We start from the raw sequence: 144,179 nt of genomic DNA on the forward strand, positions 1-144,179 counted from the left end.
GTGACTAGTCCAATATTTATAAAACGAATTGAATTTCATCTATCAATTGTAATTAATGACATTAATAGTATAAAGAGAAAAAATTATGTAATTTTCACAATCAAGGCTAGAACAGACATTTGATAAAAGGCAAGCTCTATATTTCACAAAAGGCATTAGCAAATTAGGAATAGAACTATCTTTAACTTGGTAAAAAAAATATATACCAAAACCTACAGCAAGCCTTGCACATAACTGAAAAACTTTTAATGCATTCCCTATAAGATCAGGACAAGACAAAAGGTCTCCTAACACTGGTGTTGTTTAACATACTACTGAAAGTTCTGGCAACAGCTATAAAGAAAGAAAAAGAAATAAACAATATAAACATTAGAAAGTAAGACATACAACTGCCACGATTTGCAGATAATGTGAATATCTACTTATGAAATTCAGCTCTCTATACAAATAATAATAGAAATTATTTTTAAGAGAATAATATTTATGATAGCAACAAGAACAACAAATTGCCTAGAAATAACTTTAAAAGAATACAGAAGACCTCTAAAGACAAAACTCCAAAGCTCTAAGTAACATGGAAGATAATCTGAACAGTCATTTTATGCTTTTGGATGATATGTTTTAATATTATAGAAAGTCACTACTCTCTAAACTAACATAAATATTCAAGGAAATGACAAACAAACTTCGTTGTACATTTTGGAGGAATGATTAATTTACTCTAAAATTTATTTTGAAAAAAGGATTGGTCCACGAATAGTTAAGTCAACTTTTAAAAGCAAAAGAGGAAAAATTTGTTCTACCAGATACATTAAGATATTCTACAAAACATAGTAATAAATAAAATATGATATTGATGCAAGAACAGGTAGATGAGTCTGGACAGATCCATATATGTATGAGAACTTAATATATAATAAAAGCAGCACTATAAATCAGTGAAGAAATCTGTCAAGACCAAATTGGCAGAGTATTTGGTTCAAATAGAATTTTTATACAGGGAGATTTTAATTGCTACAATCACTTTGGAGTACACTTTGGAGAGAATATTCTCATGCATTATGATATAATTTTTGCACAAGTTCCACGAGAGTCTTGCATAACTATGTTCATAGCAGCACTATTCACAATAGAATATGGAAGCAATCCAAATGTCCATCAATGGGAGAATAAATTTTTGAAAAATTGTGTTGATTCAAGTTATATTCGCAAGATAGTAGTCATAAAAATAAGTAACAGTAGTAAAATAGCATACATAATAGTAAAATAAATAACCTATAGGTATACACAAAAATAGGTATACACAGATGAATTTTGGAAACATGATGTTGCATGAAAAAAGCAAACAAGTCCTAGGAAACTACGTAATATATGATATCACATTAATGATACCACAAAACTAAACAATATATGGCTTACAAGTGTGTGTGTGTATTAAACTATATTTAAAAAGAACAGAAAGCATGTTCTCTGGGACTTCTGGCCTGCCTAGTCCACAGAGAAATCCCTTAGGCAGAAAGTTGAAGATTCTTGCAGTTAGACTCTGCCTTCATTTACAGGAATGGTGGGAGCCAAGAGGATGGATCACTGATAATGTCTGCTACTCAAAGACATAAAAACATGAGTTAGGGATAGGAAACAGGTGCATGCAATAGGGGAGAGCACTCTCTATATAATATATGTGGCCTTCTAGTTCTTAAATTTTAGCTGGCTTGCTAGTTTTATTATTATTTATTTTATTATTATGCCTCATCTCCTACACATAGTCTTTCAACACTTCATTAAAATGATAAAAGGAAAAATAAAATATTTTTCTCGACATAAAAAGTTAAAAAAAAAATAAGAGTTCCCAATTAGGAAAAAAATTGCTCCCAGTTACAAAAAGCTGTTAATTGTACAGTCTGTTTTCTGCACAGTACAAATATGAAAATGTTTAATTTTTTTCTTCAATAATTGCTCTGTTTACTTTCCCTTTTTGTTCTCTTAAGACATCTTGGGCAGAATACATAGCCACGCATTCATTTTCAAATGTTAAAAACCCAGTTGGTTCTATCTCATAGATAACTCAGTGCTCATGTCTTCACTGCCAGAGCCTGCGAGAGATCAAGAGGAAAGCAGGTGCCACGAGGTGGACAATTTCATTCCTCCTGCTCTACATACCTCTTCCTTTCCCTCCAGCTTCTCCAGGGCTGGGAAAAGAGAAGGGACATTAGAAAGAAGGGTAAAAGTCTGACTACAAAAGTCTTACTATTAAAGCTGCATAGAATAAAAAAGAGTAAAAGTCTTACAATTTTAGTAATATATTATTATTATTATTATTATTATTATTATTACTCTAGGCTAATAATGTTCTTGGCACAAGTGGGTGCCTGTATGCTTCTCTCTGAGTCCTTCAGGAAGCCCCTGAGAGGAGTCTAATTGCTCAATTCCCTCACGTGGAAGATGCGTTCTTATCTTTAGTCTTTCTGTGTTCCCACATGTTTCTTTTGGTGCACTCCATAGGCTCTGGTTTCTGATGTCCTGAAATTGCCATATTCTTGAAAGGGGTGCTGGTTTGGGGTGCCAGTAAGAACAGTGGGAACATAGATTTCTGCCATGTCTATTTATTTAACTTTTGTGATGCCCACTTTAGCATATTGGCCTGTACTGTCTTATTTAATTCTCACAACAATCCTATGAGGTAAGCGCTATTCTTAACTTCATTTTACAAATGAGGAAAGTGGACTCAAAGCAATTGAAAAGTCTGCACCTAACCACTGAATTCTGGGGCTGGACAGAACTGAAGCATTCTTACTTCAGAACCTGAAGCTAAATGACAATCAATAGGCTGCTTGGAGGAAATGAAATCAAACCAATGGAAGTAATTGCATCCAGGCCATGTTCAGATATGATGAATCATTCTTGCCTACGACAGAAACCTTACTCATTTTCCTTAAGGTTCGGTGTCCATCTTCCCTGAAATGTGACAGTTGTTTAATTACTAATCTGTAAATGTCAACACTTTGCCCTTTTGGCTTATCTTTTCTAGATTCCATTTCTATTAATATTTTCTTTAAATAGGTTTAAAAACATCAATTAGGGTACAGTTTTATCATAATTAGAATTTTGAGAACCTGTTCTCTCTATTTCCTTCAGCATGGATACATTTTAAGGTTATTTTTGTAACTTAGTTTAATAAATAATCTTATGCATTTTACTTGTTTTTTTTTAAAGACAATAATATTCTCTTTCCAAAATCTAAATTACTTGGAAGACATCATACTATATTTTACCTTTTTAACTAAACAAATAACTCTAATATCCAAATATATGATTACATATGTAGGAAAACCAAAAAAATCTACATAACAGCTTCCAGAAATAATTAGCATTTTTAGGGTGGTCTCAGCATACAAGATCAATATACAAAAGTCAATCTTATTCTTAATTACCAGTGATGAGCAAGTGAAATTTGTAATTTTAAAAATAACATTTACACCGAAATATACAAAGAACTCATACAACTCAATAACAACAAAATAAAACAAACAATCCAATCAAAAACTGGGCAAAGGACTTGAACAGACAGTTCTCCCTAGAGGACATACAAATGGCCAACAAATATATGAAAAGATGCTCAACATCGCTAGCTATTAGGGAAATGCAAATCAAAACCACGAGATACCATCTCACACCTGTTAGAATAGCTGTCATCAACAGGACAAGTAATAACAAATGTTGGAGAGGTTGACGAGAAAAAGGAACCCTCATACACTGTTGGTGGGACTGCAGATTGGTACAACCGCTATGGAAAACAGCATGGAGGTGCCTCAAAAAACTAAGAATTGATATACCATATGATCCAGCAATCCCTTTACTAGGTATTTACCTCAAAGACTTGAAAACCCATATCCGCAGATATTTGCACACCGATGTTCATAGCAGCATTATTTACAGTGGCCAGGACATGGAAGAAACTGAAGTGTCCTACGATAGATGGTTGGCTAAAGAAGCTGTGGTACTATATACAATGGAATATTACTCAGCCATGAGAAGAGATGAAATACTGCCATTTGCGACAACATGGATGGGTCTCGAGATAATCATGCTAAGCAAAATAAGCCAGATTGAAAAAGTTGAAAATCACATGATATCACTTATATGTGGGATATAAACCTAAAAGCAACAAATGAACAGGACAAATAGAGACTCAGGGACAATGGACTAGTGGTTACCAGAGGGTAGCGGGTAGGGGAGGAGGGGAGAGGTAGACAGGGTAAAGAGGGTCAAATATAGGGGGATTGGGGGAGGACGAAGTGGGTAAAGGGGATCAAATATATGGTAGCTGAAGGAAACTGGACTTTGGGTGGTAAACACACAATAGAATATATAAATGTCAAATTATAATGTACATCTGAAAATTATATAATTGTATTAACCAATGTTACCCCAATAAACTTAATAAAAAAAAGATCGTATACCAATTATACTTATACAGTTAAAAAATTTTAAATGTGTATTTAAAAAATTCTATCTTTAAAAAAAAATAAAATAAAATTATGGTAAATGACATACATTTGTTAAAACAATAAAAAGCCATATTATATACTTTAAAAAATACCATTTACAATAGACTTTAAATATGAAATCAATTTGAATAAAGTTAACAAAATTCGTATAGAATCTATTTGCTTAAAACTAAAAGATTACTGATAAAAAAATTAAGATCTAAATAGAGATATACTGTGTTTATAGATTTAAGACATAATATTTCTAAGATGTAAATTCTCCTCAATTTAATCTATAGATGCAATGCAATTCTAATCAATATTCCAAGATTTTTTAAAAATATATTTATAAGTTGCTTCTGAAATATAAATAGAAAGACAAATAGAATAGTCTAAACAATTCTGAAAAGATTAGTATAGAAGATTCACACTGCCTGATTTCAAGACTACCTAAAGGAACAGTAATGAAGAAAGAATACGTGGTATTTGTGAGAAAATAGACACATAGATCAATGAAACAGAATGGAGAGCCTAGAAATAAATCTATGCAATATATTCAACTGAGTTTCGAAATAGGTGCAAAGGCATAGTCTTTTCAATAAAAGATGCTAGAATAATGGGATGATCATATGCAAAAAATTGAGCCTGGGCTAAATGTCACACCTAACATAAATTAAAAGGTAAAATGTAAAACTATAAAATTTCTAGAAAATCTCTATGATCTTGGTCTTTGAAGTTTTTAGATATGCCATTAAGAACACAATCCATAAAAAATAAAATATTGGGCTTAACCAAAATTAAAAATAATTTGGCAGTTTCTTATAAAGTTAAATATACACTTACTACACAAACCTAGCAATCCTGCTGCTATTTACGCAATGAGCTGAAATCTTTTGTTCACACCAAAATGTGTTCGAGAATGTTTATAGCTTTATTCATAATCACCAAAAATGGAAACAAACCAAATGTCCTTTAATGAGTGAGTGGTTAAACAAATGAGTTATATCCATCTGATGGAATATAACTCAGCAATCAGAATTAATGAGGTACGCTGATTAATGTAACAACAGAGATAAATCTTAAATGCTCTTTGCTAAGTGAAAGAAGCCAGATAAATTGTCTATATGCTGTATGATTTTGTTTATATGACAGTCTGTGAAAAGCAAAGCTATAAACACAGGAGGCAGATCAGTGATTGCCAGGGATTGGATATGGGAGGAAGAGTTGATTACAAAAGAGCACACTAGAGAAGGGCACATTATCTTTGTGGTATTCTTTGCAAAACTTCAGTCTAATCATGAGAATATACTAAATAAATCTAAACTGCTGAACATTCTATTAAAATACCTGGAGAGTACCATTTCTTTTTTATTTCTTTAGAGCTTCATCTCTTTTCCTCTTCTTATATAAGGCTACCAATCAGATCTTATCTAAGTTATTGATTTGATTAACATAAAGGATTTCATAAAGTTGCCTTATCTTTTTAATATCTAGAGGAACTGTAGTTATGTCATCTCTCTCTTATTCCTAATAGTGATAATTTGTGTCTTCTCTAATTTTTACTTGATTGGTCTGAATAGAAGTTTATCAGTCTTATTGATCTCAAATAACAAGCATCTGGGTCTGATTTATATTTCACTGATTTTCACTGACCTTTATTATTTCTTCTGCTTAATTTGGGTTTAATTTGCTTCTCTCTTTCTAGTTTGTTAAGATGGACACTGTAGTTATTGATTAAGATCTTCAACCATTTCCAATATTAATGTTTAGTGGCATAAATTTTCCCCTAGCACTGATTTTGTTTCATCTCACCAATTTTAGCATACTGTGTTTTAATTTTCATTCACCTAAAAATATTTTTCTTTTTCAATTTCTTCTTTGATCAATGGGTTATTAAAAGGTATGTTATTTACTTTCTGTGATGGTTAATTTTATATGTCAGCTTGGCATGACCAGTTGGTTAAGCAAACACAAGTCTAGATATTACTGTAAAGGTATTTTTTAGATGTAATTAACATTTCAGTCGGTCGACTTGAACTAAAGCAGATTATCCTCCATAATGTGATGGACCTTATGCAGTTAGTTGAAGGTCTTAAGAGCAAAAACTAAGGTACCCCAAAAAAGGAATTTTGCCTCCAGATTGCAATATAGAAATTCTGCCAGAGTTTTCAGCCTTCAGATCTGCTGCCTTGACCTACAGATTTCAGATTTGCAAGCTCCCACAATCATGAGCCAGAGCCAAATCCTTAAAACTCAATCTCTATAAATCTCTCTCTCTCTCTCATATATTTATATACATATATAAATAATTGTTTCAATGCCCAGAATACAGCAATCTTGGTAAATATTATGTGTGCATTTAAAAATAATGTGTACTCTGCTGTTGTCGGGTACAATGTTCCAGAAATGTCCATTAGGTCAAGTTAGTTGATAGTGTTATTTGAGTTTCTATAGCTTTGCCAACTTAGTGTTCTGTTATACGGAATACTTGTTTCATCCATTTTGCAAGAAGACAACTAAAATATCCCCCTGTAATTGTGGATTTGTCTAGTTCTCCTTACAATTTTGTCAAGTTTTGCTTCATTATTTTCAATTTCTGTTAACATGTTCATAAATGTTTAGGAATGTTATGTCTTACATTTGAATTGACATCTTTATCATTATGAAATGACTTTTTATGCAAAATATTTTCATTGACCTGAAATTTGCCTTTTCCAATATTAATATAGCCACTCCAGCTTACTTTTTATTAGTAGAAGCATTTGTTTCTATATATTCTGTTCTGTTTTTCTTTTTACTGTTTGTTTTCTCTTTGTCTCGTCTGCTTTTTCTCTGTTTCCTCTCTTTTTGCTTTCTTTTGGATTCAGTATTCTTATTATTTCATTCTATCTTCTTTGTTGACTGATTAGTTATAACATCATGTTTTGTCATTTTAGTGGTTGATTCAGCATTTATAGAGTACATCTTTAAATTATCACAGCCTTTAAATAATGTTATTCCACTTTACCTTGAGCATAAGTTCATTTACACACTATACTTTTATTTCTCCTTTGTGGACTTTGTGGTGTTGCCCGACATTTACTTATATACATGATATAAACCCCAACTCACAAACAAAAAACTTGTTGCCCTCATCTTGTTGGGTAAAAAAACAATCACATGTAAATTATTGCTAGCATATAAATCACTTTATATGCTAACATTGATAATTAATAGGTGATCATTTTATGAGCATATACAAATATGATTTATTAATTTAATATTCAAATTTACACACTATATCATATTTAACATATCAACTGTTTTGCATCTTAATACAATACATAAAATGTTTATGAAAATTGCAGGTACACCAGAATCTTTTGGTTCGGACTCTTGAAAAATTGGCTTATGACTTCTGAAAACATGGATATAGTTACAAACAAGTACATGGCAACTTCTCAAGCAATAGATCACTGCCATTAATTATATGCGAACACTCTGAAATATATGAACAACTTAATAAATCATTTCAATGTTTTAGTAGCTAGGAAGATCTAATGTGAAAATAAAGTTATTGAAGAAAACTAAAATTTTATTGAAATATGTACGATATAATCTGAATAAATGCAGAAACAGTCTATTTTCCAGTATTTGATCTAGTAGCCTTAAAATATCAATCTTTTCCAAATTCATGTATATTTGTTAATATACGTATATTTAATGCAATTAAATTACATTGGATGTGATCCCTAACAAAATTTTTAAACTGGACAAAATTATTCTAACACTCATAGATGAAAAACTAGATGTGTGAACAGTTTTAAGAAAATTGCCTTGTTAGAGACTAATCTTATTAAAAAGCATTGGTAACTAAAATATATAGTAGTAAACAAAAAATACACAAAAATATCAGTGAAAAAGAATAGAAGTCTTGATAATGGATTCAAGCATATGTAAAAATAAAATTCATATAGGAAAAGAGGAAACTCATTGATTTCAAACTATATTACAAAGCTATAGTAATCAAAACTGACATAAAAACAGATATATAGATCAATGGAACCAAATAGAGAGCCCAGAAACAATCCCACACGTATATGGTCAATTAATTTACAACAAAGGAGTTAAGAACACATGATAGGGAAATGACAGTCTCTTGAACCAATGGTGTTGGGAAAACTGGACAGATACATGCAAACAAATGAAATTTGACCACTATTTTACAACATACACAAACATTAACTCAAAATATATTAAAGACTTGAATGTAAGACCTTAAACCATAAAGCCCTCAGAAGTAAACATAGGCAAGAAGCTCGTGACATGGGTCTTGGCTATGATTTTGTGGATCTGATACCAAAAGCAAAGGCAACAAAAGTAAAAACAAACAAATGAGACTACAGTAAACTAAAAAGCTTCTGCACAGCAAAGGAAACCATCAAAAAAATGAAAATGCAACCTATTAAATAGGGAAAAAATTTGTCAAACATATATCTGATAAACAGTCAATATCTAAAATATATAAAGAATTAAAACAACTCAGTAGCAAAAACAAAACAAAACAATACAAAACAATTCAACTAAAAATGGGCAGAAGATCTGCTGAATAGACATCTTTCCAGAGAAGACATACAGATGGCCAATATCACTAATCATCAGGGAAATGCAAATCAAAACCACACTGAGCTATCATTTTATGCCCGTTAGAATGGCTATTATTAAAAAGACAAGATGAGCTGCTCTAAGAAGGGAGCCCCAAATTTAACTAAAGCCTTAAGCACAATTAATTAAAAGTGAAATGTAACTGTACACGCAGTTAGTCATCCACCATAGGGCGTGGTTAATAAAAGCAACCTTTCTTTCCCCTCAGTGATTTTGCAAAGACCCCTTTTCTCTTGCAGCTTGCTTAAATATTCCAAATTTAAAAAACTTAAGGCGGCCTACAGAAAGAGAAAAAAAGGCCACAAAAGTTCTCTCTCTCTCTCTTTAAGTAAATGAAATAACAGCAGCCAACAGAAATAAATGAAATAAATATTGTCTTGTGCAGCATTAAAAAAATCAAAATCGAAATTAAATGTGAGCAATAAATCTATAAATAAATTAATTAATTTTAAAAAATTAAAAGATAAGAAATAACAAGTGTTGGTGAGGACGTGGAGAAGTGGGAAACCTTGCACACTGTTGGTGAGAATGTAAATTGGTGCAGCCACTATGGAAAACATTATGGAGTTTCCTTAAAAAATTAAAAATAGAACTACCATACAATCCAGCAATTTCACTTCTGGGTATATATCTAAAGAAAACAAAAATACTAACTTGAAAATATAATGCACTCCCATGCTTGTCGCAGCATTATTTACAATAGTCAAGATACAGAAACAATTTAAATGTCTATCAATGGATGAATGTGATACACACACACACACATACACACACACACAAAATGGAATATTATTGTTTAAAAATAAAGAATGAAATCCTGCCATTTGTGACATCATGGGTGGATTTAGAGAGTACTATGCTAAGTGAAATAAGTCAGAGAAAGACAAATACCATATGATTTCACTTTATGTGGAATCTAAAAAACAAAACAAATGAACAAATAAATACAAAACAGAAACTGTCTCATAGACACAGAGAACAAACTGATGGTTGCCAGAGGAGAAGGGGTTGGGGGGAAGGGCAAAAAAGGTGAAGGAGTATAAGAAGTACAGATTTCCAGTTATAAAAATAAGTCATGAGGATGTGATGTACAGCATAGGAAATACAGTCAATAATACCGTGATACTACTGTAAGATGACAGATGGTTACTAGACATAGCATGGTGATCACGCCATTAGGTATATCAATATTGAGTAACTATGTTGTGCACCTGAAACTAATATAATATTGTATATTGACCATATTTTAATACTCTGTGCATCAGCTCAACAAAATGGATTTCTCTCTCACTGAAGGAGAACTGGCTACTTCCATGGCTAAATGCTCACTTCACCACAGCAGTAGCTAATCCTGGTCCTCGCCCTGCCATATAATCTGGAGCAGGTCACAATTTGTTCTTAGTGGAAAGATACATTGGGTTTGCTTTCCCTATTCAGGAAATGTCTCTCAACATGACCATCCATGAACTTACTGACTGGTTTATTTCTAATCAGATTTTGCACATATTTTCTAAACAATTAAATTATCTTTCAGCAAAAGAAATAAAGCCATCAGACAATGCTCGTGGGTAACTCGTCTTATTGTGAATCCCATTACCAGAAACAGCTGACTTTATGGATAGGAGAATGGCACATTAAACACTGCTATGGTCTCAGATCATACCTGGCAAGTGTGTGTGTATAAGAGAGAGAGGGAACAAGATGTATATTCTCAGAAGAAAACACTAATATATGATATTATTTCTCCTATATTCAGAATAAGGGTTCAGGAACCAAGGGACAGGACTGGATAGGCTTCCTGTTAATATTATGCCTAAAGTTTTGGACTATGCTGGTTTAGAGTTTTCAATACCCAACTAAGAACTCTTCCATTAAAGAACCCAGTGATTATTACATTTAATGGGAAGCTGATGTTATGAGGCAGTTTAGAATTTTTCATGCCACTGAATAAGCAGGCATCGCACTTTGGTAATTATATTAAAAAATTTAGTTCATAGTTACAAAATATCAACAAAATTGCAGCACAGCTTCAGGAGGAATAGCCATATTAGACTTGGAGCTGCCCCAGTGAGTAGGTTTGGGTTTTCTTCCTTTGGGGAGCTGAGAACTATATTCCCGGGTGCTTGAGGCATAACTGAACTATATTCCGCAAGGAATGGGGAGAAAAGAAAGTATGTGAAAAAATGCGTTATTAATGTTGGGCATCCAAAGGAGCAAATTATAGCAGGGATTTTTTAAATTTTTAAATTTTTTTATTTTTGGCTGAGCAGCATAATTATGGTCTCTGTTTAGAAAATTCTTTGCCTTAGAAAGCTCTGTGATACTTGGCTACGTGGGCCAAGGAGACCTACCCTCCTGGATTTTGCAACTAGAAGTATTAACGCAGAGAAACAGGACTGTGGGGCATTTTTGTGGCAGTAATAGCACACACAGTTCTCAGAGGCAGCTGTGGTACTTATGCTGGTGACAGCACCTGGAGTCCAGTGACATCAGTGTCAAAGATAGTGTGTGAAAGTGATGTGGCATTCAGTGTCTAGCAGTGGTGGCAGCAGTATCTGCACAGTTAGTTCTGTGGCATGACTTAGGCTGTGTAGTCTTGGTTTGTTCTGCCCATTTTCTGAGTCTGTCTCTATGCTTTCTGGCCATTAAGTGGGTCACAGAATCCTTAAGAATTTCCTGGTTCAGGAAACTTTGAATCTTCCTTAGGAGCCAGAATGAGCTTAGAGAGGAAAAATAGTCTTTTAATGACTTGTATTCTTTATAGACTTTTACTAATAAGTAATGTGATTCCTAACCTCAAAATGTTATAGTTTAATAAGGAATATAAGATATTTAGATGAAATAAATATCTATAAGATGGAATAAAATCAAATGCTAACTTGGGAACAGACTGTGTCTTTTGTAAAGTCTTCCTAAAAGATATGAGACTATAGTTAATTCCTGAAGGATGGGCAGATGGTATTTTGGAAATGGGGACCATATAGCATAGGAAGGAGACCCAATATTCCCTGGGCAGGGAGACCAGGCTGACTGAAGAAGTACGGATATGAACTGAAACCAATAAGCAGTACATTTGAATGGTTAAGAAGGAATCTTGTCTTCTAATCAGAAATAGAGAAATTCTCTATTTCTACAAATGTCTTAAATATATCTTTGATTTTTTTTGAAGTTAAAAAATTAAAACATTGGCCAAAAATTTTTGCCAGGAAAAGTTTTAGAAATCAAGTCTGAATTAGCCTCCCCATTGGCTACGTATAAACTTCTTAGACGTACTTTCCAGGGCCTATGAGATGAAAGAGCTAGGCCTAGGGGCGTAAAACCTGAAGATAGTTACAAAATATATCAATTTGCATTCAATATTTCCATTTTTTGTGGATTTTTTAAAAAGTAATAAGCCGTGAACAACTAAAGAATTACAGCACTGCAATGGCAGCGCACAGAATGAAGTTTAGCTCTTGGTGGCAATGTCCACTCCTGCTGATTGCCCGCAGCTCCTTGTAACCGTTTTGCTGGTTAACTTCAGGAAGACTTCCTGGAGTAAAATTACATTTGAAAGTGGCCGAAAATAGTTTTTAAATCCAACCTCTCTGGCTTGACAACGAAATGACCACACAGTCGTCACTAGGTCAAAAAATCAATTACAAAACAAGATATTTTCATGTCTCTTATTTTTATTTATTTTTGCATTAGCCTCAGTAAAAGACAGGCTCAGAAACCACAACCAAGAAGAAAGGCAACCATTAAAATACAGGAAATACAGTATTGACTTTCTCTTGGCAGGATGGGTCGGCTGCCTTCCAGCCCCACCGTGGATCCGCTGAAGTTGCTGGTTCGCTCTGACGCTAGTGGCCAGACCCCCACCGCTACGGAAACCCTCGCTCGGCAGCGCCGAGCTAGATCGGTGCCAGGACGCCCTCCTCCTACCTTTGAGGGGACAGCGTCCCTCTCCTGCCCCGAGCCGGAGTCCGTCTCATTCCTGCGTCTCCCGCAGGCCCGGGGCCAGGTGGGGATGAGCCGCGGCCCCGCGTTCGGCCCAGCAGTTCCGCGTCTGCGCAGCGGGCGAGGGGCTGGAGCGGGGCCGGCCGGGGAGGTGCAGGAGGCGCGGGAGCCAATGGGCACGCTCCGGGGAGCCGGGCTGGCGGCTGCGGCCCGCGGGCGCGCACTCTCGGGATGGAGGGCGAGCGCCGGGCATCTCCCGAGCGCTCCTCTGGCCTCCCGGCCCGGGGCGCCGACGGCGAGAGCCCGGGGGGCGGCGGCCCCCTCCTGCGCAGCCGCGGCTCCTCCGCCCTGCTGCAGGTCGACGTGCTGGACCTGGACGAGGACGAGGACGACCTGGAGGTGTTCAGTAAGGTGAGGGCAGTGGAGACGCGTCCCGGGAAAGTTCCCCGTCAACTCCGGGAGTTGGCAGCGCCGTGGGCTGCCGGCCCAGCGCGCTCGCCCTGCCCCAGCGGAGGCTCGGAGCTGGAGGTGGGTGGGGTCCCCTGGCTGCGGGACTCGGCCGGGCCCCGATCCGCAGCCTCCCTTTCCTCTGCACTATGACCTTCCATGGGGCAGGGCTTCTTGCAGTCTGCAAAGTTGTGATTTTTTCCCCCGTTTTCGCCTTCTCTTTTCTCCTCTGACACAGACTTTTGGGGACAGTGCCCAAACCCGGGAGGCGGTGGCCCGAAAGTGCCCCAGCCTCTGGCAGCTTTTTTTCGGGCGCAGCCAGCCCCAATCTCTGGGAGAATCACCCAAATCTAGGGAAATGATTGTTGATTTAGGGTTGCCGGTTGGGGATTTGAGACTGGGTGACACCCGAGGTGAGTCTCAAGTTCAGTGGGGATGGGTGCGAGGGAATCCTCTCTTCGGGAGAAAAGGGTTCGGGTGGCCAACAGGAAGCTTCTCCGCCATGGAGCTCGGGATCTCCCAAACTGTAAGTTACCGCCACCCAAACCACAGCCACCGCTTTCTCCCCCGCCCCGCCTCCCAGGGAAATCTAGGACCCAACAGTCCTCTTAACTTGTAGTTTAGTTGGAGAGAAATTGACGTAGATCAGTTGGTAGACTTGTGCGAGCAGACTAGTGGTTGCTATTTCTTTTTGGAAAAGAAAAAATACCATTCTCGCAGGGCCGTTGAATGACACTCCAGTTTCTCACGTTGCTGCTGGTAGAGAACTTGATTTGAAATGAGAACATTGTATTACTAAGAAGCCCAGGCTTCTTAGTAATGTTACCTTCGGGTGTTAGGTAAAGCAACATATCTAAGCACTGCTTTATTTACGGAGGGCGAACTGAAATTAGAAAGTGAACAGTTATACTCTGACCCTAAGGGAAATATGTAAAATTCTTTTTGTTTTGTTTTTTTTTTAATCCTTAGGATTAAATGAAATGGTAGGCACTAGTCTAGATGTTCAGCCAGAGTGTCAGTTTTGTGCTCTTGGTAAAGTTATGTGACATTTCAATGTGTTTAAATGGTAGAACAATGGATTTATGGAGGTTTGCTTGCAAAAAGTTAACACTGTCTTTTTATATTCCACACATATTTTATTTTCAGATGAAAGACAATTGGCCTCTTTACTTGCCTGCTTAGATACTGCTAGTTGGGGAATTTTTGGATATGGCTCTGCACTGTGAAACTGCCAGAATGGGAGGAGGCAGTGTTAGAAGTGGTAACTGTGATCAGAATCATCTGGGATTGTTTTAAACTTGTCATATGGTTTCTTTCCCCAATTCTAAGTGTCCCAGCCCTCTCTTAATCACTGTTTTAATTGAACCCCAGTTGTCAGGGGGTGGATCTAAGGTGAAGCTAATGATAAAATTTAAGCTTTAGGTGTAGCTTTCGGTGTTCATTTGCTTAGGCCTCTGGAAATGTTGGGAGTTACTGGGAGTCATAGACCTTCTAGGTGGGAAGGGAATGACAGGTTGCAGCAGACCCATTTCTAAGTTAGCCCTTCTGCAAAATTGCCTAAAGCTATCTCAGAAGAAAGGATTCTAGGTCTGTATGGTTCCAATCAGTTGTTGAGATTTCTTTTCTCATTCTAAATATAAATTTGTTTTTCCACCTGATTTTGTATTCTTTTTAAAAGGCTGTAAGCTTCAGACCAGTACACCTAGATCCACCCTGCTTGTTAGTGTTGTATAACTACGTGTATTGGCCACTTAGGAAAAGTTAAGAACCATTTCTATAGAACCACATAGATTAAGGTAAGGATATTATGTTGGTTAAAGCCCAAAAAGAATACTTGGAAAATTTTAAATTAGCTGCCTGCTTATATATCAATAAGTTGAATTTTTTTCAACCATTAACCATAGCCAGTGAGACAAGCATATTTAAGAAAGTCCTCTGCATTTGGCCTCTCTTTCTAATACTTCATTTCTAGCTGGCTCCTCTATACAACCTACCACTGGCCAGCCTGCCCTAGAATGGTATTGAGAATTACTTCTGAAGTATATAACGTTATCCTTTAGTACCTGGGGATCGACCACTTTCATATTCAGTATACATTCACAATTTTAGTCCCTTATTCCCGTAGACAATTTGCGAATATATACCATGACACTGTCCAGGAGCTTTTTAAAAAGTAGGATTTTGACTTACATTTCCTTTTCCCCCTACAGTATATTGCCCATATGTGGCAAATACTTGTTAAGTATTTTTGCATAAGACTTTGTGCTAAGGATTCTTTGGATAGAAAGAAATGCATGATTCAGTTTTTGCTATCACAGTCTTGGAGTCCAGGTGGAAGATGTGACAGAAACTGTAAATGGCAATATAAATAAAGATGGAAAGTAAAACGAAGCATTGTTCTAAATTTTTACATAGTCCAGTGAGAAAATGATACCAAATCTTAAGAGAGCACAGGGAAGGCAGAGGATATTGACTTAAAAGAACAAGTATAGATGTTGGAAGGTCAGAAAATGTAACCTATGATTCAAAAAAAGGAAAAGAAAAAGGATAGAAATTATAACACTGTGTAAGAATAGTGTTAGAACTGGGGCGAACTGAGATGTGGCTTGCAAAAAATTTAAGTAGAGAAAAGGCAAATTTCTCTACATTGAAAGGAAAAAATTCTTTTGGGAGAAAATTAATATAGTAAAACAAAATAAATTGGCTTTATTATTAAATAGTATAATATGTAGATGAAACAGCAGTTGAAATAGAGCATTGGTAAATAGGTCACACTGAAACACTGAGATGCTTCTCTGGCACTCAGTAAATGACAGTTCTTAATATTGGCCTTTTTAAAGATATTTAGTACCAAAAAATAAGATCTATATCATCCAGGATAATCAAAGAATTTACAAATGTAATTATCTTCTTCACCACTAGTCATCTTTGAGAATTCATGGAATTCAGGCATGGTGCCCAAAAGTTAGAGATAGGTAAATATTAAAAAAAGAAAAAGAAAAAGAAAGAAAGAAAGAAAAAAGAATAGGCAAAAAGGAAGTTCTGGAAAGCATAAAGCAGTAGACTTGCTTTTAATCTCCACAAAGCTATCAAAACTACAGAACTCTTTTGTTAATAAAAACTGTTAAAAGAAAGAGGTGATTGTGTTTTATGAGAATGATGGAAAACTATATATGTTGGATATTCAGAAATTCAGTGTAATGATGGAGGGACATAATTGTACTATTCAACAGTTCTATCAAATATTAGAAGATATTGGAAGTTTGGTTATCGATTTTTCACAGTTGTTCTCTGAACCATGTCTATGTAGTTCCTTTTGTGTGCTTGTATGGCCCTGATGAAAATCAGAACTCTCTCCAATAATTTAAGTGAAAGGAGTTTAATGCAGGAACTATTTATAGAATTTGGTGCAGGATTCAGGAACAAACAAGGGATACTGAGGCACTTAGAAATGTGCAGTATTAAAAAATCATTAGCACCTAAAGGAAAGAGAGATGGAAATGGTGTTGCCGGACATGGTGACAGCCAGAGCTCTGAAGGGAGCTGTATTTACAAAGAAATGTAGCTAGAAATGTGCAATGGCCAGAAATGTGGCACCAAAGCAAGGGGGACGTAGGGAGTACTTCCCCGAGCTCCTCTCCTCCCTCTTGGCTCTCCTGCTTGTGGCCCCCACTGGACGAGCTGCTCAGGTGATGTCATCCATAGGGATCAGCCTCCTTCCAGGACATAGAGAATAGGTGGGTGGGAGCTGGCCGTTGTGGGAGAAAAATGAAGAATAACCATCATAATACATAGTACAAAAGTGCGGAGAGTAGCTTTGGGTACCGATAGCCATATTTTACCTCCCATCCCATATGCTCCTCTATAGTGTGACCTGCCATCTTCCTATCAAGTGGTGGGATCTCTGCTCTTCTTCCTCAATATAGGTGGGTTTGTAACTGCTTTGATCAATACAATATGGTGGAAGTGCTAACATGCAACTTCCAGGGCTAAATCATAAAAGGAAATGCAGGTGTACTTTGTCCAGTAGGACACTGCTTTTTGAAGCTTTATGTAAGAGATGCATTTTAAGGCCTCTATGTTGTGAGGAAGCCCAGGTTCCCTTGAGAAACCACCTGTAAATGCTCTGGTCAGTTGCCCCAGCCAAAGTCCCAGGCACCATCCAGCATCAACTGGTTGGCTTGTGAATGAAGATGTCTGAATGTTTTCAGTCCCCAGCATTGAGACACCCCAGCCATCAAGTCCTCTAGCTGAGGCCCCACATACAATGGAAAAGAGACAAGCCACTAATGCTGTGTCCTGTCTGAATTCCTGACCCAATAAACGAGTGAGCATAAAAAATTATAAAGACAGTAAAATTATTTTATGCCACTAAGTTTTATGATGGTTTGTTACACAGCAGTAGAAACTATAGCAATAGGCAGTAGTCCGTAACATAATCAGTCTTCCAAATCTTTTGATAGAGTACTGGGATCAAGAACAGACTATGAAATTTAATTGGCATGAATGGGAAGTCCTGAAGAAAGCTCTGGTACTCATTGTAGATAAAAATATAGCCATGACATAAGCTTAGTGGTTAGGAGTACAGACTCTATAGCTATACTGCCTATATTTGAAATTCCGGTCCATAGCTTACTAGCTTTGTTTCCTTGGGCAAGTCACTTAAACTCCCAATGCCTCAGATTTTTCATCTGTATAATGAGGGAAAATAAGAAATATGAGGATTAGATGATTTACGATATGTAAAGAGCTTATAAGTAGTGCCTGGCTCTTAGTAAACACTGCTGAGTGTGGATCAGGACCATAGGGCCCCGCTGTCTAAGACTACCTGCAGTGACGGGTACATTCTAAATCTTCCTGTCTAATGTGGCAGCCACTGGCCACACGTGACTTTTGAACACTTGAAATGTGTTAGTGCATCTGAGGAACTGACCTTTTAATTCTCTTTAATTAATCTGCACTTTAATCTAAGTAGCCACCTATAGCAGGGGCTGCCACTTTGAACACTGGAGGCCTAAACAAATCATTATTTTATTACTAGTGTGAATTATGGTTACTTGAGAAATATCCTTGAAAGAATGAGTGATTTCCTCCCTTGATGATCTGCTGAAATATATAAAACACACATATACACACATGCATGCACATGCATGCACACATGTACACATATCTGTACAGGTGTGTATAGCATATGCATGTGTGTATATACATATATATTAATGTGTGTATAGTATGTAAGCATGTTTAACTGTGTGTGTGTGCATGTGTGTGTGTGTGTGTGTGTATACATTCTCAATTGCCCAACTCACTTAAAATCTGGAATACAGGATTACAGCAGGCAGATTGTATGTTCTCCTTTCCCTGGCTTATGTCCTGACCCTGTCTCAGAGGGTCTTAATATTTTGATGGTTAAAACAAGAGGAATCAATAAAGCAAAGCGCTCATCTAGGATTGTTTATATTCCTACTACTAGAAGCTCCACTATCTACCATCACAGGCTTCTTATGTGTTCACTGTCTTTTGTATTCCTCCCAGAAGAGGAAGTGTGGGTGAGCAAAGTAGAAAGAAGAATCCTCAAATTCTCCTTATGGTCAGCATATGTGATCAGCAATAGAATTAAAACAAATAAGGAAATTTTAAATAAGTTTGGGGAGACCTTGCATAGGACCATTTATGTGCAAACATTCCTAGTGATTTTCCATGACTGAAAGATCAATTTACATAAATGACATGATATTGAATCTAAACAAACCACATTTTCAAGGTCATGCAGAGTATTAATTGTACTGTAATCTGAACTGTCCATTGCTACCTCTGAAGCTCTCTTCCATTCCCTGTATTTGAAAGGGAAATCGATGGTCTGTGACAGAAAGTGGCCAAGGGATAGTATCTCATCTGAGGATGCCAGTGCCCTGTTATTGATTCTTTCGAATGCTATGTTGAGATGGAGCCGGGGATCTTGTCTGGGCTTGGCAGAGAGGGGCTATGGATCCATCAGCACTGTCTTCCCTTGGCACAAGAGGTGGGGAGGGCTGCAGTGGCAACAGTCTGGCCATGCATTTGCCGTCTCGAAGGAGAAGAAACAAAGGGGTTTAACCGCTGTGTTCTGGCAACTGTGGCCCATGAAGAGAGGCTAGAAAAGAACAAAATGTAATTTATCTTGGAAAAGACTTGGGTCTTTTATGAAGACTATTATGATCTAGATGGGTTAAATGTCCTTTTGAAGGCAAATACTAGTCAAACAATACTAGTCAAAAATATGTGAAGACACGTTTTAGGTTCATTTAAGTTCATTTAAGGAAGTTTTCTAATTGAAGGTTCCAAAATGAAAGGGGTTACTCAGCATGGTCATGAATTCTGTCACTAAAAATGTTCTAGCACAAGCTGGATGACTAACTGTCCCAGAGGAGGGATGGGTGTGACAGTTGGACTGTCGCTTTCCACTATTAACAGGCTATTGCAAATGGAATTTTAACTTACTAAATTTAAACTGCGAGAGCAGTGGGAAGTCTTAATTATATGGTCCTACTCACCCGTCAACATAATCCCCAAACTGAGATATTTGCCATTTCCTAATCCCTATATGTTTAGTCTCATACCTGTTATCTTTTCCATTTAATTCTGTGCTAATGATGTGACAGTTTCTTAGATCTCTAGGATGAAATACTGTTGCCTTCTATTTATACCTTTCACTCACTCTCCATGTCCCCTACATATCGAAAAAGTCCCCATCGGTTTTATCTTCCTGCTGTCTTTGGAATTAGTGCCTTCTTCCTGTTCCCACTGCTATAGACAGAGTAGTTCCATGGTTACCTCTTAGAGCCATTAAAATTGTCTCATCAAGTCTCAGTCTCAAATCTTCTGCCTCTAGTCTATCTTGAGTGGCCACAGCAAACATGTTTCTAGAGCACACAGCTCCGACCGTATTTTCACATTTTGCCATTCAAGGCTCTTGGTGATCAGGCTGCACCTGGCTGTCCTGACGCCTGTATCACCACTCTGTCCTCCACAGCCTTACTACTCCAGGCATGTCCCATGCACCCACTGCCTCGCTTTGGAGCTTATTAGAAATGTGATCTCAGAACCCACTCCATAGCCAGTGGATCAGGGTCTGTACTTTAGTAGGATTCCTCGTGGCTTGTTTGCACCTTACAATTTGAAAAGCACTGATCTAGGAGCACTGATCTAGGATGGTCCGCTTGCCACGAGGTGAACTTACTCCATGTTTTTCTACCTCTTAGTAATTATTGTTGGGTCAAAACGAATCCTTTCTGTTCATTATGGCCCAATGTAACACTGCCTCTTCCCTAGGGGCTTCTTCATCTCCAAGTAGAATTAATTTCTCCACTTTGCACTTTTTAAATAGTATTTTGAATCTTGTAATACTTAATACATTTTGCCTTACAAACAGGTTTTTATTTCTCTTCTGTAAAACCTTGTTTGCTTCTCTAGCTTCAGTAAATTAAAGTCTTTAAAGGTAGGGGAATAAGAAATCTAAATAGTTATGAAATAAGTATGTTAGTGGATGACATAGCCTGTGACTTTTTTCCTGTGAAAGACCTAATTATTACTATAATTTGTCAATGATCTGTTTTCAGTAAATTCAGTCTGTATTGTGTTGGTCTTGTATTGTGATGGAACCCCACTCCAGTAGGAAAGAAATGATGATGAATTTTAAGTAGCTCCCCGAGTATATCTGAAGTCTGGAAATGCAGATGCAGAAAGAGAAAGGCACCAGCAGAAACCATCCTCAATGTTATATTTGCAAAGGGGAATGGCTGTTGTTTAGCCCAAAAGGGGGGGGGGCGGGGAAAACCCATGGGAACCTGTAGGAAAGGGAACTACAGTTCTTTAATGCAGACAACAGTATTTCATTTGTTTATTGGTCAGTGCCAGTGAGAAAACTATTACAGATATTATGGGAAAATGATGTCAAAAGACTCCAGATTTGAACTAATATACTCTAAAGAATGTACTTTATCGAGTTTTAAAGGGGCAGTTATATTTCTGCATCCCTGTGGTTCTGATAAGGTACTCTAGTATAACTAACTGATAGCCTGCTACAGTTTTACAAGTGGCCAGTGTGGTCTACAGCCATGCTACCCTGAACAAGCCCGATCCCATCTGATCTCAGAAGCTAAGCAGGGTTGGGCCTGGTTAGTACTTGGATGGGAGACCACCTAGGAAAACCCAGTGCTGTAGGCATAAAAAATAAAATAAGAAATCAATCAATCAATCAATAATAGATTGTAAGCTGACAAGGTCCTTGCAATCTGTGAGGTCAACCAAGCCTTGTCTAGATAGATAGATAGATAGATAGATAGATAGATAGATAGATAGATAGATAGATAGATAAAAAAAAAAAACAAGTGGCCAGTGTGATCAAAAGGGAACGGATTCAATAGCTATGTGGTTGTAGTATTCAACATTAATTTTATTCATGTATTTATTTATTTGCATCCCACATTTTCCAAAGAGCATATAAGACTAAAAGTTAAACATTCACCGTTACTCACTGTAAGAAGATATTTTAAAGTTTTCTCAATAAACAGGTGAAAAGTTGTATGCTTGAAAGATTTTGTCTGTTTTAAACAGAATATTTGATCAGCTCTGACACTGCATATGTTAGTCATGCTGGATAACACAGTGTTATCTATAGAATTAATAAAAAAAATAGACTAGGCAATCAAAATTATTAGCAAATACTGACATAAAAATCAGTAAAACACTCAAAATAAAACAGGTTAAACCAGTAGTTTTTAAAAATTGAAATTGAAATAATTCTTTTTACTTTGAGAAATGCTTTGATATGACATATTATTTTAATTGTTTTATTAACCAACTAATGTTATTGAGATAGAATTTATATACCATAAAATTTATCCATTTTGAGTGAATGATTTTTTTAGTAAATTTACTGAATTGTACAATCACTGTAATATTGATTTAGAATATTTTTCTCCCCCCAAAATCCATTATGCCATTTTGCTCCCAGCCATACAAACTATTAATCTACTATTTCCTGTCTCTATATATTTGCTTTTCAGGAAACTTCATATAAGTGGAATCATACCACATGTGACCTTTTGCCTCTGGTTTCTGTCATTTAGCATAGTATTTCTCAGGTTCATTTTTGTTCTAATTTCATTTTTATTAGTCATGGCTTTAATTTTTTAATATAAGAAATAATTTTTATTTAAAAATGAAAAACAGAGCATAATCTCTTTAAATTAAACATTAAGAATAGAAATTCTACCTAAAGTGACAATAAAAGCCTTTTCATGTGTGACCAAAAACAGATGGCAAACTCTTGGTATGTGAATCTTTAAAACTGGGGTGAAAATCCCTAATTTGTTCTTTTGTACTGACTCTGAGGAAGTTAAGCGTGTGTATGTGTGTGTATACATACATCTGTACCTATATGTATTTAATCTAATAGAACATTGAAGAGTATTTCCTTCTCTTGCACCTTTCAGTTGTGACTGGGCTGTGAGTCTGTTGTAGGCTTTGAGTCTGCCTCATGTGTCTTCTTCATTTGGGGATCAAGACCGAAGGAGTGGCCCCTGACAGGGACATGTCATTCCTGGAAGAGGAAAAGCAATACAAGCACCAGTGGAGGCAGGCAGTGGCTCCCAAATCTCCGCCCAGATACACACCGTCATCCAAAGCAAGTCACTGGTCAAATCCATTGGGGTGGGGAACGGTTTTCCTTTTATAAAGAGGCTCTGAAAGTTACCTGGCAATTGACCAGAGGGTGTAAGCCTCCCATTGGAAGACAGAGGGTCGTAGGGGACGATTATACCATCTCCCACAATGGTTTTGAGGCAAACTTATAGGCAGATGGTGTATTCGACCTTTGCAAATAAGGAAAACCAAGTTTTTTTCTATGGAATGTTAAATACAAAGAGGAAAATTCTCCACTAGGTAAGAAGTTAGCCAAGCATAATTGAGATAAATGAGAGGGCATTTGTCATAATTAATAATACAATAATAAATCACATAATAATTAACTAATTAATGCAATTGGCTAATGTTCACAAATAGTCTGAGTAATATCTTACAGATCCTTAAAAACCTCTAGCTATATATAAAATGCAGACAGTGAGTTTCTCTATTTAAGGAGCTTATACTTATTTAAGGGAGGTTATCGTAGTAATATATTGATAGCCTGGGTGAGGCTATGTGTATAACTGCCAAGGTTAAAAGTATGTAAAGTAGGGAAACAATCCATGGAGTCAAAGGCGGCACTGTGGAGAGAAAGTTAACAAGGTAGGATACTTTTCATTTAAAATAACTGAGACGTATGCTTTCAATTACAGTTGAGAGTGTTACCAAAATTCCTGTACTGTCTCTTAAATTCTATATATGTGTTCAGCTCCCCTTTGAGTGAGTCATTACATGTAGTATCTGCCAGGCTATTTAGAAGTACTAGGGGATAAGAATATTCTTGGTACAGCAGTTTTAACTGTCAACTAGCTCTCCTGATATAAGCATATATTAAGTCCTTTCAGAAATGCTCCTATTTGTTGGTTGGTTAGATTTCAAGGCAACTCAGCCCTTTCCTGGAGAATATCTATGAAGACAGCACTTTGGTTTAGAGAAGTTTTCATTTACTGTACCAGGATCCATTTTAGCCATGCCTATTAAGTGTGCAGTCAGCTGGCTGTGCTCCTTAGGAAGCATTTTTATTACATTCCTGAGTTGGGTCTGCAGTGTTATCTGCCCATAAGACATATTTTAACCTCTTCAGGAGTTCTGCTTAGAGTAATTATTTTTCTTGGCTTGCTGTGCTTCCAATTAGTCATCACTGAATCTACAACAGGTAGTTGGCTGATACGGTGTTTCATATATGTATCCAGTACCCCAAACTTATTTTAAGGTAGGTTTACTAGACCCTTATCATTTGTGGATATTAGGATTCATGGCTTCCAGTGTGGTAATATGACATATCACTGAGGCACACAGGTAAGAGTGGTTTGGAGGACATACTTAGTGAGAGAGCTTTGCCTGTCTTTCAGCCTGAACATCTTCCTTGTTCTTTATTCGTTCTTCCTGACATATGCAGAAATCTTTCCTGAGGTGATTAAAAACACTAATTTTTTAGTGTATGTGTGTGCGAGTGTAAAAACAAAGCATCTGAAAAGAATGTAAATGCTAAAAATCTGGAACAACTTTTTTTACCTGCTCAGCAATGGTCAAGAAGAATTTATTTTTATTTCAATGGTTCATGAAAAAAAAACTGAAAAGAAAATAGATAATTTTCAGTAATCAAGAATATATCTTTATCCTATTCGAACATACCTTTTTAAAGCTTTTCAAAACTTTTAATATGATTTTTTATTATAGAATATTTTCATGCATACAAAAGAATAATATAATGTATATATCTATATTATATCTGCCTCTATATATTGTATAACTATGTAACATCTATAGTGTAAAGCAAGGGAAAAAACAACCTCTGGGCAAAATCTGATCCACTTCATCTTTGTAAATAAAGTTTTATTGGCATGCAGCTACACCTATTCATTGAGGGATTGCCTATAACTGCCTTCACACTACAATGGCCAGGGTAATTTTGGCAGAGACAAGATGGCTCAAAAGGCCTAAATTTACTCTCTGGCCCTTTATGGAAAATGTTTGTCGACCTCTAGAAATAGAATAATAAAATTTGCATCCATGTTCCCACCATTCAGCTTACAAAATAAAACATAACCCAAAATTTTGACATTTTCTGTGAGGCTCTCCCCAACATTATTTCTCATTCTGTTCAAAGAAAATAGTAATCTGAATTTTGTGTTTATCATTTGTTTGGTTTGCATAAAAGTTTATATATGTATCTTGAAGTAATATATATTAAGGATTTATGTGCATTTGTATCTTGTTAGGACTTTTAAAAATGATACTGTTTTATGTGAAGTCTCTGATTTTTTTTCACCTAACATCTACTTTATGAGGTCTCTCTATGTTCTGACATGAAGTCGTAGTCAGTTTTCATTGCTGTGTAGTATTTATAACCTCGTATGTATATACCACAACTTATATATCCATTCTTCTGTCTCTAGTCTTTCCTGATTTCCAAGCATACTTGAGTATACTCGTACTTCCTCGCATTTGTGCGCTATATAACTAGATGTAAACCATAGAACTTGATTTATTCTTGCTTTAGATTTGTATTTAATTTCAAAGGAAACTGAATAAGTGAATTCAATGATAACTCCCAGAGATCATATCTTGATGTACAGTTGACTGATTGGCAGTTAGGAAGTCAAATGCTGGTTCCTTCACTTAACAGCAGTTAGAGTTTGAATAAGTAATTTAACCTGTTCATTTCACTCATCTGAAAACTGTGGTAAAAGAGGATCTACTCAATAGCATTGCTCTCTGGCGACAAAAAAAAAAAAAAAAAAAAAGGCGGGTAAGAAATAGAACATACTCTACAGGGTCATGATAAGGTTTATATAAGATAATTCACATAAAGCCTTCAAGCAGGCAATGCATACATCACACTTATTCATCTCTTTTTATCTTCTCCTTGATCTTCTGTGATCCAAGGTTAGGTATGACTTCTCTAAGAGGTTACAAGTGAGAAAACAACCTCAGAAAGGTAAAGTGACTTGACCAGGTTCACATAGCTGGTAGCAGTCCAAACTTGAATTAAGTTTAGCTTTGCTTGTGTACAGAGACTTCTTCTTTCAATATGCCACATTCTTTCTTTATTTATTTTTTTTGGCCACAGGGAAAAATAAAATTATGTGAAAATTTTCTGTGGTCAGTATATAGCTTTATAGTGTACAAAAGCCAAGGAAGTCCAACTGCATTCAAGGCAACACTGTTAAAAAATAAAAATCTCTAGAAACATAAAAGTGGATAAATAAATTACTGTCTATGCCTAGAAGGGTATAGATACTATATACCACTGGGAATTGTGTCAAACAAGATTAGAGTGTTGTGTACCCCTTTATAGAACGCGACATAGGCTGGCTTTTCCCCCAATCACATTTTCAACAGTGTTCTACAGAAGGCCTTTCTAATTTTTTATTATTATTATAAGCAGGCAGATTGGAAGGAGTTGTAAACCAAAACACAGCTGGTGAGTCTAAATTTAGGCCCCTCGAGATGAGTGTCCCTCAGAACAACATGGCTTCCCCAACTCCTTCCGCTTTAAGCTGCTTTTTTACCAGATGTCTCTTGGTGTGCATGTTTTATGGGCATCAGCAGTTTTATTTGCATGGCCTTTTCATGCCAGTATTCTGATTTATCACACTTCTCACATAGAGTTTTTTCTCCTTACTTGTAAAGAGAAAATAGCTGTTTGTGCACAGATGGTAGATGCGATTTAATATTATCAGAGCAATTCATGTTATATTTATGAGTTGCTCCTGAGTGGCGTTTTAGTGAGGAATATTAAGGAAGGACACCTCTTAGAGAGGTCACATCTCATCCTTTAACCTGTTTCTTCAGGTGTTTAGCTCCTGGGCACTCAAATATTAGCAAGCCATTGTTTGTTTGAAATTTCAGCTATGTATTTCATTTCAGTGGTAGAATTTTGGCAATATCTACTAGCATTACAGGAGGGAGGCAAAAACACTTCTCAGAAATTACTGAAGTTGATTGTTAATCCATAAAAAATGAGCGAATAGAGCAAGGATGAGCTATCTTAATCATAATTCCTTCCTTCCTTTCTACTCTTGCTTCTTTCCTTAAATTTTTATTGTGTACAACTTTATGTACAGAGATGCCGTTAGTTTGCTAAGGCTGCTATATAGCAAAGTACTGCAGATTAAGTGTCTCAAATGACAGAAGTTTATTTCCTCACAGTTCTGGAAGCTCGAAGTCTGAAACTAAGATGTCAGCAGTGTTGGTTCCTCTTGAGGCAGTGAGGGAAAGATCTCTTACAGACCTCTTATCCTGGCTTAAAGACGGTCGTCATCTCTCTATGTCTCTTAACATCATCTTCCTTCTACAGAAGTCTCTGTGTCCCAGTTTCCTTTTTTATTGTGACACCAGTCGTGTTGCATCGAGACCCACCCCAACGGCCACATTTTAACTTGATTTCCTTTGTAAGGACCCTATCCGAATAAGTCCGCATTCTGAAGTACTAGGGGTTAGGACTTCAACATGTGAATTTTGGAAGGACATAATTCAACTCATAACAAATGCTCATAATAAACCAAAAGTAACAACAAGGGAAACTTATGCGTAATTCGTAAGTGACTTTGTCAATAAATTCCAGTATCATGCTAACACAATTCTAATGTCCGTTTATTTTAGTAAAGTCACTTTAATAGTTTCTCTTACAGTAAATGTTACATCGGAGTAAAGATAACAGACAACGGCTTCCTGCAATAATTTGGCTTACTTCTCTATTACATGTATTCAGATCTCAGCCTGAAAACACCGTAAGATTTTTTTGTCGTGTGTTTACCTTATGCTAGTTATAGGAAAGATATTTAGTGTTATTTAACTTAGTAGAGATTCATCACACAGATAATGACTATTCTGCTTTAATCTCTTGAAGACAAAAAAAATGAAAAGATGTATTTTCATTGTTTAAAAGGTCATAAGATAATGGACATACATCCAATTGCTAAGAATGAATGAATGTGTAAATGGAGTTGAGGTGTGGGAGAGAGAAAGAGAGAGAACTGGCAGGAGAGGGAGGCGGGCAGTGCTGCGGGCTGAGCCCTTTGTTTGGAAAGAACAGATTTCAGTGATCCATTTGTCATGAAAAGCATTAACCACAAAAGGTTAAATGGAGTTCTTTTTGGTTAATTGCTTCTTTGGATCTTCTCAAACACTTATTTTCTTCACTTATTCATGTCCAAATGTAAATCTGTTAAGTATTGTCAGTGTATTTTCTTACCCCCCCCTTTTTTTTTTGAAGTGAATATAAAACACTTTGGATAGTCAGTTTTATTGAGGTTTTAAGAATGTTTTTGAGTGATTCACAGTAATTTAAATTCTTCTACTGAAATCTTGGATGTTGCTAAATTTCAGCCTGTAATTTTCTTCCTTTGCTAGATATTGAAGCATATTTTTATGACACCACACTACACTCATTGGAATTGTGAGCCTTTGTAAATTCATGCAGATCTTTCCCACTCTACAAAAGGATACATTTTAAGCAGAGGAAATAGAATGCTAATTATGTAGTAGGTACAAGAAGTGGGTTGTGGTGAGTTAAGAGGGTGACTTCACACAGTGCCAAAGCACATGGTTGTATGCAATGTTGGTGAAATTTAAAGTACATTTGCCCATCGAATTAAAATTTGTCAGCTTACAAAACTATTTATACGAAATGGTTATTGAGAGGGATTTTTGTACATGCTGATTGCACATTTATTTGGAACTTCTAAAACTCTGTGTTTTAATGGCTGTTTAGTATTCCATTGTGTTAGCATCCTATAATTTATTTTGACAATCCCATTTTCATGTGATTCCAGGCATATTTTAAAATTTCCCATATAACTATGAAACTCTGATGAGTTAAAAAAATCAAATGTAATCTAAAGTCTTCTGCCAAAATGGCCCTAGAAAACTCTTTCAGTTTATTACAATAGTTCTTACTGTCTCTGAACACGTTACATACAGTGTTGACTCTAACAATTTTAATTTTTTTCAGAATAATATGTTTATTTTAGAATACTTGGAAAAACAGAAACTCACATAGGAAAGTATTAAATTCAACAGTAATCTCAATACCTGGAATAACATGTTAACTTTTTTTGTAAAGCTTCTAAGTTTGGCCACGCATGTACATTGCAAGTGTATTTGTGTTTTCTCTCTCTCTGTCTGTCTCTCTCTCACACACACATACACACACACATGCGCACACACACACTTTTTCTCTCCTACCTGGCCTCTCTCTGTCGTACATACACATATACATTAGAATCTACTTGTGCACAAATTTTTATAACCATTTTCTCTTAATAACATACATTTTCCAAGTTGCTATACAGTCTTTGAAAACATTACTTATAATTACTTTATTCTATCATATGGATAGACTTTATTGTATTCTATCATAGGAATATACATACCATAATTTATTTTGCTAAACTGTTGTTGCAAGATATTTATTTTCTCTGTATTTTTGTGTGTCTGATTAACCCATCTGTAACTTGTCATGAATTTTTTAGTTTAAACCATGCCTAAATGTTTTTTTCTTTCAGAGTCATTTTGCAATCACAATAACCAAACTCTTCTTACTCAAAAAACCATTGTTCTTGTTTGTCTCTTCAATTAGCGTGTCCTACTACATTATCTCTTATATTATTGCATCAAAGGGTTACCCAAATGCTGAATTATACTTCACGTAACTAATTTTTGGTGTGGGAAGAACCTTGAGAATAGTGCTCTAGCTATTACTGATACTTCAAAAACATTTAAGTTGATGTGTTTTGAGGAGAAAGCGAGCCCATATCATGATTTCAAACTTTTTTCATTCATGGTACTATGAAAAAAGTACCTTTCCTTAAATATCAGAATTTTGCTACATTTTACTGTATTAATGCATTTGAAAGTTGTGTTAATTTAGCCTTGTGAGAGAGATTTTGGAGATTTTCAAGTCCAGCTCTTCAATATGACCTAGAAAGGCCGAATTAGTTGTTCAAGTTCACCTGCATAGTCAGTGGCAGAAACAGGACTACAACCCTGTTTTTGGCCTCCTTTTAATTATTTTTTCGTTCAGGATGGGCCAACTCTGTTGCTAAGCTAAGATGGGTCTTGTTTGCAGAATTAATCTCTAAGTGTGTCAATTATCTTTGGTCTTTGCACAACAACAGACAAATATTTGATTCTAATATCCGCATTCTTACTTTTGGAGAAAATAAAACTAAAAGAGAAAGTACAAAGCTGGAGAAGTCATTACTACTACTGAGGAAATAACTCACGTGTTACATCGATAGTAACATTTGAACAAAGTATTACTTATATTTAAAATTTACTGTATGTCATCTTTTGCTTTATTTTGGCAATTTTATTTAAAAAATAACACATAGCCCTTCTCTTTCACTTATTTAAAAGCAAACAAACTGTTGAAGCTGCCTGAGGAGATGACTGGCATGTCCAAGGAAGTGGCCAGTGCGCCTGGGGCTGAGGAGGGTGCAGGGTGGTTGGGGATGAGAATAAGGCTGCCTTGGCCGACGTGGTCAGGGCTGAGGAGGCAACTGGCAGGGTTGGGAGGCTGGTTACATACAGGGGTTTGAGCAAAGAAGTAAATATATTCAGGTCAACGGGGGCCAGGCTTTTCTCTGCTTGAGAGAAGAATTACAAATATGGAAAGGAAGAAGACTGAAATAAGCCTTATCAGTGTGAACTTGTGGTATTTAATATCTGTTTATATTTCTATCTGTGTATATCTAGGTCCAGATTTGTGTATGTATATATATATGTGTGTGTGTACATGTATGTGTATATATGTATTTCATACTTATATTTCCTAGCATTTATATTTTGGTTTCTAAATACCAGTCTCCTCTAAAAGGAAGAACTCCTTGGAGAAATGTCTGATTCATGACTGGGGCAGGGAAAATACAAGATAAACCTGAAACATCTTTTATGCCAGAAAGTAAAGTGCTCAAGAAATAATGAAGATATAACAAAAACACACAGATGCCAGCTTTCAGGGGCTCCCACTAGGCAGGTTTTGGATATTTATAAGATCAAAATAAAGTGTGCTATTAATGGATTATAACCCATTGAGTAAAATAGAACATGTGTCTATACCTACATACTTAGTTGACTAAATAAATAAATATTCTTCATCCTCTTTTGTAGGAAACCTACTGATAATATCAAAATTGAAAAGTTAAGAAAAGCAATCTACATGTTATTTTGAAAGAAAGGCTGCGACGAAGTCAAAAATAGCTAATAGAGTTCTGAATTTGTATCTGAGGAGCATGAAGTAGTAATAGCAACTGAAGCACACTGTGCTGCTTTTTTATGTTTTAATTTGTTTTTATTGTAAGCCTTGTGGAATGCATTGACTTTTGAAAACTATAGACATACTTTTCATTTTGAAATAATTTCCAAAGTTGGAGAAATGTTGCAAGAAAATCACAAAGAACCTAGATTTCCCAATTATTACCATTTCACGACTTCCATTGTCTCTCTCTCTGTGTAAACTAAATAAATTGGAGACATGACGTTTTGTTACTCCTAAATAGGTCTATGTAGTTTTTGAAAACGAGGGTACTCTCCTACACGATCATCACAGTAGAAATAACAAAATCGGGGCAGTAACATTGACACAACACTACATTCTGATCCTCAGACCCTTGCACATTTCTCCAGTCGTCCCAATAGCATCCTTCAGAGAGAAGAAAACAGAGGTTGTCCCCCTTTGGTACGGAGTCCGATCCAAGAACATGTGCTGCACTTGGCTGTTGTGTGCCTTTGGTGTTCTCCAGACTGAGCGGTTCCTCACCGTCCTTTTCCATAATGGTATTAGCGTTTTTGAAGCTATTTGATAGGTAGTGTCTTCTCCCCTCATACATTTATTTTCCCTCCTACCATGTTAATATAATTATATCACCATTTTTGGTTCAATTCAGGATTCAGAACAACTTTTATTCACAATCAAGCCATATGGTGAACTATTACATTTTCATTCTTATACACCTTTTGTTTTCTTGAGAGTTCATCATTCATTTATTCATTCATTCTCTTTTTTTATCCCTCCCTTTCTCTCTCTCACTTTCTCCCCCTGTCGGCTTTCTTTGCACCCATTGTAATTCATCTACAAACTCTAACACAGCATTTTTCCTTTATTATGTTTAAACATATCAGGTTTTCTGCCGGCCTCCCTCCCTCTCTCCCTCCCCGCTTCCTTTGCTCACTCCCCTTTCTTTTTCTCTTCCCCTCTATCCCTTCTTCCTTTCCCTCTCTTATTCTTTTTCCTTGTTCCTCTCCCTGGAGACTCTGTCTTCCTGGTTCAGACTGTGCGGGTTGTTCTCTAGGTCGGCTGCAAAGTGGTCAATCTGGAATGTTCTCTCACTACCATCCAAGGAATTTCCTTTAGTTCTTTTTTCTGTTGAATCTCCTGTTTTCAGATCCTGTTTCTTCTTTCTTGGTATATGCCCTTGCTTTGGAAAAGTACAGAAGCTTCTAAAAAATGGGTACATGGGAAGTCAGTTTTTGAAAACTTTCATATCTGAAATGGCTTTATTCTGTTTGTAAACTTGAATGACAATTTGCCTGGCTAAAGAGAATTCTAGGTAGAGATATTTTCCTCTCAAAAATTTGAAAGTAGTATTTTATTGTTATTTAGTTTGCAGTGTTCCCATCGAGAAATCTGAAGCTATTCTTATTCCTGAGATTTCTATTGTATTTTACCTGTCTGTATTCTCTCTGGAAGCTTTTAGGAATTTTAAAATCTCTACTATTATGAAATGTCAGAGTGATTGTTGCTTGTAGGAGTACCACCCATCCACCACTGACCCATTCATTTTGAGGAGGCCTGATAAGCCCTAACAACCTAGACACACTTCAGTTCAAAGGACATTTTCCTTCTTCGTTTTCTGGAATTCTTTTTATTCAGGTACTGTCTGCCTGGATCCTTTAATTTTAAAAAATACTTTATTCTTTTCCAACTATTATTATTTTGGTTTAACTTAGTTCTTGAATTCTATCTTTTAAACTTTCTGTTGAGTTTTTACTCTACTATCATATTTAAATTTTCATAAGCCTCCTTTTTTACTGGTTTTGCTGCTGTTCTTAACCTTTTAACTATATGTAACACCTGTTTTCATTCATAAATTTGATGTCATTCTTATCTCTGACAATGTCACCTATTTTTTAAGCATCCTGTCTCTATTCTGTCTGATTTCTGTATTTTATTTGCCTATGAATCCTTTTTTCACATCAGAGGCTTTTCATATAGTCAGATGTTCTGTAGTTCCTACCCCAGGTAATGAGAAGCTGAGCAGATATGCAGCGGGCATTGTGGGGGCTTCCCTGTAGCATGATTATGCAGAGACCTGGCTAATCATTAAGGACAAACTACAACTGTCAGTTTTTTTCCGGGACCAGTCAACTGAGAGAGGAAAACTCCTACTCCCACTTCCCCGTCCCCGCTCCCCAAACTAGAGAAGAGGGCCGTAATCTTTCATTTGGATGTAGGTCTGTCCCTTGAGATGTGTGTTTTCCTAGGGCCTCCCTCTCTCCCTCTATCTTGCCTGGTGCCCTTGAGTTCAGAGACACTCCAGAAAGTAAACTTACAGTTCTTTGCAAAATTGAGGAGGAAAAGTCACCTGATAGCATAAGAGAGTTGAGGGAATCTGAGGTACTAACGTTTTTTGCTATATTAGCTTTTTGACCAATCCTCCGGTTTGGGCTCCACCGGCACTCTGTGTCCACGGTCTTGGGGATCGTCTGGCATAAATGTGCCTTCTTCTTCCTAATTTACCATTCTTTCCTAGGTTTACTTTTCAGCTTTCTCTGCACTGTTATTTCAGTTACCACTTGACAATTAGAGTTCCAGTTTCCAAAAACTAAATTCTGCTTAGTCTCTTCTTTTTACCTTGAGCGTTTGTTCTTTTTCCTGCCTTTTTGTCATTTTGTTTTTATTTGTTTGATTCTTTGTCATTTTAAAAGTAGGACTTTAAGAGGAAGCAGAGATAAAAATACATCTTTGACATACCGTACTTAACCAAGAGTCCAGTTATCTTTTTTGTTCTTGAGATATTTCATTAATATTTGTGGTGTCTATGAAAAAGGATTTTAACAGTTTTTTTTCCATAAGTGTTAATTTTTGAATTTTATTCCTTAGGATGCCTCTCTGATGGACATGAATTCCTTCAGCCCTATGATGCCAACATCCCCTTTATCAATGATAAACCAAGTCAAGTTTGAAGATGAGCCAGATTTGAAAGATCTTTTTATTACAGTTGATGAACCTGAAAGCCATGTTACTACAATTGAAACTTTCATTACTTATAGGATTATTACTAAGGTAAACACTTAATGAACATTTTCTTGGATATTGTTGCCATCTTTGAACTTTTGGGAATGCTTCTTGTTCTCTGTAACTCTCCACATTAGAGAGTCTTGACTGAATTGACTTATTTTTCAACCATTTTGGGTAAGACATTGCATCTTATATTCTCTTCACTTGTTCTATATCAAATCAGTGGAATTCCAGTTAACTTGAGTAACAGTCAGCCATTTTTTTGGCAGTTGTGCTTCTTAAAATAGGTACATTTTAAGTTTTTAGGTCAAAAAAAATAAAGAAATAATTTGGAAAATAAGAGCCTCGATTTGCTAATAAAACAACTAGTTAAAAACATGATGTAATATTTGTATTCATATTTCTTCTGAAGATTACAAAAAATAATTTTATTTATTTTCCAAAGAAGAACAAGTAGCCTGTTTATTTTATATAAAAGATACTGTTGGTTACTTAGTAATTCTGGGGCAGAGTAGATCTAGAATCTGAGCCTCCTTAATCCAAGGACAGAGCTCTGCAAAAAGACTTTACCTCTGACAAAATAAAACAACCAAATAGTACATCCATTTAAAAAAAAATGCTTTACTAACAGCCTTTAGGAATTCTATTTATAAATTATAATATTTTATTTATGAAGCCTCACCCTATGGCTCTTTTGTAGTTGACAAGGTTTTGGATCATCTTCCTGTAGTCATTTCTTCCAATGAAGCTTCGTTACATTTCACAACAATGTATATATCTGATCTCTCCACTCAGATTCTTAAAATCCTTCATCAGCAACCCCTTTCCGACAGAACAAGTGCAAACTTTTTGGTATGACACGTAAAGAAGTTCTCAATCTGGTGCCAACCTGCCATGTAAGACTCACTGTCCACTTTTAATACCCCTGCTCTCCACTCATATAGAACTACTTCTATTGTCTGAATGTTCTAGGGTATTACTTGTTCTCCTGACTTTGCATATACTTTTCCTTCTGTCTGGTATGTCCTTCCCCCTCTCAAACAGAAGAACTACTGTTTATCTTTCAAGACATAAGTCAAAATGATGCCTGCCCTTCCATTTTTGCAGGCTGAAAATTCTCTTTCTTCTGTTTCCTCTTACTGTTCTAACTGAACTCGTAAAGAATGTAAAATATTAGAGTCCGTGTAGCAAGGCAATTAAAAGCCTATATTTAATCCTTCTAAGCCTCAGGTTTTTTAAATCTATAAAACTGAAATGGTAATACAGCCTGGTTCTGTAGAGTTGCTGTGAGAATTGACTTAGGACAGGTAATCAATGCAAAACACTTAGCAAAGTATCTGACACAGTGATCAGTAATTGCCACCCATCCACATGTGAGCAGATAACTATGTGTTTATTTGTGTATAATCCCAATGAATATATGAGTTTCTCAAGGAAGGTAATTATATATTAAGTTTTCTATAATTCCAAACACAGTCCTTAGGATAAAGTAAGTAAGCAATTTAACTTTTTGGTGAATGAGTGAAGAAATTTATAGTACATAGCCATATCAAGAGGCTATAGAGCAAGACAGCATGGATTTAAATTGTTATTCCTCCTCTTCGTTGCTGTGTCTTAGACAATTTAATTAAAAGAGTAAAGTAGGTCTAGTAATTCACAGTGAAGTGTAGAGGGAATGGTTAAAGTACATTCTTGATTCTAAGATTAATTTTCCCTCAGAAACAGTCTTCTAAATCCTCGGAGCTAAGTGAACTGTTTGCCCTTGATCAAAGGTCAGTGTTTGTTGAACGAATGCATTTTGGGGTGTAGATCACATGGGTCCATTAGTCTTAAACTTCAAGTGCCCAAGCTTTCACGGTCAGAGATGAAAAATTAAACACCATGTACAATATAGCTTCCAAGGAAAAGTTTATTCTAGATTAGAAGCATTATTTATGCTCTGAATCAACGTTTTAGAACACACGTTCTTTTGGGATAGAGATCTGTCATCAAATCTCGTTATTCCTACAGTTTGGAAGCTTTTATCTGTCTTCTAATGACCAAAATTGGCCACTTTAGATGGCACATCCCTGCTGTAGAGAAATTAGTTATGATCCGAACCCAGCTGATAATACTTGTTTTCCTTGTCATATTCATATATATATTCATTTATACATATATGGCTCATAACCCTTTTGGAGTAGAATAAAGTCTTACAGTAGAAAGAAAGAAAACACTGTCCGTGAGACTTGCACTTATCCTCTGTTATTGCAGTATCTTAGAGAACTCTTTTGGGTCAATGACAGACTGATAAGGACAGAATCAACCGTTATTTGACTTGATTTAATATCTTCCTCTTGCTAGAATTTAAATCAAATTGTTTTATATTTACTTAAAGTGTTGGAACTCTTGAGGAAATCTGAAGCTCAGTCTTATTTTAACTGCCCAGTTTTGAGTGTTTTTATTGTTAGTTTTGCCAATTTTTGCCCCTGGAAATTGGTAGTGAACCTGTACATATGTGCCTGGTACAAGGAGGTGTTCAATAAATATTTTTTAATGTGTGACTCTAAACCATGTCTTGTGTGCATATGTATGTATGTGAGTGTATATTTGCACATATATGTACACATATCAACCATATATAAATTCTTATACTATTTCTACTAGATTTAGTTTTTCTATTTTTACCATTTCTATAACATGTACCATTTTGCATAATATTTAAGATTTTGTAGTGTTTTGTGAACATTTAATTCTTTAGATATATGCATCTCACTTACCTCTGCTTTTTCTCACTGAAAAGGGAATGGTTTACGAAGGTACATTGTATGATGCTCTAAACATTCACTTCAAAAGAATAAACCTTGGAAAGTACAGCTAATGTCAGCCTTATTTCATGACAATTAAGATTGCATCTTATGACTCGAACTGCTTAATTTTACAATTGTGTTTGTGTGGGTGATTGATATTTCTGGCGAGTGTGAAATATGTATGCAATGTGTTATTCCATCTATACTCTTCCAGGAAAACCTCAACCTTAATATCACTGTGTATAATTTTTAAATGCAAAAATTCAGTTAAATAAGATATTGGTGGAAGTGACTGTTTTCTTATGAGAGGTGCTTATGCATTAGTCTATTTTTGTATTTGGCTTAGGATTCAGGCAATAGAAGTAAGGTTGGTATTGTACCCACGTTCTTGTCATATGTGTTGGCATAGATTTTTTGGATTGTTAAGAATAGATATTTCATATATTCGCTTAACTTTTAGGAGTTAAGGTATATAATTCAAAATAAAATTCCTTGAGGCTGACATAAAGATTTTCTTTTCACATTAAATCTCCATTAATAACATTTTTAAAATAGCAGTAAAATCATTTTGTAAAATGTTATAATTTTCATATACTAAAAGCAAATTTTAGCAAAGCAATTCATTTGAGTACATTTCAGGAAAACATTTTTCTCAGATATGTTCAGGTTATTTTCCAAATTGCAATAATAGGACTTTCCTTAAATTCTGAATTCTGATCATCTTGAGAAAAGAAATATATTTGAAACCTAAATTCAGAACACACTTTCTCATTAGCAGGAAAGTGATGCCAAAGATAATAGTAGTTAAAATCTTGTGGAAGGCAGATGGTTGCTCTAAGACAGATTTTTCAGTTAGGGTTTTAAATTTGAGCATGATGTTTGCTTTCTTTCTGGAAATACTGGAAAGTTTGCTTTGTTTCATCTGCTACATGAATTGATGACTGCAAAAAAAAAGTACAGGCTGACAAACACTGAATAATTAGAATTTGTTAATGTTTCTTAGAGACCATTTAATTTAGAATGTCGAAAATAACATTAAGCAAATGTCTTCTGTCTTCTACTGCACGTGCTGTTATTTTTTCCTACTTTCTTTAGACATCTCGTGGGGAATTTGACTCCAGTGACTTTGAAGTTAGGAGACGTTATCAAGATTTCCTTTGGTTAAAAGGAAAACTTGAAGAAGCACACCCCACTCTCATTATTCCAGTAAGTTTACATTTTTTTTTCATAGACTAGCTGCCATTTTATATTGTGAATCGTTAGAATGCCTAAAACCAAATTTCAGACCTTTATATTCAGTGTAATTCATTTATCCTAGAAACATTTGTTTTTAAACTTTTTAATGTATGTACAGACTTGTTTTTTTTCAACTGCTGTAATATGTTGAAATTTTGCCATTTTTGGTTTTAGCATTGTGAATTTTAAAAAATTATTTCGATAAGAAATAATTACATGTTCAGATAGTCTTCCAAAAAAGAAAAGTGTAGCATTTCTTATAATCCTGTGCCACGTAATTCTGATACTGTTGTAATTTTTTTTTGCCTCAGCCATTGCCAGAAAAGTTTATAGTGAGAGGAATGGTGGAACGCTTTAACGATGACTTCATTGAGACACGAAGGAAGGCATTGCAGAAGTTTTTGAACCGAATTGCTGATCATCCAACTTTAACATTTAATGAAGACTTCAAAATTTTTCTTACTGTACAAGCTTGGGTAAAGAATTTTTATTTTTACTCATATAATCCTTTAGTATCTATATGTATAGTAGGTCGTACACTTCCTCTTCTTTACCTTTATAAATCAGGCAGCAGTGTCCTTGTATCAAGATGGATATTTATACATTGGAGAGAGAGATATCCTTAAGATTTATATCTACATATAAATATTACAGGAATCTTGTATCTTGTATCAAATCTACATATAAATATTATAGGAATCTTGTATCTTTCTCATGATTACATACTCATTTCTCTTAATAGCTGATTTTTTTTTAAATGTCAGAATACTCCTTGAATACACAGCCCATAGTGAACATATACAAATATAGTTCTTTTATTGACACTATTTTGAGTAGTAATGGATTTTTAAGTTAGGGCTTTTCAAGTTAGGATAAAAGTCTTTATTAAGTGGATAGGTAGATGGGTGGTTGAATTGTTGATGGATAGCTGGATAGACAATACAATTTCCTTACTTTTCCTTTAATTACCTACTCGGGGGAGCTCTAATTTTTAATTCAGAAACCTTATATGTTCTTCTTTTTTCTTTTGTCCTGTGAAGATGTAGCTCATCAAGAAAGATAATGGATAGAACAGTCTTTATGAAACAATTACTGACTAATGTTAAATTTTATCTCTCTCAGTTTCTGCCAAAATGATAGAAGCTAAAAAATGGATCATCTTAATCTTGACAGATAGACCTACTATCTGGAAGCCCATTGTGACTTATGTGAAATGAATTTGTGGCCTGACTCCAGAACCTTAGAAACTGTTAGAAAGAATCTCTGTAGTCAACAGTTGCAGGAACAGCTTGGCAGTTGTGGCTTGTTCTGTTTCTGATAATGTTTACTCTATCAAATGATGCTGTAGCACTCCTGGATAGATGTGTTGCCTGGTCGAGCAGGGCATATGTTATTATTTCCATATTGATACTGATTTGGAAATAAACATATTATATGTGTGTGTGTGTGTGTATACATACATATATATGTAATTTTGTATAAGATATTCAGAAAAAAACTGGAGAAAGATGATATGTTATTTAATATTTGAGTAGATAATATGCAATAATATTTTTATCTGCGATTTAATAGTCAACCTTGTTTTATATAGAGATTTTGTTTTCTTGTTTATTACTCTTCAACTTTTATTTGATCCCACACCTATGCTCCCACAAATGCTACAGCCATCATCAGAATCCCTTGTCCTCCTTCTTGGTGTTCTTTTTTAATATGCCATACTTCTGAAAGGATATTTCTGTGGTAGTGTATCTTTTAAAAGCATTTTTTTTTCTATTTTTCAACTCTGTAGCTATCCCTCCTAGGTTGACTATGAAAAAGCTAGTTACATATCTTATTAAAAATCTTTCTCTACAGCCACCCAGCCAGTGGAGGGGTGTCACAGTTTACCCACTTCAGTTGGTTAAGGAGCTGTGGTCAGGGGGTATCTATTTACACACTATCCTCGTGGCCTTAAGAAGACAGAGCCAGCTAGTGCTTAGCTGTGCATCTTCTGGAGTCAGACTGCCACGGCTCAGGTCCTGGTACACCACTTAATTGCTCTCGGACCTTGAGAAGCTCCTTAGCCTTCCTGTGCCTCTATTTTCTTCCATAACATGAGGTTAATAACAGAACCTACCTCATACTGTTATTGTGATTATGTATATAAAAATGAGAGGATGGTACCTGGAACATATTAAGCTCTCAATACATGTTCGCTCTCATTAAAACTAAAGAATTTCCCTTTTTTTCCCCAAGGAGTAGTTTATACCCTGAGAAATCTTCTCTCAGTCATTTTTTTTCCATTAAGTTCCTAACATAAAATGTAGATGGCACCTCCTGTTGTCCTATGTTCTTCAGTATCTTCCTAAGCATGTTTATGTCTATAAACCTTATTCTTTTAAAGATCCATGCTCTGAGGAAACATGGATACATGTTATACATGAGTACTTTGAAAAGGAATATTATCGGGGAGACTGAGACTGAGAAGGACTATACCCTAATAAAACTCATCTGCTTTAAGTTAACATGAAAAAAAAAATGCATGAAACATTTTTATCTTCATTTTATCCTTCTAATTAGGTTTCTTTTTTTGTTGGGCTTTACAATGTTGTTTGCTCGACCACAAATATTTCTTTTTTTTGTTGTTCGTTTCTAGGAACTCTCGTCTCACAAGAAACAAGGGCCCGGATTACTCAGCAAGATGGGGCAGACAGTCAGAGCTGTTGCACTGTCAATGAGAGGAATTAAAAGCCGCCCCCAGCAGTTTATGGAAATGAATGACTTTATTGAAATATTTAGCCAGAAAATAAATTTGATAGATAAAATATCTCAGAGGATTTACAAGGAAGAAAGGGGTATGTAGACTAGTTGAAATGTGATTTTAAAGTTGTTTTATTTCTGATGGATCTTCACATTTGCTAGTGTAGTAAGACCTTAAGTTAACATTTTTTTTGGTGGCGGCGGGGTGCGGGGGGGAGGTGGCTATTCTTTCTTAGGATTTCTATCTCTCCACTTACGCTGCCCATCTGTTCTTGCATGTGGTTTACTTTATCTATTAGTGCGCTTAGCATGTTAGTCACAGTTACTTTAAATTCCTGGTCTGACAATTCCAGCATTCCTGCCATGTCTGGTTTTGAGACTTGCCCTGTCCCTTTAGATTGTGCTTTTTTGCCTGTTAGTAAGCCTTACAATTTTTTCTTGATAGCCAGACACATGTACTGGGTAAAAGGAATCGTGTAAATAGGCCTTTAGTAATGTGGTGATAAGATGTGTGGAGAGGGGAAATATTCTATACTCCTATAATTAGGTTTCAATCTTTTAGTGAGTCTGTGCCTCTGGACTGTGAACTTCACAAAAGGTTCTCGGCAACTCACCCTATCCCCTGCCCCTCTGTTGGGACGGGATGGCCAGAGTGGGCTGGATTTGGATATTTCCTTCCTCCGGGTCAGTTAGGCTCTGATAATACCCCAACAGATTAGGCTCTGGTTGACTGGTTTCCCCCTGTTAAGAAGAATGGAGTGCTCTGGTTATTTCAAAATGGTTCATTTTCCCTTTCCCTGCTGTGGGAACCTAGTCAAGCCCTTGCGGGTAAATCTCACAATCTTGCGGGAGTTCCCATGACTAGGTCCCCCTGGAGTTGTTACCTTATAGACGTGTCTACCCTGACCTGAGCCTTCAGCAGGTTATCAATTACAACTTCAGTCTCCCTACCCCAGCACTGGTCCCGGACGCGGCTTCTGCTCTTGAGTCTGTGCTCCAGTAAAGGCACAGTTCCTTGTATTTGCCTGTCTGTCTTTCCAGTCTTGGGGGCATTCATTTGTCCTGTGTCCTCCTCTCTCTTACAGTTCCAAGAAAAGCCGTTGATTTTTCAGTTCGTTCAGCATTTTCTTTGCTGTTGGGACCGAATGGTGACTTCCAAACTCATGTTCCAAACTCATGTGAAAGATTACTTAACATTAAGTTAGAATTTTAGCTTTAAAATATGGTTTATGCCCAGATGTATTGTGAAAATTTCTGATTCTTAATGATTCTGAAGGTAGCCATGTCCCGTCCCCATTTGTTCTAATCAATCACTACCCATTCTTTTTCCCATTTATAAATAATAGTGGTAAAGTAAGCTCTGAGCTGAAGATGTTGGATGTAGTTGCACGAAGTTGGTCTCAAATGTTCAACACGGACCATAGCTTAAAAATTAAAGAAGTGACGTTTCAGGAAATAGGGTTTCCACATTTTCTAGTGACTTTGGGGGAAACAAGTATTCGATATTAGGCCTGTTCAAGCATGACCGAGAGATTTATATATTAGAAAATAGGTCTCTTTCTTTATTTTTTCTAGCACTGTTTTCTTTTCTTTCTTTAATTTCTTTACCTTTTTTTTTTTTCTTTTTAGTTTACAAGTTCAACTTTGTTCCATGGTAGCTTTTTTCAAATTCCATGATGACTTTTTGCTAATTTTCTAATTACATTTACTTATATTAAACAGAGATGGCTAAGTCAGAAAATGTACTTCCTGATATAAATTGGTTTTAGAAATGAACTCCTTACAGTCTGTATATTTATGGTTTGTTTTTTTCGTCAGTGTTCCCCATTAAACTATAAGTTCAATCAGGACAAAAACGGAAAAGTTTTGCTATATTTCTAGTATCTAGATAGCACCTAAGACATAGCAGGTGCTCAATTAAAATCTTTTCAGTGTCTTAAAAATAAATTAATATAAATTTTGTTATAGCCAAATATGCATTGCTCTTTATTTTCTAATAATTGGCACTTAGAGGTCATTGTTGTGACTGAACATAGTTTAATAGTTTCTTTCAAGCCTTCTTGGTCTGATCTTGCACTTACTATTTGTCTTTTTTTTTTTTTTAATCTCAAGAAGCTAATTGTTTTAACTAGGTTCTGTGATTCCAATTCTGTTAAGTAGATTTTTGATGCATAGTTAAGTGGGATAGCAATTCAGAGAGGCTCCTGGAAACTCTTGATACTTAAGAGTTTTTAAAAATATTCACGTATTTTATATTTGCTTGTGCAAAAGAACAGTTTAAGCCTTTGATATACTCTCATGTTTGTGAAATCCTCAGAAAGAAAACTTGATTTTGTGATAGACTTTGTAAATAAATTTGAGCTCTCATTTCCATTCAGTGAATGCCATTGACCTAAATCAGGGATTTTTTTTTTTTTTTTTGGTTTTTAGAATGTAAAGCCCACTATCTAAGCTGTATAGATATTTTATTCATATTCAAATCAAAGAATTTGATTACCATAACTAGTGAGTTCTCTTTTATATTTTTATTCATTTTCTTCTTTGATTTTGTCTTTGGGGGGCGGCGGAAGTGGTTCCTGGTTTATTCGGTAAGTTTATATTGAGCACATGTGCTGCTTTTCTGTGCTCGAGATTAGAGAGGGAATAAGATGGTGCCTGTCCTCGAGCTCTTAGCCTGGTGGGGGGAACATATTAACAGACAAACTACAGTGCACTTCATTAAGTGTTTGCATACAAATGTGATTTGAGTGCTGCGTAAGCACAGTTTAGAATATTAGGGAAGCCCTATGTTTTATTATTGATAAAAATAAATATTGCGCAGGTTAAATGGCACACATCAATGTATACAAAAATTGAGAAAAGAAATAAAGGAGAACATTTTCTTTTCTAGAAATAATAGTTTAGTATGGCCATTTATTTAAAATACAAGATTAGGAGGGTATAATTTAGAAGGGCTGTAATGGTTATTAAACCTATTACCTTCATTAGGTGACAACTAATAGTTCCATAGTTTTTATTTTTTTAATATTTTTTCAATTTACTTAGTCATACAAACTTTTGAAATTTTAATAGTTTAATTTAGAGCAATATGACATTACAACTTACCTGCTGAGTAGTAAGATGATTAAATATAGAGAATTTAGTTTTATTCATGTAAAAATTAGACAGAAAATTCTCACTGCTTATACATTCTCTACCATAAAAAAAAAAAACAAGTATCTATTTTTGAAAGTTGATAATATGAATGTAAAAATGTTCAGATTTTAAAATGAAATCCAATTTTTGGGTAAATGGCCTACGTTGACTAGTCTTTTGTTATTCATTTATTCTTTCACTGATGTGAAAATATTTATTGAACACATCGTGATTCAGACTTTGAGATTAAAAAAAATAAGACTCAGCTCCTGTTTTAAGGAGCATATGGCCTAGGAGTATGTCAGTTATCCTAGCAATCATAATAGGGTGAGATAATAGAAGTATAAATTTATAATAGGCTTTAACAGAAGTATAAAATTCTGATAGGCTCATTGAGGACAAAGCATCAAAAAATCCTTTGGAACAGAATCAGAAGAGATTTATTTACACTACTATTTAAAGGATTAGAAATTTGGCCGATGTTAGAAATGATAGAGGATAAGACAGAGGGATATGTACAGTGTTTGAGTTAGATATTAATGAAAGAACAATTATTTTGGCTTAAATTAAAATATCTTTGGAAGAGACTCTCAAGAGGTAGATCTGGAGAGGCAAGGTAGGGACTGATCATAAAGGACTTTCTAACATAGTTACAAAGCATCAATGTTTATGTATTGTGACAAAAAGGGAAAGAGGGAGAATAGTTAAAAGTCCTTTGCAGTAGTGCATATTAGAGATGCTGATGACAGTGGAGGTGAGAGTATATAGACAGGTAGGTAGTTAGGTAGATAGGTAGGTAGATAAATGTATGGATGAGTGAGGGGAGAGAGGGAAGGAGAGAAAGGATAGTAAAGATTAAGAAATATTGGAATTGGCGATTGACTGGCTCTGTGCAGGTATGAGTCTAGGATATACCCCAGACTTTTTGCTTAGATTATGGGAAGCAATTACCATTACCTAGGATAAGTCATCAGGAGAAGGGGAGAGAGAAGACAAGTTTTGTTTGCATATGTTACCTGTGAGACACTCAGATGTAGTGTGTTTGGTAGGTAGAAGTCCATGATAGACATGGTGATTATAATAATTTATTTTCCAAGCCAGAACACTTTTGAGAATGAAAGAATTTGCTATTATTGATTACACCTGGACAGTAGTCATTCAAGGAGTAACCTGAGCAGACTGGGATGACTGGTTAATTTAATGAGAGGGGATATCTGATTTCTTATGGTCGTGTATAAGAACATACGCAGAACAATTAGAAATATGTTTCATTCTGTCTATAAACAGGGATTTTAAAAACATCTATAAATTACTTATTTTTTTTAGACTATTTTGATGAAATGAGGGAATATGGCCCGATTCATATTCTGTGGTCAGCGTCAGAAGACGATCTGGCTGATACTCTGAGTGGTGTTGCCAGCTGCATAGACACCTGCTGTAAGGCCACTGAAAAACGGATGTCTGGACTCTCAGAGGCCCTGCTTCCTGTCGTACATGAGTATGTGCTGTATAGTGAAATACTGATGGTAAGAACACCTAATTGCACTTTTAACTTAGTCCCTAACCTGATTAATAAGCTTTATAAATTCAGTTTTCTATTTGTTTTTCACCACTCTCCTCCTATCTTAGCAGGATGCTTTGCACGTAGATGCTCAATGAATGTTTGTTCACTGCACCAATGAATCGATGAGCGGAAGAATGCATTAATAAAAGACAGAAATATTCAACATTAACAACAGCAATTTATAAGATTATACATAGTTCCGAAACATCCTCCGCCAAGATTTACATAGGAAATATGATTAGTTTTTCAGCCTTTTAAAATTTTGCTTTAAAATTTTTAGTGCTTTAGAAATTTCATGGAAGAGTTGCTTTCCGCTTCCAGGTAGTACATTTGATCCACCAATATATTTAGTATCATTGTGTAGAAATCCTTGAGTAGGACCTTGCTGTTTGTTCTGCCTCTGGATGCTTCTAAAAAGAAATCCTTTGAATTAAAAAGGTTTTCTTTCCCTAGTTGAAAAGGCTTTTATTCTTCTTATATCATAGTTTTGCTTTTAAACTCCCCAGTTCAAGTTAATGTTTCCAGATATTTGGGGTTTAGCAATGCTATCTGCAAAGCTAATGTTCTTCATCCGGTGTTATCCTCTGCTCACAGGACCTTGCACAGTCAATCTGGTACCCTCAGGTTTCAGTGTTTCAGGGTGGCAGTTGGGAAGGACTCAGCTTACATTCAGATATACCCCATTTCATCTGCCATTTATAATTGGAGCCATGTCTGGTTTCAGTTTTCATGTACTCTTGATTTGGGAGGATTGTTTTTTTTAATTTTGTTTCTGTCTTGGTAAGAAAAGCTCTCTTAGCCTTTCAGCATAAGATCTGCTTCTTTTATGTTTATCGTATTTAGGTTTTCTTTTCACAGCCATTACATACTCTGTGGATATTTCAGGTTTCTGCCGCTACTTGACTTTTTTGGGGTCCTCTACAAACACACCTTTCTCTCTTCCCAAAGGTCTCTAACGCTTCACTGTTGAGAAGTCTCCTCCTTATCTTCATCAGTTTCTTTGGCTGTATTCCATCGTTTTACTTCATTATTGATTTCCTCTCTGTGTTGCTATTCAAAAAGATCTGATTTGTATCATTAAAAAAAGTATATTTTTTCCTTTATTAGATGTATTTTCCTCTATATTATGTCAAGATGGAAGTTATGCAATTTAAATCATGTATCATTAAGGTGTGAAAAAATTATAATAGCAGCTAGAAAGAATTATTTTTTAGGTTCTTATTTTATTGTATCATTTTGTAGACTCCTAGGGTATAATCAGTAGCATTTATGTTACAGTTCTGGTTCTGTTTTATATTGGAATGTTTCCTTTAATGTGAGCTAAAATAATAAAAAGAATATGCCTCGACAAAATTATTACATTTCTGTAATTTTTACTAGTTGTCTTCTGAAGCAATCTCTTATCTAAAATATTTCTACCTGTATGAAGCACGGTAGTTCATATTTATGGAAACAGACCCTAAAAAAATGGGATAAAATTGTAGTGTTTGTCATTTGGGCTGGAGAAAGGAAGGGGTTCCTGACATCAGTGGTAATTAAACATTGAAGTAAATATAAATGAATTTGTGATAATTAGTTGAATTTTCTATTTATTTCTTAGAAAATGAGAGAAATGTTAATCTCTTTTGAATGTTTCGAGAGTGGTTCCACCGGCACAAAACTAGACTGGGTAGTTTTCGGGATGCCTTTTATCCTTAAGGCTTCTCAGTTCTCACTCAGATACTATAGAGCCATCTTATATGGCCTCCATGTAACTAATTTGTGTCTAGGTTCTTCCCTTCCTCTGAAGACATCCCAAAGACTTGTATCTCATTAAGGCCCTTCTCTTGTATCTGTACTTCCACTCTCCCTGCTTGAATTGTGTGTCTACTCAGAGTCAGTTTTATTTTTTCCTTAGCCTGTTTAGGCCACTTGTGTTCATTATTACAATTTCATCATTCAGTTAATACTGTGAAAACCAGTGAAAGATGAATACAGATAAAAAGAGTCTTTGTCCACAAAGCCTAAGTAGAATATCTCAGAGGAAAAGTGAGTCACCAAGGGAAAGACGTTGTAAAAGAGTAGCATACATTATAAAAGATATAGATGAACTCTGCACTCAGGTTTCTTCACAGGGGTACGTTAAGTTTAATGACATTGAAACTTAAAATCATGATTATTCAAGAAAATGAGATGGAACTCCCGTCAGTCAGAGAAGAGACCATGATTTCTCATCAAAAGCTTGGCTAATTGATTAATATTTGTATATTTTAAGCTAAAATAAAATCTTAAGATGTGAATGCACACTTAAATATTGATTCTCCACTGTACTTGACTGATTAACTATACCTTTGGAGTCAGATATTGATTATATTTTCAGGTATGTGGTCCATGTGACCTCTTAACTGCAATCGGATTATGCCTTAGCATATATTTTCAGTGCTCCCACTGATTTTTTACTTGTTTTGTTCTTTTCTCTTTTTAAAATACTGTATTTGCTTAGAGTGCTTCATCAAAAGTTGTGCATAAAATACTTAAACCAGTAAGATGTGCATTGGGAAAACTAATACTAAAGGATTTATGAAAAAATAAATAAATACTTGCTTTCAGTGTAGCTTTTAGAGATTAAAAAAAAAAAATTTAAGTCATTATATCCCCAAATGAATGACAGCTTGGGTAAGAGATGCTATTTATATTTTGAAAAGTATATTTTTGTTATTCAAAGATTATTAAATCCTCGTGTCTTAATACAAAGGGTGTTATGAAAAGAAGAGACCAAATACAAGCAGAACTGGATTCCAAAGTCGAAGCTTTGACCTATAAAAAGGCAGATGCTGATCTGGTAAGTTTTTAAGTTTCTCTATATAATCATATAGAATTTTTAATATAAAAATTTTATTAGCAATATAGAGCTCCTTACATGCTTGTTTTTAAACATTCAACAAAGGATACTATAATTTCTCCCTCAATATCTATTATACATTGGGTACAAAGTGAGTGTGCAAGCTTAACAATGATGCTTTTCTTCCTTTCTGTCTGTTACAATGAACGAAATAAGAGGTTAGTTTTTTGTTTTTTGTTTTTTTTAATTAGAGTGTTCGAAGAAAGTATGAAAACTGGCACTGTTCTAGAAGGTTAGTAAGTACTCAGTATATAAATCCAGTTTTTATCTAGTTTTATAAGATACTTATACAAAATAAGTTGATGTTCCTATACGCTTTTTTTCTAGTTATTGTAAAAACTTTTACAAGAAGAGATATCTTTGTTTTCAAGTTTAATCATTTTCTGAAAATACTTTTTTTTAATGGGAATTTTCAAACATAAAAATAGGTTCACTTATATAATGAACTCGTATACCCATCACTGGGCTTCATCAATTCCCAACATTCTGCCCAACTTTTTCATCTTTTTTCTCACTTTTTTGTCTGAAGTGTTCTAAAGGGACACTCTTTTGTTCCAGACATTATATTATAATTCCAGACATGATATTATCACACACAATATTTTAGTATTTATATTTTATTACCTTTGCATATTTTCAGAGTAATACTATCAGATTAGAATTAATATTCTCACTTTAAAATCAAGGCAAAGGTTTGGAAGGTGGAGCATAAGTTGGCCAAGTTTATATAGTTCGTGAAACAGAAGTAGGATTGGGGGGAAGGCATCACTGGCCCCCTTCAGACCATGTTGTCTCTCAGAGAGCAAGTATAAAATGGGAAAATTGCTTATTACTTTGGTTAATTTCCGTTGAGTCTCTATGAAAGAGACTTTCTTAATCCTTTTTATTTTAATTTAAGGATTTAGATTAGTATTGAGTATAGTCATGACAGGTGAGGAGGGGAGTCACTGAAACCACCCCCTGTTAATTTGTAGAACTGTAGCCCCATCTGAACCTCACTTGGGACTCGGCCTGCCTCCTCCCTGCTTTATTTTCTCCCTCGCTTTCATTGTTTTCTAACATAAGATATGATTTCCTTACTGGCTTTCTTTATATCATCCTTCTTCCTCTCCTTGTCTATAGTCAAAGGACCTTAAGGGAAGGAAACTTTTGTTTCCTGAAGTATCTCAGCCCCTAGAACAGTACCTGGTACATGGCAGCCTCTCAGTAAATATTTCGTGAATGAATGAATGAATGAAAACTGCAGTGACTGCTGTGATTCATAAAAATATATTGAAGGCTTGAAGCAAGAAGTCTACAAAATCAGACTTTGTGCAGAACATTGAGACTTCACTAAAAAGTGACTATGAATTATCCTCATCTTTCTTGACAGTATTTGTCTAACTCAAGTTCATTCTCCTGAATGGACTGTGGGTGGGGAGTGAGCTGCTGTAGACAGAGTAGAAGACTGGAATCTGTGAGAGAGAATAACAGAAAATGCAGCAGTGTAACTAATGCTTGAGGAGAAAATCATCTTTGCTTTTACCGCAAGATGAGAATAGAGGAAACCCGAGATTAACCTTTTGCATTCAGTAAGGTGTCTGTGTGTGTGTGTATTTTTAATTTAAAGAGTCAACTGGAAAGAACAAAAAGGATGGGCATATACACAGAAGTTGTATCTTTTGAACTGTAGAATTTTTTTATTTGTTAAATAATTTTAAAGGTATTGAAATCAGAGATTAGAGGAAATTTTGCCCTTGACTAAATGCTAGAAAAAGTAAATTATTTTAAAGTTTCAGGAGAATAATAAAATGGCTTAAAAACCAAGCATCTGTTCAGAATGGCTTATATTCATATTTTAAATGGAAAGGAAGAGTAGTTGGGATTATTCCAACCACAAAAACACAGGAAAAAATAGCTGGGGCCCAAATATGGCTAGGCTTTCCCAACTCAACTTAAAAAACCACATTTTCTTTCATTTGACTTGCAAATATTTTGTCTTTTGCTCTGTAAAAATTTCCTTGATACCTCGCTATAACCTAATGATCCATCTGTATTCATGATTCTGTTTTATCTGTGTCAAGTCCACTATAAAGTATTTTTTACCTAGTTAGTGGCTATGTTGTGATATTGGAGAAATTTAAAACTTCAATGATCTGCATTATATTCTGTAAGAAACTTTTAATTCATTAAGATTTGAAACAGACATTTTGTTAACAGAGACATTACAAGTATTTTTTTGTTTCCCATCCAAACAGCTCTTCCCTAAAATGTATAGGGACTAATTTAATGATTTGTGAGTGGCACCATTTACATTTTCAAGTGATTTATTTGTTTACAGACCTCACTTTAAAATCCTTTTGTCTTATGATGGTATCTTTGGGAGAAACCTCCTACGGTTACTCTCAAAGTGAACCTGCCATGACCGGTCACAAAACAACCGAAGGGAAGTTGCTTAGAAGTATTCAGGATAGGGTCACCATAGAAACGTGCCCTTGTGAGGTCCTTCTAAGAAGCCATCCTTTGCAGTCACCATGGAGACTCTGGCAGAGAACTGAATATAGCAATCTAGCCTGGTTGTTTACCATGGCAACTCAAGCAGGGCCACTCTGGAGACAACCCTGGGGCCATTTCTATGGAGACCCACTGGGGCTGCCGCCAGAGGCTCCATCAAAGTCACTTTTGGGTGGGATGCTATATGCAAACCCAGCAAAGCAACTCCTAATGAACAGGTCGTTGAAATGAAGCTCTCTCAAGAAGGACGAAAACTTGGATAGTTATAATTATTGGGTAGAAATACAACAGTGATGTAACATTCCAGAGGTTGTGTTGACACATCAGTTGACCTTTATGTGGACTTCGCGGCATGCATACAAGGCTCTGGTCTTTACCTTGCCTGTAGCTTCGTATGTGCTCTAAATTAGCAATAATGGCATTATCATTACTTTTTCTCATCACACAAATGTTCCCACAAAAATTGTGTGTTTTACTGCATATTAAAATAATGTTTTAGAGTGAATTCCTTGATTTATTACCTGGATAGTTATAAAGTAGCTGGTTCTTAGAGTTTGTAGTCTGTAGTTTTATCTCAAAATAATAAATTAATTGTTTCAAAATGACCTAAACTCAGTAAAGTCTTACAGAATACTCATTGGAAGGTTGGTTTAACTGTTCATTTGAAGTTTTGTCATTTAGGCTTTGGAATTAGATGAACCTAGGAGCAAATCCTAGCTCATTTGCTCAAATCCTAGGATGCATTTCTTAGCTTCCTTTGGCCTCATTTTATCATGTGTAGTTTGGAGAAATTATTAGTACCTTTCTAATAGGCTTTTTTAAGGATTAAATGATACAATACAAGAAAATTATTTAGATCATTGGAAGCACTCAGTAGTTGTTAGCTGCTATTATTTTGATGACTTTCTAGAAGTAGTATTTGAGATGGGCCCTGTAAAATGACCAAGGAATTGTTCCTTGAGGAACAAGGAGGATATTTCATGTAGAGTAGATGTGAAGAAAAGTACGGGAGAGGCGAGGGATGTGGCTGTAAAGTGTGCTGCAGTCACATGGGAAGGGACCCTTGTTACTGGTCAGGATGAGGAATATGCACTTTATTCTTTGGACAGACTGGCTCCAGTGAGAGCCTGGACTGTGAAGAGGTGGTACTAGAGGAGAGCAGATTTGAGATATATGTAGGTGGAAGATGACTCCCTAGCGCTTGAAGAATGAGGGGCAGCCAATGTTTCAAGCTGTTAGTGATTCTTAACATTTCTAGCTTGTAAGGAGAGCAGATAGTGGCTTTATAAACTGAACTGTACTATATAAAAGGGGGAAGAAGAAAAATTGGTTATGTGCGAATCTGTGTCATGATAAGATGACTTTTAATGTAGAAGTATTCAACAAAACCTTTCAACAATGTTGAATACCTCCCATGTGAAAGACACTATTCCAAGTGCCAGAGAGACAGCGGTCAGGAAGACAGGCCTACATTCCAGTGGACAGAGACAATAAGAAATAAAGAACTACTTAAAATTTATAGACTATTGTCATATATGGTAAGTGTGGAAAAGAGAGAGTGTTGGGGAGCAATGCAATTTAAAATATAGGGGTCAGGGAAGGTCTTACCAAGAAGATGATTAGGTAAAACCTGACAGAGGTGAGGTCTTGAACCACAAGAACACCTGGGAGAAGAGCATTTCAGGCAGAGGGAACAGTAAGTGCAAAGTGCAAGTATGCCCGCACCTTCAGGACAAGCAACACCAGTGTTGCTAGAATGGAATGAGCAAGCCGAGGAGTTGTGAGAAACGAGGTCAGATCGCATAGGGCCTGATAAGGTTTGGTGTCAGTGAGACAGGAGGAGAATAGTTGACAGAGGACTAACACAGTCAGACTTAAGTTATGAAACAATTACTGTGCTTGGAAAAGACAAAGATGATGTATATGTGACATGTGCATGGGGCGGGAGAACACGGGAGGTGGAGACTAGCTCTTACTGTCCCAGTGAGACATAATAGGTTGAACCAGGGTGGAAGGGGTGTGAAGTGGTCAGATTCTGAGTATATATTGAAGGTAGAGTGGTTCACTATTTGGTGGATTATAGATTGTGAGAGGACAAGGAGGAGAGGCAAGGGCGATGCTGAGGTTTTTGGACTGAGCAACTGGAAGGTAGGAGTTTGCATTAACTGAGATGGAGAAGACTGGAAAGAACAGGTTCAATGGGCAAGATGAAGAAATCAGATTTGGACGTAGAGAGCTGATGTGCCTATCAGATACCCAAGTGGAGATGCTGAGTAGGGAGTTAAGTATAAAAATCCATATAAAAAATCCAGAGATTGGGGAGAGTTCCATCTGGAAATATATATTTGGGAGTTTCTAGAAGATAGACAGTATTTAAAGAGATGAGATTTTGTTGAGGTCACTAAAGGAAGAGGAAAAAAAGAGGTCCCATGACTGATTCTTGTCATATTCCAACATTAAGAAGCAGAGAAGTAATGGCCGATGAGGAGAAGGAAAGGGACTTTAGCTGTTGGTAGATAACTGGACCAGTAAGATGAACTAAAAGATTTATTTATTAATTCATTCAACTTTTTCAAAGCACTTCTTCATTTATGAGGCATTTATAAAAACAGCTTGATACAGAATGATTAAGATAAGTGTAGATAATAAAATATTTCAAGAGAAATTGAGAGTTGTATTATGTGCTCCAATAAAGAAGGTATTCAATGAAATAGATACTCTTCAGTCAAAGTAAGGGAATTTCTTACTGTGGAGATAAAGGTGTAACAATAAGTAGATTATGAGGAAAACTCAGATATTTGGAGAAACTTGTGGTTTCTGCAGTTATAAGTTTTCAGAGTCAGAGCTTCTGTTTGAAAATGCTTATTCACTTCACTGCTGAACTGTAAGATAAATAAGGTTCATCTGTGGTGCTAAATAATGCTGCATATCAATTTTATTTTTATTTTTATTTTTGAATGGATGATTTATAGTTTTCCACTCAAAGCAGCATTCGAATATAAATGAATATGAATACATCTGACATTTAGCAATATGTGCACAGAATCTGAGAGTTGGATCTAGATATAATGCCATAGCTGTTTAGCAGTGTATTTATGTGAGCAAAAAAAAAAAAAAAAAATGCATTTTCCTAAGATCATTATAGTCTGGATTTGCATGTAGCCACATTCAGTAGATACAAACAGATACCAAATTTATTCAAGCTGGTCCTTGCTCTGTGCGACTTGCTATTTTTGAACCAATATTTTACTCTTATCCTCAAATAGTGGTTATTAATCTTCGAGTGTTCTTGGTAGTGGACTATCTGGAGCAGAGAGCAGCATCACCTTCTCTCTAAGCTTTAAAGAAATAACATTGGCACAGCTCATTTTTGTGGTAGAAGGCAGAGGATGCCTCTACGTTTTCTCAGATATTTGTTGTCCTCTCTCTCTCCCCTGACCTTTTTACAAATTTATTTATTCCTTTCTATATATACCTCATTCCCTAATATCTGTTTTGCTCTCGTCTTCTTTACTGTCTATTCGGGTGGGTGAATGAGTGATGCTGTAACCAAGAAGGCCCTCGGCAGCCTCTCTTTCCAGAACAAAGCACCAGGTAGTACCTAGGATTCCTCTCCCTCTAGACCTTCACTGGCAGGCCTCTTCCTCAGGGCATCATTGGTTTGTGCAGTAGGAAAAAATATTCACATGCTCCTATTTATATAGGCTCATAAAGGATAATAATAAATATTTGATTAACTAGCAAAAAAATCGTATCTACCCTATGAATAAGAGTCTGTTGAGCCTGGGATCTCTATTTGGAACTTACCGTATTACTTTTTCCCTCTGTCATTTATGTTTATGCCCCTGGCACTTCCTAGCAGAGCAGTCTCTTGAAAAGTGTTTGGTATAAGGTCCTAAACCCAATTACAGAGTTGCATGTGATTTCAACCACAGCACTGTGCGCCTTTGTGATTTTGGTCTAGTTACTTACATTCTCCTTGCTTTAGTTTCCTTAACTGTAAAAGTCGTGGGTAATATCTTCCCTACCACGTTGTTAAATCAGCACAGAAAAACTCAGCCCAGTGCCTTACCAGGGTTGCATTGTAAATATTTTTATCAACAATATTAGAGGAACTTTCTTTGAATTATATATTGTGCATATAATTTGAAGGTTACACCTTCAAATTGTTTTTTTAAAAAAATGAGGCAGCAATTAGCCTAACCTGAATAGTGAGCCCTTCTAGGCAATTGAAAGGGTACTTTAAAATGTATCTGAACTTATACATACTATCACAAAGTTGTGTTTGGACACCATAGAATTATTTTAACCAAACTACAGTTAGTATTATACTACTGATCTATAATGAGAGACATTTTAAGAAGGAAAACCATAAATCCCTTTATGATAAGCATCAGCAGCACTGACTATGTTATATTTTTTTATGAGGACTCTGGAGAAATTTCTTAATGGGTACGCACCAGCAATAGGAATTAACTTCTTCTGAGCCATTAGCTTGTTTTCAGTGTGTAACACACCTTGAGTTTTATACCTGATGCTGTCCTACACTTTATCTCACACTTCGTTAGTTACTGGACCGTTAAGAGCCACCATTCTCAGCTAAGTATACCTAACCCCTGACTTTGCCTTGTTTTTTCCCTACTTTTATTTTCCCTTTGCACTAATGTCTTTATCTACTTAATGTCTTTGAACTAGTTGTACAGTATAATTTTGAAAGCCATCTTAAATCCAATAGGGAATAAAAAGCAAGAACTAGAGGTAAAATATCCCAAATCATCTCAAAGATCAATACATTTTTAAACAACATATTTGACAAAAAAAAAAAAACACAACAACCATGTTTTCGGTTATGTCTTTTGGGATTCACAAACACCAGCATGTCTGTTGTGCACACAGACTTGAACTGATTCGTGTTAACTTACCCAGAAAATTAGTCAGGAGATATTTGAAAAAGGTGGAAAAATTGTACCACTTCCAAAATTTTTACCCATGAAATTTGCTTAGGGGAGTTCTTGCATATTAAGGTTTATTGATTTGCAAAAGAACACATAACCTTACAGTCTTAATGAACAGGGCCTGTGTCTGCTGGCGGTGGGCGAGGGCGGAAGGAGGGCAAAGACAGAGAAAGGCTGCAGAAACAGAGAGGCAGTGGAATGTCGTCATGGATGATTTTCTAGAGAAAGGTTGCAAGCTCTGTGTCTTTTTCTAGGAACATTTTTCTCCACTGTCTTAACTGCAACAGAAAAAGTAACAGATGGATGAGTAAAAGGGGTAGTTTAAAATTCCAGTCATTTCTTCTCAGAATTTAAGAAATTCTACATACGGTGTCCTTGTAGATTTGTGGTTTGGTTTGTGGAATTTTGCCTACCATACATATAATAGTTTAAACATCTGTCCTACATAGGAACTCAAAATAAATTCAATTTCCTATTAATTTAAACTTTTTGTTAATAAGAAATATGTCCTGAGGGTCTGTCTTACACATCTCTTTCACTCCTGGCCCTGCCCGGGCACTCAATAAATATTCGATTGTGCTTAGCACAGTAGCACACTGGGAGTCTGAAGCCTGGTAATGGCTTTGATTCACTGTTACTTAACCTGCAACCTTAATCAGACATTAATTATTCTTTATCCACAAACATGCAGAAATAATGCTTACTTGGAAGAAAAACTTTTTGAAGATGAATTAATGTTTATAAATCTAGAGCTTGTGTCAGTAAAAATTTTGATAAGCTAGAGAAAGAAAGTATAAAAGAATAATATATTAGAGAATATATAATGGTATCATAAAACATATTATTTAAAGTATGAATCTTCCAAACAGTACTTCTAAAAAAAAAAAAAATCATATTTCCACAAGGAATAGAACCAGTAGTTTTTCTTCTAGCATAATGCCATATCTCTAAATTAGATACATTTTGATTTATTATATTCCTAGGCTTTGGAAAGCAAGCTTTTTCCTGGGAGTTGGCTCACAAGGTAGAGAACCTGGGTTTGGTTACTTTTTCTTGTTGGTAAAGTGGGAAAAATAATATTTACCTTATAGGTGTATTGTGAGAATTAAATGAGATAATGTGTGAGATGTTGTTCAGTTAAGCACTGAATACAATAAAAATATTTCATGACAGAAAATTGTATAGCATGTGAAGGCCAGTAAAATAAATAAGTTTAGGTTTTGGCTTCAAAACACTTTCTAACCTCAGTACAACGTAATGATAATGTAGCATATTGCTTTTCTAAGCTTAGATTATGTTCTTCAGAATCAAATACAAGAAATTATCGTATGTAGAGGGTTAAGAGACTTTGATTTTTTAAAGGTGGTACATCATTCTTTTTGAAAGGTATGTATTAATAGACTCACTGAAGCACCTAGAAAGAAATGAATTCTCTTTAGTTGAATGTATGTTTTTTGTGCTGCTGTTGTGCAGAGGACTCAAAGGAGAAGGCTGTATTTCCTAAAATGGGACCATTTAAATACCTGGCTTTCTGTTGCTTCCGATGTAATAGGAAATCGTGGTTATTCTTTTTTTAAGAGATGTTAATGGTGTTGGAGATGCTGATTTGAAAGGGGATGTGTCAACAACATTTGTGGCATTTTATGACTCAGTTTGTCATTTTTAGAAAAAGCATTGTGTTTTACTGAACAAGTTACATTTGGATAACAAAATAGGCAATGGGTTTCAGAGAGAGAGGTTTCTACTTTTTAAGAAAAGTATGCATTGTGAAGTATATAAAAAAAAGTACTACTTAGTAATCACATGTATGCCTGAGCAGCTTTGTATAATCAAGCATCTAATTTCTTAAGACACATCTTACCTCTCTCACAGATCAGAAAATAATATAATTTTATTGTTAAGAGCCCTCTTATTTCTCCCCTGCAATTTAATTAATACTTGTTAAGAAGAGGTAGCTGTCAGATTAAAACTGAATTTTGGAATTTTCTTTTGTCTTCTGATGGAGTGACAATCTAAATCTTTTTATTTAGGTATATTATTTTCAAGAACTTTTCGAAATGATAATTTCTCAGCTTTTCTGATTATGGAGAGAAATTTTTAGCATTTGAATAAATAGATTGAATGGTTGATTTTATTCCATAAAAGGAAATAATAGAGAAGCCATTTTAAAAAGAAAACAATGAAGATTATTTTTAAGTAAGAATAGCTATTATCCTCAAATTGTTTTGTTTTGCTCAAAAATTTTGATGATTTATGCCTTTAGGGTTAGGTATAGGCATATTTTAAGTTTCTGTGGTATTTAAAATGCAAAGAAATAAACCTTAGAAAGCCAGTAGGGAAACAAACCTAGATTCATTAGTAATATTTTACTTTTCTAAAATTATTCATTTATTCTACAAATATTTATCAAATTCCCACTTAGTAAAAGCACTGGGAATATATGGTCAAAAGATAGATATGCGGCCCCACGTAGTGCAGCTTGCATTTCAACGAGAAAGTACATAGACAAATAATTCTAATTAATGTTAAGGAAATGAACGGTGGGCTGAGATAGCTAAAAAGAATCTACTTTGTACAAAAATGGTATCTTGAGAAGGCTTATCTGAGGAACTGGTAGTTAAGCTGAAATTAAAAGAAAACTAGCTAGAAGATTTAAAATAGAATAATTTTTCAGATACCTCACTATTTATTCAAGTCTTCTTTGATATCTCGTAATAAGCTTAAAAAATGCTTTTTCCAAAAGGTCTTCTACATTTTTTGATAAGTTTATTCCTAACTACTTCACTTTTTGTTTGTATTTATCATAAATTATAAATTAAAAAAGTTTTATTTTCTAACTTTATGGCTAGAGCCTAGAAATAAATATATTTTACTTTAGCATATTTATCTTATATCTGGCAATCTTCTAAATTATTTTGAATAATTTATAGACCCTTTGGGATTTACTATTGTAGAAAATCTTATCATGGGTGCATATTGATAGTTTTGTCTCATTTGTTCAATTGCTATGCTTTATTACCTTATTTTACTTCTTATTGAACTGGCTGAAAATACATTATAATTTTACTTGTATTATTTCTGATTCTAAAGTAAATGCCTTCAAGATTTTTTCCATTAGTAATGATGTTTGCTATAGTTATATATGTGTGTATATAAATGTGTGTGTGTGTGTGTGTATTTAAATCACGTTGAGGCAGTTCTTATCTACTATGTGATAAGAGGTTGATTCATAAGTGGGTGTCAAATTTTATTGCATGGTTTTCCATATCTACTAATAAAATTGTATGATTTTTCTGCATTATGCACTTAATGTGGTGATTTACACTGATATTTCTTCATTTTAACCATCCTTGGATTCCCTAGAGTAAAATCAGCATAGTCCTTGCTGAATTTGGCTTGCCCAATTTTTTAGGACCTTTGTATCTATATTTCTGAATAAGAATGATTTGTAATCATGTCGTACACTCTAAACATACACAGTAAAGCTGGGAGAAAAAAGAATGATTTGTCATTACCATTGCTTGTACCCAAAATGTCAGTTTTTGGATCAAGGTCATGCTAGCATCATAAATTTCTACACACTAGAATAATTTGTGTGCGGTTACCATTATTTGTTAATGTAGAAAAATACTCTTCCTATAATACATTAGGATCAGACCCTCATAAGCTGCTTAGACGTCATAGGCTCAGTCATGATATTGGAGAGACTCTTATTGTTAATTGTGCTGCCCACATGGCCTTACTGCTGTGCTTGTAAATAGAGGCGGCCATAGAGTGAGGAGAAGGGGTGCTTACTTGTCATCAGTTCTAGATTATAATATCAGGGATAAGTGATGAAGGATGCTTGATTAAATAGTCAGCAAAGGTGGTTCTTTCTCAGAGAGGCAAACGAAATTCCTCCTAGATTGCTCTTTAGCAGCACTATATTGGAAAAAGTTTGACTGATACTTTCTTCCATCATCCTGGCAGCTATTCCCGCAGAAATAGACTGTGAGGAAGCTGCTTTCTCAATCTGTAATTTTTTATAAATTATACTTTGACAAAACTGTTGATAATCATAACTCCCCTAGAATTATCATGCCAAGTGTATTAATTATTTATTAAATATATAGTTCAGCAGTCGAGCAGATTTGTTTCTAACACATATTTTTATGTTGTGTGTAGTTCAAACATTTTTACCAAAAGCAGTTACTTTCTTTGGTATAGGAGAGTTGGAACATGTACCCCAGTAGTCTGAGGGAGACCCGTCAGTGGCCAGTGTAAGCCTGAAAGTTCTTAAGTTTCATGTGAATATCACTACTCTGTAATAAATTTGTGTTTATGTTAATTTAAAAATATTTTTATTTGGCTTCTGCGAAGCATCTATAACAAGGTTGTGGCATATTTATTCATGACTTTGGTAACCCTCTGGAACATCCCTGAGTGTTCATGTAGTATGAGAAACACACTAGTTAAGGTGTTCCATTTTGGTCTCATCATGAAATTATATCAGAATTGAGAGAACTTCCAGATGTTAAAAGATTTGCCTCTATAAAATCAGTATGCAAAAAATTGAATGAGAAAAGAAAGGAAATATTTCACATGGGGCACCATGCCCGGCATGGTGCTTGGCACATAGTGAGTGCTCAACAAATAGTTGTTGAATGAACTAATATAGTTTTTAAAAAGTAATCACTAATCTCTGATAAATAAGAAAGACTAAAGGCCTAAGAGAATATTTGAAAGTATAGTGTGTCTTCTTAAGATGCTGGACAGGAGTTTTAGCTACTAGGAAGTATGCTCTAACGTTCCCTCCGAATCAGGGGGAAAATGTCCGTTTGCATTTTTTATTTTAGGATTTTACCATTCCATAATTGGCAAGATACTGATATTCTTTGGATTAGTGTGGAATAATTTATTGATGTGACAAGGTAACCCAGGTCCCTAAAATGGAGGTAATTTCTGGACTTTTTGGCTCTGCCCATCTAATTCGGAGAAGGGCCTGATGGAATGTCCTTGCATAGGCTTTTTGGTCTGGACATTGTCCAGTCCAGCCACCAACACCGTTGGGAGTTTGGAGGAGCTTTCGAGTTATTAATAAAGTATCTCTTTGTTTCTCCTGTGACTGTTGTTCCTTTTTTACACAGGTCCTCAGTAAGGATTCCCTAAGATACAAGTGAGTGATTGGGAAGATAAAGTCAGGACAGTTCTGAGACCCTAACAATTATTCTTTCATAATTATTTTTGAGTACCACTCTAACCCTAAATGTGCTAAATGCTTACGTCCCAGGCATTTTGCTAACACATTATTCAAAACAATTCTATGAAGTAGATTTTTTCCCTCATTTTATGGATGAGGAAACAGCAGCCCATCAAGCAACTGAACTCATCTAAGATCACATAGTCAGTCTGGGACCTCAGAGCCCAGGTTCTCTCAGTGATAATGAATGTCAACTCTAATGGGGTGCGGGGGGTTGGGGGCAGGAACAGATAATTAAGAGTGGTCTTACCCAAAAGATTAGAACTGCAGAACAACTGCTCTGAGATACAAAACACTGCTCTGGGTAGTTTGCCTATAGTTTTACCTCTCTTCCTCAGACAAAAAAAAACTCTATAATTTTTCATTATTTAAAATGCTCAGCTGTGCTTATATGTAATTGGTATGGCCATCTCACTTCCAAACCTGCCCAAACCACCCAAATTACTATGGCAAAGTCACTTTGGAAGTTTCGGAACTTAAAGGTAATCGGAACTGTTGACCTCCAAAACGTGTTGGATGTCCTGTGTGCAGCCGAGTGGTTTTGAATGTTTATGAAGAAGTGTACGTCACCCTGCAGGACTGCTGCTGTTGCCTCCGGGCCGTCCTTCCCCGTCTCACTCCACCCCACCTGTTGTTCCAGTTAACCTGATCAGCAGTACTTACTTTTCTGCCAAAGCTCACATATAGACAATGACCAAATCTATTGATTCTGCCTCCTAGCATTTTGATCTCCCTCCTCTCTCAGTATCTGGCATCAGGAATCTGATTGCTACTACTGCACCCTCCCCTTACGCTCCTTCAGTGATTCCATTCATCTTCTATTAAAACCCAAACGCCCTCATGGAATCCTCTTTAGGACCTTGCAGCCACCTGGCTCTCTTTCCTCGCCTTTTGCTGTTCCCCTCCTCACACTCTAAATGCCAACCTTAATGAACCACCTGTAGTTTTTCAGAAACTTCAAAGTAAGCATGCTTCTAGGACTGCACGCCTGCTGTTCGCTTTACGGGAAGTGCCCTTCACATTTTCTTTATCGAGTTGCTTTTTTATTTCTCCCCTTAAGCATGAGTCCTTGAGGGCAAGGTCATTTCTTTACTCTCCATCTTAATTGCTAGCACAGACTAGACGGCTGCCGAGTGAACGCTGCGAGATGAGTAGTGAGTGGGAATGAACCAAATCTTCTTCATCAGCTTCCGTTGTTGTCTCCATAGTTCCAACGCAGGTTAACTGGTTTCCTTCCTTCTCCTCCTCCTCCTCCCTTTCTCTTTTATCCGTTCCTACATATCTCTGACTCAGGAATCTGTCTGAAGTACAGGTCTGCCCTGGTCAAAACTTTTCAAGGCTCACTAAGTCCTGCAGAATGCGTTTCCTGCTCATGTCATTTACACCCTCTAGTGGACAGTCTGCACTCAGCCTGTCCAGCTGCATTGCCCCTGTCTCTCCTCGCCCACCTCCGGACTCTAAACCTACCTCTTCTCCATTCTTCTGTCACACTCCATAGCATACCATCTCCGTGGTCTTGCTTACGCCGTATCCTCGTCCAGATGTTTCCTTGTTCTGGTCCCTGTCTTCTGAATTAACAATCAAAATGTCCCCTTCCTCAGTCAGAATGAATACTTCATTCTTTAGCTTTCTATACCACTTTAATTTTTTTCCCCATTATCATATAGATCACATTCTGCTTTTATTATAGCCTTTGGCTTTTGTTTTATTTTTTGCATATCTGTATTCTAACAGATTACAAACTCCTCGAGGTAAGAGCTGAATCAGTTCAACCTTGGGAGCCACGGGCAAGCATGTGCTTCGACTCAGGCAGCCCTTGGTTTGAATCTCTATTATGCCACAAAAAGCTATGGGACTTCTTTCATTTCTTTCTCCTGGTTTCCCGGCTTGTAAAAGGAAGATAATAATACCAAAATTGCAACATTATTATGCAGATTAAATGAAATAATGTATGTAAAGTATATAGCTTAATGCAGTGGCCCCTGGCAGAAAGGCGACAAATGGTCATTATTATAGCTGCTGTTACTGGTCTGTAGTAGGGACTCACTATTGGAGAAGGACACTGTTTTGTTTGCCTGAACCCTTGATATTAATAGTTTTCATTTAACTTTGTGGCTAATTTCTAGCTATATATAACTGAAACTAGAAATTACCCATTAGTCTTGCCTTTAAGTATCAATCTTTTTTTAATAGCTTACAATCTTTTATTATTTATTCTGGTATTACAACATTTTACTGGGGGCGAGGGGCGGGGGAGGGGAGAGCCTGCTTGCTTCTTCAGTTTTCCCGCCATCAGAGGGCCAGATCACTTCCAGTATTTGCGAAAGGAATTATTCAAGCTTTAATCCTTTTTAACTGGGCCTTCTCCATGCTGTTTTGTAATAGTGAACCTGAGTTGAATTTCTGAGCTTGAGAGTGACTGGCACCCACTGTGTGGCTCGAGGGGCACCGAAGCACCAGAGGGCCTTCTTTGGCCTGCCGGGGTTCGAACTCATCCTACTCTCCCAGCTCAGTTAACTTTTACTGAGTGTGTATGGACGCCACCATCTGAAGTCATAGTTCCTTGTATCAAAGAACTTGCTAAAACTGAAGCAGCTAAAGGAAAGGACATCTAATAATATTATGCTTTTGTAAATTGTTAGTTTGAATTAGGTGTTTTGTGCTTATTATCAATTAGAGTTTTCTAGAATTAAATTATAGGAAGATGATTCAGGGTGAGGAAATACCTCACGTCTATTTTCTCATATTCTAACCAAGATAATGATGAAATGATCAAAGGAAAAAACCTCAGATATAAGTGTAAAAAATGTCAAGAAGTGATCATATATACTTAAAGCATATGCATCATCTTTCACAATGGTGAGACTAGGTTAAGAAATAGCACTAGAAATTGACTTAAGACCTAGACTTTGGCAGAGAAATGGCATATTTCCAGAGACTAAAATACTGGAAGAGAATAGGGAATCAGCTTCAGTTTCATCAACTATGTATGATGATTACTTGATGGTAGTGATGGTAATGGTGGTGGTGGTGGTGGTGATAATAATAGGTAACAGTAAGCAAATTGGCAGGCACTGTACAAATTAATTAATGTTCAGTATCTAGTGTAATTTTTATAAAAATTCCTATGTGATAAATATTGTTATTTTTAGATTCATTTCATAGGTGAAGAAACTAGGCCTTCAACAGGTAGACTTACCAAATGTCACATAGCTTGTAAAAGACAGAAGTGGGAGTTAAATTGGGGTTACTCTAATTTATCAGTCTTCCTAATCCCGGCGCTGTGCCGATATGGCTTACAAATCTTCTTTCTCTCCTAGAAAAACACTTAATAAATATATGTTGAATATATGAATAAATCTTAGTATATATAAAATATGTATAAGTATATAAATATTTATGTAAATATAAAAATGCCAAATATAAAACAATAGATTGATGGATTACATGCTCAAAGGCTGGTGGGTGAGGTGGGGAGGAGGTATCAATGTCACACTAAGGCTGTCGTTTGGCACATGGAATAGGTGGCAGGCACCTATTCCACCAGCTATGTGAGCGAAATTTGACAAACTGATCCCTTTGGCCTTCATTTTGGACTACCTAATCTATACAGAAGTCATAATATGCTAATTAATTGAGCAATCTGCTAAAAACAATTGAAAAATGAGCTTGAGGAATGTGAGTGTTAGTGCAAAAGAATCTTGAGATAACTTGTAGTTCAATTTCCTTTGTTTTATAAATAGTGAAATGACACCTGAAGTTTGAGAGAGCTGCCAGGGCCAGCAGACCTTAGAACTCTGCTCGACACTGCTGACCGAATCAGGGTTCTTACTTTACCAAGTTCGTACACACAGTAAATGCTGGTGACTTTTCAAAAAAGTTATTCTTAAACTGTTTTGATATAATGTTCAGCTTAGATTCAATGATTTCACTTAATGAAAAGAATACATAGATCAATTTCTCTTTTTTTGTGATCCAATTTAGCTTACAGAAGAGATAGGAAAACTTGAAGACAAAGTGGAATGCGCTAATAACGCCCTGAAAGCAGATTGGGAAAGATGGAAACAAAATATGCAAAACGATATCAAGTCAGCGTTTGCAGACATGGCGGAGGAGAATATCCACTATTATGAGCAGGTAATTAGGGATATTTGATATTGTTTCACTTTTTAAAAAGTTATCTTCTCTTTTACTTTCTATCTGTCCTTTGTTGAAAGAATCTAATAAGGAACCAAGTGTCACATTCAAAAGCCTCTCGGTGGCTCGGTGCTAGTGGAGTCGCCAGTTAATAGAGTAATGCTGAGCCCGCCCCCTGAAACAAACGTGTTCGTGTGGAGGAGGAACAGTGAGTTTTCTCCGTGCGCGGCTCGCCTCCAGCGCCTAATCGGAGCTGCGTTTGACGTGACAATTATGCTACCATTTTGTTTTGTTTATTTTCCCCTCACTTTCTAGTTTTGGAAGGATTCGAATTCTTCAGAAGCATTTGATAACGCTTCCTTACGATTCTCCTATCTCATTTCCTTTTCCTCTCCCTTTTCTATATAATAAAAGGTTTGCAAAGTGAGGAAGAAACAATGATTCGAATGGACAGGAAATCAGTTCGTGTCCTATCCCTTATGTCCCTGCCATCCTCATCTTGCTTTCCGTTGCTATTCAGAAAATCAAAGATACATGCTGGGTTTTCTTTTCTTTTTTCTTTTTTTTTTTTTTTTTTTTTTTTTTTTTTTTGCTATTCAAATGATTATTGTATTTTTACAACTAACAGTTCCCTAAGGTAGTTATTATTTTAAATGAAGTCGATACTGTCACTTTCTTCATTCAGAATGTTCTAAACATTTCCTAGAAGATATATGTTAAACATACATCTTTAACATTTTCTCTAGTTGAATTAATGAACATGTGATGTTGATACATTAGGAAAATTATTTTAAGCTTTACAGTCTATAATATCTATAAGTTTAAAGATACTTTAAAACATTGTATATTTTGAAAGATTAGCTAACTGATATTGATATTTTCATTCAACAAGAGCTACTGAAGTCCCTCCTATCACCAGCCACTGTGCTGGACCCTGGAGAGACCACAGCATGCTGGTGACGCAGTTACAGTCAGCGAGGAAAATAGTCAATTAAATCAAATGACTGTAATAAAGTATAATAAGTTCCAGGATAGAAAGACATTGCGGGAGCATCTAACCTGACGCAGAAGGAATGAGGAAGATTCTTCACAGGATATGTTTAAGCTGATGTCTGAAAGATGAGTAAGAGGTCACCAGATAAGGATGAGAGAGAGTTCCAGGCAGAGAAAATTCGTGCACAAAAGTGAGAGAGAACACGTTCTTTTTTGAAGGATGAAGGAGTAGAGGTAGATTTGAGCTGAAAGGGAAGCTTATAGGGAAGGAAAAAGTTTTCCTTGATCCCCTGAGGGTCCCTGGCTAGGTCTGACAATTAAACCGCAAAATTCGATTAACGGAGAAAAGCATACAAATTGGTTTAATGTAAGTTCTTTATGACACTGGAGCCTTTGTAAGCAAACGCAGATCGGAAGAGACAGACCTGAGTATTTTTATGCTGGGTTTGATGAAGAGTGGCCAGTCATGTAGAATGATCACAGGCTAAGGAGTGTGAGGTAAGTGTAGCCAGCTGGGGGGAAGCTCAGCAAGGCCTGTTTGTTAGTCTCCTTGGTGTCCCTTCAGAGTTCAGATGCTCCTGTCCTTTGGGTTAGAGAAAGCAACTCTCTGTGAGGGTTTTATGACCTGCATTAGGGGAAAGGGTTGGGAGAAGTTCAAAGTGACCTTCCTGCTTCTGCTTCTCAAACTCTTTCAGCTTAAAATATTCAACATGACAAGGTGCTATATTTTGGGGTAGCATGTCCTGAACCCCATTAGGCTGAAGAAGGCCTTTTATATTGTCTTTTGTGTTTCATTCCAAGAGAAACGGGAAATGCTATTGAAGGGTTTTGAGCAAGAAAGTGACAATATCTTTCAGACTTGCCTTGTAGAGAGATCACTCTGGTCCTATATGGGTCAGAGTGCAGCAAAGCGGGACGTGATGAGAGTAGGCAGGAGACGTTGCAGCAGCAAAGACAGGTGTGAACTGGCCTGGGATTTCATGGCAGTTGGCTAGAGATTGGTGGACATGTTCAAGTGATTTTTTTTTTTAGTAGGTAGAATTAGAAAGATTATTTTCTATATCTTTCTTAATTTCTTATTCTACATTAACAACCTTAAGTTAATTCAAGTATCTAAAAGGAATTTCCCATAAATCTCAGATTTTAAAATGATTTAAAACATTTCTGTTGAATAAAGCACATTTACCACAATAGGCTTCATTACCATTTAACTATTTAAATCCACAGAGATAATTTCACCTCCCCTTTATAATAGCACCTGTCCATATTGACATTACAGAATCATTGTGACAATCAGCTGAAATAATCTATTAAAAAATGTCATATGACAAATGGCACGTACTGTGTTTTTCTTTCAATGGTAAGGTCTGCAAAACTTTTCTAAGTTAGAGCTGCTTATTTTTTAAGAGACCGTTCATAGCCATTCCATAGAACTCCAACAGAAATATTTGAGTTTTGGCTATACTTCTCACATAAATACATATATCTGTCATTCTCATAGATTGAATTCCATTTACACAAAATACTGTTTTCTTAGAAACAATTAAATTAGCATTACTGTGCCATATTGCCTTATCACAAATTTTGTTCTTCACAGCAATTTATATCAGTATGTTATGTTTTTAATGCTTTTCTCCAAGTGAGTTATAGTTCTAAATGCTACTAAATATGTATCCTGTACTTCATCTTAGATATATAAATTTGTAGGAATTATTGGTTTTCTTTATTATAACTTCAAAAGACCCCTACAGCTTTAGTTATTGGTTGGTTTTTTTCCTGAATGAATAACTTTAAACTGATTTGGCACATCAGTCCAAGCATAATCAGGAAGTTGGAGCTTTTAAATAATCAAGGCTTCCTAATTAGCACACAGACTTATGGCCTGAAACAGTAACAGTCTGCTGTTATCTGTTAACTTCAGAATATCTCAAATACACAGGGAAGTGAAATGTTCCAGAATCTTTCCATTCTTTTTTTAAATTTAATCACATATTTATGGAAATAGTTTTTTTTTTCCATCAACATTTGCAAAGATAAATCCCCAAAGGGGCTTGTTTCTAGTATGATAGATGAAATAGGGTATAAACATTTACCTTTGGACTTCTCTTATGAAGTGAAATGGTCACAGCATGTTTATATCAAAATTTAAATATCAAAGTGATAGAGAAAAATCAGATTATAAATATAAGGTAGAGGTCTATATCAGAAGCCAATTATTGTCATATCAAAATGTACTTTGATGTGTGAAGTTAGTTGGAGACAGTTGACACCAAATATAGAATAGTTACCTACAAATAAACGCTAATAGATAAAATGAGGTTATTACCATTTTGTCCTGTACAACCAATTGCCTCATGAAAATCATTCATTTAAGAGTCTCTTAGCATCAAAACCACGTGGTAAGCACTACAGAGCATCCAAATTCAAATTTAGATTTTGCTATTAGGAGGTTACAGTTTATTAGGGAAAAATAATAAACATACATAATAATCATATATATTTTTCTTTATTTAATACAGCTTTACAGTTTATTAATTTTTTAATGGTAGAATACTTAAGTTAGTTTTATTTACCTGAATTATAGTGAACAGACTTAATAGAAGGGTCTGTCAGTACTGGATAATATAAATATCTGTATCTACATGAAAATCTAGGAAGCAAAAAATCAATTATGGTGTATAATAACAATTATAGTGTAATATAACGATTATATTTTCTGGAAGATAAATGAAGAAAAAAAATTATGACAAGGGTATACCATCTAGCAAAATGAATAATACAGCTAATGCTTTCCTAAAATCCAAGTCCAGCGCTTTATGGACCATTTAAAAATTAGAGAAATTAAAAATATTGATATCATAGCAATAAGTAATAGATGATCACTGACTGTCTTAGAAGTTCTTTAAATATAGTTATATTTATTTAGAAATGTATTCCTTCTTATGTTTGGGAATGATAAAATAAATTCTAGTAAAGAATTGCTTTAGATTCAATGGCATATCACATACTTTGAAACATTTTGTAAATGCTGTGAATATTTACAACACCCTGGTCTAAGTAAAGATAGTTCCCGATCATTGTGAATTTAAGAGGTTAATCTATATTGATAATGATTATAAAACTGCCAACCAAGCAAGATTCTGATGGGTGGCCTTTAGATCTCTGTCTGAAACTTCATTTTTTTCAAAAAAAAAAACTGTGAATCAGGTAAATTATGGATTTTCTATTCATCTCTATGAATTAAAAGAAGCAATGACAAGGAATGTAGGCTTAGTTCCATCCAACAAAGAGGAACTGTTGTGTTACATGACAGAGACCTGGGGAGAAAGTACCAAAGCAAGGGAAGGAAACCCTGGCCATTCTCAGTCACATTCCCCAGAATTTAGTGAAGTCATTTTTAACAGTTACTGAAAAGTTAGTTATAATTTCAAAATCACAGACTCTGAAAGAGAATATGACATAAGAAGAATGGCCAATTCTAAGAAGTCAAAGGAGTGAAGCAGTTAAAGAACCAGGCACGATGACACTTGTGGACCATGGACTATGAAAGGCAAAGGCCCTTTTTGGAAGGAAGAAAATTAGGAATTAATAACTTCTAATAAAATCAATAAAAAGAATCCCTAATAGAAACCATGTTATGGACACAGAAAACAAAACTACTGTACTTCATTTTTATTTCACTCATGTTTTCTCCATCAAGGAGAACAAAAGTATAAGTTAAAAGATTTAGGCAAATATAAAAAGGCAACTAAAATCCAGTGTATTTGGTGAGATAATAAAACAACAGCTATCCACTGCCCCAAGAGAGAAGGCGATACATATTCTTTTATCAACGAGCAGTGTAAACGCGGTTCCTTCACCAGGGCCAAAGCAATGCTTGTAACATTCTAGTCGAAGCCCTTAGTTCTAAGCTGACTCGTGTAGGGAAGATTCAACGGACTCTTGTTCACTCAGGAGATATGCAGGCCACTGTCCTTTGCTAGGCGAATACTAACATTAGCTTTAGAGAAGGTCTGGGGGACTACTGGAAAATGACACCTGTTTCCAAAATAGTTAACCTCTGTAATTTCTGATGCACGCCATACACAATCACGTAATGCAGCTCAACTTTTTGTGAGCAGCCTTCCTCAAGAGAAGGATGGGAGTGGTAGAGGATTTACCCACATAGAGTTATTTAGTATAATTTTGATCCCCCAAAATTATGAGTAGTTTTTGAGCTTTCCTTTGAAATGTTGGAACAGAGGCATAATAGATGGTCTGTATCGAACTATTTAAATTATTTTTTATACTGACAGTTTCTTAGGATGAAATTGAGTAAACATACACTTTCTTTAAAGTTACTGTGTCTCACTCAACTCCCTTTCCTACTCATAAGAACATAGAAGTTGGCGAGAGCTGGAATAATTCAGAGTTATCTAAAACAGGGATTTTTGAGTCCACATCAGGGTATTTTTAACAATCATGCCTCAAAACATTTACTAAAGCTGGTGCCTGACCTAATCCCTAGGCCCCAGGGAGATAGATTTCCCAATGGTGCTAACACAGCCCTTCAGGAAAGAAGAACTCTTTGAAGAATGTTATATTATACACTTTAGGATTGAAAAATTCCCATTATGTGTAGATTAGATTTCCTGTAAAGCATACACACCAGCCTGAGAGGCTAAGGCGCTTAGTTATTTACTCAGCCTATCCATTTTTACACCAATTTTCCAATCCATTACATTCTTATGCTCACATTGTCTACTTTCTTACTCACTGGGAGGGACTCACTGGAAGCCTAACTGTCTGGATTAGCAAATTCAGGCCACGTCACACAATTTTTCTATGGACTATTCATTTAAGGAGGGTAATCTCTACCAAAAGGAAAACACTAAGTTTTCATCTTCTTAATGCCATGAAATGGCAATCTGCTGGATACCTAGGATATTTCTCCTTTGTGTTTTTAGTAAAGAGGACAACGCTATTGATTATTTAATGATTAATCTTATCCTTTCTCATTTAAAAGTTTATAACCTAGTTAATGTTCAAGTGTTATATAAAATATGTAAACAGTCAGTTATAGAATTAATTTTAAATGTAACAGGGTATTAGAATAAAAATAATATCATTTTTATTCTAAGGAAACTTTAAAATCAAGTGTTTGTCATTTTTAGAATTCTAAAGTATTATGTAATTAACCATTCTATTATTTTATTAAGTAAGGATTTCTGTTCTGAAATTGCATATTTAAAAGCCATAGTACAGCTCATATTTCCACATAACTGTGGACATCTTTTATTATGTTTCATGTAAGTCTTAAAGGTTTTGTTGTTTTTCAGGTTTCTGCTTTCTTAAAAACTTCTGTTAAAAACAAGTCCACCAATCTGTTATAATATGTGCTATAATATTTCTCAATTATCTATACAAATAAAGTTAATCTTAGATGTGAAATGGACAGTTATGCCATAGCATAGACAGTATACGTCTCTTCTCATCCTTTGGATTAGATAAGTTTTCCTCTAGTTAAGTTAATCAGGGATTTGAATAGGAGGTTACATATTAGAGTAAAATAATTTCTAAAAACATATAGTTTCTGAATCAAGGACTTTTATTGTGCTTTATAAATGATAGACTGTATACTATGGTTACTCTTGTAAAGAAAAGAAATGATTTAAAATACGCACATGAACATGCATATAGTGCATGATATAAGACCTTGAGAAAAAGAAGATGGTTTTACTAATAAAAAAAATTGAAGTTGGACATCACGATTCCTGTCACTAGCTAATTGTAAAATCTTAATCATATCCTCTCTATGCCAAATAGAGGTATTGATACTCCTCCTGTTCCCCCACCTCCTATCCACACACATTCCTCACAAGTCTTTAGGAAAATAAAAATAGAAAACATGAAATGCTTTAAAATAATGAATGTAAACATCATGGCTGCACCTTGATAATTTTCCAGTAATACAAAGGTAAATGTGCTCTTCTTTTCAGTTTTCTATCCTTTCAGTATATGGTTAAACAAACACGGATAAGTTTGGTGTTTGAAGTGGACACACTTCATATAATTGGCTTGTTATTAGTCAAAAATAATGATAATATAGAAAAAGTATGAGTTGAAAGGATACGCATTCAAATTTTGGCTCTTGTATTAATTTTTCTTATAAAGATTTCCAACATATTAGACCTTTTGGAGCCCTAATTTTCCCATGTGTAAAAATAAGTAGAACTGAATAAAGATATCAAGGGCTTTTTCTATCTCTATATCTTGAATTACAGATCTACAGATTAATAGTACAAAATAATTTTTTAAAATGGAGACTAATAGTACAAAATAATTTTTAAAAATGGACCACAAGATGGCGTTTGTCGCTAATGAGTCCTTTTGCATTAACTCTTGCAGTCATTTACGAATGTAACATTACTTTTATTCTTGAGAGGTATGTAAAAGTAATATTTAGAAAAACTGTATACCCTGTTACTTTGAAGTTATTGATATTTCTAAAATTATAAATTGTCAAGTGATTCTTAGAAGCTGAAGTTAGACTTTTCAAAAAATAAAATCTATGAATAATTTTGAGCTGTTGCAAAATTAATAGAAGTTGCTTCTACCAACAATATCATTTCTAATTTCTTCCTGGATTGATTATATTGAATAACTTTAAAAAATGCAGCTCCTGAAAGTTTTCATTACTGTTTTGAATCTTAGGTTTAGGTGATAAAAAGCAGTTACTAAAATGTTGCACACCTCATTGCCCTCATATTAGGCACTGCCTACAATTTTTGTAATGCGATTTATTTTGCAATGATACTGGCCTCGTATAGACATATTTACATATTTGAGCTTCAGTGTTTCCTCAAGTATAGATGATGTCTGTGCCCAAGATCATTTCAGACAGCAGTAAAATACTTAGAGGACATTCAGGCATGGTTCTTATTTTTAGTTTATTAAGAGAGATGCAATTCCCATGGTACTGACTAAAAGGTACTTTTAGATTAGTGGAAAACACTAGAAGCATAACAACTTTTACCTTAATATGGAAATTTATGGTTTTAAAAGAAATATGTGGTAAGGTTTGGCTTTTGTCACATTTTATAATAATAGGTATCATTGTTTTTTAGGCAAATTTATGGTTATTTTACTTTATTATCATAGAAATAGATAGATAATATTTTGTTTATTTGATTTATGTGGTCATTTGGATGAAACTAAATTTTCTATTAGCCATTCCAGGAACAGCGTGATAGCAATACCTATGGAGGTATTAAACTTTGTCTTGGAGTTATCACACGGTGGCTAAGGACCTGGCATTGGACAGGTACACCTTGTGACTCTGAGCTGAGAGAACTTGAAGACTTTTATTTATTTCAGTGAGCCTCAGTATCTTCATCTACGTAGCGCCAAAAATAATAGAACCCACATCATAGCTCTGTCAGGATATTAATATGTGTGTATGTGTGTATGTATGTATGTATGTATGTGTATATGTGTATGTGTATGTGTACGTATGTATGTATGTGTGCAATGGAATAAAGAAAGAGGAAAGAAAAGTTCTAGAAGCACAATTTAATATTTCCAGTAAGTCACTAAAATAAATGATTTTAAAGCTTTCATATCTTTCTGGAGTCTCAACCAGCTTATCCCTTAAGTCACCACCTGTTTCACTTAAACTGGAAATCACCAATATGGAAAAATAAGTTTCAAAGCTGCTAGATAGATAAAATATATGCAAACACCTTAACTCGGTGCCTAGCACATAATTAAGGTTTCAATAAATGTAGACTGCTAATAGTAACAGTAGTCATTAAGAATATTTCTCATTTGTTTATGAATCTTATTTTTGGAAATTATTTTTAATGATAATTATAAATATCAAATACTGAGGGGCGAGGTAAAGTTTTATGTTCGATAATTTCCAAAACACTGTGTCAAGCCAAGCCGAGCGAGGCATATTTATAAATCGTATGTGATCTCCTTTGCCAGCTTCTTTTTGGCCATAATTACCCTCTGGAAACCTTTGCTTTTAGTTCCAGGATGAAACTTAATAGACACACATAGTCCAGGCCCTCTTATGCTGTGACTGCGTAAACAGGCCCAAAGAAGGGAAAAGATTTTGCTGAAGTCATGCTGTGGGACAGAACCTCTTCATATCCCACCAGCTTCAGAAAGTATTGATTCTTAAATGTGGAAGCTTCCATTGGGAGCTATACTCTATCTATAGAAACACTATTTTTGTCCTCATTTGTTCTTCATAAATCTTGGTCCCATCTGTTTGTGGGATGACTACTTTCTGTATGCCTGGCATGTATTAACTCAGTCATCTTCAAAGGGTATATGTGCTCCTGGAAAGATAAAGAATTTCTAAGAGGCATGTAGGGAATCAAGTGAGAAACTAGCATTTCCTAAAATTTGATCAGCCCAGTGTCTGTGCAGTCATGCCCTTTCTTATGCTTCTTCCAAGATTGTCCTTCTTCCACTATGTAAAAGAAAGGTATCTCATCCTGATGACTCAGTGACTTATTAAATGTACCCCCATGGTCATTCAGGAGATTGGTTATGCTCCATTTGTTGATGAATGAATACTGGCTATACCACTTACCAGATTTGTACTATTTTAAATGTACTTAACCATTTGAGCCTCAGCTTTTTCATCTGTAACATAAAATTCATAACAGTCATTGGGAGATTTAAAAGAGGTAATAAGCAATAAAGCAACCATTATAATGCCTGACCAAATATTCATATCTACATATAGTGCTTGCCATGTTATTTCTGTTTTTCTATGCTAATGCTCCGTAATCTACATTTCAAAATACATAAATTGTTTTCTGCCTTCAGTATGGTGGATGGTAAGGAGATAGTTAAGTAACTAATTTGTCCCTTTTGCTGTTTCACCATCCCTTTTAGGATTGACTTTAGAGATGGAAATGTGAATTCACAACACTAATCGTCATGAATGGCTACTGAATATCTTTCTTAGACATTTATTAAACTAGGATAGTTAAAGCAGATTATGACTGTGATAGAAGTTTCTCACATGAGGACTATGCCATCATTGGTGCAGTTTGGATCACTTATTTGATGAGAATTCTAAATAGAAGAGACTGCTCAGAATTTTATTTCGAATTTTACCTTAACATTCAGAAGTTTACATAAATGATAGTTTGACGGAGTTATTAAAAAGATATGATAGCTCCTGAAAGCATAATTTCTTTGGGCCCCCACAGGGTTACTGAGGAGTAGACTGTGTATGGATTTGCAGAGGAGGCCAGAGAACCCTAGTAGAAATGAGGTTCCCAGGGGAGGTGGTGGTTCTGCTGTCAGCCCTTCAGTCTCAGTTAATAGTTTTCTGTATTTTATAAAATCCCATGCACGGATATTTAAAAGTTATTTGTATTTAGATATTTTTGTATTTCCTTCTCTTTTAAATTCAAAATTTGGTGGAGATTTTTGAGTATCTATAAAGCTTGGTTTTAATTTCTTTTCCCCCCTTGTCATTGAAAAGAAATATAAGACTAATAACTGCTAATATTTAATGCCTTTCTGCATATGAGTTTAACTGTAAGTTTTTTTGTAGATGTTCTTCCTCAGATTGTAGAAATTCTTTTCTATTCCTACCTTGCTGTGAACTTTTTTTTTTTCAATCAGGAATGGACATTGTAATTTGACAAATACCTTTCCTCTGTCTATTGAGATGATATTACATGTAATGCAGTCAGTTATATTGATTGATATTTGAATGTTAATCCAGTCTTACATTTCTGGAATAAGCTCCATTTGGTCATGATGTATTATCCTTTTCATAAATTGCTAGATTCAATTTGCCAAAATTTTGTTTAGAATTTTTCCATCTGTGTTTATGAGGAGTATCTGTTTGTAGTTTTCTTCTCTTGTAATGTCTTTAGCTTTGGTAAGTTGGAAGCATTTCTATGTCTTTAATTTTCTGAAAGAATTTGTGTAGAATTAATATGATTTCTTCCTTCAATGTTTGATAGAATTCGCTAGTAAAGCCAATTGGGCCTTGAGTTTTCTGTGTAGGAAGATATTTAACAACAAATTCAAATTCATTTGGGTTTTCTGTTATTTTCCGGAGTGAGCATTAGTAGTTTTTGTTATTCAGAGAATTGGTTCTTTTTATTTAAGTTGTCAAATGTATCAAGTTTATAATAATATTTTCTTTTTTTCCTTCAGTAGAATTTGAAGAGATGTCACCCTTTCATTTCTAACAGTTGGTAAATTGTGTTATCTCTCTTTTATGATCAGTCTGGCTAAAAGTTTATCGATTTTATTAATCCTCTTAAAAGTTCAACATTTTGTTTTATAGATTTTTTTCTATATTGTTTTTCTCTTTTCTCTTGCATTCTCTGATCTTTTCTGGGTTTTTCTTTTCTGCTTACTTTGAGTTTAATTTGGTTTTGCTTGTTTGTTTTGTTTTGCATTTTAATTTTTAAGATGGAAATTGAAGTCATTTATTTAAGACCTTTCTTCTCTTTCAATGCAGGCATTTAGTAGTATAAGTTTTTCTCTATGTCTTGTCTTAGTAGCATTTCAAAATTTTTTATATCTCGTGTTTTTGCTTTCATTAAGTTCAGAATACTTCTAAATTCTCTTTTGATTTCTTCTTTGACACAGTGTTATTTATAAGTGTCTCGTTTACATTTCAAATATTTGGGAATTTTTCAGATATATTTTTATTACCAACTTCTAATTTAATTCCATTATGTTCAGAGAATAAACTTCATATGACTTGACTCTTTTTAAATTTATTGAGATTTCTCATATAGCCTGAAATATGGTCTATTTTGATAAATGTTGTATGTGCACATAAAAAAATGTGTATTCTCCTTTGTCTTGTAAATATCAATTAGGCCAACTTGACTGTGAGTAGAGTTCAAATCTTCTATGCTATTGCTGATGTCCACATGTTCTATCAATTTTTTAAGAGAGACATATATCAAAATCTGTTTTAGATGTGATTTGTTTTTCTCCTTGCATTTCTGTCAGTTTCTGTTTCATATATTTTTAACTCTCCTATGTGCGTAAACATTTTTAATTATATCCTCCAGATAAATCGATTCTTTTATCATTATGAAATGACCTTTATCTCAGATAAAAATCTTTGCTCTGAAATCTACTTTAGCCCATTCCAGCTTTCTTCTGACATGTTACATGGTTTGTATATATATATTATATATGTATGTAAAATATATATAGTATATATTTCATCCTTTTAATTTTGATGTATTTGTGTCTTTATTGAAGTGTATTTCTTATAAATAGAATATAAATAAATCTTGTTTTTTATATAATAGAACAATCTGTGTTTTTTACTGGAGTATTTGGGCTATTGACATTTAAATTGATTATTTATATGGTTAGGTTTGAGTCTATTATCTTGTTGTTTGCTTTTTATTTATTCTATCTGTTCTTTGATCCCATTTTTCTTGTTATGTCTTCTTTTGGATTAATAGAAAATTAATGATCTCATTATAGATCTTTTATTGGTGTATTAGGTATAACCCTTTGTTTTGTTATTTTAGTGGTTACTTTCAGGTTTATTGTATGTAACTTACAGTCTGCCTTCAAGTAATATTATATCACTTTTTACCTGTCATTTAAGAACTTATAATTCTCCCATTTCTTTCTGGTCTTTGCTCTTTTTCTCATATATTTCACTTATATTATAAGCTTCATAAGATCTTGTTACTATGATTAATTAAGTAGTTAATTATATTTTAAATAAATTTAAGTGATAAAAAAATATATGTATTTATATAGTTACCACATCTAGTTCTCTTTATTCCTTTGTATGGACTCATCTTGCTATCTGGTCTCATTTTTTTTCTGCTGGATCAACCTTTTTTAAAATAAATAAATAAATAAATAAATAAACATTTAGTTTGGTCTATCAGTGATAAATTATGTAGCTTTTGAAAGTCCGAAAATACCTTCATTCCATCTTTGGTTTTTTGAGGGATATTTTTGCTGGGCATAGAATTCTAGGTTGACGGTATTTTTTCTTTCACTACTTTAAAAATGTTGCTCTCCTGTCTTCTCACATTACTTTGGATGAGAAATACTGTCATCCTTATCTTTCTTCTTCTTTATATACTATATAAACTATTAAAATTATTCCGTAGATGAACTTCATACGGATAACTGAGACTAGGCTATTAGGAGAATCAGACCTAGGCAAAATCATGATGTAGGCCACATTTTCTTGTGTGTCCTCATCATCTGCAGTCTCTTCTGATTCTTTTTCATTTCCTGCGACACATTAATGATCAAATCTTACCACCCAATCCTAATAGACCATCATACAATAATATTTACTAATTTTTTGAGCACTTACTTTGTGCCAGGCATTCTTTATAGAGATTTATACAAATTATGTAAATTTAATTTTCACAAGTGCTTTAGTGGTAAGCACTATAATTAACTATTTATAGCCGAAGAAACTGTAATAGAGATTAATCAATTTATGCATACTCAATCTTGATGTAATGAGATTCAGATCTGAGTAAGGCATGGTTATATCACCACTCCTCTGTCTAGATGCTTAACATCTGCCTCCTCAGGTCTAAATGGTCCTTCTTTTCCTGCATAACTCAGAGCTCTTTTCTCTCCTGACAGTGGGGTAATAGTGGATTATTTAAGCAAACTGATCAACTAATCTTTTAAACTTCTATATGTTTTCTCCTAATGAGCAATAGTTTTCCTCATTAAGAATTAAAATATATAGAAAAGGGCAAGGATTCTGGCAAACTGATTGGAGGACAGAGTAGGGCAGGTTGCTCTAGGAACAGATATGTAAGAGTCTGTTCATCCTTTTAACACTAACACTGAACTACTGCTGATCTCCTTATGTTGTGTTTCTATTACTCAGTGCCTTGCTACCTGGGAATCCTTCCTTACATCACAGACTGACCTCCACTCAGAAGAAACCTCTGAAGATAAACCTTAATCCCATAAGGACTTCTGTGTGATCTTTGGGAGATAGCGTCTATTAACCAAAGTTATTCTTTTTGGATGAGCTGTATCCTTTATAAAGTGGATGAAAAATGTTTTACACTATCTGGAAAACCAACAACTTGAAACTCAGGTATTCCAGATCATTGATATGAATTGGGATATACATATATATAAATATTTAGCTTAGCTTTAATTATGTTCTTAAATTTGTATGCCAATAATTACATATAAAAATTTTTTTCTTAAATATTTGTTTGTGAAACATGTCATTTAAAATATATTGTAAGATTCGGTTTTAATAAAAAGTTTAATATGAAATGACTGGCTATGGTGTGTTCCTTTTCTACTAGTAGCTCAAACCTCTGAAGCAGATTCTAATATGAATTCAGCATATAGTAACAAATATATTATGCATTCACCTTTATTTCAGGATTATTTTCTCTGAAATACTGTTTGGTTTGACATTAGGAATTTGAAGTAATATAAAAATGATTTAATATTATGAAACATTAATGATAACTGTTTGAAAGTTGGTTTGTTAAAATTAAGTAATTGCTTTCCACAATATTTTTTTAAAAAGTCACCAAGGTAGATTTAAATTATTATTTGAATTATTAGTTAAAAATTCTTAAACAATCATATTCCCACTAGTAAATTGTTTTTGGTATTTTTTATGTGGTCTTCACAACTCACATCTAGCTTTTACTTTTTAATGTATACAGTTTATCAAAGTTATTCTCTCATTTATTTATTAAAGTCTACTATTTGTAAGGCATAATTGTAGGTGTTTGTGATCTATAGTAAAATAAAAGACACTACACTCACTTCATTCTTGAGTCTTATGTTCTAGTAATATTGATCATAAATTCATTTTATGGCTATATTTAAAAACTGAATGTGTTGGTTATATAATCTTTGCTAATTTTGGGAAAGTAGGAAAGAAACTTTGCTAATTTCTATTTGAAAACCAGATGTAGGGTTATAGCAGTGGGAACCAAGAGCAGCCTAACCTCAGAGAGAAATGAAAGTTGTCCAGAAACAGATTCTCTGGCACCCCAAATCTGACATCTAGCTTATAAATATAGAAATAATGTTCCTGTGCATTTAATCATGGCTTTGGATAAACTCTTAGAGTCATTAGAGGTAGAATTACATTCCGAGCATACTGTAAAAAGAAAAGACATTTTAGCATTTAAAATTCTGAGCTTGTTACTTAAGTATTATAGGCCCCAATTTCCCATCTGTGGAAAGGGGAAATTAGTCTGCCAGATCTACATTGCTGGGAAGTATAAGGACAAATTATACACAGCTGACTTTGACTACTTACTTTGACTAAAAAAAAAAAGTATTAAATTCTGCATCAGCTTTGTTACCCACCCCATACTCAAAACTTCCAGACTATCCATGGATTCAGGATATTCTGAGAGAAAACAAGCTAATGGGCATGATGGTTACTAAGGTATATAATATTAAGAAAGGTTCAGAATATGACGCATATATGTGAATATAGATATAGATACGTAGTTGAGTGCATATTTATGTCCATGAGTGTGTGTGTGTATGCATGTGTGGTGTGTGAATGTATATAGTAATTAGTAAAAAGACATGAATTAGAAATCACTGGAGTAGGAACCCAACTGCATTCTTATTATTGTTTATGGTCCTCTCTTCTTTTCATGTATTACCATTCTCCCAGATTTGAAATGTGTTCATGTTTGTGTTCATAAGGTTATTGAGCAATGAGATCCTTTCAAATGGGGCAGCTATGTGTGTGTGTTTATCATCACTTTAGCTAGTGTAACTCTTTAAGGCCATAGTTACATAAGTTCAAAAGGGAAAAAAAATTGAACTTCCATAGTTCCTGTTTATATTTCTCTTAATGTAAATCATGGAGATTGAAGAGATTGTATTTTTTATTCTAAAGTATGACAGGGTAATCTTTTGGTAAGATCAGAAGAACAATGCTTTCTCATTTTGAGGGAAATCATCCCAGAACATGCAATTTAAATACCTAATCAGAGCTGGTTAAATGAGGCATTTGATAATTATGCATAAAAGATTTTCTGTTCCTACGTGAAGTATTATGATTACGATTTTAAGATTAAATTATTGCTTTTAAGTGGTTTATCTGAACAATCTGAAATTCAAAACTCTTTTTTTTTTTTTAGGCGAGGCATCCCTTGGTGGACCTCACAGATTGCAAGGCCTTGTCAGCTTATAATCCTTTATTTTTTAAAAATGTTTACACCTACAGCACCTGGTCTTCCTAGGTGGTCTCCCATCCAAGTACTAACCAGGCCTGATCCTGCTTAGCTTCCGAGATCAGACGGGATGGGGCTTGTTCAGGGTGGCATGGCCATAGACTCAAAAATCTTTTGAAACTCTCTGCATTCAAATATCACCATCCATACATCTACTCATTTGATAATTCATTAATTCCACAAATATAACACTGCTAACAGGTGCCCGAGACCATCATCTGTGCTACTATAAACTATAATAATAAGTAAAATAAATATAACCTGCCCTCAGTACGCCAAAAGTCTTATGAGGAGACAAACATCATACATAATAAATAAATCTCAATTAGTGCATGCATTAGTCTCAGGGCTTCCATAATAAAGTACCCAAAACGAGGAGGCTTAAAACAACAGAAATTTATTGTCTTTCAGTTCAGGAGACTAGAAGTCTGGAATCAAGGTGCCAACAGGACCATCCTCTCCTGGATGGCTCTAGGGAAGGATTCTAGTCTCTCCTATCTTCTGGCAGTCCTTAGTGTTCTATGAATTGTAATGCACCACTCCAGTCACATGGCTGTCTCCTCCCCATGTGTATTCACATCGTCTTCCTTCAATGAGTGCCTGTCTCTGTGTCCAAATATTCTCTCTTCACAGGGACACTATAGTAATGGATTAAGGCCTACCCTGAAGACCTCATTTGAACTTGATTATCTCTATAAAGACCCTATTTTAAAATAAGAGCACATTCTGAGGTACTGGGGTTTAGGACTTCAACATATCTTCTTTGAGGGGACATGGTTACCCATAACAATGCATAATTACAACTTCTGACAAGTGCTATGGTGCAGTGAGACCACTAAAAGAATAACATGGAACATCTATTTTAAACTGAGTAAACATGGAAGGACTACTGAGGACCCAGAAAATAAGACAAATAGGCAAAGGGGAAAAGATTGGGGCTGAGTGAAATAACACGTGCAAAGGTCCTGAGGTAGGGAAAAAATCTCAGGACCTTTGATGTACAGGAAGAAGTGGAAGATGGTCAGATGTCCAGAGTATAGTGAATGAGAGGAAAGAGATCCCAAGATAAGATTTTTTAGTCCATGGTTTGCCTTTTCGTTTTGTTGGTTTCCTTTGCTGTGCAGAAACTTTTTAGTTTGATATAATTCCACTTGTTTATTTCTGCTATGGTGTTGGATCCAAAAAAAATCATTTGTGTGAAGGAACTTACCTCCTATGTTTTCTTCTAGGAGTTTACTGTTTCAGGTCTTACCGTCAAGTCTTCAATACATTTTAAGTTGATTTTGTTACATGGTATGAGAAAGGGATCCAGTTTCATTCTTTTGCATGTGGCTATCTAGTGTTCTCAATACATTGATTAAAGAGTCTATCCTTTTACCGTTATATATTCTTGGTCCCTTTGTCAAAAATTAATTAATATATATGCATGGGTTTAAAGGTTTATTTATTATGTCATGTCTCACCGTTCCTGAAGTCTTGTCTACATCATCCTGGGAATAACACAGTCACGGTAATAATAATTATTCTCCAATTCTCTACCTCATATTCTCATATTTTATGCCAGCTCAAAGCAATTAAAGAAAATATGGCGATTCTGTGCATAACAAACTAAAGTTATATTTAAATCAGAGGCTGGGACGGTAATTAAGAATTTGCTGCAGTAGCACAGGTTAGAGATTACTGAGATTTTAACTAAAACAGTGGCAATAGAGATTTGAAAGGAGTTACTAAACTATTAGGGGGAAAAAACAATTTAGTTTTGAAAGCTAAGGAAGGACAGAGTTTCAGGAAAATAAAGTGAATTGCTTCAGAGCTAACATATAGGAAATAGACCTATTTACCCTGACAATTGGAAAATCAGTGCTAATCTAAATAAGTAGTTTTGTCTAAATTCAATGGCCATAATTTACCACAACTCAATAGCCAATCACGTATCATACCTAGCTTCAAGAGAGACTGGAGAATTTTCTATTTATTTGTATACATGGCTTCCACCAATTAAAATCAGTTCCATTACTAAGAAAAAGGAAAAGCTAGATATGCGGGGATAACTAGCAGCATCTACATTGAGTCAGAACCTTGGATGGACAGTATAAAAATCCATTTCTCGTCATTGTGAGTCTGCTGCAGTGAATCACAGACCAAAAGACTAAGTATCATGAGATGTCAGCATGCCTGATCCCAGCCTTCCCGCCTCTCCCAGAGCCGCTCTTGGAGGGCTTACAAATAATGTGTCTTGTCCCCATTATTGGTTTCTTCTAAAATATCATTGCGGTCACTTAATTTTACTTTTGGAAATTCTTTATTATAAAATATATATTCCCTAGGGCAACATCACGGTAACTCACCTTTTCTCCTTCTCACCTTCCTCTTTCCCCCTTTATTTTCTTCCCTTCTTACACTCGTTCTTTATCTTGGTATTTCATGTTCCTATGTATTTTTGTCATATTGGAATACCTCCTACCTTAAAGAATTCAGATTCTAACATTTCAAGAAAGGGAAAATTGTACTAAAATCAATATTTTTTCGGAGGAAAAACTTTCTTGTTTAGTTATTATATCACAAAAACCTGAAGAGCTCAAGATGGCTCGATGGCATAATTTACATTTTTCAGTGAACTTTAAAGGGCTTAAATGGAAAATGAAAGCCAAAGAACTATAATTACCCACTTCTAAACTTTAAGATCGAAATTACATAATAGCTGCATTTTCTTTTTTCTTTTTTTCGTAAAGGTCTTATGCTGATTCTTTCTAAGAAGTGAAATTAGTTGAGTGTTCCTTTAGAAATATGTGATGAAATTGTTAAGAATTCCATTTAGGAGGTCAGTATTTTTCTCCTCTAAGGCAAGGTTACAAATTTTTTTGGTAAGTAATTTTTTTCAGAGAAAAAAGTTCACAGAATTCTGCTCTATAATCTTTTCATCTTGTAAGCAAGAAGTATTTTATAATCACAACACAGAATCCTAAAACCTGTAAAGGACTATGGAGATAAGCTAACTTAGTTCCTAAGTTTACAAAGAAATTGTGAGCCAGAGTCTCACTTAGGAGGAGACTCACAGCATGTGACCTGTGTGGTCATATAGGATCCTGTGCTAGAAGGGTCCAACGCTTTAATGCTCTGCTGTCACTATCTTGGAAGTCTATAATTCTTGAACATTTTTATTTTTCACTGGGCCCAAAAATTATGTGGTGGGTCCTGGTCTTAGTTATTTGAAAACAGAGTCAAAATGAGAGCTGTTCATCTCTTCTCTCATCTCCTTAGGCAAATATTGTTTTAAATTAATCTCCTTCTTTTCCATTACTTCCTGCCTAATATACAGTGTCTTGCTGCCTTTACCGCACACAGTATACACTGAATGCCACCTTCCTTAGTTACTTCGGGTAAGTGACTGGCCGGTGGTAGAAAAGAGTGGGAAGTTTCTTCACTTAATGGTTCTCTGGCTCCGTTCCAGAAAACTGTTTTGGCACTTGGTTCTTGTTCGTCAGCACAAGCTCAGTGTAAAATACTCATCCAAAGAAAATGCTTTTAAAATAGAGAAACTTGATTCTTTTATAAAATTTAATTTAAAACAATATTTTAAAATAATTTTTAAATCAATTTTTACTTATTATCTTGTACACATGAGGCAGGGAGGGAGAAGCTTAATTAAAAATTAAAGGTCTCCAGTATCTGGGATATGTGTGTGTGTGTATATATCTATATCTATATATATTAATAGATTTATATATTACATATTACATATAATAATTTAGGGAGGGATAATGCCTAATTTGTTTTTTCTGATATGAATTTTCCCTCCTTCCCAATTAGTATTGATAACTTTTTACACTTATATTCTACATGAAGATGCTTCTCTTCTTTAACTGCTTTCTATCCATTTTGAGTAAATTACAGCCCAACCATTACTAAGCTGAAAAAACATTTCCCAAATCTTCTAAACAGAACCCTCTCCTCAGAGGGAAAAAATGTGTCAAGTCGCCCTGACCTGAGGTGAGGCGCCCGCTCACCACCTGCTACTGATGATGGTTCAGAGACCCAGGGTGTTTTGTGCCCACTTCTCACATTGCTGTCACCGGGTAAACCTCATTCTCAGCTCTGGGGCCAGCTCGGGCTGCTAAGTCAGTGTAAGTTTTCAAAATCTGCCCCATAAAGTAAAAAATTTCTCAAAAGTATTCTCACATATTTATGTCACTCAAGAAGTAAATGCCCATATTTTTTCCCCCTTTAAACTTGGAGCATTTATTTCCCTCGAAGGCCTGGTAAACCTAGGTATTAATTTTTTTGACAATCCCTCAAGAGACAGAACAGATCAACAAATTTATCACCAGTTATTAATTATTGACTACCTAGTATGTGAATATGTTCAAAACCTCAGGAGTACTTAACATCTAGTTATGCAGATAAGAGATCTAGATACTCTCTTAACTAATGTTTAAGAGTGAGGGCTCTGAGGTTAAGATCTGGATTTAAATCAGTCATTTGTTTCATTTTTTTTTCCCCTCGTTAATTCCACCTCCCCTCCACTTCCACCCCTGACCTATGGAAGTTGCAGTTTCCCTTTTTAAGAACTGGATCTCGGAAGGCCAGGCGTCTCCTCCCACAGGCTCGCTTTGTGCGCCAGGGGCCAGGCGCACCCAGGAACAGATGCACCCAGGGACAGGTGCACCCAGAGCCAGGTGCACCTGGGGCCTGGCGCCCCTGGGACGCAAACCTAGGACCTCCTGCGTGTAAAGCAGACATTCTAACCACTACACTATGGAGCCACTCCCTAAATCAGTCATTTATTATCTGTGTGATCTTGGGCATATTTACTAATTATTCTGAGCATCGACGTAGTTTTCTTTTTCGTATAAAAATGTTAAATCAGTTCGCCAGGGCTCCCATAACAAAATATCACAGATAAGATAGTTTAAACAACAGAAATTTATGTTTTCATTATTCCAGAGGCTACATCGTTCTTCGAGGACAGTCGCGGCTGGAGCTCAGGGAGCGGAGGAGTGCTGGGATGTGCCTGGAGAGGCTGTAGGTGACTGACGGTGGGGGCTCTGTAGGCCAAGGTAAGCACTTCAGATTTTTTTTTTTCTTTTGCACTTTAGATTTTATTCTTAGATAAAAGGCATATCATTGGAGAGTTCTGAGCAGAGAAGGGACATATCTTCACTCATGTTTTAGAGGGCTTATTAGTAGGAGGTAAGATGAAGAAGCAGAGAAGTGCCCTGTGAAACCACTGCAATAGTATGTGGAGAGGTGATGGCATAATAAGTGGTCGGATGCTGCATAAAACTGATATATCCTCTGCCTTTCTACACTAATTATGTTAAATGACAGAAGTAAAAGGTATTTCAAAATCCGCTTATCCTTAAAATCATCATGAAAGCACATTTTTATGTATTTATGACTTTGCAAAGATATAATGTACATGAAGCAGCCTGGAATGTCAAGACTACTCTAAATATTATAGCTATTATTCTTATTTAAAATATGCATTAATCTTCATATTTCAGTTTCTGATTTTTGTAGTTTTATTCAATATAAGTATCTTTCGAGTATGTATTTATGCCAGCCACTCTCATCAGTGGTGAAGTTAATGGTGAAAAAGATAGACACCGTCTTTGATTATAAGCATTCACCAGTCTACACATTTCTACAAAGTATGGACAAAGGAATGTTAACACTGAAATGCCACTTAGAGAGGAACTTACATGGGAGATCATTAAAATATGAGAAATTTAAATGAAAATGTTATATATGATTTTGCATTCTGGATTTGTGTTTACATTATATTCAGAGAGATTTACTCTATTTTACAGCTTGCTCTCAGACACTATTATAATATTTAGTTTAGAGTAAATACAAATATATAGCCCCAAGAGTCAAGTGTATGTTATGTAACATCCAGTGACCTCCTCTTAGGATCATGTAAATGGGCTTCTCCTTGATGGGGTTAACTGTACAATTGTGGAAATATTATTAACAATCAGATAGAGAAAGAAACTTTATCACAGACTTGGTGCAGTTAATTTATTCTTTTTAGCTTTCAGAAATCTTTCATAAAAGTAGATAACAAAGAGTCTAATGTATAATCTTGTTGTGAGTGGGTGGTTATACATTGAGATATGTGACACCCAGTTGTTAGAAGATCAGAAAAATGCAGAGCCCAATTGAAAGACTAATTGTGTTTTGTGTCACATGCAGCACAGCAGTAAAAGAGGCACACTGCGGGAAGAACACACTTTTCGAAGACCGAGAGCCATTTATTCCGCAGCATGTCCAAATGAATCTTATAGAAAAGACTAAAACTGTTCCATCTTCCTGATGTTCATTCATTAATTTAATAATTCATTCATCAAAAGATCTTTAGAAATAAATAAGCAGAAAATAATGTATTTCTACACTATTTCAAAATACATTTCTCTGGTTCTAGTACAAGGAGCCAAAAGACACTTAAAATTGAATTGATTCAATCATTCTCAAACTTTTCACTTACCAGCTTGTCCTCCCTGTTTCAACTTCTATATCAACCATTCAAGAGCTGTTATTAACTGGGCACATGGCTCCCAGTCCTTTGAATCCAGCTTTCATCTGAAGGAAAAAAAAATAAAAGCGGGCGGAGGGGCGAAGGCTGTAAAGAGGGTCGAAGAGGTAGGTAGAGAAAGTCATCTCACCAATTCCAGATACTTATGGGTCACTGCTATCACCTGCACACTGGCTTTGAAGCACCACTGCTGCTGTATTTCTAAGCCCACAACCCTTGGAGAAGCCTGTGGCCCCAGATAAATTTGAAAGAGAACTTGAGTCACAACATAGTATTGATTCTGATAAGATGTGTTTACAATACTTCACATTTGATGTGTGAAAGCTTGGTTGCCTCAATGAGTGTGTGAGCTACAAAAATATTATTTCCATTGTGAATATTGAGTACAATAAAGGGCTACCAGATCACAATGCTCTTACAGGTTTTAAAAAAAAAAACGGGATGGACACTCCTATTTGATTATATGGTAAGAAAGGATATTTTTTGACAGATGCAGTGTCAAACGCTTGACATGTGATTAGTCTTTATTTGATATAATGAGACCAAAACAATTATTACATTTTTTCAGATAAGAAAAGTGGGGCTTGGAGAAGTGAAATAGCTGGTACAATCTTGCACAACAATCGTGTGATTCACACCTAAGTCTGCTCTGAATCGTGACCCTAAACAGCCTTCAGGATTTTGTTTGTTTTTTAATAAGCACAAGGCTCTTAGCTTTTCCCTGAGCATTAAATCTACAGTGGTGGAGAGCAGAGGAGTTCTCCCAGCAAAGTCCCTTGGAAAAAGGAGAGAGTGTCAGCCCCAAGATGAAGAGGGAAGAAGGGGCACTGCTGCCAACCACAGCCAGTGTCTTTCAGCTTTAGAATTCCTACTGGGCAGTAAAAGAAGGAAACGACAGTGTCAACAAATTTGGTGATAATCTCCCAGATAAGACTTTGAGAATTAACAATAGATCTGCTTTGGATGGGCTTTTATCCTATCTTCCTGTGAAGTAGCTTTACTTCCTAGAATATCTGCAAAATTAGGGAACGTATTTTCTAACTTTAAAATTAAGTGTCTACGAGACATCGCATTTCAATTGCAGTTTACCCTTACCCCAGGCCCCATCTTAGCCCATGTCATTTCCTTTCTAATGCTCAGTTCAGCCTGTATTGTTTCTTTCTCAACCAAAACATGCAGAGTTAGGAGAGAAACTGGAATAGTGAAGGGGCAACTGTCAATGCCATTTTAACCTACAAGATTTCAAAAAAAAACCGTGCTGTTTTTCCAAGCTAATCTTTGTCAAAGTCTCCACAAAATTACATTCTAAGCAAAATTCTCAATTTTTGCCATTAGGAAGGAGTTTTAAGCAGGCCTATTGGTACTAATGCTTACTGACATTTTAATGACAAACAGTGCTATAAATACTTTGTAAGTCCAGCATAAATGTACTAATCTATTTATTGAATGTCAATTGAGGTTTCTATTTCAGCTTTATAGTGGTCACTGGGTAAATATTAGGCCAGTTTCTTACCAGTGCGTGTTTAATTTGAGTGTTCTGTTTTCGATGCAAATGGGATTGTTCTAAATTCCAATTGCAATTTCCTCGCTCTGTACTATTGTGTAAACAAGGCGTGCCACAGACTATTTACAACCCTGATCTATTTTCCTCAAATAACAAAGACACCTTAGATCAAAAGAGTTTTAATGCCCTCGTAACTTCAAAGTCCTTTGGTAAAAACAATACAGGAAGAGAAAGGATTCACAAATGTTTTCTGAGTGCTCTTCAGAAGCCATAGCGCCCAACATGAGACTGCTATTCCCAGGTTGTTTTATGGCTCCATTTACAACCAGTTCAACCATTTTTTTATTGACTCAGTGAGTCAATTCAGTGAAACAATCTGCCAGTTTCATAGTATGTAATGGTCCAGCTGATTTAATTGAATTGCTAGGGAGTTTGAGACAACCAAGCAAGCAACTCAGGTAAAGCAGTTAAGTGATTTTACCTGCAAGTACAGTTCTATAAGTTGTATTTTATCCACACAAAAATTATGTTGTCTTTATTATAAAAATATTTCTATTGTTTTATTATGTTTTTCCTTGTGTATTCTTCTAAAATCGTTTCCATGAAAACACCTGAATTTTTAAAAAGAAATGTAAAATGAATAACTTCTAGATTTATCTCTGTAAACTATCAAGAAGAGCTTTAAGTTGGCAGAGAAAAACAAAATTAACACGTGGCAGTTTAACAACTATAGCTATTCAAGAATAGTATGAAAGTGTTATGTTAAGAAGAAATTTAAAGAATAAAGTGCAAAATATTTACTGAAAGAAATGCCCATTAAACGACAACAACAATTCAGGTCAAAGACAATTTTTTCTTTCATAGTGGGTTATTTCACAGAGTAATGTTTGAGTCTCCGTAACTGTATGGACATTATAGCTGCTTACTGACTACTCAGAATTCTGGGCTTTTTCTTGTCCCTTAGAAGCAGAATGAATACATGTAGGGATACCCACTTTCAACTAAGACAGAGAAACTGGGGACAAAATTACTGCCCAGCCTGACAAAATAAATAAACCTATCTTTGTTGAAGCCTCCTAATCCACAAAATAACCTTCTAAGCACAAATTCTTGCTATTAGGAAGACGCCTTAAGCAGGCGTATTGGTACTGTAATGCTTACTGGCATTTCAGTGACAGGAAGTGCCATGTAAACCCAGCATAAATATAGTAATTATTTATTGAATGTCACTTGAGGTTGCTACTTATATATGTCACTTAAGGTTGCTACCAAATATATGGAACAAGAGTTTTCAAGGCACTAGCATCAGGTAATATGAGACAGTGATCCCCAGCAGATGGAGGGAAATGTGTACCCTATGATTTCTCTAGCTTACCACCTTGAAGGGATTTCCAGGCTTTAGAATATGGGGAGAGAACCCAAGCAGAGCTGGGCCAATGCTCTGAGTCAAAGGGACAGAGCTGAGAGTTTGAGGACAAAAAGATGTGCAGTTTGCCTCTAAAAAGAACTGGAGAGGAGAGAGAGCTGCACAGAAAGAACACTCAGAGAGCCGGGCAGGCGTCTTCATCTTTTTAGCAGAGTACTGATAAGTGCCTGGGCGTGAGAGAACTACCCAAGGCCAGGGAAGGACTACCTAAATAGTTTAAAGGTGATGGTGCCTGGCAGTGCCTCGGAGCTAAAAAGAGCCTCTTTTCCCACCAGCCAGACTGGAAAACATCATGATTCATAGGGTATCAGGTGAAAATCACTGACATGTCTTCATCAATAGTAGAAAATAATTAGTTTTAAACACTTCTCCAGTCTTGCCTAACAAATCTTAAAACTAAGATCTAACAGTATCTAAGTAAATTAACTGTGATCCAGAGCAAAGCTCAAGAGTATTTATGACAATACAAAAATATCCAGCATCTAACAAAGTGAAGTTCACAATGTCTGGAATTCAATAACAAATGATCGAACAGGCAAAATAGTAGAAAAATATGAGTTATAATGAGGGAAAAGTTGAAAGCCACAGTTGACGCAAATGTTAAAATTAGCAAATAAAAACATTAAGATGCTTACCATAACTATATATTCAACAGTTAAACATAAACAAGGAAGAAATAAAAATAAAGCAAAATTGCATTTCCATAAATGTGAACTGAAATGTTTGACATGACTGAATGGGATCATGAAAAATGCAACACTGCAGATGTAAAAATTGGGAAGCATGAAGCCTTGGGAATAGAAACTACTAAGATGAATCATGGAGATAAAGGAAAATTTTGTAAAAACAAAAAACAAAAACAGAACAGTGTCAGTGAGATATGAGACAATTACAAGTGGCTAATATAATTGTATTCGGTACACCCAAAGAAAAGAGACAGGGATAGAAAACAAAGAAACTGAAGAAATAAAGGCTGAAATTTTTCCAAATTTGACAGACTCTACGAATCCACAGATCCAAGACTCTCAATGAATCTCAAACAGAAAATCTCATCATGATCCAATTGTCAAAAACTAGTGATAAAGAGAAAATTCTTAAAATCATTTATATGATGAGCTTATATCCAAAATGTATAAAAACCTTTCAAAACTCAATTTTAAAAAACTCTAATTTAAAAAATATGGGCAAGTATTTGAATAGACCAAAAGAGTTATACTACTGTGGCAAATAAGCAAATGCAACAATACGCAGCGCCATTCATCACTAAAAATGTGCAAATAAGAACCACAATGAGATACCATTGCACACCTATTAGATGTGTAGAGGCAAACTACACATGCTAAAATTAAAAAGACTGAGCATCCCAAATGCTGACAGGTATATGGAGTAACTGGAACCCTCAGACACTGCTGATGAGAATATGAAATAATACAGCCACTTTGGAAAACAGTTTGGCAGTTTCTTAAAAAGTGACACATACCCCTAACATATGACCTAGCCATTCCACTCCTAGATATTTACACGAGAGAAATAAATCTATGTCCAGACAAAGATCTGTATAGAACTGTTCAAAAGAGCTTTATATTTAAATGCCAAGATCTCTAAACAGGTGAATAAACAAACTGTCGTATGTTTATGTTATACATGCAAGTAATAGTTTTATTTATATATTTTATGTAATAAATATTATTTATAATATTTTATACATGTATGTAATATCATTATTCTATGCAAACCTTCATATAATGGAATACTGTTCAGCAATAAAAATGAATGAACTCTTGATACATTCTACAGCATGGATTAATCTCCAGATAATCATGCTGAGTGAATGAAGCAAGTAAAAATAGCATACTCGTAACTATTTATACCACATTCTAGGAAGTGCAAACCAATCCACAGTGACAGATTAGTCTATAACCTATAGTGACAAACTAATTTGGGGTCAGGATAAGTGGGTGGAATGAGGAGAGGTGACAGAGAGGATTTATAAAAAGGTAGAAGGAAATCATTGGGAGAGATAGATATGTTTGTCACCTTGATTGTTAATGGTTGCCTGTGTGTACACATACGTCCGAACCCATCCAGTCATATACTTCAAATATGTGGTGTTTGTTGTAATTTTACATCAATAAATCCGGTCAGAAAATGAGTACACTTAAGAACGCATAGCCTTTTCTATTTCTCGCACCCCTGCTCACAGGAACTGGGAGTGTGCTGTAATGAAAGGTAAATGTGCAGTTTTACAGCAGAAAACAAAAAATAGGTGTTTTTCTTTGACATTGCTATTATGTTCTATTACACAAATCATGGAATAAACGTCTTTCTATGTAAACATTGTCATCATTTTGAAAACCCTTTCAATGGCGTATTCCTGTTGAGGCCTCGTTTTCTCAGTCATTGGGTACGTGGCCCCTGCTGGTCTCTGCCCCGAAGCCAGAAAAAGAAAAGCCCCATCTGTGATGCCCCATCTGTGATGCCCCATCTGTGATGCCCCAGCGGTCCGCAGCTGGAATCATTTAACATATGGGACTCACACAGAAAAATTATTCCTCAGTTGGGGAAGTTTCAAACCTTACGTGTAAAAAATATTTGTATGAAAAATCACATTTATATAATACTATATAAAATTGTTACCAGAGAGTGGAGTTCTCCTCTCAACGCCTCGTCCAGGTTCTTGATGTCTCGAACAAAGAATGAAGCAAGACACCGAAATACAACAGAAAAGAAGAGCTTTATTAGAAGGGAAAGTAAAGCAACACAGGCAAGAGAAGAGCAGCTCAAAAGGCTCAAGGGCTCATAGGCACATAACACAGCCTTTGGGGTTTTTATCCCTATTTGCTGCGGGCAGTTACTTTTCTTAGAGGAGGGGGCTTCCTTGATTGACAACTAAGATTGACGGGACTCAGCGACTCATCATTTGCGTTCTGCGCGCATTCATTCCCAGAATTCAGTATGTTATTCAGTCTGATGTTAATGAACTTCCGAGCATATGCATCATATTATAATGATGGTATAATGAGGCTCAGGTGTGTTGAGGGTCATTGGGGCTTCATTGCGCAGGCACGAGTGACTGCCTGAAACTAGAACCCAATTACCTGCTTACTTGTTTCCTTGTATGAGTTACTTTTAGCCCAAAAATGCCTTCTGGCTTGTTTAATGGTGGGCAGACTGGGGTGGACCCTTTCTAGGATAGGACGACCTCAGTATCTTTGCAGGCAGACCCAAAACTCCCTATCTAACTTTCCTGCCTAACCCTTTTCTAAGAGCCATGAATCCCTTATTATTAGGATGGATGCTGAAGGACAGAGGTCTCTTCCTCTGTATCTGCTTCCTGCTGAGGAGGGTCGCAGTCTCTTCCTATCGGGTTTCATGGAGCTCTTTCCCTTTCTGCCTTAGGATGGGGCCTCAGGTTTCCTGCAGAAGTGCCACCTCTGTTCCTAGACAAGGTAAAAGGTACAAACTTGTTACTTGAATCACTTATCTAGTTACATTTCTGTTATCGATTCGCCTATCAAGCAGGTAAAAGAAATCGGACTTGATTAATATTCGTAGAAGAAAGAAAAAAAAAACGGATAAAAGGTCCCCTCCCTTCTTGGACTTCAAGGGCCCTGTTTTGGACTAAAGCCCTTCTTGCTTTATAATGGGCTAAAAAGAATGCTGATTTTCAGTGATCCTTGTCAGTCGGTAGAGGCCTGAGTTACCAGTTTCAAGGTAATTATCTAAGTTTGAGGGAATTTGGTCTTTCTCCAAAGAAGGGAGGAAAGAAAAGACTTGACTAGGTTTACTAAAAAGATTAAGAATTTTGCAAGCGATGGCCCATATCAAAATCATTTATCACTTTTTTCACTTGATATTAAAAAAATCATTTTTACACTAAACATTGATTTTAATGCCTGTCATAAATTCAGTCATTTAGCCATACCATCGTTTATCACCCATCTCCTATTGTTAAACATTTATATAGTTTTAAATGGCTTACTATCATAAATGATATTATAGCATTCACCTTTTGCATAAAACTGGTTTCTTGAAGAAGTTTCCCGGAAATGCAATTCTTTACTTAAGCATATCTATCACCTAAAAATTTCTTTCTAGTTCAAAAAATCATCGCCTACTGAGTACTTACTATGCATGATACTGTATAATAGAGGATAAGGACCTGAATACAGTCTTATAGAGGCTAAAGGAGGGAGAAATGGCTGTGGCAGCATCAGAGTAATAGGTTCAAATTCGAGTATTAAAGCTTCTAAGACGTATTTTTAAAATACTGATTATGGAATTGGGAGAAGAATGAGTAGAGTGGAGTCATGCTGTTTGTGTTCTTCTGTAGGAATTCTTTCATGCTGGGGGTTTGTGTGCTTTCTCAGCAGTCCTCCATAGTAGTCAGTTTAATTTAAACCACACGTTCAGATGCTGAGTAATCACCATCTCTTGGTATAGCTGGGGGAGAAATGACTAAATGTCTACTTCGCTGATTTTAATGATGTTTATTGGGATGAATCCAGGTTAATAATCTGGGTTCCTTCTTTAATGTTAGTATGCAAAGAAAGTCTCCACATATAAAAAATAATCGAGTGTTTTAAAATAGTGTTAGAATTTGTATTTTTAAAATGCATACAGGAATTTTCTTCCACAAACTTCAGATTTTATTAAAAAAAAAAACGTTTTATGGGAAAATATGCTGTTGGAAATACTTGAGAAATTGTTAGTGTTGGTAGGTAGGGAAGTAGGAACCACTTAGTAAAAGATGAAAGTGAGGGCAAAGGAGTGGCCAGAAGCAAAATAAAACCTTGGTGAGTCATAATGTTATACTGATATCAGTGAAAAGAAAAATAAAACTTTTATTGAGCTCTCTTTGGTTCACTACTATGAAATATTTAAAAACACTTACAAAATTTATCATTCACTTTGAAAAGCTCAGAGAATTAGAATAACACCGTGGACTTAGTGAAATAATTTGATTCTTTAGAGAAGGGCACAGTGGAGCTAAGAAATAAGTACTGGAATTTATTCTAGACTGGAATTATCTGGACCGAGAGACATAAGACCACTTATTCAGCATGAAATATTCAGCATGCCGCAGGAAACTACTAAGGAGTAATTAATACCATTAGTCTTTTGAAAACAGCTATGAATAGGACAGAAAAGGATTAGCGAATCCAAGACACTGTCCCCGTGTGCCCTGACAGGCATTTTTAATCATTTGCAGCACTCTTTCCTGTTAGGCTTCAACCTGGCTTTAAGAATATAACGCCATGTGTGTTCAGGACCAAGAACAGACTTTTAAGATGTTTAACATGACTTCCAAATCTGAGATAACGTCGATGCTCGTTTATTTGATTGAACTGTTGCGAAGGGTACTGTGAAAGTAGCCAGATTAAGCCCAAGATGGAGTCACTCACGGAAAGCCCCACGAAAGTTAAGTTTTATTCTCTGCTCTCAGAGCTGACTCGGCTCTGAGACATCCCTTTTCTCCGTATAAGGAGAGCACCTCTGCTTCAACCAATCAGAAACGCCATTACAACTTCCTCCTTCCTGCTGGCTTTGGCCTATAAAGATCTCATCTTGTTAGCTCTTCAGAACTTTCTTCGAGTTGCTAGATTTGATGCTGCCTGATTCATGAATCACTGAATAAAAACGTACTAGATGAGTAAATTCTCTGTGGAAAATTTTCTTTTAACAGAACATAAAATAATTCATATTAAAGCACGTTGTCAATAAAATGATGGAAATTATAAATGTGGGGATGTCTATGATAATAAAAATGTGGCTAATGCACAAACAGGTTAAAGTCCTTTACCTGCAGCCTAGAATACCTTCATGAACGAAGATTTTTTTTTTTAAGTCATATTAGATTCTCTTGCCTTGATGTCACCCATTAGACTGTGTGCTTCCTGGCGACAGGGCAAGTGTCTTTCATCTTTACATTTCTGGCACTCATTGCAATGTCAAGAACATAAAATATATACTCAAAACTTGCTAAACTAGAATTAGAATAAAAATCTAGATAATTCACTAGTTTTTAAAGTCCCACTTTACTTTTATCACAATCTCCAGAGGCCAATAATTCTGCTTTTTACCTTCCACCTACATTAGGCATTTCCCAGTCACTATGAACTTGGATTTTATATAGTTTAATTTGGCTGTTTTTCTTCAATTCTATTTATAAATGAACATATAAGATATTCTTCTAAATTATGTAATAATGTGCCTGCATTTCACTGGAGATGGCTCCCAAGAGGAAACTATTAATCCAAGCACATATATGTTTACTTTCTGAGATCCAAGAACCTAAAATAGTGGTAGAATTTGTCATTTTATCTCCGTTCAGTCTTGCTACCGTCAACCGATTTTGAGAGTCCAAGGGAAAATCTTTTCATATGTGGTTTTTTTTTTTTTTTTGAGCATCATACACTTTATTTCCTAAGAATTTTGAGGATTTAACTTGCTCTGCTCTGAGGCAGGGTGTTTAGTTTATAGAAATATCGAGATGACAGAGCATCAGCACATTTGTATTGGGAAGAGAGATGAATATTTCAGGCTCGTATTCATACTGCCTTGGGAGGAATTTGTAATCTGGATCCCACAGCTGTTGCTAAGTGAACCAGTGGGGTCGGTTTCCTCTGGTTAAGCCAGTCAGGGGTTCCCAGTGCATGTCTCTCCTACAAGATGCTCTCTGCATTTTTATTACTTACTGTAACCTTAACAACTGGTTTTGGAAATGCATGATCTTTTAAAAATTCCCTTATATATTATGTATATCTCTATTGACTTAAAATTATGCTCATTCACAGGTTCTGTGTTTGGGAGAAAAAAAACAAAGAGCATTTGGTTGGGGCTAGATTCTTAAAATACTTTTCAAGAGAGGGAGTTAAATGGAGAAGCTAATTTATCTGAATATTTAAGAGCGGGTTTTTGGAATGATGTCATCAAATCTGGTGTGTGTGTGTGTGTGTGTGTGTGTGTGTGTGTGTGTGTGCTGTGGCGCGCTTGCATCCGTCTGTGGGGGGGGGGGGCGGGGAACAAGACATGCTTCTGAGTGCTAGGATGGGATCCATCCCTTTTACCTGCCTCTATCTTGGTAGCATTGTGCTGCTTCAACAACTGCCTTTAAATCTCAAGACTCTAAGGCCTGTGATAGTGTAAGCCTGTCAGCTAGGAGAGAGCAGAGGCACCACACTGGAAGGAGAGAATTTTCTAAAAGTAGAAACAGGGAGGTGCAGGCAGTTGGTGCCAAATTTTCTATTTCTCTGCGCCTCAGAGCAAAACAGTGCTTTGCACATAGTAGGTTCTCAGTAAATATTTATCGGTCCTATATTATGTTCTCTATTCTTTACTATGAAGAATTCTTTGGATCTGCTCAATAACTGTACTTTTGAAGAAAAATTACCTACATAAACACTTGCTGCTTTTGTTTTCATAGAACTTGCTTTAGGAAGAAAAAATTGTTTTCAAGATCTGCCACCTGATATTGACGTTCTCATTTTTAGAATCTCTCACTTTAATCTGAAGGAGGTCTTGAGTCCTTCGGGCCATGCTGTTCTCATCCTTGACCCACTTGATCCCTAAAGTTGATTTCTTGTTTTTAAAATTCATATTACATCATCTCTATGTGAATAATGGCATGAGAATGAACTCATGGTTAAAAATTACTTGCAATTTGGAAAGGTTGGTTTCTACAGCTTTTGAGTGCATAATGCAGAGTTGATGTACATAATGAGTCATTTTTTAAAAATTCAACAGCAGTATGATTCCTTCACAGAGCTCTGAATGGGTCTTATGAAGAGGGTTTTCGAGTGGCGCTTGGGAGAGCAAGGCAGTCATTATGACTTTACAAAAGCTACTGTGGATATATGTTGCTGTATCACCATTTCTGGCTTTAAATTCAGCACTAAGCTGGCTTTGATAATGTTAACCAACAAACTGGATGCAATTCTAGTAGCACATATACTGACATCTTGGGGAATCTTAGCTGTTCTCCTGCAGAAATAAGTTTGAAGAAGGGCTACAATGCAACTTTAATTATAGGGCAGCTGGGCCAGCTACAAATGGATGCTCTGCCGCTAGATGCCCTGTGCCAGAGAAGGATGCATTCGGTACAAGCTGTTTTTGACTGATGTTTAAGATTGTGTTCTTGTAAACGGGTCTAAAAATAGCCGCTTTTTAAAGACTGAAAATTCCTATAATTTAAGGGTATGCCTTAAAAATTAACCCTAAAAGGAATCGGGGGACAAAGTAGCTAACATTTTTGAATTACTAGCTGGGTGGCTGTAGCACTCTTTTTGAAAGAGGAGGAAGCAGGTCATTAGAGGGGATACATCTAAATCCTGTGTGTCAGAAATGAAAGGAAAACAGTTTGCTTGGTGCTGGAGAACTGTGTAATTAGCGGGGATAACGAGCATTGATATTTATTGTAGTGGAATGCAACTGAAAAACAAAACTCCTGGTGTCTCTGTTCCACATCTGCTGAACTAATTTGGGGGTAATTTTATCATTTTAATCTGCATGATCCTCTTCCCCAGTTGCTAAAGTACCCTGGTGTATACCAGATGTCAGGCATTTAATGAGGCTTCAGAGGCTTAGGATGGTTTGACTGCAGGTGTTTAATGCCTGCCAGGCCTTAAGACAAAGCCACAAGCTGGTGCTTCTTGGTTTGCATTGAACACATCAGTAGATGTTAGTGGCCACTCTAGCCACTAGGAGGTGCTATAGGCCACTCCATCCATTCAGCTCAACTTTCCCCAAGACTCAGGTCCAAAAGACTTCAAGTACTAGGGTACTAAGGAGTCAGTATTATGAAAGATGGAATTAAAGCTCTCACCCTATAGAGATATGACTTGAAGTAAAATGATTGAGAATGTATGGTTCCCAGAGTCTAGGAATTCAGCCTTGGCAACATACTGATTTTCTCTAAGTCTGTTTCCTCAACTTTAATACAAGGATAATATTAATACCTATTCCTTAGATTTGTTGTAAGCAAGAAATAAAATAATCTAGATAAAGTATTTAGCTTACAGTATTAATACTGCTCCACAAGTGTTATTTATTTATGATGTTGTTATCTGATCCGTTGGGTGTTTGCCTTACCTCGGGGATCCTATTCTGTGGAGCTTGCTTCCAGTGACGGGAGATGGTGACTTAGGTCACCTGTGCCACCATCATTGCTTCCCCTTCTTGAAGAGGTTTAGCTTGTTGTTTGAAGCCCTGGGTTTAGAGGCATACAAACCTTGCTTAGAATTCTCATTCTGACACAGTACTCCGTGCCCTTGGGAAGTTCATTTAACCTTTTTAGACCTCAGTTTTAATAATTTTTTTCCGGCTTTAAAGAGATATAATTGACATATCACATTATGTAAGTTTAAAGTGTACAATAGATGATTTGACACATGAAAATATTGTGAAATGATTTTACAGTAGGGTTAGTTAACGCTCCATCACCTCACATAATTACTTGTTTTTTGTGGTGAGAACATTTGAGATCTACTCTCTTAGCAACTTTCTAGTGTATAATAGAGGACCATTAACCATAGTCACTGCTGTATGTCAGGGGTCCCCAGCCTCCGGGCCGCAGACCAGTACTGGGTACTGGTTCATGGCCTGTTAGGAACCAGGCTGCACAGCAGGAGGTGAGCAGCCGACAAGCAAGTGAAGCTTCATCTGTATTTGCAGCCGCTCCCCAGCGCTAGCATCACCGCCTCAGCTCCACCTCAGATCATCAGGCATTAGATCCTCATAGGAGCACTAGTCCCTGGTGCAAAAAAGGTTGAGGGCCACTGCTGGACATAGATCCTGAAAATTTATTCATTTTATACCTGAAATTTTATACACTTTGACCAACATCTTCCCCATTCCCCACCATGCCAAGGCCCTGGCAAACACCATTCAACTCTCTGTTTCTGAGTTAGGCTTTTTCAGCTTCCACATATAGGTGAGGTCACATAGTGTTTATCTTTATTTGTCTGGCTTATTTCACTTAGCATAATACCCTTAAGTTTCATCCATGTCGTACATACATATCACATCTTCCTTATCTACTCATTCATGGATGGACACGTGGGTCATTGCCACACTTGGCTACTGTGAGGAGTCCTGCAATAACCATGGTTTCATGATTTTTGTCTCTGTTAAATTTCTCATTTTGTTTTCTTGATATCTTTGAGCTGTCTTTGAACTATCTTTTCTTGCAGCTCATTGAGCTTCCTTAAAACATCTATTTTGAATGTTTTATCAGGTAAATTGCAGATCTTCCTGTGGAGTCTGCGATGTGGTTAGTAGGCCCCTCCTCCCTTTGATACCTTCCTTCCAAATCCTGGCTGCCACTCTCTCAGCTCCTCACTTCCCCCCACTTCCACCCCCATCATGCAGCTCACCACGCAGAACTCTGGAAGAGGCGAGAGACAAACGGGCCTCCTTGGCAGCATCCTGCATAGGCGAGGAGCCAGGTGTTCGCACACAGACTCTCACTTTCCCTCACAGGAGAAATCATGGACCTGAGATGATCTCTTTTGGCCCTAAGCTGTGCAGCCTTGGGGGAGGGGTGATGTGAGTTAACTAAACCATCCCTCTTCACCTTCTCCAATGTGTCACATCTCAGATTATTTTGCTCCATGGTGTGTGTGCTGGAACTTCTCTGCTGGACTGTTGCTGCAAAGGCTCTCTTGTCTGTGGGTGATAGTCTAAGTGTTTTTCAGGCTCTCAGACTCTCAGACAGTGGCCAAAAGGCCCTCGGGTTGGTCACTTCACGGTCCATGGCTGGAACCGAAGTCTGTATGCTTATCACCAGATGCAGGGTGGCCAAGAATCCTCTCAGGCCCCTTGGTGCTAACCCTACAAAGGCAGCTTTGTCCATGGATGGATGCCACACTGTCGTTGTTGAGGGGGGATGCTGTCAGGGACATCTTATTTGGCCATCTTGCTGATATCACTCTCGTGACCTTTAAATGAGTAGAACAATAGTATGTTAATCACACATTGCTGCTAGGATTACAAATGTGAGGATTTCTGTACCTGTGCTTAGCATAGTATCTGGTGTATGGTAAGCAATAAAAAAATGTTTGCTAATATTATCCTTCTTTAAGTCTCAATGCTTACTTTTTTAAAAGTTTTCTATCCTCTTTATTATGTTTTATTTTCAATGTTTTCTATTAAACAAATTTCAGGCATCGTTGGGCATAGATTTTTTTTATTGTATAAGCGGATCTTCCCATGAAGATCCTTTTCCTGAACTCACACTCCACCTACCTATAACTTTGATTCTGATGACAAGTCTACCTCAGTCATTTTAAGATTTTAGACTTTTGGTTCAATGCATGGTCTTCATTCTCTTAGTCGTATATGCCTCATCCTTTTGCTAAATATACTTGGATTTGAAGACCAGCTTGATGTGATATTCTGAGAAAGAACCTCTTTTGGCATTAGTTTCCCAATCCTTAACATGAAAATAAAAATACCTAATTCATGGGATTGTATTTTAAAACAAGCTTATGCAGATGAAACACAGTACATGCAGTACATGGCATGTGGTAGGCTCTCAACAAATGAGCCAGACTGCTGGAGGAAGGTGGGGGGTGTTGGGGCAGAGGGGATCAGACACTCAAACTGTAGCTTGGCTCCAAGATCTAGAACTTTCCTCGTCAGAACATAGGTTTTATACTTTCACTCAAATATAACTCTTTATCTCCCATCCTTTGGCATAGACCCCTTTTCCTTTGTCCATTCTTATTTCTTCCTTTTCATGTCACTAGACCCAATCTCTAAATTTATCAGCCATTAAGTATGGATGTAAGTTGGTGCGCTTATATCAGTCGCTTATGCTTTGGCATTTTTCACTGCTGATGGGAAAGAGTCAACAATGGCTAAATGCATTGCTTAAGTTCTGGAGAAAGCATGAAGTTACTGTCAGGCCAGGAAGGTAATTGTGGATGGTGATGGATGGAAAGGGGTGAGAGACAATGGTGGGGCCAGGCAGAAAGATGCCTGGGGGAACCATATCTAAGGGGCTGTAAAGCAACTATGGTACATTGAGGATGTGGGGCCGTTTAATTCGGGTTTCTAGGCACTATTCCTTTTGTAGTTGGCTTCTTTTGTAGTCTGGCTTCTGCCAAGTTAATGTGCACCTTGGAGTAAAAATTAAAACAAAACGAAACCCTCCTTGCCACCACTGATGGATCTCTGCTGGGAATTTTTTCAGCAGGTGACAACCACCCTGAGAATAGCCAGTTGACAGCTGCCTGAAGTCAGCAGTTAGAGCTGAAATTGAAAAATGCATGTGATAGTGCTGCTTAATGAGAACTAGACTTTTTTCCCCCTAGACTTTAAACCTTTTACTATACCTGCCAAGGTGTTTTCTGAATCAGAAAATTGCAAAAGAAACTAAAAAAAGAGAACTACTGAGAAGGTAAAAATATTTTTGCTGACATAAAGAACAGAAAAAAAAAAACTTTCGATGATATTTTGAACAGGATTTTGTAACATTCTTATAAGTTACTCCTATGTTCGTGCACATAAACTATGAGTGAGAAAAACTACGAAAGAAGATTCCAAATTAAGTTAGAATATCACATTACACTCGGTGCATTAACTGAATTATCTTAAATATGATGAAAGAGGTATAAAGCTTCACTTTTTCTTCAATAAATATTAGGTAGCTATTTTCTGAAATATTGGTTGATGTATGCGTGAAATCATTAGCTGGTCTAATTTATCCATATGACTAGGTGTGGCCCCAGCAGGGAGGTGAAGGTGTTCTCTCCTGGAGTTGAATAAACTGCCTTTGTTTTTATTTTTAAATTTGATAAGAAACTATGACTGCGGTTAGTATCACAGATGCTGACAGTTAATCCTGGACTAAAGAAAAGGGGAAATTAAGTGAAAATGTTAGCAACATTGTACTCCACAAAGTTCATTTTGTTTTTGTCACATTCCATAAAAGCTGATTCATATTCTCTAAGTTTGCAGGAAATCCTTGTGTCTGTTTTGAGGCATGTGATCACAGACAGAAGCTATATTTTATTTATTTGGTTCAATTAATTAATTAAACAACTGTGTTCTCTGTACCTACATTGAGTGCTTCTATGGATTCAAGGAGTGACTGGAGCAGAGAACTATATTCAGTCAGGTAGTGAAGAATTGCTTCTCTGAGGACGTGCTATTTGAGCCAAGATGTGAAGGATAAGAAAGACCAAGCACGTGAAGATCTAGAGCAGAGGAAATGGCTGGAACAGAGTCCCGAAGGCAGGAATGAGCTTGATAGCTGGTGCACTTGGAAAATAAATTTTCTTTGAGAATTCTGAACCACAGGCCTGGATTCAGAGTATGGAACTCCCTTGTACAATCCCCCAAACACTGCACCAAAGAATCATTTTAAAGTGGCCATGGTTGGTGGTGTAAACACACATTTTCCCCATGCAGAAAGGCCTCAAAGTATTGTCTCAAACACACAAGGAAACATGCCACCATAACTGGGAGATGGCAGAGAATGTATACTACAGAATTAAAGGCCCAAAGATGGCAAGTGCTAAAATGATCAGAATCATCGTTTAAAATGTGCATATTTAATATGTTTAGAAACATGAAAGAGAGTGTCTAAGCTATATTTTTACCAACGGACACATATTGAACACCTTTTATGTGACAGGCAGTGTCCTGAGTGCAGATCTTAAACTGCCTAAGAATGATGTAACACCAGCTATACTTACTATAACTTTTGGGGTCAAATAATATAATTGAGAACTTTAAACCAGTTTCATATTTAATTATCTGAGATGAATGTGTGAAGAGGTACATTTCTGAGTCAGACTTTGGCTGAGATTAATTGGCTTAAAAGCTGCCCTTTTGAATGAAACAGAAAGGTATTGGAAAAGAAACTGATGGTTTACTACAGAAAGAGAGACATGAACATTCTGACAAAATGAAGGTGCAGAATGAAACAGAGATTCGCTCTCTCCTCCGCTCCTCTGTCCCTCCTCCCGACCTTCCTTCTCTTTCCTCCTTCCTTCCATCCTTTCTTTCGAATATACAACCCAAAGAGAATGTTGTTGAAAAATACATATGACCAAACATAGATTAAGCCTTTATCTTTACCTTTTATGTCACCTTGGAACCTCTTAAGGTAATGATATACTTGTTGCCTACTATTTAATATCTACTTGGCCCCGAGAAACTGTATACTCTACATTAACTGCAAGCTGCTACAGTCTGGGTATTATTCACTGATCTCCCAGTGAATAATGGAATTAACTTAACAAATATACAGAGTAAAAAAATATGTCAACTTTTATTACATAGTTTTCTTCCATCTGCCAGAGAGATTTTAAATGCCAGTTTTAAAAAGAAAAGAGACCACCAGCCGGCCTGTCATTGGGGCTTGCATATGGCTGCCTGGTGCGTGTGGCGTTTGGGTGTTCTCCGGCACACCAGCTCAGGGCACTGCTGAGTCTTGGCCTGGCGGTGGCTTTGGGTTGCACATGGCAGTAATCCCTTGTCCATCTGTGTCCTTTCTCTGCCTGGGATAAATTGTTATGGTTGAACGCATCTGTTTTGTCCATCCTTTTGTGAAAGTTTCTTGAATTTTGCATCTTGGCTGTGACATCGGCAAAAGTTCTGCCTTCCCTTTTCATGAGAGAAGCTGCATTGTCTCTTTCTTTCCAGACTGGTCCCTGTTGCTGTGAGCCAAATATAAGTAAATATATATATATCTCTCACTCTGTTTGGGGTTTTGGTGGGAATTGTGTGATGAAATATGGCAGCTTGTGCGATAGATTGTGGAGGATGCAAAGAGTTTAATTATTAATCTTCCTGGATAAATCAAACAGCCTGACCTGGGATATCAGTAACCCACCCAGAAAAAATTAGGTACTTCCATCAGCTTCTACCGTAGCATTGCATACATCTCCTTCGCATTGCTCATCAGTACTTACTATATATTTTCCCACTTATTTATTTTCTAAAGTCCCATTAGAACATAAGTTCTAGGAAGAACGGGGCTCTGTATTTCTTCTGTGCAAGTAGACTTCTAGCATACCTGATACACGGTAAATACTAAATAAATATATTTTAAACAATTGAGTGAATGTCATCTCATTGCCTATTGAGTCCATCAATTTTAAAAGATATATTTAGTTAAAAACCAATAAAATAGTCAAGAACTGAACCTACCTTACTAACTAGATGTTACCTAGAAGGGTAGATGCACATTTACCTCAGAACAGAGCTTCCTTAGTCCCTGTCGATTAAAAAGAACAGTCAGAAACACCAAACTACCTCATTTCCTGTTCCTGGCAGACAGGACTCGAGTTAACCTGAGTTTGAAGCTGGGAGGTAAAGGTCACATTGCTTACAGTCTAAGGTTCGTGACTGGAAATCCAAGACTGTGGCTAAGGGGCTCCAGAAGGTAGCAAAGCAGGTATCAAGGTGGGAATGTAGGAAAAGAAAAAACATGGATTAGAAAGGCCAGGGTCAGGAGCCACGAGTGATGGTGAAGGAGTGATTGGAGGGTTATTTGGGACTGTGAGGACGTTCATCAGCTTATAAGGATGCAGTGAGGTGAGCGTTATACATCTCGGTCGCAGCAGCTCCCCAGAAAGGTAGCGGATATGTATATTCATTCTTTTGCCAGCAGAAAGCAATAGCACAGGCTTCCCAGGCTGCCTCGCTGGGGATCACTCTTCCCCCTTAAAAACCTCTGCTTCTTCTAAAGCGCTGTGGCGCCCTGTTGGAGTCCTCGTCCAGTCATCTGTGAAGTTCCTTCTACGATGTTCTCATGGTGTCCAGACACCAGCAGTGCTTATTGTTTAAGAGAGCCAAATTCATTTTTTGCATAGTTGTTACCAAATGGTTTGTGTGGTTTTTAAAAATATTTGTTTCTGTATGTTTTATCTTTTGGTTATAATTCTATTTCTTAAGAACTTGTTGCTTGTTTACGTGACTGGGTTCTCAAAATTCAGGAAGGTAGTCATTATTCCTTATACTAGTAAGGGTAATTAACTCTAGTGACCATATCATTTAAACCTTGAAATCTTGGTGCCTTAACACATTAAAGGCTTATTTCTTTCTCGTATGAGTCAGAATGCTTTTCTGAATGTGCTTTCTGGAATGTGGCCTTCTAGATCACGTTGCCAGAGAAGAGAGACAGAAGCAGCAAAGCAATCGTTAATTGCTTCATCCTTGAAGTGACTCACTTCACTCAATCCATTGGCCAGAATTAGTCATGTGACCATAACCTAACTGCAGGAGACTCTGGGACATTTAGGAGAGAACATGGCTATTTGGTCAACTCTAAATGTGTTGTCTGCTGCATGATACTCCCACAGTTTTGTTTTGTTTTTTTCAACTGGCTAAATTTCGCAGAGCCTTTGATTCTTTTTTTTTTTTCTTTCAATGATTTCCTATATGACAGAATCCCAAGTACCGTCATCACTCCAAACCTCTAATGTCTGCCATATAGTATATAAACTGTGCTACACTTCTTGTTAGTCATTTTTTTCCCTGTATACCATTGTATTCAGGCACCTTCCCCTCCCCTCATCCTAAAGCTTAGAGACTAGTGAGCAGGTAAAAAGGAAATTAAAATAAGACATTAGATGTATTCTGCTGATACAAGCACAGATGGTATATCCACACACAGAAAGAACACCTAACCTAAATCCTTCTGAATGAATCTGTATCTAATCTGAGATCTGAGGTATTAATTGGGGTCGACCAGGTGGGAGGAGAACTGGCTGGATATGTCAGGGCAGAGGAAAGGGCATGTGGAAAGCCAGAGGCCTAAGTACAGCAGCGAGCATGACGCAGGTGGATGGACTGTGAGGGAGACTGGGCAGGCCTGAGCCGAGACGTAGACCGCGCCCAGGTCATTCACCAGGCCTGTAAAATATACTCAAATATACTCATGGTTTTATTATAGGAGCAATGGGATTCATCGACATTGTCAAACGGGAAGACATTCAAGAATCAGACATAATATACAAAGATTGTTTCAGTCTCAGCATGGAGAGATCAACTAGAATCAAATGAACTTCGAGGCAGAAAGATCAGCCAGGTGACTGATATTAATCGCAATGGGGGCACTCTCAGCTGTACAGGAGAAGACGGGTTTTTAAGATTTCTTCCACCTGGCCCAGAACTCGTCTGCACTGGAGTTTCTGACCAAATGAAGCAATCGCATCGATCTACATGTTTCCAACCCATTGAAGTTGTGAATAACCAAACATCCAGTTTAGTTTTAAGTAGGACACCTGGGTAGATATGTATTTATCTTTGCCTTAGCTAAAATTTGAGCTTATTTGGGAGAAATGCACTTTATATTTCATTTAATTTCTATTTGGAGTTCTAGGTATACAGCACATACTTCATTTAAAAAACTACGTACACAGAACATTAAAATAATTGAATTTATTACTATGTTTCAGATGATCTACCTAGTAATGTTCCAACTTACAGTGTTGCTTTGAAATATATTTACAGTTGAACGTCTTTACTTGCAAGCATGAAGAAAAATAACAACCAATAGATTAAGTAGGTAAGGGGGTCCTCAACAGTGATTTTGCTTGGAGGAAGATTTTCATGTGATTGTCTTTAAGCTACTAATCTGGCAAGAAAAAATATTGAAAATAATTAAGTTCTTCCTTTGAAGAGGGATTAAAAATGTACATATGTGAAAGTAAACGAAGCACATTTATCATAGGAAACACTGCAAATAATGCAGTGTCTTTCTGACCTGAATAAGGGAAGGGAACAAAGGTTTATTCTGAACCCCAGACCTCAAGGCATAAGGTACCAACATCTAAAGAGAAAAATTTGTTGGCTCCACCTTTACTACAAATATGGAACTTTCTTGGTCATAGCTGGAGTACCAATGTGGATACATACATAATAGGATATTTGTTAAAATTGCAAAGCATTTATATGGCACTTCAGCAAGGCAGCCTCTTTACACACATACCTGAAGATCAGATACCTTCACCGTCTGCCCAAAAAGGAGCCACACTGTGCTCACATAGTTAGAGCTAATCATTCTGGCAAACACATGAACATCTCAGTGGGAGCTGAACACCACCACAGAGTTGAAATTCTTGTTAAATTAAGATTATCCAACCCCACTGAGGAGGATAATCCATTTACATATTTACACTCCAAGCTCTTAATTTTCTAGACAGGCCTTAATAAAGACTATGCTTTGTACAAGTAAACAAGAAAATTAAATATTTATTGCATTTTTTTTCACCTAAATCATGGAATAAATAACAGAACAATGTGGTTGCTAATATTCCTAATAGGCCTCAGTTTTCAAAGAATTTCACTTTGAATATTTTAGCTTCATAAGGGCAAGGATTTAAACAGTTTTGGTCTTCGTCATATCCTTACCACATACAAAGCAAATGTTTAGTAAATATTCATGGAGCGAAAATATAAATGAATGGTTTACATTGATCCATTTTACTGTCTCCTAGACAGCTCTGTCATTAAATAACTGTTTTTATGATGCTTTTATTCTAGTTAGGACTATGTTTATAAAGCCAATATTGTGTTTCATAATCAACAGAGTACAAGCAATTATTTTAATTTTGAAATATTAATGAATTCGGCTCCAAAAAACCATACGATTTTGCATAAACTTTTAATAATGCTAAAACATTCAAAGCAACTCTTTACTTAATGTTTTAAGGAAACATATTCAAGGAAAATATTATCAGGTTTTTTTTTTTTATAACTGATACATACTTTGGATGTTGACAAAATAATAATCCTAATATTCTCATAATTTAAAACATGTAGTCAAAATATTTTCTTAGATTTTCAAAGATGTATATATAAAGAGACTTTAGGTAATAGAATCTCCTTCACAGGGTCTGGGCTTTTGTAACACTATTTACTTTTAGGGACCCGAGCAGCCAGGAAGGTGTCGTTTGTAGTTATAGATACTGATTGAAGAAAAGTCCCAATTCAGCACAGCCAACTCAGCATTTTAAATTCTGTCTGCCTAAATATTCATCGTCCCAGCAGCTCTGCATCAGTGATTTAGTAGTTAATTGGCATTAACTTTGCACTTTTCTTTAAGTAAACTTGGGGAAGTGTCTAGGATGTAATAATGTTCAATGAAATATATATCATGTAAAAATATAGATGCAAATAAAGATTGGAAGCTAACATGCAAAATTTAGAATAGCTACTTATGGTTCAGGGTTATAAGTATTTTCCCTTTTACAAAATTATATTCAAAATTTTTGCATTTTATTTTTTCTTTTTGAAATGGTGAGACAATACAGTGTGAGGCCATTATATGACAATGCCAGGAAAACATTACCCTGGAAATGTGAACACACAGCTTGGGATTGCTTGACAAGAATGGATATGTTTTTGGAATTGCTACAGTATTCTGTGTTCCTAGTATAGGCATTCAGTTTATACTTTCTTTATCTTCTTGTTAAAAAGCAAATATTCTTCATTCATGTTATGACAAACTATTAAATCCAGGCAAGTCTAATTTTTAACAGTTATAAACAAAAATAAGCTATGAGTTATAAATATTCAGATACACTAGAAGACTAGAAAGGACTAAAACAGAAATAATTATTAATTAAAAAAAGAAATAGTCACACTAAGATCTAGTCATCCAATACCAACTGATGTTTTGAAATTACTATAAAAATTCTTTCCTACATTATATTTTCCACTTTAAAATCTTACATTTTAAAATATCATCACTTATGATATACTTATTAACTTGTGACATGGATATAAAAAATAATGTTTTGTTATTATAAACCTTGAATTCATGCTGTGTGGTGTTCAATGCGGATCTCCTTTTTTTTTTTTTGCAACAGAGAAAAGCCTAATAATGGCTACATGATTTATCTCATGAGTGGAATAAAACAATTTTTATTGAAATTATATTTTTCTAGAACAATATAAAATAGTTCTCAATGGGAAATAAATGAAAGCTTTATACAAACAATGACTTTGTCATTTTTTTTTGCTTTCTTATCCAGAGGCAGATCTTTAACTTTAGGCAATAGTATAGTTCTGTCATCATTCAGAACACGAAGTTGCCTTGAACTTTCATTCTCAAGAAAATAGGCAAAGATCACTTTTATGCTAAAAATGAGAAAGAGCTCCTTTATCCCACACCACTGAAAGAACATCATACATTACAATTTGTATGTCAGTGATCAAATGAGGGATATTGTAACTTTGCAGTTACACAAAGAATAGAGAGAAAAGACAATTGAGTTTGATGAACAGTTGTTAAATCTGGAGGAAACAGGTTCTCCAAAGAAGAGCTGTTTTGTGAGAAACACACACACATGTGCATACACACACGCGCATACACACCATCCCTTAGAAGGAAATATTGTTCCTATTAAATACACGGGGGTCCCAAATCTGCTTATGTATACTAAGCATTAAAATAACATCTGAGCATGAAAGATTTAGAAAGAAAAAATCATGGCTCTGGAATGAGCAGCAGTAATATGACAACTACAAAAGGCTTGCTTTGGAATTTAGAGATCAGAAGGGAGCTGTAGTCTTTGCAGCTCCATTAGGAATTAGACCTGAACTGCTTCCCTTTTTATGACAATATTCAACTGTGCACCTTAGATCTTCCCAACAGAAAGTCTAATGAGCCCTGTGGAGCCCATACTACTTGCCAAGAAAATAATCCTTCCTCCAAAAGCCCGGCAATAATATTCCTCAACATCCAGAAATAGTGCTGAAATGGTGTCATTCAAAAGACTTTCTGCAATTCTTACTGGCAATCCTGGAGAATCTAATGAGTGAAAAGCCAGAATATACAAAAGAACCATTATCTAAATTTAGAAAAATAAAAAGACATAAAGGAGAAAAAAAGGAGTGTTATAAGTCAGAAAATTAACTACTGACTATTGAAAATGACCTTCCTGGAGTGTCAAACAATGCCTGTCATGGCTTCTCAAATCACCCCAGCAGGAAAGTCGAGTAACTAAGGAGAGGCCACAGTGCCCCGATTCACTGCCCTGCTAATGTACAACCTGTTCTGAACATTCTTATTTCTATCTCATTTTGGAAACATATTTTAAGACTAAATAATTCTGAGTCCAGTGCATGAATAAATCTGCTTATAAGAAGAATGTTACAAAGGAGAAAAATCATCTTTTTTCATTGTTTTTAACCCTTCTTTTTATGCCACCTATTGGCTGCTTTTTTCTTCTCTCATCAAATATCAATTTTCTTACGTTAAAATAAAATAAACAGGATGCCCCCTGGAGCAAACAGAAATCAGCACTTCTGACTCTGAGGTAGGTACCTCCCAGTATATTGCTAGGAAATAAATGGACGTGCAGCCATGAGCAAGGCACACTTTTGTCTTCAAAGAGCTTGTATTACAGTTATTCAGACAAGTATAATTGCAATTATGATACAGGGTACTAAGTACTGTAATAAGGCAACAACAGAGACCTAGGTAGTGCCTAAAGTGTGTACCACATTTAGTTTTGGAGAATTGGGGGATCTTTCTGGAGAAAATGATGACTAAGCTAAGACCTGAAAAAGCAGTAGAAGTTGCCCACTAAATGTACCACCCTTTGATTATACAATTTTCTTTTTGCTTATCCATTTGTGGGTCAGGGAGTTGAGGATTTGAGGACTCGCTTGGACAGTTCCTGATTGGATTGTCTCAGGTGGTCGTAGTTAGATGTCGGCTGAGACTGCAGTCACCTGAGGGATCAGCTGGGCTAGATGGCCAATGTGGCTCCCTCGTGTGACCTCACTGGGCTGTTGGCCAAAGTGCCTACACATGGCCTCTTCAACATCATGGTCTAAGCTTAACTGGACTTCTTCTATGGCAGCTCAAAGCTCCAAGCATGAGTGTACCAATGAACAAGATGGAAGCTCTGTTATCTTTTCTGCTCAAGCCTTGGACGTCATGCAGTCACTTCTGCATTCAGTTAGTTACAAATGAGTCACAAGCTTGCCCAGATTCAAGGAGAGGGGACATAGAGCACGGTTCTCCATGGGAGCTGTGTCAATGAATTTCTGTCCATTTTTTTTTAAATTATCACAAATGAAAAGAAAGTAAATGGATAAAACAAATTTATTTATTTGTTTTTGTTTTGACCTGAAGAGTTGAGATCTATGGAGATCTAGCACATTCTAGCCTGTGTGGAAAATATTTTTGGTAGATTTAGATTCATCTAGAAGTTGAGATCAATGTTGTTGTTACACTCATATAATCTCTTAATATTTTTCACCTGATCAGTATCATTGTTAATTGAGTAGTTGGGAGTGGGTGGTCAGAATGTGGGTGGGATCAATACAAACATGTTTTTTTTTAGATCAGCAGCCTTCTCAAGAATGAAGTTCTAAATTACTTGTTAATTCATCTACATGGGAACAGGGTTAGGTAAAAATATAGAGCTATCGAAGATTCTAAAGTACAGAGGACTTAAAGAGGGATATTCTCCTTTTATTCATTTATATTTTTTAAATTAAATTTATTTGTTTATTATTAAAATTATAGTTGACATACTAGTTTCAGATGTACAACATAGCGATCTGACACTTATATGCCTTACCTTATTGTGATTACCATAATAACTCGAGTAACCACCTGACACTGTATAAAGTTATTATATTGTTGACTACATTCCCTATGCTGCACATTACATCTCCATGACTTCTTTATTTTATAACTAGAAGTTTGTTTCTCTCAATTCCCTTCACCTTTTTTCACCCATCCCCCCACCACCCATCCCTCTGGCAACTATCTGTATCTAGGCAATGAGTGTTACAGATCTGTCATTTTCATTCAATTCATCTGCTTCAGCCTTTTGCAACCTATAAATTGGGGCGGGGTAAAGGTCTATAAGCTGAGTCTTTATCTTGAACTTCACTATTGGTTTTGGAATGAGGCCTGAGAAAATGCTTATTTATGACTACCTGGATTCCTTCATTCAAGATGAATTTTGTAGTAGAATAACAACTTATTTGTTTAGTTCTCTAGGCTCTGACATTCGGTAATTAAGAAACTATATTACTCTACTGAACTAGAAAAATATTGATATAACCTCAAATGGTTCTTAGGTTCATTTTTCAAACAGGTCTCCTGGTTTAGTCAGAAACTAATGGCTTAAACACTGGTAATGTGTAGGTGAACTGTTGCTTTATGACTGTGTGCAAAGGTAAATGAGATGTCATGTAAGCCAATCACCCAGCTCTGTCAAGCATCATCTGTTCTCAGTAATGAATGGTTTCCTCTCAACATTTGGTTAATTTTTCTTGCTGTGATCTAAAAAGTTGCTCTGAATCCAAACTACAGAATGATCTATGGGACTAGCAGCTGCTTACAATAGTGTCACCTTGCTCTCTCTGCTTTTGAAGTGGAGTTTGGGGTATCACGTGTTTTTAAAAGACCTTGTGTTGGTGATTGCTTTGCCACCAGCTGATGTTTCTTCTCAACCCTTTGTTTTACCTCTCAGGTCATAAATGCCAAGAGTGCCTAAATGATTTTCCCAAAGTCACACATCATATAACCCCAAACTCATAAACCAATCATTTTTCCATTGAACTTTTGTGTTATAAAAAATTATAGAAGCTTGGAAAGTCAGTACTATAACGTATGATGACCATTAAACTGCTACACTCATCTCTGCATTACTTGTAGTTTCTAGTCCCTAGGAACTGAATAGTTTAAATATTTGGAGATCTTGGGATAAATTACTGGTTAAAGCTCTCCTGACTATGATAATCTCTTTTGTTTGTTTTGTTTACCCTTTTATTACTGGACAGAGAATTCATTCCAAGAATTTAAGTTCTCCTCCTTTAATTTATAAGCAATCGTGTGGATATTCCCTATTGGTACAATGTCTGGAAATGATAACTTTTTACTAAATGTTCAGATCCATCTAGGTAGGTGCCTGCTTTATTGCCTAAAGCTGAATCTTTCTAAATACATAGGACTTTAATAGCATAAAAGATAAGCAGCATTAAATAAATTGAACTCATCTCATTTGACTTAGCAAATAGGAGAGCAAGCTGTTTGATGCAACTTCTAGAACTTTATCTACAAGAAGCAACTGTCTCACTATAATTATTTTTGATATGCCAATTCACATGTATTACCAGCTACCTTTTTGTACTAAATTATAGTGCTCGTATTTTTCTTTAATGAACTTTAATAGAATATTTAAATCTCTTTAGAACTTAAATTAATAGTGCACATTTTCAGGAGGCCCTACCATTAAATAAGAAATTGTTTTATAAAGCAAAAGTAGCACATAGAAATTTCATGTTTTCTTTGAGTGTCATTTGACCCCCAGCCTTACTATTTGCTAATGAAAGTTACAGAGGTCCTTTTTTCAATCATTGCTCACAAAAAGTAACATTTTAAAGAATACAAGTGAGAAAGAACTTCAGCCATAGCAGAGGACTGTGATGTCATCACTTACTATGGGTGTTTAAAAAGAAATAACTCTATCTCATTAAATTATATGATTTTTAAAATTTGCCCATGAAATAAGAGTAAACTCTGCCCTTCTGTTATGACATACCTTTTGATAAGAAATTAATACAATGAATTATTTTCAAATTGAATCCAAGTCTGTTCAGATCCTCCAGCAAAGCATTTTCTATTGACTCCTTTAATATGGAACAGTTGACTCTTGTCAGTGCATATTTCCCTTTGGATAGTTGTTTTTTTTTTCCCTCCCCAGCTCAAGAGCAGCCATAACAAATTTGGCTGGGTTTGTTAGTTCTTAGAAAATGTTTTCACAACCTGGAAGATTTCCTACATATCTGTGCACCATGCATTGCACCTCAGTGTGGCATTCTCAGCCCTGGAATTTGGAATCTCATTGTGCAACAGCAAATTGTACAGTAGTGTTGCTGACCTAGCTAGTTTTGGGAGAAGGTCTTCCAGACAACTAAGAGATGCTGACTGAATGCTATCTTTGTTTTAATGATCTTCTATTAAGCAAAATAACAGAAAACTCAATCATACCTCAGAAGATCGGAACCAACACACACAGTTAATTATATTCACCAAGTAATCATACTCCTACTTATTTGTAGCCTAACACCATCAGGGATGAGCAGACATAAAACTATGCCAAAACTCTTCAATGATAAGCTTAAGTTCTTTCTCTAGAATACTACTCTGGAATTCTATATCATCACGTTCCTGAAATAGAGTTTAACAACATTTCCCCTTACTCCTATTTCACTCCTGCCTCTACATTCAAGTAGGATTTTCTACTATTGATTATGCAACAGACAATGGGTATGAAAGTGGCCCAGAACTCCAGAGTTCCAATCTGGAGCCTTAAGAATGGCTACTTTCATACCCAGACTGTAATCTATACTTCTTCCCCATCCTGGGCTCACTCCATTTTGTCATTGTGTATATAAATCTCTGCGACAAATATAGCTAGTTCATATCTCTCACTTTCACGGTGTGAGTTGTTGCTGAGAGTTCTGCTGAAGCAGGGACTATACTTCCCAGACTTTTTGCCTCAAGGTGAATTGATTTTTATCAGAGGAATGTGAGCTAAAATGGAGTGCTCACTTTTTGACCTGAGTTTTAAAAAAGTACTTACACCTTCTTCAATACCTCTCACTCACTACTTTTCCTCTTCTACTGGCTGAAAGCAGATGACACAGAGGTCCTAAGGGAATTCAGACCTACGGGCAGAGGAGCTTGGTTTCTGAATGACTGCATGAAGGAAAGCCACACCTGCCAAATAGGAAAAACCACCTTGGATTTTGCACAAGTAGGAAACAAACTTCTATTGGGGTTAGTCGTGAAAATTTGATGATTTCTTTGTAAAAGCAGCTAGCATTTCTTAACTACAATAGTTTCCTATGCTTTTCTGAATTTACTAAGAAATAAAACTGACTCATTCATTTTTGAAACTTTTTATATTCTCAACTCCCACTCATTGTCTAGCACTATCTCCTATTGAGTTCTTGCTATGTGGTCATCGCCATGCTAAGATTTTCATATGTTATCACAATCATCTTTATATCATATTACAAAATCATTATAAGGGAATATGAAGAAACATAACCTCCCCATGGACACAGAGAGATTGGGTAGCTTGTTCAAGGTCATACAGTTAGTGAGAGTTCAAATCCATAGTATTTAATTTCAAAACATGTTTCTTTTACACTAAACTGTTATTTTTGCAAATTTTATTTATTGAAGGCTTTCTCTTGGGCATCTTTGTATTTTACACAAATTATCTCATTTAATCCTCCAACAGGCATATGCAGAAGGTACTTAATAACATGAGACATAATATAGTATAACTTGTGTACGCGTAAACATTTTTTTTGAACACTTTCACTGTACAGTTTTATGATATGTGAAGTCCAAAGAAAGTAGGTTTATTTACTATTTTACAGAGTGGTTAGGTAGCCAAACACTGATAGAAACACAACTGATGAACTTAAGTCATAGTTGAACATTAAAATCAAGATGATAGCCTGTAACTTAACTAGGAAGATACTGCATTAGTTTTCTAGCACGTAAACAAACCGGGTGGCTATAGAAATTTGTTGTTTCACAGTTCTGGATGCTATAATCTGAGATTAAGGCATCAGCCCTTGTTGGTTCCTTCTGAGAGCTGTGAGAGAGAATCTGTTTCATGACTCTCACCCAGCTTCTGGTGGCTGCCTGGCAATCTCTGCTGTTCCTCGGCTTGGAGAAGCATCACCATGATCTCCGCCTTTATCTTCACACGGTGGCCTCCCTGTGTGCATATCTGCCTCCTAATTTCTCCTTTATTTAAGAACTCCATTCATATTGGATTGAAGCCCATCTTGATGACCTCATATTAACTTTCTAAAGACCTTATCTCCAAATAAGGTCTCATTCTGAGTTACTTGGGGTTAACACTTCAATATATGAACTGTGGGGGGACATAATTCAAACCAAAACAAATACTCATGCACTGACTTAACATATAACCACTGCACATCTAGGCAATAAATGAAATAGATAAGGTCCCTGCTCTAATGGATATTGTCTCACTTGTACCTATTTAGTCTAAAGTGCTGTTCACTGTACTCCACTGGACGCCTTATGAATTTTCTTGATAAATTATTTTGACATTTTGATCCCATATTTAAATAGCTAAAAGAGTACACATATCTCTCATTTTCCAAAACCTATATAATAAATACAGCTATATTTAATAAATTTAACTTATTCTACCTATGGATAAAGTTTGGATGTTAGAAAAACTATTATTATTATTATTTTTTAGGTCCTCAGCCTTGGTGAACCTTGGTGAACTAATTCTGGATGTTTGTTAAATGACATAACATATAACAGTGTAAGCGAATTTATTGTTATTTAATATAAAAATGTTTTGCATTAATTTTGCATTTCTAAACTATTGAAATGCTTTATAGCTCTAAACTTGATACTCCTGCAGTTAAACAGTTTGCAAAATGGTACACTAATGACCTTTTAAAATGTTCTTACCACATCTGCTCTTTCTTTCCAGTGCAGGGAGACCGGCAGAATTCAGGGAAGGAGACCTTCACAGATAAAGCTAACAGGAATTAATGCACGGACTGAAAAGATAAGTGTGTTTAAGGAATTCTCCTAGGAGGAATTGGGAGATAGACCTTTGAGATACAAAGTGCTCAAATTAACATTGTGATTTCAGAAATGTCTGCCAATTTCTTGAGAAAAGAAAAATTAGAAAAAAAAAAGCATCCTTCCCTTCAGGCGCCCTCCCGGATTGGTAAGCATCATCTCTGTGTTGTTGGCATCTGGGTAGCATCTGTTGAATAGTAGGTGTGTTACCCAAGGTGGGGCAAGGTTGGAGGCAGAGGCAGTGGTGCTGTAATGAAACGTTCTTGGAAACCCATTCCTAGCCCACTTTATTTCTTCTTCTCAGAACATCTTCCCCCAACCCCATCTCCCATTTGCAGGGCTAATTTTCTCAGCTACAGTTGACAGATTTGAGTTACTACCTTGAGAAGATTTCTCTGATATCCCTAATTCCACATTAGCGTCCCCCGCTCTCTGCTCTTGTGACAAAGTAATGACCCCTATCACAACCCCCACCAGCCTTAAGAGTAAATGCCAACCTACTCATTTGTCTTTTCCACTGCACAGTGAACTTGAGGAAAGGGATTACACTTTTTTCTCTGTCGTAGGCCTGGTTCCCGAAACATAGAGGTGCTCAATATGTATTTGTCAGAAGAAAAAGTCAGAATGATATACATTTTATCCAGTCATTTTTCTGAGAACACATCGTTTTCTTGAATTTACACTTAAAAAAGAACAGTATAAAATGAAGAGACATAAGAATATACAGTGTTTATAATTACATATGGAATTTTCTGTTGCTGCTCTGTCATTTATATTTGGATGACATTTCAGAAATCAAACTTGCTAAAACTTAGGCTCTTTAATAATAATAATAATAATAATAATAATAATAATAAATTAGTTTCATCTACCTCCCAGGGAGGTTGTGAGGATCACCTGAGACATGTATGCATTTTATAAAAGACTATATAAGTATTAGGTTTGTTATTATCACTCAAAAAAAAAAAATCAGTGCCATAGTTAAGATTACATAAAATTCACTTATGGAAAGAACAAGTATCCAAAGAGCCTCAAAATTTGTTTTATTGCCAAAAATGCTCTTAGTAAATTTTGTTGTGTATCATTGTCAACAGATATTTATGGAGCTCACGCTGGCAGCAGAATTTCTTTCATTTGCATTTTGGTGAAAGTACAGGAGTCTTGGCATCATCAAATGCATTTTTAAATTAAATGGTGAGAGTCGTTTAAATGGCTTCCTTTTGTGGATTGCAACCCTTGGAGTGCATTTGTTCAGAATAGAAGCTTGATGTGTTTTACACTAGTTACAGGGGGGACTTTTGTAAGGTAAAGTCGTGAAATCAACCACCATTTTGACTCCTTTTTTGTTGTTTCTTTCCTTGTGGCATAATATTAGTTTATTGTTTTAGTTTCCTACTGCTGCTGTAACAAATTATAACAAATTTATTGGCTTAAAACAACATGTATTTATTCTCTTACTAATTCGGAGTCAGAAGAATAAAATCCAAGTGTTGCTAGGGCTACGTTTCTTCTGGAGGCGTCACTGGGGGACAAATTTCCTTGTCTTTTTCAGGTTCCAGAGTCTGCCCGCATTCCCTGGATCATGGTCTCTTCTTTGTATCAGTCCAATCTCTTGCTTCCATTGTCACATCTCCTCTGTCTCATTTGACTCTTTCTCCTCCCTGTCAGACCGACTTGGATAATCCAGGATAATCTCCCCATTTCGAGATTTATAATGTAATCACATCTGCACTCCTTTTTGTCATGTAAGGTAACAAATTCACAGGTTCTGGGCATCTGGACCTCTTGGGGAGGCCATTATACTCTTGATCACAGTACCTAAAACCTTTTTTTTCTCCTTAAACTACTGCTTCTAGTAGCATTGGATCCACTGTTATCTGGAGTTATAAGTGATCAATTATAGGTTCTATAAGTACCTTGATTAGGTTGTATTAGATAGCTTGAGTTGCTATATAACAAATAAGTTCAAAACTTGCTACTTAAAACAACGCACATCTACTCTCGCACACAGGGACTCAGGACAGGCTCCGCTGGTCAGTTGTGGCTCAAGTTCTCTCCTGAGGTTCAGCAAATATGTCATCTGGGGCTGCAGCTGTCTAAAGGTCTCACTGGGCTCCAGGATCTGTTCCCAAGATGATTCACTCACATAGACAGCAGTTGGAGGGAGACTGCAGTTCCCCACCAATGGACCTCTATGTGTAAGTTCCTCTGTGTCCAACTGGCGACCAGGCCAGCCATAAATCACTGCTGTGGGGGGATGACACACAGGCAAGGATACTGGGAGGGAAGAATTTGGGGGCTGTGTTGGAGCTCAGCTACCACATAGGTGTATATGAGTGAGTGTTCAGTTGGTATCATTGAATGTTAACCAACTGTGAGATTAAAGGAGCTATTGCTGTTGAAGTGCTTTTTATAAAATCAGTGATATAGTTTCTTAAGATGAATGGACAAAAGGCAATTATGAGCATTTCCTCAGACATGAGTAAAAGGTCAGTCACACAGCAGAATCAATGTTGCAATCAATGTTGTAATCCCACTATTCTGATAAGATCATTGAAACTCAATGGTCTAATCACTAATCCAAGCCGTATTAGGTCAGAAAATTTTCTGCATGGTCCACTACAAATTATTTCATTTTATTTCATCAGATAAATGTTAGGAATTCAATTCTGACTATAGTCTAATAATCTAGTAAATTAACCCCTAAGAAGTTTCCCTCTGCTGAAAACCCAACTGAAAAAGAAGAAATATATGCAGAATCATGAGAGATGAACATCTGGTCATCGAAGGTTTTTCTTCTTTAATGTCCTGATATTTTCCCAGCTTGGAGGGTTCACCTTTCAGAACTCTCTCTGGTCTCTTTCCGGATCCACTGCATCCCATGTTACAGGGGATTGACAAATTGCATACTTTAGTTTTATATTTAGTGCTTTCTGACAGTGTAGCCTTCCTACCTTCTGTTTCTAACAGTAGCCAAAGTGCTTTCAACTATTCCATCATCTCTTTGCTTATCCCTCCTCCAAAAGACAGAGAGAAGGTGGAAGGGCAAGGGGAGCAAAGGAGGGAGGGAGGGAGGGGAGTGGAGGGGAGAGAGAGAGAGAGAGAGAGAGAGAACTTCTGTTTCATCACATGGAAACTAATTTTGTCATCAATAGGTGCAAGTTCTTCAAAATTGTCAGCAGTTTGGGAGTTGGTTGAGACTGCCAGAGATGTAGCAGTAACACTTTCTTATGGCACCAAAGGAAGTGTCAAGATAGAGCCGACACTTCAGCAGCCAGAAAAGCAGACTTAGTGACAACCATTCTCTCCCGGGCTATTTCTGGAGACCAAGATTGTTCTGTCATTAAGAAGAAATTTGAAACCAGATTCTCCTTGGAGAACAGTCTCTTTCCTGTGAGACTTTTTGGGGGAGGCCATTTTCCCTTCTGCACTTATAGTAGTACATCAGATACGAGGGGTCAGGTAGGAATCCCCTTTGCTCCTATTGTCCCCTCTTAGAGCATTCTCTTTCTTTTCTAAACCAACAGATTGCACCCAGATGCAGCCCATCTACCAACCCATCTGCCAAATGACACCCTTTTATTTCCTGAAGATGTTAAATCCTGGCTTACTGTCACTGTCTCCAACACTACCCCTGTCCCAAACCTGGCTAAATCTAAATCTCTGGTTACCTTATCCCTGTACCTGCTCAGATAAAAATGTCTGGAGCAAAATGAGCAACTGTGATGACAGATCTCACTTAAGTTCCCCATAAAATACTTTAGCTGGGCTCTTAGCACTGTTCAGCAGTAGTAGTTCCTGTTCCGTTCATCACCCAGTTCTCCTAAGTAACTATTTCACACCTCCTCCTCTCTCTTCACACTTTCTAATCTTCAACCTCTTTCTCATCTTCCCAATGAAGCAATCACAAGAGAATTTCCCAAGTCCTGCCATTTCTATATCCTCTGAATTTCATCATGTTACAATAGAGAAATTGCCTGTGCTCTGAGGCCAGGCCAACCTCTCCCTTCTGTGCTAGACAACATCACCTTTTGCCCATTCATTCAAGAATATGATTTCAACTAATTCTCTCCTTGTATGTCCAAGTTGATAGTAATTTTCTCTTTATTAGGTTTTCTTCACTAGTATACAAAAACATTATCATTTCTTTCACCTTAAAAAACCCTCTCTTGACCCGACTTCCTCCTTTAGCTACGACCCTATTTCTTTACTTCTCTTAGAACAGCCCTACTAACAATAGTTGTCTCTCCACACTGTTTTACTCTCTTTTTGTTTTCTCTTGAATTCACTATAGTCAGGCTCTCACCCCCACCATTTCACCACAACTAGTCTTTTCCAGGTCACCAGCTAACTTGCAAGTTCTAAATCAAAGGTCAATTCGCATGTTCTTATTTGACCTAAAGGAGAAGTTGACACATTTAATTATTCTCTCCTCCTTGAAACACTTTCACTTGGCTTCCAGAGCTTCATACTCTTGGTTTTCCTGCTACCTCATTGTCTACGTCACAGTTTCCTTTGAGGATTCTTTCTTTCTCACCTTCCCGGTCACTTAATGTTGGGATTCCTCAGGGATGTCTTCCTCTATTAGTGACCTCAGCATGTAAGTGAACAGTATTGAATTTATTTCAGGTGTAAATTACACATATAAATATATATAAAAATTGTATATATGTTATATAATTTATATCCTAGTTCCAACCTCTCCCTTGAATAACAGACTCAAGTCCAACTGTCTACTGGACATCTCTTAAATGGATGATGGGTCTCTGAAAATAGTATCTGTAATCAAAACTCAGCTAATGCTGCTTCCCCTCAAAATGTGTTTCTCTTTCAATCTTCTTCATTTCAGTGAATGACAGCTTCATCTTTTTGCATGCTCAGGCCAAAATTTCAAATTAATTTTTGACATTTCTTTTTCTCTCAAACGTCACACTTTTCTATCCACAAATTCTATTGTCTGTATCTTCAAACATATCAGAACCTGATCAGTTCTCACACTCTGTTATCATCCTCATCCACGCCATCATCTCTCATCTTGATCAGGGTAATAACCACCTAGGTGGTCTCTTTGTTCCTGCCCTTACTCCCTCCACCTTGTCTATAATTACCCATTAGTTTGAGGGATTCAAAATATTTTCTAATTCCCATTACAATTTATTTTTTGATCCATAGGTTGTTTATAAATTTTATTCAAATTTCATGTATAAGAGATTTTGTACTTTTCTAAATTGACTTCTATGTTAATTCCATTGTTTAAAGAACATACTCTGTGTGATCTCAATCTTTTCATTTCATTAAGACTCATTTTTGTGTGAAATTATGTCAGTGGACAATAGGACAGGGTGAGTTGGCAGTAAGAAGTTGAAAGTGCTATTTACTTTCAACTTAAAACTCTTTAAGATATTGAAACACAAGCAACAGCTATTTGAGGTCTAGGAGAAATTACACATCTAACAGGACTGGAGAATGCTTCTGTCTATTTCTGCTGAGAACATAGCTAGCTCCAGTGCTTTGTCTTAAATGGCAACACACACAGCATGAGGTGGCAATCCCTAGAGAAAGTGACAAAGTTGAGTGGATGAGATAGTTACTGGTGGATGTGGCACTGCTTAGCAGAGGTTGCTGTAGTACCTGGAAAACATGTGGTGCCCAGAGAGAGTGAGGGTACCTAACTGATGCTTTGGGATACCAGAGCCACCTAAGGAACAGTGTGGTACCCTGATGATGTGGTGCCTGGCAGAAGTGGCAGTGTTTGAATTACTGCCTTGATGTGGTGTTCAGACTATTCTGGTCAAATGGGGAAGCAGAGATGGATAGAAGGTGGGGTCAAGGGGGAAGTGAGAGACAGACAGATAGATAGACAGACACAGAGAGAATGAGAATGACAGATGTGATATAGTGTGATAGAATAACTAGCTGCTCACACATGAGAAATGCACCCTGGAGATTTCCAGAGAAACTTGAGAGTCGGAAAGCAAGGGGCTGAGGAGCTGAACATGGGGGGAAGAGACAGGAAAAGTGTGTGTAATGCCTAATGCCCTACCAGACATACAGTAAACGTCCATACAGACTTGCCACATAAATATAAGATGCACAGTTAACTTTTCACTTTAGATTAACAGTGAATAATTTTTTTGTATTAGTATGTCCCAAATATTGCATAAGGCATACTTATACTTAAACTTATACTTAAAAATTACTTATTGTTTGTCTGAAATTCAAAGCTAACTGGACATTTGTATTTTAGTTGGCTAAATCTGGCAACTATATGCCCATAAAACTCCATTTGTTCATGGTGCACTATAGCTTGCATAATTACCCCTTCCCTTTTGGAAGCCATTTTCTGCGTAGCAAACCTCCCAGTGGGCTTATTGGAGTTGGATTTTAAATTGTTTACTTAAAACACAGTGCCACCTAGCTGGGACTTGCTATTTAACTATTTCATATCCATTACATGTAAAACTCATCCAAGCTCTCACAATCTGCCTTGTGTTGCTATACAGAAATTTAGCAGATTCAGCATATTTTATTGCCCATGGGGAAAGAACCCCTGTATCTAATTTTTTCTTGAAACTTTTTTTTCCCTTTAATCAGATACCCAGCATCTCTTAAATACCTAAGATGTACTCAGGTTGACAGCTTAGTTTTAAAGAAATGAGACAATGAGTTACTACATTTGGAGGTGGAGGAAGTTGTTAGAAGAAAAAAGGAATTTTGGCAGGAAAAGAACTGTGTTGCAGGATCTAGGCAACCTAGATTATGAAGAAACTCAAGGGGGGCCATGTGGAAGGAAACTTGAAACTTAATTTAGTCTCCTTCATAATTTTGTCTGACTGCGGCCCTGGCTTTGGCTCAGGTTATTTGGCTTTAATATTCTCTAGCTCTAGAATTAAATTTTCCCTTCCCAGAGCTGACATAATGTCATTAGAGTAAATCACACTTCTCAGAGCTCTTGCTCCTCTCTTGGTGGGGAAGATAGGTCCACCTGATCCCTAGCCATGAGTAGGTTGCTCCTTCCGTATCCACTCTGGCTGCTGAGTTAAGCCTGATTCTGAATCTGCATCCAGGCACAGTGATGGATTAGCAATGTCAGCCGTGAAAAATGGGTGTGGGAGATAAAGTTCGGCAAAATGAACCAAGAGTGACTTATCATAATGCTATCTTTAGGAGTGCCTTGACCTATATGTTTAGGACACAAACAACAAGAGCCAAGCAAGTTCCCAGGCCAGTGTCCCAGGATACTTGGTGGACCTTGGAGTAGACTTATCACATGGAGAAAAAAGCAAATGGAAATGAGAGTTGGCAACCCAGGGCTGGGAGAGCTTATGTTCAAATTTGGCTCACTCTACAGCTGTGAGAAGAACCTTGTGTCTACGCATGGGAGAATAAATTCTTAGGGCTTGCAAATTCTTAGGGGCTGATGAACTCATCTGCTGTTTTCAGTGTAGGTGGGTAGGAATCATACAAATAGAGTCCTATTTAGGTTGTGCTAGAAATGGAAGCCTCAAAGGGACATAGATGCCAAATATGGCACATTTTCCCTCAATTCACCCTTCAGCATTAGTAGCAGACTTTGCTAATCAATCACTGGATTCTTTCCCATTGGAAGCCTGGATGTAGCCTTACAATCAGCCCTAACTGAGCAATCCAGGCAACATATACTAATATTGACTGGAAACTAATTTGACATTTCTGGTCTGAGACCAAATTCTGAGATAGCACAATTTCACACTAAGTTCAAGAGTGGGGACAATAATCCAGCTGCGGGACTGAAACAAAGACTGGAAAAGAGTCGAAATTCAAGAAGGTGCAAGATCAGGGCAGAGGCTATCTCCTGAGCTTCCTCACTCTGCTCTCAGTGTGTCTCTGAGACTCTTAAAGATGCAATACTGAACAAAGTGCCTAAAAACAAAGACACTTGGTTCTTGGTAAAATGGGATTTTATACTATGTGGTATTTTGACTTTCTCAATTTGGCGCTAGCTAATATTTTACTATTAAAAAAGTCTTCCCCTTTCTGGGTAACAGTATTAGTTGAGGACCAAGGGAAAAAGAAAAATACTTTGAAGAACTTGTGTATGAATGATAAATGTCCATTGCATTTAAACGGTTTCCAAAATTCTTGTCATATAATTGACTTTTTTCGGACTGTTTTACTTCCAGGGTATTGTATGTATCTGACTTATATCACAGAGTTTATTTAATATCCTTTGCTTTTCACAGTCATCAGCAAGATTTTAAAGTAGATATTGATTTATATGATGTAAATGCCAAGGCTTTTTATCTCTTCCTCTCCACCTTTCGACCCTATCCCTGTACATCTTTCTGACTTGTTTTCACAAATGCTGACTCTATCAACTCTGTAAAATGTGCTTCTTACCCTTATGAGTAGACCTGATTGTTTAAAACAGGCACCATATTGATTGCTTCAAAACAGATCTACTTTGTCAGGCTCTGTCTGCTCCTAGCTTAGGGTTTTGTTTAGTGGCTAAGAGCAGAGGATCTAACTTGGGTTTGAGTTTCAGCTTTGTTACCTTATTATCTATGTCACCTAGAGTAAGGCATTAAATATAAATGTTACTTTCTTTTTAAGTAAAATGAGGGATAATAATAATATTAATAATAAAGATTATTCGTAGGGATCATATGAGCTGATACATGCACAGTATTGGCACATAGTAAGTGATCAATAAATGTTAGCTGTTTTGTTGTTATTGTCTTCTCCATTCTCCCCTCAAAGACAGCATAACCTTAATCCCCGGCCTATGTACTCTGCTCTATTCCATCCCCTAGAACCAATCCTGATCTAGACAAGAGATATTTAAGTAGATTCGACTTAAACTTTCCTTCCTCCCTCTTTCCCTTCTCCTTCCCTCCCTCCTTTCTTTCATTTCTTCCTTACAACAAACCATGTACTGTCACAGGCATTGTGGATAAAATGAAGATCTAATGAATTAATACTTCTGAAATGCTTTAGAATTGCCTAACACAAAACTGCACCGTGTTTGTTAAATAAACCTGGCTTTCTGCTTCATTTCCAATGTCTGATCTTAATCTTATATTTCCACTAGTAATCAGATCCTTATCTTGATCCTTATGTTTTCATGCCTGTTGTGATAACAATCCTACTATATGAGTGAATGGGAGCTGAGAAATTGGCAGTAACAAGTACAAAATGATAGAGGGGAAGAGGTGCTTGAGGTGGAGCCTGAGTGGTTATTGTCACTGTAATGCAGGAGCCCCAGGCCTAGAACTTGCACCTGGGTTTGGATATTCCGTAAGAACCACCAAGAGAACCAGAGGAGTGAGAAATGCATTTATTACTCACAAGGCAGGGAAGCTTCAGTAGCTGCCGGTGAAATGCAGGAATAAAGCTTTTAAAAGAGAGCAAGCAGAGTATTTTATGCCCACAAGCAGAGGGAGAGGTTATCTCATTGGGGGACCAGCTGCCTTTTCCAATGGATGAGAGCAAGATGCGCTGCTTGGTTACAGGAGCAGATAACATCCATGAGAACAGCAGGAAATGTCCCTAGGAGCAGGCACTGCTGAAAGCTCTCTGTGCACTGCCTTCCTCAGCTGCTGGCCTGGCAGCGATCAGTCTTCTGAGTACTTGGAGGGGCTGCGTCTGAGTTAACCCTACAGGCACCAAAGAATCCTGAGCATGTTTATAGATAAAGAAAAGACAAGGATCCAATGACAATGGAGAAATTTAAGACGTGGAACAGAAATAGACAATTGATTAAGGAAGCTAGATTGTTTTATCTGGAAAATATCAGTAAGGTGGCATTATTTTGTTATGGTTTTCATTAATATTCTCCAGGGAACCACAAAAAATTAAAAGTGTCAAAACCAATTACTCATAAGCTATTTAATAATTGTTTCTACCTTCATTTTTTGTAATCAACTTCAAGAGATTTTTCACGTATACGTGATGATAATATTTATATGGTACATTTTAGCTTCTCAAAGCCCTGTCATATTATGTCTTCCATTTAGCTTCAGAATCATCTCATGAGGTAGGACAAATATTATTTACTTACATTTTACAAATAAGTAAATCGAGGGATAGAATTAAGTGGCTAGCTCAAGGTCATCCTTTCAGCAGTGGAAATAAAACCGAAAGTTGGATTTCTTTACTGTCGAAAATAATGTAAAATAAAAAGTTGGGTTTTTTTTTTTTTTTACCAGGTTTTCTCATCCTGGGTACTAATAACATTTGGAGCCAGCTACTTCTTCATTGTAGAAGCCTGTACAATAGGAGATTTAGCCACATCCCTGGCCTCTATCCGCTGGATGCCAGCAGCACACTCTTCTCCCCCAGCTTGTGACAATTGTCTACAGACATTGCCAAATGTCACTTCAGGTACAAAATTGCCCCCCTGTTCAAGAACTGCTGGCCTTAGTCCATAATCTGCTTTCAAGCAATGAAGACACAAATGCTTTCCTCTAAAACTTCAGCAGTTAAGATATCAAATATCTGAAAATTAAAAATCCATGTTTTATTATAATGTATTAGAAATAAGTTCTAGCTGATTATGTCATTCACTACATTTCAGGATTTGTTTAAGATATAGGACATTATTTATAATAGTAATTTAATAAGGAAATCACAAAAATGCTAATTTGAGGATTACGAATTGGGATAGGCTAAGGCTCTGCTATATATTCAGGTTGCTTTTGATATCACAAATAACACTGCAACCACCATCTTTATGATTATTAAATTATATTAACTTTGGAGACAGATTCATAAGAATGAAATTACTGAGTCAGGCCTATGAGCGTTTCAGTGGATCATGAAACGTATTGCCAAATTGCTTTCGAAAGGGAATTACATCACCAATGGAAATATATGCTTGCATTGGTTATAGTCATCCTTGCCAGATTTGGGCATTTTAATCTTTTTTTTATATGTTTTGTAATTTAATAGTGACGAAATTTACTTTGAGTCTTCTGCTGATACTAATGATCTAGGGTGCTGGAGAAAGAAAGGAAATGAATCTTGGGTGCCTACACTTGCTATACACCATGCTAGGAAATGTGTACTCATTGCCTGAAATATAGACCGCACTCCAGTGTCTCTCAATATACTTCCCCTCTTTCACTTTTATTCATTACACTTATGAGTATCCAAAATTATATTATACATTTACATTCTTCTTTACTAATTCGTCTAATAAAATGAAAACCAGCTGGTGGCAGGTTTTTGCCATGTGTGTTGCTATCTAGGATAGTACTTGGCAAATGGTGGGGCCTGGATAAACATCATTGAATGAAAATATAAACAATTTAATTAATTAATCTCGGTTCTGAGGGATAGCTATTGGGACTATTTATAGCTATTTGGTGCTGTCTCTTCCTTGCTGGGTACTTCCTCACTCAATCACATTCAAGCATGGTTGAGCATGGTCCATTTGCCTTGGCCAGTGAAAGGTGAGCATGTGATGTGTGTCTCTTTGGGGCAGACTACTTAAGAGCCAGGCACACTCACTGCTGGTCTCTTTCCCCTATGCCAAAGTTAATGCCTGTGTTTCAAACAGCATCCCTCTGCCAGACTGCATCTCAATTTTGGATGGCTTTTAAATAGATGAGAACATCCAAGTGAACCTTGGTGGACATGTTGTGTGGACCAGAAATGAAAAGGAAGTATTTGAGCCTGAAATTGGAGGATTGGCTATTATGTAGTAAAATCTAGTATAACCTGAGTGATACAGAGATTAGTAAGTTTAAATAATGTGGCCTAGATTCCAGAACAGGCCATGGAGAAGGCAAGATTTAAACCTGGTTCTGTCTGTCCCTTTTCCACTATTCCAGAATACCATAGGCAGTAAATAGGTGTATTAGTTTGTCAGGGCTATGTAAACTGGGTGGCATAAATAAGACAAAGTTTTTGTTTTGTAGTTCTAAGGGCTAGAAATCTGAAATTAAGATGTTCCTTCTGAAGACTGTGAGGGAGAATGTGTTCCATGCCTCTAGCCCAACTTCTGGGAGTTTGCTGGCAATTTTTGGAGTTCCTTGGCATGTAGAAATATCACCTCAATCTCTGCCTCCATCTTCACATAGCATTCTCTGTGTGTGTGTGTATGTCTGTGTCCAAATTTCCCCTTTCTATAAGGACATCAATCATATTGGGTTGGAGGTTCCCTCTACTCCAGTATGACCTCATCTTAACTAATTATATCTGCAACTCCTCCATTCTAAATATGGTCACATTTTAGAATTCTTGGAGATAGGACTGCAACATATTAATTTTAGGGGGACACAATTCAACTCATAACAATCGTAATAAAAATGCTTTCTTGGTCCAAATTAAATTATATGTATAATTTAAAAATAAATACCACGAGTTTATATCAGAATATAAACAGTGCATAACAATTCTGTGACTCCATCTAGATTAAACTGGATAGATGAGAATTTAGTTTAGTATTGCTTCTGTTATCCTTACAATATTCCTGGAAATCTGTTGAAGTAAAAAGAGCCGGCAATAATAAAAAAAGAGAGTTGAAAAATAGCAATGCTATCTTTTTAAAATATATATTGTTAAAGTGAACAGTGTTAGAGTCTCAACTGATGGGACATACCCAGCTGGTAGGTCCATATGTCTTTAGCATTTCAAGATTAGGGCCAAGTATTCAGAATAAATATAAAGGCATCTGAAATGGTATGGATATGATCCCAGATGCTGTCACCATATGTCTTATGAATTTCCCATTTAAAAAATACCAGGTCTATATCATTTGGCTTATCTGGTATAATATATAAGTTAATCTCCCTAAACACAAAGAACCAAATCACAAATTAAGCAAGCTAGCTAAGAGAGCTTGAAATTTTTGTAGCATTGAGGTTTCGCAAGCAGTCATTGCAATTTAGGACCTCAAAGGCTTAAATTTTATTTATAATTAAACCATGTGCTGAAAGCATTCTCTAAGAGAGCAGACATAATTTTTTGACATCTCTTTTGAATTCTTGCAGCTTATGCCTTAAGACAACACCTGGATATCTCAAGTAACACTTGTTTACTTCTAGTAGTGAGAAAAAAAATACCCGACTTCAAGATAAACTTACCCACAACAAATACATAATCATAGCCTCACTTTTGATGATCGGATGATTTTAATTTGAACCATAAGGGCCATTTGAAGTCAGAGCGACAACAGTGAAAACATCTATAATAAACCCACACATTTTATTTCATAATGGAAAAACAAACTCCACTTCAATCTAATTGATTTAATTTTGCACATAACGCTATGATTATCTGTGTTCCATTGCCATTCTTTCTCTCTTTTGTAGGACATAACTATAGAAAATTTTAAGGCAGTGGATAGCTGTTATAGACTGAATTGTGTTCCTTCACATTTATATGTTGAATCCCTAATCCCCTCAATGTGACTGTATTTGAAGATAGGACCTTTTGGGAGATAATTAAGGTTAAATGAGGTCCTGGGAGTGTTCCTAATCTGAGAGGACTGCTGTCATTGGGAGAGAAGGAAAACACCAGAGCTCTTTCTCTTCCTGTGTTAGCGTAGAGGAGAGGCCACGTAAGGGCACAGCGAGAAGGTGGCTGTCTGCAACCCGAGGCAAGGGGTCTCGCCAGATGCCAATCCTGGTGGCACCTGGATCTTAGACATGCAGGCTCCAGAACTGCGGGAAAATAATCTGCGGTTTAAACCACTCAGCCTGTGATATTCTGTTATGGCAGCCTGAGCTGACAATACGAAAGCAGACAAGAAGCAGGTTGCTAAGAAAGTTAAACTTCAAGACAAGAAAAAATGAGAATTAGCAGCAGAGGGCAGAGAAAGCCATAAGAAGGTAAATAGCGGGGAAAGTTGAATAAACAATCAAAGGTTCTGAAATTCTTTAGACCAAGGAAACAAACTCCCCTGTATAGCTCTTCATAACTCCCCAGAGCTTTACCCAAAAAATGATTTTTATTCAAGAAGTTGGGTGGAACTATATATGGTTCTGTACCAAGCCAGAATGTACACAATATAATGTAGAAAGATTACATAAAGTATCAAGTCTGAGTTTTTTTGAAAAAATCGCTTGTTCTGATCACCCTTCTACTCCTTCTAATGAGTAGTCTGAATAGCTAACAGAGTACGCTAATACCCAAACATTTCTATCCATTAATAAGACTGGATTTCTTAATTTAGCCATAGAAAAATAAGTGACCAAATAATCACAATAAAAAGGATCTAATAATAAACAATTATGAGACCACAAAGTTCTTATGTATTAATATAAACTATAGATAACTTTTTTAAAAACAGCTTTTATATTTCATATATATACAAAAGGGATTCTATATACATAGATATGCCTCTATATATGTTTATATATAGGTCTCTATTTGTAGACTTGTGTGTGCATGTATATACATATATATATACACACATATATACACTTACATATACTATGCATATACATATATACAGACAGACTTTTTTTTGTACAGTAGTATGGGAGCATAAAAATGACCTTGCAAACTGATTTCATGCAGAGTTTTTAATAAACAATGACAAAAATTATGATTAATCTGTTAATTTAAATTTTTTGTCAAAACATTAAAAGCTTTCTTGCTGCCAATTTTAAATGCGTAGGGAAATGAAAAATAGCCAAACTAATATTTATTCAGTACACTGTAATTTAAAACATTAGAAACATCGAGAATTAAATCTTTTATTTTTTTGCGAAAACTTCGTCCAGAGCAGTGTGAACAGCGCTTGCGGCCTGCCTCCTGTCATTTATCTTACTGCACGAAGTGAGTATTCTTTCTGTGCCTGACTAATCATCATACTCCTAACTTTGGATCAGCTGCCAATATTTTATTGTTTGCACTTCCGAGGTTGTGAAATATCTCTAAGAGTTCCCTTGATGTGTAATGTTTTGTCGGAATCACTTTCTGTGAATCCAACAAAACAATCTCTTTCATCACAATCTCTTTCCTTCTTTTTGTCAATAAACTCACTTACACTCAGTTCCCCTGGCTGCATTTCTAGAGTTTCTCAGATGGTGGTAGCAGCATCAATGTTCCCATGGTCAGCTATGTCTGTTTATTATGCTGCTTTTGTTCAATTTGAATTTTATTTTCAAATTATCCCCTTTTCTTTTTTCCTATACTTCCACCTTTGTTGCGTGGTTTCCTCTTGCAATTATGCGTTTTAAAAAAATGGCACATGAATTTTCAGCACAGGTGCTCGTTTTGCTGTCTGTGCGTGAACAGAATAAGAAATGTGCACTGACCACTGGCAGACTCTAAAAAATGCCAAATAATTGGTCACTAATCATAACATGCATGTGTCATTTACATAGCAATTCGTGAAGAGCCAGCGGCAACATTTGTACTTTATACTCATAGTAATTACACCATAATTAATTTTTACTCATAGTAATTATACCACCATAACTAAAATTTGAACCCTGTTGCTGGGGGTGTGGTATTATTTAACTAAACCATGTGTCCTAGTCAGTTTGAGCTGCTACAACAGAAAACCATAGACTGGGTAACAACAAATATTTATTTCTGACAGTTCTAGAGGCTGCGAAGTCCAAGATCAGGGTGCGGCAGATCTGGTGAGACATAAATATTCAGTCCATAGACCATGGTAACTGAAATTTGTGAAAACCAGAATTGTACAAAACAAGCACACACACAACGCAGGTACACAGATACACACACACGCAGACACACACAATCGATGGATCATAACGTGGTCTTATAGTTCAGTTATTCTTTTTTCGGGTTTTATTCTTTTGTTTCAGTTTCTTTCCTAATCTTTCTGCAAAAATGTGTTTCTCTCTCCTTCCCATAAAATTATGTCCTCTTCTTTTATTATTGCCAGTAGAGGACCTAGGAAGATTTTCTGAGAAAACCTAGGAAAGCTTCAGCAAGCTTCCCATTGCTCTCAGTTAAATACTAAATAGACAGTTCTTTAGCTAGCTTTATCTCAAAGCATTTTGGGGGTATAGTTGGTGATTGGCCATCCTTGCTTAGATACAATGAGCTTGCTCTCTGTACTCATCAGTATAAGTCTGTACTCAACAAATTGAGGAACTCGATTCAGGAAGGCACTTGAAAATTTTTAAGGTTTAGCTGCAGGAAAAGTTTGCAGTAGACTGAATGCACGAGTAGCCCTTGTTCTCCACCCGCCTTTGCGTTCACCCCTTTGCAATGTGACTTCGCCGCTCTCCCTCATTCCTGAAGCTGGGCTAGCCTTGGAACTTGCCTTAGGCAACTAAATGAGATGGAAGTGCAATGTGCCTGCCAGTGCTTTAGTGCCAGTGCTTCTGCTCTGTCTTGGTCCCTTATGTGAAGGAGTTTAGCAAGCCTGATGGAGGTTAAGAGACCATGCAGAGAAAAGTCCAGCTATCCCATCCTAGACTAGCCTACAGCCAGATGACCTCCATATATGTGAGAACATTCAGTAAAGATCAGCAGAGTTGCCAACCTCATCACAAATGTATGAATGAGCCCACCTCAGACTAGAAAAATGGCTCGTCTGAACCATAGGCTTCTGAAAGATAGTGAATGATTATTATTACAGCATTGAAGGTTTTTTAAATTCAACAATAGTCAAATTATGCAATGTTGTTTATGGAAGCAACGCTTTTTTATTATGCTTAGCTGTTGCTGTAATCTATAAAAATGTCCTTTGCTTAGTCCCGAGAGCAGGTAGCTGGTAAATACCAAGCCAATTCTCTCACCTTAACTTTAAATAGACCTGTTAGGGCACCGTCAATGTCAGGGCTGCTGAACTGTCCAATCTGGGAGGGTAGGGACCATGTCCATCTTTCTAATCACTGTTTAGTCAGCATGTTGCCACATTTCTGGGATACAGAATAACTGGCCAAATATTTGCTAAACAAATGAGGGCTGGAAGGCCTTGCTGAACAGGAGAGATACCTCTAGGAAAACCTGATTAATACTCAAAATGTCTCGAAATTTTGGAAAAGTTTTTCTTCTTTTTAATATCAATTTTTTTCTCCTTCTGGAGAGAAAAAATGTTTCCCCTTTTCTAGAAGTGATAGCATTTCAGTACACAATGAAAATGGAAACACATTTATAAATACAATAATGTGAAGGTAAACAGGCCAGAGGGGGGTGTGTCACCCTTGTTAAGAATGGCGTCCTTGAGATGTGAACTTCTGAGTTTTCGTCTGAATGTTGGAAGTGGTTGTGTGTCCACTCACCTGTGTTTTTTTATTTGGAGGTCCTTGTGAATAGAAGGACCACAGATTTAAAAATAGCAGTCTGAATTTTGAATTTAAACCCTATACTCCATCCATGGCTCACAAATCTTGGGTGGGAACAGCAGGCTTATTTTTTTTTTTTTAATTAAATCTCGACCACGTCCTAAGGCTCTATCAGACTAGGAACCAGTTATAATCTACAGTGAGGGGGACAGGGAAGAAGAATTTAAATGCTCTTATTTTTTCCTGCTTAGAAGAGAATCATTCACTTACTCTCTGAAAGAAATTTCCTTAACTGATATTTTTAAAAATATCATAACTCACAAAATTCATTAGGAAGCCCAGGCCTGGCAAATTGTGAGAAGATCCATGTTTTTAAGGCATAATTAGGACCATTTGATGTGTGTCCAGGGCATCTTTTTAGAGCATGTAAGACAAAGTTAATAAAGGGTACCCTAGAGGCAGGAACAGGATCATTTATGTCTTTTCTTAACCCCTTGCTCATACATAGGAGGCAGATGATGTAACCTGCTCGATGTCCCAGGTAGTTTGCAGGGGATGTGATTTGTCAGAGAGGAAGTTGACGAGATCCCAGGATGAGCAACGGGATGCATGAGGTCACTTAGCTGCCTGAAGAACTAGTCTAACCTGAAGCATTGTGATCCCTTCCCACACATTCTCCAGTCACTCTGATAATCTGACTTTCATCACCTTGACAAGCATTCATCATTCCTCTATCCCCTAGAAAGGACTGAATCATGGGGGGAAGAAAAATAAACTTAATTTTTTAAATTTAATTTTTTAAAATTTTATTTGAAAAATACAATACACAGCAGAGAGTCATTCCCTCCCCTACTGCTCTTTCACAGAGGAAACTGTCTGGTAAAGGTAACCAAGATATTTGGCTGGGATAAATCCTGAGAAAAGAGAGGCCCAGATGGAAGTGGAAGAGGCAAAGTTTGTCAAGGAAGGTTCACCTCTCTTTTAACATAAAAGAGACTTTTAAATAATCTTAGGAATCAAATAAAACATGTGCAGAATTTCTGCCATGCAAACAGACTGAAATTTTCAGGCTGCCTAATTTATACTGACCTGGGCCCCAAGTAAGTAGAATAAAAAGATGTCTTTATCAGAAAGATATGTTTGCCTGCTTTTACTAGACTATGTATGTACACATTTACAAATCGATATTTTCTTCAATGTGTTTTCTATTATTCTCAGGAACAGCATCATGGTTAAGGGTTTTCTGCTGGCTTTTTGCCTTCTGCACGTGTATGTTTTTATTCTTCTGAATGTCTTGAATGAATGATCATAGGATCATTCATTGCACAATCTTGAGTCCATAATATTTAAATATTAAAGGCGACTTTACTCTGATCTGGGCTTAAATCCGGGTTTCTGAGGGATTTTTAACTCCTGCATTCAGACCAGGTTTAACGTGGTGCAAAGATACAACGTTTATATACAAATATATAGCTAAGGCTTCCAACAGAAAAACAAACAAAAAAACATTGCTAATCAGTTCCTTGAAAAACTAATGCTAGAACCAATAGAGCTGATCTGACTATGGAAGTCTTACTGGTCATCCTTCCTCCTAAGACATTGAGATCGCCCCTTTCACCTCCATCCCAGTAAGTGAAACCCTCATTACTGACCAAAAAATCTTTAAAGAGGGTCAAGGCTTCCCAAGCTTTTCATGTTCTAACTTTCCAACAGAATTGAATTTGTTCTAGAAGTCCGATATTGGTAGGAATTAAAATTTTCTGGTTTGGCCACTACTAAAAGTGTTTTACCTCCCACAGTGATGGAAAAGAGTAAGTAACATCTACTTGGGGGAGTAATGAAAAAGTCTTTGGGTATCTTTATTTTCTGATTTCTGTTGAAATTACAAATTAAAAGTTTATTTTCTTGAGTTAGTCGAGGTTCAGAAGTACCATTTCAGTCAATTAACTATTGATCATATGAGACAGAGTTAAAGATTTCCAAGTTAGTCTACAGCCATGCCACCCTGAACATACCTGATCTCATCTGATCTTGGAAGCTAAGCAGGGTCGGGCCTGATTAATACTTGGATGGGAGACCACCTAGGAAGACCAGGTGCTGTAGGTGTTAAAAAAGGATTGCCAAGTTATTGTTGAGAAGTACATTGAATGGTTTTCTCATAGTCTAGTTCATTTTCCTTATGTTATCATGATTTTCATCCTTTATTCCACATGCTTAGTGTAAAATGTCCCTCAGTGCCTCTCCTATGTAGTGGGGCCTAGAGCTGGCAGTGAGGGTAGCAGGAGAGACATTTGATTTAGGTTTTGACTTTACAGAAGACCTCACATCTAGACTCTTGACATTATTTTTTAAATAGAATTTTAAACAGGTAACTATATTGTAGTCTTAAAATAAACATTTAAAGTACAGCATAGTTTTTATAACTCTATTTTATTGGCATTCCTTCATTTTTTAAAATACACGTAGTTGTCCAGGATTCTACTGACCTCTGAAAGACCTCAGTGTGTCCAAAACAATATGGTAGCTGTGGCCTATTGAAAAGGAATACTAGTTCAGGATCAGAGAACCTGAATTTAAGTTTTAACTGTCTCCTATTAGTTGTGTAGAATTGGACATATTATTTACCCTGCCTTGGCTTTATTTCTCTCATTTATAAAACTAAAGCCATATTTAATGTTTAATTGGGGCCACTCTGAGGATTAAATGAAATAATAAATGAAAATGTACTTTGTAAACTATAAAGAACTACAAATATGCAAAGTAAAATATGTTAACCACATTTCTTACATTTATATAATTTAAATTACGTTGTGAGGGTGTGGTTCTTTCCTATTTAAATTACATGGAAACTTAACTAGTAAAAAGCCTAAGAATGGAGCCTTGACCACTCTTGAGATGCTGTTATCACTGGAAAATTGCTCAATAAATAGTATCATTACTGGATTTTGTTACTTAAACTACCCTAAATACTCACTGCCTGCCTTCAGAAACTACAAGTCAATAATTAAACCACAACTGTCAGAAACAAATGTCCAAATAAATAATTTTTAATTATGATACATTACTTATTACAGTAAAAATTGGCATTTTCCCCTTCAAAAGCAGAAGCACCAGTCTTAGAAAGTATAGAATGAATGGTATTTTAAGGGAAATATAGCATAATATTATGTGCAAACATTATTTTAGTATAGAACATAATTTGTAAAAGTAAAGTAATTTCACACACTGAAATCTGTTAGGATGGTAATAATGTCATGCTGAATAATAAAATAAAAACCCCCATGACTTTCAAAGTCCATTTCAAATGAAATATGGTATACTCCTGAATAGATATATGAAAAATTAAAAAGTTCAACTAGCCCCAAATGGAGGGATTTCTTATACAAATATGATTCGTGTAGGGTTTCTTTTCATGTAGCCTCAGTGATTATGTGAGAAACTGAAGTGGATGTTTTATTTCAGAATTAGTTCGTTCATTCCATCATCACATTTTAATTGAACTTGTACTTTGTGCAAGGCTTTGTTGTAGGTAATGGGGATACAGAGAAGAAAGACACAGTCCTGCCCTTGAGGAGCTCACAGTCTAGTGGGGGAAACAGATACATTGACACTGACTTTAAAATTATAAAAATCATTAGACAACTTTATAAACTTCTTTTGTAATCAAAACAAACTTTGGGTGTTACGAATGGATGGTGAAAAGGGATGATGTCCAATGCAGTGAAAAACCATCTGCTTCAATATCATGTGACTTCTGCAAAGGCGGTGATGTGGTTCTGCAAACAGAAAAAGAAATTACAAAGTCAGGGTTTGGGGAAATTTGACTTTGCAAAATAGTGAGTGCTTTTACAAAACATCGTTAGCCTAATACAAAACCGTAGCTCACGTATGTTTACGTTGCAAAAACATACAGCATTATTAAACTAAGTTCTATGTACTACTACATAAATTTAGCTGCCAATTATGTATTTTATTCAATATTCTTAATTAACCAAATAGGTTAAAATGTTGTACCTGCTTTATGCAAAATTAACACTGAAATTTGGAGGAATAAAAGCGGTAATGCCAGACACGTTAATATTCTGCTCAGTGTTAATGGAATTCTAATGCTAGCATGTTGGAGCTTTAGATTAATTGCTCCCTGTGAGACAGATGGCACAGAATGAAGTGGTGAAATGCTCATACTGAAATGGCATTTGCTAGTTGACAAAGACCTACTCAAATATTTCATTTGTGATGCTGGTACCCAGACTACAGACTGAAATTTGTGTGGTCTACCTCAACCACAGAATTCTTCACAGAGCCCTTTTACATTTTTTCCTTTAAAGCAACAGAATTGAGTACAAAGAAATCCTGTGGAATGACTAATATTTAAATGGATTCAGACATGCAACAGGCCGTATCATGGCTGCTGAAATACTGCAGTGAAAAATGGATATGACTTAATCATGACATATACAGTGTTACATCAAGATCTAACAAAAGTGACAGCCCCAGTGAATAACAGCAGCATTACAAAAGGGTTTTATCTTATTACCTGTTTCAAATGTTTGTCATAGTAGTTTCATATTGACTCTTTATAAATCAAAAACATAAATAGAATCTCATGTAATGAATGCATGCCATGAGATTTCTCCCATGTACATGAGCTCTTTTCAAGTTAAAATATAAAACGTTTAACTAGTTAAAACGTTTAAAAAATGCACGTGAAGAAATTAAATTGGTTTTCACTGAATTTAAGCATAGGAAGCAACAACTAGGAGGATATCACTGACTACTGCTTGCGACATTATTTTCTAGGTTTGACCCATTTAAACTTGGAGAAAAACAGTATCATTAAAAGTGAGTAGTGAGCAGAGAGTGTTGACTTTTTCAGTAACTCCAGATAAGACCTTAGAAACTTTAAATTCCTATTTAAAAAATACGTGATGAAAATGTTAGGAAATTCAGCTCATCATCTCTACGTTTTCTTGATTTCTTATTACAAAAGTGCAAGCATGACTTTAGGACAAAAAAGACTTGTCAGAGTGACATAATGCACTATGATTGAATAAAAGCCATAAGAACTGTAGAAACAGTACATTGTAGTTTTATTTCCAGTGGCCCCGTGAGGACTTGAAATCTGTGAACTGAGAAAATAAATTTGATATACAGTGTTTCAGTGCAAAACTGACAGGAATGTCACACCTCCGAATGGGACCTAGCAGACAGTAATTGCTGGAAAAGTGTTAAGATATAAATTGAAGACTAACCATCAGTGGCAACCGGGGTGGGGGGTGGGTGCTAGATAAAGGTGAAAATGTGACAGTATAAAAAAAAAACAACAGAAAGAAAAAGAGATAAAAAGAAAGTAAAAATGAAAATGGATGGGGGCGTTCCAAAGGCCATTGACCTGGGTATCAGTGTTCCCTTGACCTAGGTAATGAAGTGTCCACAAGGCTCATTAAATTTGCTGAAGATGATCCTAAGTGAAGGGGACAACCATCACTTTGGAAGGGAGAAGAAAAATATTTAAAAATCATAATAAATCAGAGAAAGTATCAGAAACGAATCACTGATAATCAGTGCAAGGCAGGACAGAAGCAGAAGTAAAAGCAAGCGACCAAAAATATTCAATGACTTAGGGCGACCATGTAAATTATCATCTAAGCCCATATATATTGAGGGGGGAAAGGCATGCTAATTTTATACACAGACAACAGGCTTAAACTGAGACTGTCCCAAATAGGGGCATAATGTCATCTTAGAAATAAGGCTTTGAACATATAACTTTAAGTGTGCTATTGGGTAAATATTGGATTCAGTCCTGGTATTTAAAATAATGTTTTAGTGGCCAATGGGTCTTCCTTTCTCTTCCCATAAATTACAAATACTATTACCCTCTTTCTTATGCTAAGTCATTACCAAGTTAAATTACAGGATAACAGTATTTCCAGATTGACTACAGTTTTAAGTTCCAGGGCTCTGGGGAAATGCCTTCTTTTTTTTGATTAGCACCCTTTCTGTTTTATATCACATTAAGTTTTAACCTCTGAGATAACTTTTCTATTTGAATAGAATAAAAAGGGTCCTGCTCGGGGCTTATCATTTAAGGGTGGTCATTAGTAGAGAAATAAACAAATGAAAATAAAATATTGGTATGGCTGTGCATAGAGAAGAGGAATTTAAAGAGGAAATTTAATACGAGGTTCTAAGGGCATGGAAGGAGTATGCAGATAGCACAGGGGCCATCTGTTCATTAATTTCACTGTCAAAAGCAAATGAACCCACACCACAGAATGAAAGAGATGGAGTATTTATCTCAGTTGACTTTTTAAAATGGTATTAATTCTCTTCTAGGATAGGGATAGCTTTCCCTGAAGGAATCTGGAGGAAGGACAAGCTAATTACTCAAGTTTCTAGCCAACTATAAGACTCCATCATTCTATATTATAACAATTACATTGACAAGGTATGTGAATGTATAATTTGTACTATCCAGATGGCATAATTCCTATTCAAGAAGTGCTCACTTTCCCATCAGCATTTTTCTCAATTATTATAAAACTAGAATTGCATTTAATATTTTCAGATCACCTGTCTTGAAGAATGGACTTCTTGTGATGCAAATCGGATTACAAGGCTGAATTCTTAATATGTAATAGTAAGTCTATGTAGTAGATGATAGTGCAAACACACAGTAGGCAAACCAAAAACTCATGCATAAAAGTTTAATTCAGAGTCACAAGAAAAATGTAGTTATATAATTCATCAGTACAGTTACTGGTGCCTTCCGCAATTACACATACAGAAGTTTAGAGTGGAGATATCAGAACTTGAGCCCAAAGAGTTAAAAATAAGAAAATTCTACAGCCATTAGAAAGTGTTCATTCAAAGTACACAGCACGTCAGTGAGCAAAATACTGAATCCAGTCCTTGAGTGCAGAGTTCCTGTTTAAAACGAGCACTTTTTTTCTGAAAAGTAGTTTTAGATTCTTAAATTTGGTAAATCCTATTATTACAATATAAAATGCCAATTTTTGAAGCTCTAAGTTCTACATGAAAATCTTTACTCTTTATTTTATATCTCCATTTGCAGAAAACATATTCTGTAATTAAAAAGAAAAACTTTTAAAAGCAAAATTGTCATGCATTTATGACATGAAAATTTTGTGACAACTTGCCACCTGACATGATGTGCCACTTACCATTTCCCTTAGGGGGAAAAAAAAAAGACAAATGTAAAAAGAGCATTTCACATAGGAAAACAAGAAAAGCAATTATCCTGTTAAGGGCTATTTGGTTGGGGGATGCTAAATTCCCACAGTGAAAAGTCAGTAAAAAAAATAAAATACATTTGAAAGATAAATAATAATAAGCACAACAATAACCTAGTACCTAGATCCCTTTTGGTTGCAGTAGAAACCCGCACAGAAGGACATGTCTTTCTGTATTCGCCTCAGCTCCGCAAGCCAAATCCAACCCCAGTGCGCTCTGGCGCACATACGCTTATTGCCTTAATCGAAGGTGTTCACAGCGGCTTATTCCCATTATCCATCTGAAGAGCCTTGCAAGACAGTCTTTAAAGGGCCTTCCCTGTGAATTTTCTTCGTGACCATTCTCAAAAGGTTGGATTCGGGACACCTACAGAATGTATTTTATATATTATTTTAGTGTTTCTTTAAATATTGACTTATTTACTTGGAAAAAGTACCTGTCTATTTAAAGATCTGTGTTGTTATTGTGTTAGACCAAATGCTAAGGTTAAATATTCCTCTAGTTTCTTCCTTTCACGATGATTATAAACAGCTTCTGTGTTTTAATAGGTGGTTGTGAGCAATCTGCTTAGGTTATAATCCAACTTAAAATAGGATCTGTGCATAAAATATCTTTAATTCAATAGTCTTCAATCTATTGGTAAGAAAGCCGTGTGATATAGTGGACTTTGAAGTTGAGCATTTGAATGTAGGCTAATACAACAGAAATTTTCACAAGCAATTTAATCTTTCAAAGATTCAGCTTTATCATCTGTGAAATGAAAGTAATATTACCTATTTAAATGGATTTTTATTAAGATTAAATGAGATTATATGCACAAAGTGCCTTTTACACTCAAACATATTATTGTAGTCATCTATAAAAGCCAC

General features: G+C 36.1%; 2 protein-coding genes and 3 pseudogenes across 6 annotated transcripts in view; 3 read left to right on the plus strand and 2 right to left on the minus strand.

Annotated features, from left to right (window-relative positions):
* Positions 1–13,273: 13,273 nt before the first annotated feature.
* On the plus strand, positions 13,274–79,867 carry SNX7 (sorting nexin 7). Of its 5 annotated transcripts, none has more exons than XM_039869545.1 (10): positions 13,274–13,598; positions 34,294–34,476; positions 38,316–38,426; positions 38,768–38,932; positions 41,092–41,290; positions 45,657–45,856; positions 48,629–48,715; positions 65,447–65,599; positions 76,772–76,809; positions 79,464–79,837. In XM_039869545.1, exons 1-10 carry the CDS (start codon positions 13,302–13,304, stop codon positions 79,561–79,563), a joined length of 1,533 nt encoding a protein of 510 aa, XP_039725479.1. In that variant the 5' UTR covers positions 13,274–13,301; the 3' UTR covers positions 79,564–79,837. The 5 variants fall into 5 exon arrangements, with proteins under 5 accessions (XP_039725479.1, XP_039725482.1, XP_039725481.1 ...); XM_039869548.1 differs by having other exon boundaries at positions 76,769–76,809; positions 79,464–79,545; XM_039869547.1 differs by having other exon boundaries at positions 13,275–13,481; positions 79,464–79,835.
* LOC120607982 (uncharacterized) lies at positions 21,604–21,722 on the plus strand (annotated as a pseudogene).
* A 1,927-nt stretch (positions 79,868–81,794) lies between the features above and the next one.
* LOC120608015 (uncharacterized) lies at positions 81,795–81,913 on the minus strand (annotated as a pseudogene).
* Positions 81,914–138,040: 56,127 nt separating this feature from the next.
* Positions 138,041–138,159, plus strand: LOC120607959 (uncharacterized; annotated as a pseudogene).
* A 929-nt stretch (positions 138,160–139,088) lies between these two features.
* The window catches only part of PLPPR5 (phospholipid phosphatase related 5), an 89,188-nt gene continuing 84,097 nt past the window's right edge, over positions 139,089–144,179 (minus strand). Inside the window, exon 6 of the mRNA XM_039869551.1 lies at positions 139,089–139,829. Coding sequence (XP_039725485.1) covers positions 139,797–139,829 — 33 coding nt within the window. The 3' untranslated portion in view covers positions 139,089–139,796. The remainder of the gene's footprint in view (positions 139,830–144,179) is intronic.

Source organism: Pteropus medius, unplaced genomic scaffold, assembly GCF_902729225.1.
Source record: "Pteropus medius unplaced genomic scaffold, Ma_sr-lr_union100, whole genome shotgun sequence".
In the NCBI taxonomy this organism is placed as follows: Eukaryota; Metazoa; Chordata; class Mammalia; order Chiroptera; family Pteropodidae; genus Pteropus; species Pteropus medius.

Coding starts and splice junctions, on each gene's coding strand:
- SNX7 (XM_039869545.1), top strand. CDS start 13,302: ATGGAGGGCGAGCGCCGGGCATCTCCCGAGCGCTCCTCTGGCCTCCCG. Junction 34,477..38,315: donor CTTATAGGATTATTACTAAG/GTAAACACTTAA, acceptor TACTTTCTTTAG/ACATCTCGTGGGGAATTTGA. Junction 76,810..79,463: donor CCTTTCATTTCTAACAGTTG/GTAAATTGTGTT, acceptor TCTATTACTCAG/TGCCTTGCTACCTGGGAATC.